General features: G+C 47.3%; 5 protein-coding genes and 1 long non-coding RNA gene across 10 annotated transcripts in view; 2 read left to right on the top strand and 4 right to left on the bottom strand.

Annotated features, from left to right (window-relative positions):
* Positions 1-400: 400 nt before the first annotated feature.
* DAAM1 (dishevelled associated activator of morphogenesis 1) lies at positions 401-94,723 on the top strand. Of its 3 annotated transcripts, none has more exons than XM_061376459.1 (27): positions 401-428; positions 18,541-18,640; positions 37,573-37,796; positions 51,032-51,121; positions 60,067-60,138; positions 61,954-62,048; positions 63,864-64,197; positions 64,545-64,655; positions 64,774-64,877; positions 65,298-65,364; positions 65,700-65,817; positions 65,928-66,066; positions 66,527-66,585; positions 66,902-67,089; positions 67,411-67,719; positions 67,834-67,941; positions 71,955-71,984; positions 73,340-73,443; positions 78,770-78,854; positions 79,482-79,588; positions 84,256-84,344; positions 84,586-84,754; positions 85,530-85,637; positions 87,751-87,811; positions 88,441-88,572; positions 91,263-91,433; positions 91,873-94,723. In XM_061376459.1, the coding sequence occupies exons 3-27, from the start codon at positions 37,614-37,616 to the stop codon at positions 92,080-92,082; spliced, it is 3,243 nt and encodes a 1,080-aa protein (XP_061232443.1). In that variant the 5' UTR covers positions 401-428; positions 18,541-18,640; positions 37,573-37,613; the 3' UTR covers positions 92,083-94,723. The 3 variants fall into 3 exon arrangements, with proteins under 3 accessions (XP_061232443.1, XP_061232445.1, XP_061232444.1); XM_061376460.1 differs by lacking the exon at positions 401-428 and adding an exon at positions 17,117-17,224; XM_061376461.1 differs by lacking the exon at positions 71,955-71,984.
* A 9,320-nt stretch (positions 94,724-104,043) lies between these two features.
* On the bottom strand, positions 104,044-106,688 carry GPR135 (G protein-coupled receptor 135). Its single transcript, XM_061376478.1, has one exon. It carries the CDS (start codon positions 106,647-106,649, stop codon positions 105,372-105,374), a length of 1,278 nt encoding a protein of 425 aa, XP_061232462.1. The 5' UTR covers positions 106,650-106,688; the 3' UTR covers positions 104,044-105,371.
* A 1,737-nt stretch (positions 106,689-108,425) lies between these two features.
* Positions 108,426-111,871, bottom strand: L3HYPDH (trans-L-3-hydroxyproline dehydratase). 2 transcript variants are annotated; one of them, XM_061376194.1, is made up of 5 exons: positions 111,316-111,871; positions 110,883-111,052; positions 110,667-110,789; positions 109,671-109,808; positions 108,426-108,923 (listed from the first exon to the last, which is right to left on the bottom strand). In XM_061376194.1, the coding sequence occupies exons 1-5, from the start codon at positions 111,866-111,868 to the stop codon at positions 108,798-108,800; spliced, it is 1,110 nt and encodes a 369-aa protein (XP_061232178.1). In that variant the 5' UTR covers positions 111,869-111,871; the 3' UTR covers positions 108,426-108,797. The 2 variants fall into 2 exon arrangements, with proteins under 2 accessions (XP_061232178.1, XP_061232176.1); XM_061376192.1 differs by having other exon boundaries at positions 108,426-108,919; positions 109,667-109,808.
* A 124-nt stretch (positions 111,872-111,995) lies between these two features.
* JKAMP (JNK1/MAPK8 associated membrane protein) lies at positions 111,996-116,860 on the top strand. The gene is made up of 7 exons (XM_061376127.1): positions 111,996-112,070; positions 112,446-112,537; positions 113,287-113,441; positions 114,455-114,661; positions 115,112-115,293; positions 115,992-116,068; positions 116,371-116,860. Exons 1-7 carry the CDS (start codon positions 112,058-112,060, stop codon positions 116,587-116,589), a joined length of 945 nt encoding a protein of 314 aa, XP_061232111.1. The 5' UTR covers positions 111,996-112,057; the 3' UTR covers positions 116,590-116,860.
* Positions 116,861-121,193: 4,333 nt separating this feature from the next.
* Positions 121,194-132,540, bottom strand: LOC133224578 (uncharacterized). 2 transcript variants are annotated; one of them, XR_009728884.1, is made up of 5 exons: positions 130,979-132,540; positions 130,375-130,506; positions 123,476-125,336; positions 122,195-122,297; positions 121,194-121,426 (listed from the first exon to the last, which is right to left on the bottom strand). It is a non-coding gene; the product is annotated as an uncharacterized LOC133224578 (long non-coding RNA). The 2 variants fall into 2 exon arrangements; XR_009728885.1 differs by lacking the exon at positions 130,375-130,506 and having other exon boundaries at positions 123,476-125,747; positions 132,140-132,156.
* A 2,829-nt stretch (positions 132,541-135,369) lies between these two features.
* LOC133224577 (GRIP and coiled-coil domain-containing protein 2-like) overlaps positions 135,370-137,359 on the bottom strand; it is a 7,004-nt gene continuing 5,014 nt past the window's right edge. The window contains exons 6-7 of the mRNA XM_061376138.1: positions 135,964-136,100; positions 135,370-135,855 (exon numbers count right to left, since the gene is read on the bottom strand). Coding sequence (XP_061232122.1) covers positions 135,993-136,100 — 108 coding nt within the window. The 3' untranslated portion in view covers positions 135,370-135,855; positions 135,964-135,992. The remainder of the gene's footprint in view (positions 135,856-135,963; positions 136,101-137,359) is intronic.

Consider the following 137,359-nt stretch of genomic DNA (forward strand, 5'->3'; position numbering starts at 1 on the left):
GAACGCTGTAGTTTGGGGGACTTCGTCAGGCCGCTGGGCCACTGCGTGCCCGGGATCGCCCATGTCTCCAGCCGGATGAAACCCGATCTTTACTGCCCGCAGCGGTGGGAGCCGGACCCTCCCCGCCCGGCTCCGGTCCCCCTGCAGGAGCTGGCCTGCGGCTCCTCCGCGGCCCCGCGCCCTGCCTCCCCCCGTGCGTCCGCACCGCTCCTCACGCACTACGGCCCAGCCGCCCGCCCGCCGCTGCCCGCGTGTCACTACAGCTCCCGGCGGCGGGGGAAGGGGCGTTACCATGATGGTGACGTCAACGCGCGGGGCCGGGCCGCGCGGTACTAGGCGGAGCGGCCGCGGCCCATTGTGGGCAGGGGCCGGACGGGCTCCGGGCTGTGCAGCTCTGCGCAGCGCCGTCAGGTACGGTTGGTCCGCGGGTGAGTGCGCTGCCTTGGGGAAACGGCTGTGCCGCCGCTTGCCCCTCCTTTCCTCCCCGGCCTAGGTGGGGTTTGGCGGGGGGCGGGGGGGGAGGTCTGGAGCTTTGCCCTTCTTCCGTGCCTTGCGGGCGCTGACCGTTGCTGAGGGGGGTAGGGCGCGCCGGCAGCGGGGCGGGGGTCCGGGGCTTCTCCGCACTCGGGACTGCGTTTCCTCCTCCGTGGGGGAGGTGGGGAGGCCGGGAGCCGAGCCCACGCTCCACCCCGGGGCGCTGCGTGGGGTGGGGAGGAGAGCGCCGAGGCCCCGCGGTGCGGCCCCCTAACCTTACTCTGTATTCTCCCTCCCGGCATCCCGGTCCGCGGTCCTGCGGGGCCTGGCGTGCTCTGCGGCCCCAGTGGGGCTTGGGCGAGGGGGGCCGGCCCGGGGCCCCGCCGTGCCCGGGCGGTGCCCGCCCTGTGGACGCCGGGCAGGGGGCGCCCACGCGCGGGCGTGGATGCGGGATGCTGCTGCTCCGCGTTCTCCATGGCAACGCCGCCCAGGGCGGCTTCGTCCCCGGCTCCTGCAGGCACGGCGGGTCCCTCCCCTGCGGCAGCTCCAAACGGGGCTTAGGCATGTGACCCCATGCTTATCCCCCAGCTCCAGGGATGGGGTTCCCCCCTCTCAGCAAAGCGGGTCTTGGGGGGGGGGGGCGTATCTGTCCCCCGCCCATGCCTCCTCATCAGGTACAGTCATTTGGGGCTGCCTGATGGTCTGTATGTGTGAAGCCACTGGTGCTGGTGTAAAATATCTTGCTTGTGGCCACACTGTGGTCCAGCCGGATACGCTGATGTGGGAGTAGATTTCAGCACATCTCCCTGTTTGGCTATGGCTATGCCAGTGATGGAGGACGTTTGTGTCAAAGGCACCCACCAATAAGCTGCCAGATGGAGTGATCTGGTCTGTCCCTGGCTGCACCAGGATGGAGATTTTGGGAGGTTCCGGTTAGGAGGCCTGCATGGAGGAAAGACTGCATGCAAGCTTCGGGGTATGGCACCCGTTGCCATTGGCATGCAGTGGTTGTGGTTGGGTCCGGCCTGATAGTGACTTGCTTGGTACCTGTGATCAAAGTCATCAGTGGGATTTCATCCTTGGGGTTCTCCCCACTTGCTGATGGCCATGCTGGGTCTTGCGTTGGTGCATGTGTGAAACAGGTTTTCTACATCTTTAAGTGATCAAGGTTAATTTAAGGCAAAAATGGATGATAACTCTCCCCTGATAAAAGCTGTTGAGCCAAGGTGGCTGTGCGCTGCCAAACCAGGGGCAAGGAGCTCCCTGCAGAAGTTGGAGGTGGGGGTAGATCAGAGGACACAGCTGAGCCCCCTTTGCCAGGTGCTGGTGTGAGGGGTGCCCCTGGGTGGGGGCTGCCCGGTCGTTTTGGACAGGTCTGAGCGCTGCAGACACTCGACATTGTACAACCAGCCGGCTTCTCCTGGCTGCAAGCAAGAGGGATGGCACAACAAGGCTTTTTTTAATGTATCTTTTTTTCCCTCTTCTCTAGAGGTCGATTCTAACACTGTATACAGTGGTGATGTATATTCAGACCGCCGTGGTGAACTGTGGTGCAACCTCATTATCCTTCCCTGCTGAAAACACTGTATGCCAAAGCCATCGGTGTTCTCTGCTTGCCCCTCTTTTGGTCCCCCCTTGGAATAAATGGGTCCTGCAGCATCCAGACCTTTTTCTGTGGATGCTGGAGTTCATTTTGGTGTGCACTGCCCCCCCAGGCCCTATGGCCCCTATGGCTTGGGTATCCACCTTGCTGTTCCTTCATTAATGAGTGACTTGCCTTGCTTTTCCCGTGACCGTGCACTGGGGCCTGCCCCTGCTCCATTGGGAGCAGGAAGCACAAGACAAAGTCCACGATTTCCAACTGCCTGACAACTGTGTGACACCAGGACAGCAGGAAGCTCTGACGTTTCCTGGCTCTGGCCAGCTCTCCACTCGTGTGTGGCTCTGCGGTGGTGCCCCTGCCACGGCCCTTGAGCTTTTGGCTCCAGCCAGCCAGGCATGTGTACCAGTCTGCATCCTGGCCTCCACCCGGGGCAGGCAAACAGGATGGGTGAGGTGTAAAATCAGCACCGAATCTGCTCCCCTGGGCTTGAAACAGAGTCAAACCGGTCTTGACCTGAGCTTGCTCCTTATCTGACCCTTTGTTTGTGGGAGGGAGCAGGAAAGGGACATTCACAGCGGGCTGGCTCCTCCTGTCCCAGATGAGCCCTCCTGCTGAGGATGGGCAGGAGCTGGGGACAGCCGGTCTAACTGGGTCATGTTTATATCCCTTTGCTTCTGTGCTTTGTTTTGGTGTCTTCCTCCTCCTCTCCTGCACTGTCATTGTCACAGCTGAGGAACCCAGAACAGAGGAGTCATGGAGCAGTTGGGTGGCCGGGTTCCTTGCAAATATTGTTGTCTAGCTGGACAGGAGCTTGGCTTCTCTCGCTTCATCCTCCTGTTTTGCTGTTTGCATGTGTTGACCACTGGCACAGGTTCACTGCCTGAAGGTCTTTGGCTGATGCACTTAATACCACCCCACCACATTCACAGGTAGCTGCATTTATAACCTGAACTGGTTAAAACCTGGCTGGGGATGCCAGTAGATGTGCCGCCCAGAGCTGGTGGTCTTCTTCTACTCCTCCTGCTGCACAGATATGCACTGAGCAGCTCCTGCATGGCCACTTTTATCTCTGAAGTATTAATAAATGAAGCTTGTCTATTTATGTGAGCCTTTTTAAGAGGCTGGTGAGGCTGCCTTGAAGGCTTGCTCGGCACTACAAATATTCAGAGCTTTTTTTTGTGTGTGTGTTCTAGCAGTCGATAAGCCAGGGCATCCAGCTGTCAGCTTTGGAGATTGCCAAAGCCTGCTCAGCGACATTTCTGCAGGCTTTGCTCACAAAAGAGGATTTTGTTGGACGCTTTGGTTTCTGACTTGATGCTGGTAATTAAATTTCTTAACTTGGCTTCGGAAAGCTGTCACTGCCAAGGAGAGATTGGTGAGGCCATGTGGAGCAGGATGCGCTTGTTCTGCTGGAACTGAGTGTGACCTAACTATGGTTCTTCAGCATGAGTTGTTGCTCTTTTCTTAATACTTTAATTTTTTTTTTAAATATATATAAGTAAAACTTTTTTAAAAAGGCAAGAAAAATCTTGTGTTTTACTGCTGTGCTGTTAAGCTTGCATGGACCTGCTGGGACAGCTGTTTATTTGCAAGTTGTGGCAGCAGAATGCTGTAAAATTCAACTCATGTCCATATTGATTTTTTTTTTCCTCCCCCTTCTAAGATTATTGTATGTCTGTTGTGGTACAGGAGTAAAAAGTAGACATCATTGCTGTACTGAAAAAAGAGGTGATCTGAACAAAGGGCTATAAATTGGGGAAGAAATATTGAATGTCTGATGCTAACTTCTGTGTTGGTTAATCTAGAGTTTAAGCCATATAGATTTACTTACCCTAAGTGCTTACCATACTAGGGGATGAGAGAAACAGCTAGTAAAGGATTGGAAGGTAGGTAAATATGCCAGCATATTGCATTAGTTCCCTCAGCCTTAATGAAAATTTTTAACTTTCTATTTAATGCAAGAAAGAAAAAGGGTCCTCAGCCCCTTCTTTGCAAGATGCTGGTTGTGAACTGCTGTTTGCCTGTGATACTACTTTTCCCCCAGCGCTTCCTCAACCTGAGCTGGGCTGGGAGAAGAGCTGTGCTGGTGCCTTTTTACCCTCCTGCCCTTTGAGGAGATCATTTTTACTTGGTATCTCCTGTACTCCTGGTATGTGGTAACGTTTTGGAATATACTGAAGAACCAGGAGTTCTGGGGTAGTGTAAAAAATCTCAGCTCAGTGAGTCATAAGGCTTTCAAGTCTTTGTGGCTACTGAGGAGAAACCCAAGGAGGTGGAGATGAGAGAAGCAGCCTGGCGCACCATGAAGACCTTGTTAGTTGATGGGAGAGTATCATGATCTGAGCCAACAGCTCTTTGTTTCATGATTGGTTAAGTCGCTACAATTCAGGTGCTTGGACCACACCAAATTAACACGTGAAGTTGTCTGAACATCTGGTCTGTGTTTTCCTTGTGGTGAAGTTGGGTGGGGTCATTCCCAAGGGCGTCCTGGCCCATGCTGCACCCAGGTCTGAAGCAACCTCTGCGCACTCCATGTGAATCTCTCATCACCCCATCCTGTTCGTGCTACCTCCTGCATTCACCACCAGTCCTTTGGGGGCTTTTGTTGTGAATTTGCTGACTGGAAGAGGTTTGTGCTCCGTACAGCACCTGAGTCAGAAGGTTGCTCCTGGCCTCTTCCTAAATCAGCCAAATGGATGGTCTGGCCCAACCTAGTGACAGTCATTGATGAGTCAGTATTATCATGACTCAGTAAACTCATGGGCCAAGTTGCCTTGAGAATATTTGTCTTCAAAACACTGTCTTGACCCACTGGAGGAGCTATGCTGGTGGATGGGCATGTTCTCACCCACCGCAGCACATGCCAGCTGGTTGTCTCGGCAGTGCTGACTGGCACTAACGTGTCAAACCACCTGAACAGAGTTGTTCTTGCCTTCTCTCTTCCCAGAGGACGTGCCAGGTGCTTCGCTTCTCATAGTGTTTTTCTCATATGTCGTTGCGGAGCTCTCTTGCTGAACTCTTCTGGACTTAGCAGTGAGGAAATACAGCAGCATGCCCACAGTGTGGTTGGTAAGTAAGAGATGGTATGTTGCTGTTTGGAGGCATCCTTGTCTTTCTCAACCCAAAGAACTGAGTTCCCCGGTGCTCTCTGAGCCTGGTGCATGATTGAAGGGTATTCGCCTTGCCAGACAAGTGGCTTCATGTTTCGCCTTCTGCATTCCTCTGTGTGAGCATTGCATAGAGATGCGCTTTCAGCTACGTGCTGGTTACCTGAATCATGTCTTCTGTATGCACGCAGCTGAAGCGCCTGGAAGTCAGGGCTGGCCCTCTCTAGGCTGCTCCACTGATGCGTGAGTGTTTTTACAAGAGGGTGAATGCAATATGTGTGGAGGGTGTGGTGGAGGAGCAGCAGGAGTGTCCGGCTCTGGCTCTCATGATGCAGGTGGCTGTTGCTGCTTTTACCACCACTCCTGAAGGAACAGTTTTCGGAAGCTGAACCCAGTGACCCACTTCCCAAGCTCAGGATTTGGGCTGTTGCCAGGAGTTTTGCTCTGGGGCTCTTCATCCCTTGCACAGGCGCAGTGTGGAAAGCTAAAAGCAGTGCAGCAGCAGCAGCCAAATGCCAGGAAGGTAAAGGACTCAATTCATCTAACCTGTGTCCATCCTCAGGAGAGTAGAGGAAAACACAGCATGATCGCCAGGTGTTAGTTGCTCTCTGCTGCTCATTTTTCACATGGGGCTTTCATGCCAGTCTCGCCATGGCAATGAAGTAGGCTGCTGGTATATCCTGCTTCAGGGCACTGTGACAGGAGTGAGGCAATTCAGAACTGTCAGAATTGTGCCATTTGGAGGCTGATTTGGGTGGGAGAGAGTGCTGCATGAAACGCCAGCAGCTGGACTCCATAGCAATATGCAAAACTTAGCTAGGGAGCTTGGCAGCTTTTTGGGAAGGCTCTGTGGGGCGTTGATTCCTTTGATGCTTTGTAGGAATGAGGATCAGCTTGGTCTCCTGATGGAGGTCCTTCTAGCAAGCAGGGCATTCTCAGAGGTGTTAAGGTTGAGCATCTGAGGGTAGACTGTCAACAAGCAGTAAAGTGCATGCACCATTTTTAGACAGGAACAAACCCATAGCATGGGGCAGCAGAGCTGGGGCTATGCTCTGCACCCGGGAAGCAGCTCTGCACAGCTTGGGTAGGGAGAGAGGATGGTGCTTGTCCTGAGAATCAAAGAAAAACTGGAATATGAGAATGGGATGCACAAGGTACTGTTGTGGGGTGGGACCTGCAGTTGTTTAGGTCTGGGTTGTGAGAGGGAAAGTGCAATGAGGCAGGGTGGTGGAAAGAACGGGGGCATTTTATGCTGCTCAGGTGATGTCTTAGCAGCTTAGTGCCTGTTACAGGCAATGTCTGCTAGCAGCAGGTCTTGCTCCCAGCTCCAGCAGGGAGGAGAAGGATGGGAGAGCAATGTGGAGACCATTTACCCCAAACAAGCAAGATGAATTGTTTGCTGTGGCATGGACATGAAGGCAACGCAGCTGGGATTTCTCTGGCTCAGTTGTGTTGCATGACATTTAGCTTAGGCTGTGGTGGGTCTGCCCTGCTGCTACTGTTCCCGAGTGTTTCCGTGTGACTATGTCCATCACCTGGTTCATGAGTTTTGTTTTGTTTTTCCTTTTCCTGGGTACCTCTTCCTTGCTTGGCCTCAGCATCTTCTAAATGAGTGGTGCTTAGAGGAGCTGTGAACTCTGGTGTGCCATCCTGGACTATCTGTGATGGCTGAGTCCAGTGCACCTGTTCTCTTCAAGGATGCTTGTGTGGATGTAAACAACTGTAAACCTGTTTGTGTAAAGCTTTCTGTCCTGTGGCTGCCAGACACCCTTTGCACTCCCATTGCTTCATGCTGCTGCTCCTGGAAACCACAGCACCTTTTCGCCTGGGCCAAACCTGAAGATGGGGAAGATAGAGCCGGGAAGGTGGATACCCTGGCTGTGCCTGGGTTTCATAGAAATTGCATGCAAAGGAGGCTTCATTTACTGTGGTTTTCTTCCCTCTGCCCCCAAGGCACTAGGAGTGTCTGGGCTGTGGCTGCATGCCTAGTGCAGGAAAGAGAGGCTGCTCTCTGCCTTAATGTCAGGTTAAGCTTTTCGGATGCATGATGATTTTCAGCTGCCCTGTTTTGCTTGGCACTGTTCTCCTTGCATATCCCATGCATGACTTTCAGCTGCTGTGCCTCTGCTGAGGGACACTTGCCCAGCTTGCTCCTGGCCATCTGGTATTGGATCTCCCCTAGCTACAAGGGAGAAGAAGCCCCATGGTGCTGTTGCCTTGAGTTTTCTCTGCCAAGTATGGGACTTCTCCCATCCACATCCCAGTTTCTTAGCCTCCATGTGTGGGAGTCAGCAGGGTTAAGGCTGTTGGGAGCCTGGTGGTGCCAGGCGAGCGTCAGCCAAGAGAAGAGCTGAACTTGCAGATCTCTAAGTCACGCCAAGGACTGTTTGAACTGCACTAATCCCTGGTGCCTCCAAAGCAACCTTGTTTACAAGAGCGGGTGCTTCAAACAGGTACTCTGACAGATATTTTACATAAGCCATTCGCTTACCAGCGCTCTCTGGGTAAGAGGTTGTTTTTGAGACCTCAGTCCATGTGCTGGCTCCCTACTGCAGCATTTTGGAGGCATCCTGCAAAGAGGCAGGAGCCTTTCTGGGGACAACTCGGATCCGTTTATAAACTCCAGCTCCTTTTATCTTCTGTGAAGAGTGCCACTTGGCAAATTGCATGTGAAATAGCTGGTGGCTCCGGGGCCATGAGAAATCTCTACCCATCACACAGAGCAAAAAGATGTCAAGGAAAATTTTTAGAGCATGCTAAATATTGTAATCCCTACAGTCAGTTTGCTTTTGGGTATGGAGCTGGAAATGAGTCTTTATGCTCATCATTTTCTCACATTTACTGTTGTATTAAAAGCTGCTGCTGCTCTTCCATTCACCATGTTCAACAATATTTGCCATCTCAAGCGATGCCGCAGTGATCATAGTTATGTTCAAACCGCAGTGGTGTACAGGGGGGTGTGATTTGGGTTACGTAGTCATGAAATTGTGCCATTCCTTTAGCTGGCATTCCTTTAGCCACCCTATAGCATGACAGCTTGCAGCATGAGAAAGAGAGTAAAGAGGAACTTTAACCTCAAAATACTCAGTGGGTAGATGTCCAAAGTATTGCTCATGGTTGCATCAGAGGAAGCTCTGTTGACTTTGCGCTGGGGATGAGGCTGAACTGAGTGAGAGATGTGTGAGATACTGGGTAAGGGATGTGTGGTGATGTGTCTCACAGCTGTAGCTCAATTGCTTCATGTTCGTATTTTTTTCCCTTAGCCTCATATTTTGGACTATGTCTTTCATTTTGATGGAAGTTAGGGTGAGGCTGTGTCTTTGGGGTCTGGCATCCCCAGTAGGCCATGAGGTGTTGGAGGAATTAAGGAGGGGCCCATCACTGGGGATGCCAAAAACTGAACTCCAGCTGTGGCAGTGGGCTGTTACCATGCATCCCGAGATGCATGGGGGGGGGGGAAGCCAGACAAAACACATCTAACAGTCACCTTATCAGATAATGTCACTGGGATGTCCTTACCCAGCCCCTGGGCTGTGTTTGGTGCTGCTAATTACAACTTCTCTTGCTGCTGAAAGTGAGTTTGAATCGGCTGCAGCTCTCTGGGACAGCACCAGCCCTATATATCCAAGCCTAGCAAGCCTCAGATTTGTGAGCACTAGTTGTGGTTGAGGAAGGTCTTGGAAAAACACCTCTCTGGCCCTTTGCCATATAGTGAATCCTCCTGCTGCAAAAGGCTTTTGCAAAGATGCTCTGGAGCTTGAGGGATATTCCTATAAAGGTCCAAAACACAACTGCCACCATCCTTTCTGGTTCTGGCCTTGCTCTGTCCTGCTGGAGTATCCACAGCTCTGCTCTCCCTTGGGTACACCACTTCCTGCTGAGCCAAATTTGCTTGGGTTTGGGAAAATAAACAGACCTCCTATGCCAGAGCTGGGGGGAGTCCCAGGCTGTTGCACAAGGGTTTGTAACCAAACAACCCTTTCATCACCTCTCTACCTGGTTCTGCAGCGCTGTAATTGCTGCGTAGTATGCTGCGTTTGGAGGATAGCTTTATGTTCTTGTTTCTAAGTTCTTGTGTAACTCCAAGAGGGGAAACTATCACTAACCCTTCCATTTTGTGCATGGTTTTGTTTCTGTTTGGAGTTCCATATTCTGAAAGCTTGTGGGATACTGCTGTTGGGGATGTGATGTTGCTGAGCCTGTGCCACACATCTGGGCAGAGGAGCAGGATGTTCCCCTACCTGAGTTTGTGGGATGTGCAGTGACTTCCCAGCACAAGCTTCAGCTCATGCAGCACCCACTGCAGGTGGATATTCACAGCTTGCCAGTGCTGATCTAACCTCAAGCCTATTAAAAGCCCATAGGATTGTGTCTTCCCCTTCCTCCTCCTGCTTCCTCCCCCTCCCTCGCTTTTCAACACTGGGTTTGTGCATAAATCATGTAGGATGTGATTGCACAGGAAATTCGCAACTTTCTTTCTTTCTTTATTTCTTTATTTATTTATTTGTTACAGCTAAGTAAGGAAGTGAATTCCGCTCTCTGGGGTTTCAGTCTTGTGCTCTTTAATCACGAGATTCTGCATCTTTTCTACTCTGTTGCTTGTGACAGGGCGTCTCTTCGGCTGCTGCCTGCCCACAGAAACAATAGATTCTGGGAGTGCTCTTGAGGGACCTGAAATGTATGGGGATTGCCTGTGGAAAATGCAGATTGGATCTGTTAGGTCTTGTTGTTGTTACTTTATTTACCACTTGGTTATCCTTTTCCTTCAAAGAAAAGCAAGGCCCTTGTTCTTGCAGAATGCATTGCTTCTGATGTGTTACTTGGTGGAAGTAACATGCTCAGAATACTGCATTCCTTTGTGCATCTTTATTTCATTTTCTTTGTTAGTGGGAGCTTAAGGAGTATAATGGTCAGATTAACAACTGTATTTGTGGAGTAACCCATCTTTGTGCAGGTCTGGCTAGAAACCAATTAAGCTTGTCTTGATCTCTAAATGAGATTTCTGTCCAACGCCTTAGCCAGCTGCCTTTTGCATCCATTAATAGCAGGGTGGGATGAAAATAGCTGAATGTGTAAAGATCGCGTGTTGGATAAATAAAGAGGCGTTGGTTGCGGGGAGGTTCCGCAGGATCCATACAAACTGGTGCTTTGTGTGGTTGTTTTATAGCTCTGGTACTTAAAACATGGGATTAGGTATATTTGGCTGCTAGTGTGCAATCCCTTGCGACAGCAGCTGTGGGGTCCCAGGCGGAGCTGCTGTATCAATAGGGAGCGTCCTGTGGACTTCATTAATGCACCAGTCTCCGTCCCTGGGGTGAGACCAGGCTGTGTTCTGGAGCTCCTTGTGACTCTCAGCTGTGGGTCTCCCAGAGCGCCTTGTCCTGGGTGTAGCCCCCCTGGCCTTGGGTTGCAATTTAGCCTGGGAAAACCCTGTGTCTTTGTGACACATTGCATTGCCAGGCTGGGGTACACTGCCTGGGTGGTGTTTGCTGCTGCAGTGGTGAAAACCAGTCCAGGAACAGCACTTCAGTGTGGCGGTTTTGAAGAGAACTGACTAAATAGAGATGACTTTAATAAACCGTGCCTCCAGGGAACCCTTATATCTCTGTCCTGGGCTGTTTCTGCATCAAGATAAGGTTGCAGCTGGATTTGTGCTCTGCTTTGGGAGGGGTTGGTGGGGGAAGGGCAGCAGGGCTTCTTTAAGGGTGCACACATTCATTATGATCACCTTCATTTGTAAAGTAACCACAGACAAGTCACGCACAGTGTAATGGTACCTCCTTCCCTGAATGCCTGGCTTCTCTGTCATGACCGAACAGTGGGGAGAGTGATCGCAGGGGAAGGGGTGGGGGAGAAAACACCGGGTGGACTGTGCTCCCTTTGTTGGAAAGGATCCTGTTTTCCTCATCCCAGCCCTCCTGGCTCCCACCCACTGCTGCCGCCCCGCTCCAAGTCAGGAGTGTGAGCTTTGCCGGCGGTGGGTTACAGGATGTTGGTAGTGTGATCGCGTTGTTGTGCTCATGCAAGGGTGTAGCTGCTGCAGGTGTGCCATAGCATACAGGAGACCTTGATCCTCTCCTGTGGGTGTACAGACCAGCCTCTCCATGCATGCCCCATGCTTTGCTCTCCATTGCTTTGCTTTTTAAAGTTCAGAAGTTCTTAGATTACTTGTGGAAGTACTGCTTTTCTTAATTCTTCCAGTGTAAAAGTGCCCAGTGTAAGAGATGCTGGTCTAATGAAGCTCTGTGTCATGCTGAAGTCTATGTGCCACATCAGGGAGGAGGGTCATCTTGTGGTCTTCAACGTCTTGGCACAGCCAAACCCAGTGCCTCCTTTTAGAGGGAAAATTTGATTCGGTTTGGAAGTCCCAGGTCCACAGAGACTGCATCCAGATGAGGCAAGTGCCTTGTGGGGTGCCATGACAAAGGCAAAACCTCAGAAAAAAATCCGAAACTGATATGACTGGAAGATGGTTTTGGTGCTTGGAAGGAGTGCTATGGAGAGATTGGGTGGAATGGCACCTTTCTGCCTTTAAGCCTGGGGCTGTTTGCTTTGTGGGGTATCCTTGACTGGAAAGCCAGAGAGTTTTAATGCCATTGAGACAGAAATTACTGGGACTCCTCCAGACTTCATCCTGTTGTGGGGCTGAGCTGGCATGGTACAGTGATCTGATGTGGTGTGGTACTAATGCTTCATGAAGATACCATCTCCTAGGAGGAAAATGTAAAAATAACCATGCCTTTGGCAGTGTCTTTGATTTGCGTGAGACTGCAGCAGATGAGATGGGGGAAGAAATGTTATTGATGGAAATTAGGCAGGAAAAATGAGCGCTTTCCTAGGAGGCAGATTTGAAGTGAAGGTCCTGAAGATCATGAAGGAAATGTTGTCACCTTCTTCCCATACTATACAGGGCTGCAGGGGACACAATGGAGCTGGGTTCTGGAGCAGTTAGAGGGGAGACCCCGTTGTCCCCCATCCTCCTTTTCTTCACATTAGGCTGAAGAAGTGCAGCACCATGCAGGCTACTGCACCTCATTCCTTGCCATGGCTCTAGGGTCTAGATGGGTGACGTAAACCCTTGCTAGACTGTATCCTGCCTAAGGCTTTAGGAACCTATTGTATCTGCTCTGCTGCCTCTTTCTGTGTATTTTCATTTTCAGGTCTTTGATGAAGCAGGTCTGTTCCTCCTTGGCGGAACATTAAATTGTGGAGCTAGGAAGAATAAATCTGTGGGAGGTGTGCTTGTTGGCAAACAAGAGCTCCTGGTGTAAGCAGGCTTAGCTAATTTAATCTGCAGTGGACCCAGTCTCCTTTGTCTGTGGGAGCTGCTGGCTGGATCTCTGGGTGCTTTATCTCCCGAGGTTTGTCTTGGGTGGCAGCATCTCAGATTCTTCTGTATCTGACCCCATGAGAGTCCTCAAGAGTCGCAACAGCTAAGCACTGCTGCATCTGCTCTGGGGTGCCACTCTCAAAGCTAAGAGTTGCTTTATCTTTTCAGCCTTCTCTATTGCAGGCTTCAAAATAGCCAAGAAAGCAGTTAGGAAATGTGGCTTTAGGATCTCCAATACTGGCAACTTCTGAGTTAAATAACCAGTGAGAGTCATGCAGGTGACTTGTGGTGGTATTTGCTGTAAGCTGGCAAACCACTATTTGCTGTTTGCTGATCTTCAGTATGTGACCAGCTTATCCCTGAGCAGCTAGATTTAACCCTCATATCCACCTGCGTGCTGGCAGCCCTCCCTCTGATGATTGATTGCTTCTATTATTTAAAAAAAAAATGTAAAAAAATAACCAAAACTCTTGGAGAAGGATAATTAAGCTGATTTAAGTGTTTAAGGGAATGAGTTTCTTTTTACTTTAAATAAGTGAATATATATATATATGTATTAACAATCATGGTACCTGGAAGAATAAGCTACTGACCTGCTTTATCCCTGGTTCAGTACACAGATGGAATGGGGAGGCAAACTTTAAATAGAACTAAAGATAACTCCTCAGCTTCTGTGGTGATGGCAGAGTTTGTGAGTTCAGAAAAGCAGAAAGATGCTTTCCAGGCTGGTCTGTGCTTTCCTGGCGTCCCAAGAGCAAAGCAGCATTCTACCATGGTGCCAGTTTTCAGCTCTGAGAGGTGTGGCGTTGGTGAGATCTCATCTCCACGTCCTCACGTGGACTGTTCTGAAAGCAGAGATGTTTCTGCAAGTACAGTCAGAAGAAGGTCCCCTGGCATGGGTGAAAGCCACAGTGCATCGTGGCATGTCCTCAGCCATCTGCCCCTTCATCCTCAGTGCTTGCTGGGCTTGGCTCCAGCCCCACACTCTGCCTTTCCTCTCTGCCATTTCCAGTGAGTGTGGAAGTAGGTATTTGCTGGCTTTATATTCCTGTATCACACCTTTGTGATTCACTCTGGCGTGACACTGACTTTAAGGTTGTATTTGTGCCTGTTCTGTATTGCTTTGAGTGTACACAGGCAGCAGCTGAAGGGAAGTGGTGTGGTGCTCAGGGATAGTCAAGGGCTCATATGCCTTGTCTGGGTACCTACTGTGCCACAGTGAGAGCTTACAGGTTGTTTTAGGGCTGCAGCAGGGAATGATAATCTCTCAGTGCTGCTGTGCCTGACTTTAGTGATAGTCATGATAAGGGTGATTTCTGAGACTGTGAAACCAAAAAGTGCTTAGCCCTGGCAGCCAAGGGTGTAAGGACCTGCGCAAAGCATATGTGCCAGCTCACTCTCCTTCTTGCCTGCACTGGGAAGGGCTGTTGGGGCTTGCAGCCTTCCCAGCTCTGGGCTTCACAGTGTTACTTACTGTGCCCCTAAGAGCTGCGCGTGGTGGCCAGCATCCTCTGTTTTAATCTCCTGCGCTCTTGTGCCACACACAGCTCCTCTGCTGTCAGGGGCATTTGCAAACACTGCAGTGACACAAGTCCACTTACTGTTTTCATTCTCACCGTGTAGAGGAGCCATTCCCCCCACTACCTCCAAATAACAGGGTGGATGCAAGTGGTCTGTCCAGAGCAGCGCTTCCTGGTCCATGAGGCAGAAGGATGCTTTGGAGCTTGGAGCTGTGCCCTGGGGTTGGGAGCAGGTGAAGGATGGTGTCATACTGGGGATGTGAAACCAGTTAATGTTTTATTCTGCAAGGCCAATGCACGTGGGAATGGCAGCCCCTCAACAGTGAGTTAAGTGGGTAGATGTGCGAGACATGCTTGTTTATCAAAATACTAATTGGTGCAGGGGCATGGGGTGTGCTTTGGGGAGCAGGTGAGGCAGTGTGGTGTGGTGTGGGTGACTGTGAGCAATGGGGACTGCAAACACAGCTGTGTATGCCTGCGTGCCCTCCTAACTTGAACTCGTTGCTTCTGGGAGTCCCTGACTCAGACTGCTGCCAGAGATGTGGTACCCTTTATGAATCGGCAGAGATAATTGTAGTTTTCATGTTAACAGCGGGGGAGTTCACATAAAGCAGAGGTGTTCCTAGAAGACCTCCACAAGTACCTCCCAGAGGCATCCAACAGTGTGACTCACTGTCTTCACTGGTGGTTTTTTAAGTAGTTCTCAAATTACCACCGATTTTAAAAGGTAGGAGATGATCTGAAGATGGGGATGCTCGGAAGTGATCCCAGGAGGTGATTTGGAGCTGTGAAAAGTGGTTTGAGCCATGATCAGCTGCACCCATTCCTGCAAAAGGCAGTTTGCTGCTGATCCTGTGGTGGAAGGGCAGCGCCTGCCCCTGCCCTCAGTGTTGAAAGGGCTGGTTGGACTGATGAGGGTGCGCGGAAGTGCCACATGTGCATAAAAGCTGGGGAAATGCTTTCTGCTGGGGAATGCGAGTGCTTCTCTCACCTTTTTGTCGAGAAAGTACAAAATGCAAGAGTATATTGCTTTGTCAGGGGGGTGGTGGTGGGCATCCAGCAGTTCTTCAGTCCAGGGAGCAGTTCATGTCTGGAAGCCAATGCCAGATGTATGCTGTGTAGAATAAGGCACAGGTACATCTGGATATTTCTGAGCTGCATTTAACCACTGGAACAAGCACTTGCAGTAAACAGCCTTAGCCTTGCCTCAGGGTGCTAGGTCCCAGGGTGGCCCTTGGAGGGAGTTTGAGCTTGATAAAAGCATGTTAAGCTATCAGTATCAAAAGAAGTGGATAAGATTAATAAGCTGCAATGCTTGGGAGTCTCATATTCCAGGAGAAATCACTCTTTTGGAACAGACACTTCTAATGTGGCTTCACAGGGCTAGAGGAGGATGATGCAGAAGAGCATGGATCTGTGCCATGTCTCATCAGTCAGGCAGCCTCACCTCCCTGCCCCATGGCAAGTAGACCCTGGAAGGGTGGCTGGGGCAGCGCACAGGATGCTATCGGTGGCAGCAGCCTCCATGTGCCACCCTGCCTGGCAGCTGCAGCCGACACAAGCCAACAAGCAGGTGTGGATAGAGCTTCTGTGGATGCGAAGCTGATGCCAAGCAGCATTTTTTTCCATGCTTGCTTGTGCCTCTGTATTGTCCTTCACCATCCCTGCAAAGCCTGGTTAGAAGTGTCTGCTCTGAAAGAGTGATTTTTTTCTGGAGTATGGGACTGAAATGGTAGCGCTGCAACCTCGCACTGCCAAGGATAGTCCTCATTTTGTCTTGTCCTGTTGATCTGAATGAAGTAATTTATAAGGACATTTTCCATGAATCAGTAAATCCATGCTTGCTGCTGTGCCTGGGAGGTTTAATTTGCTCTAGATAACTGCACTGAGTAACTCTGTCCTGAATTGCACTGCAAAGACCTGCACTTTGGGTGAGGATGGGGATATGACTGGGTCCTGTGGGAACATACTGAAGGTGCTTGATGGTACCTGGTCCCTCTTAATTGTGGGCTTCCACCTTCCAAAGTGGACTAAAGAGATCAGGGAGGGTGTAAGTGCAATAGTTTTTCTAGCTATGTGTACAGAGCTTGAGGACTTTGTCCACTGTACAAGGCAAATCCTGATGTTACAGTTCTTGGGGAAACTGAAGCCAAAAATAAAGGACGGGAAGGAATATTGGCCTTTGGATAGAGACCATAGTGTGGAAATCTCAGTTACAGGTAGGTATCCCTTTCACATCTCCATGTGAGGTTTCCTGTAGAGAGGAACTGAAAAATTCCTGTTGCGCTGTGCCACCTCCCTTTCCAAACCCTTAAGAGCCTTTTGAAAGTGATGCATGTGTGTGTACAAAGCCTGAAAAACGAGGCTTCAGAAATACAGCTGTGGTACACACAGAGAAGTCGGAGATGGCCCAAAGACCTCCAGTCCTGAGCTTGTTTCCCTTTCTTTGCCGGAGCACAGTGGTCTGGTGAGGCTGGAGCCATGGTCGTGGATGCGTTCATACTGTTGCCTAGACACAGGAGGGAATCTTGCTTTCTGCATTGCACCATGGGGTTGGGGTAGTTGCTGACTTGTTCCTGTTGCACAGCAGCTGTTTTGGGGACCTCTGACCTGATGGGGCCTGAACAGAGGTCAGCTGTATCTGTGAGCACCCAGAGCCTGGCTCTCCATCCCACTCCGCCTGCCTGGCTGAGCTCCTGGGGACCCATCCACTTCTCCTTCAGATTGGCTTTGAGACTGTTTTGCATCTCTCGGAGGTCAGAGCTCATTCTGGAGAATCCAGAAATGTTCCCAGAGCCAAACCATGCCACGGCGAGCGGGTGTGTGCCTCATCTCTGTTTCTCATTTCCTTTGTCGCTGCAGAGAGCAGTTGAGCTGCACATGGGGTTTCAGCAGGGTGTCCCTTCTTTTGTTCCTGTATATTAGAAAAGTCTGTGCATGTGTTTATATTTAAAAAAAAAAGTATATATTTTAACATAGCTGATGGTGAGCTATGCTGCTTGGGACTGGTCTGGTTGGGTGAAGGAAGGATGCTGCTCAAAGCTGCCTACCTGTTGCATTGACAGCTGTGTGATGGTCCTGCTGGTCCAGCGATGCTTGCACATGGCAATAACAGGTGTTGGCAGGGAGCAATCGCAAACCTGCTCAAACCCAACTTGAAAGGCTCCTTCTGATGTGAAGAGGCTTTGCAGTAAGTCTTGCAGTACCAGCAGAGAGGTGTCATTGCTGTTATTTGTATCTCAGCCTGGCCCAAGCCTTTCCACATGTGTCTGTCTTGCATTTTCTATCTTATTTTTCCTGCACGGTTGCTTCCATGCTGGGATAAAACGGGTGCAGCTTCTGGTTGCAGGTCTAGATGTGGGCTAGCCATTTGCCATGCTGCTGCCCATCATTTGGGGTGCGAGCGCAAGGTCAAAGCATTGTTGTGCCAATGGCAAACTGGAGCAGCTGTATAAAATCGTCATTTAGAATAGTTCTCCTCCCTTTCCTACCCCCTGTCCCCATGTTCTTTGCTGGCACTGTGTCCTTCCCCATCCACAAGCTGGGGGCTGCCTGTATCTGTTCAGGATTTATGTTAGAAGGGAAATGTTGTGTACATAATTAAAACGTTTTATTGCTGGGTAGAAATGGGATTTGATGCTTACTGCTGTGACTCTTTCTCATGCATAAGGATGAACTGATTGATTACTGAGGTTTGAGATTAAATATTCCCTTGAGCTCCACTGACATTTATTGTGGTATGGGGGAGGAGGAAGAACACTGTTTTCCTCCAAGGCAAGGGGAGTAAGGGAATGTCTACTGAGCACATCCCCTTGTCCTCTCTGTACACTGTCTGCTGTAACAGGCACCCAGCACTGGTGTCAGGGAGCACAATAAAGCAGGTGCCTTAGTCCGCACCCATGATAGTGGCTGAGCTGCTGGTGGGCTTTGCCGGCTCCTCTCACCACTAGGTTGAACATTCCAAGGCATCCCATACCATTCCCAATGGCTCAGTGGCATCTTCACCTGCCTGCACCCCAGTACTGGCTCGAATCCAAGCCAGGAGCAGGGTAGACCTGCTGTTCTGTCCTGTCTTTCTCTCTAGAAGCAAAACTTATTTCTTTTAATTAAAAAAAAAACAAAACAACCACACTCTTTTTGGTTTCAGTGGGAGGGGAGGAAAACCCCTGACGCGTGCAGTGGGAGCCTTGCTGCGCAGGCACAGGTTGGAGACACCCACCTTCACCTGGCTTTCCTTGAAGTCTAATTTTAGCTGAAGGCGACGGGATCCCTCCAGGCTATGGCAGAGGTTTCCTATCAGCCTAGAAACATGCATGCAGACAAAAACAACACAGAAGCACTTAGGTTTATTCGGGTGAATTCTCTTTAAAAAGGGTGTGACTTATTTCTGCAAGCAGCCCCAGCACACACTGTCTGTTTTCTGCAGCAGTCGGGTATTTCAGGTCTTCCAAGATTTAATCAGAATAATTAGTTACTGTCTGTTTGTACCTTCTGTTTTTGTTGCAGGGTTTCCAAAGGGCGTATTTATCTTCCGGAGTGCTGCTGCCTAAGTGTCCCTTAATCATTAAGCATCTGATTTCCTCAAGTTATCTGTCATGGTGCTTATGTAAGTAAAAAAAATTGAAAAAAAAGAAAGACAAGGGTGGGGATGGTGTTGGTGGAATCTGCTTCAGGGGGTTTGTAAGGTTTTTTCCTGATTGTCACGGGTTTAATTGTGAGTTCCCTTTGGTTCCCAGGCCCATCATGTGGTGATCAGAGGACTGCATGTTTGGATTGGCGCTAAAAGACCCAGCCAGTTTAATGAGGTTACGTACAGCCAAGCCTTCATGTATACCCCGCTAAACTGGCAAGAGTTGTGCTACTCTGTCATCTCGGGAGAGGGAAGAAAAAAGCTTTGAAGAAATGAAGGGCTTTTGCTTTCACTTGTGCAGTTGAGCCTCTGACTCCTTAACCCAGTGATATGCCTTATAAAAGTCTCACATAAAATCTCAGCTCTGCCTGAAAATAAGTTACCACTGTAAGTTTGTCAGGATTAGAGATAGGCTGTTTTTCAGCCTGCATTTGCATGTATAGTTGGGAGGAGGAGGGACAGGAGTGGGGACACAGGGGATGGGACCAGTGATGCAGACATGTCCCATCTCTCAAACATGGGAGAAGAGAAAGAGACAAAACACTGCAGAAGAGGATAGGATGGCTGGAAAGCCTTGGAATGAGACACATGTGGTGCTGAACCCACCCCTGATTCATATTCAGCACCTAAATGAATCACGTGATGTTTTTCCGTCAGTATTTATCACTAAGAGCAGCTGAGGGTGGCCACTGTGCTGATGGCAGTGTGGGGCTGGGAGAGCTGCTTCTTTTCCCTTGGTTTCACATTCTTCCCAAACTGGGGTGGTAGGGGTTGGGTGCCAGGGTGCTGGCTTGTCATCTGCCCTTGCTACCTCACATATCGTGTCTAGCATGCAAACTCTGTGGACAAGGGCTTGTGGTACATGCTGCTTCTGTCTTTGGTTTAGATCCTTTTAAATTAGAAGCAGCCAGTGCCGTTAGCTTCTCTGCTCTCCTGTGTGCTGGGAACCTAAATTCTTGAGGTTGGTAACTTTGTCTTAGCCCCTTTCAGGAATTATGGGATGCACAGCAGGGCTCTGCTCTCTTTTCCTAAGAGAAGCTCGTTAGAGGTGTGGGGCCAAGGTGAGGGCATCAGGATCTGCAGGGCTTTAGTGGGCTCAGTAGACCCAGTGAAACGTGCTTGCATAGAGGCTAATGTTGAAGTCCATCTCCTCTCTGCATTTCTTGGGGAGAGTAAAGACAAACCAGTGTGATGGGGTATGTGCTGGACTCTGTGCCACAGCAGAGCTGAAGCTGGGCAGGTTTCCCACATCGTGTTACTCTCAGCCAGCTCCCAAGCAACAGTTTAGGGAGATGCTGGCAGATCCTCTGTCCCCTCTGGAACCAACATCATGGCTGACACAGGTTGCTGATGGCCCTCGCTCTTTCTAGTGTGTGTGGGAAAAGTCTGACTTGATGCAAGTATTCTTAAAGGAGGCTGTTGACCTGATTTTTTCCATGATGTTTACCCAGCTGGAAAGCTGGTGGAGGTGCAGACGACATCTGAAGCGCTGGGGTGTGTGATGTGCAGCACAGCTATTGCTCCTGCCCAGCATGGCCCCTCCAACCTCCAGCAAGCAATGCTGGAGGGGGTGGTGGATTACTAATCCCCATGCTACTGGTGTCTGTTTGCCTGCTTCACTCAGTTTGCAGATCTGCTCTGTTTTGGCTGAGGGAGGGGTGTGGAGGAGTACTAGAGCTGCTCAGAGTTGAGGAGGGTGAAAGCATGGAGGGGAAATGAGATGGGCAGTGTCATGGAGGCAGATGGTCAAAGGAAGAGGAGATGATTTGGCCTATTTGCCTGGTGCATTAGAAGCTGCTCAGTTAAAATAAAGCATTCACTAGGGAGCTACATTTGGCTTTTAAATATGACTTTGGAGCATGGCAGTGCTCAGTGTTGGGCTCTGCTTTCTGTGATGAGCATCACCTCCTGTCCCCACCTCCCTTTGAAGAGCCTCCCCTGGTTAGAAGTCCACCTTGGGGCACAGGGGGTGCAGCTTGGTGGCCATGTGCTTTCATAAAGCCCTTCCAGTTCTCCCCAAGCTCCTTGTCACTCCAGACTGCCAGTCCCTTGGCTTCTCCCAGTCTGGCCGCTGTGAGCCTCAGCGATCAAGTCTAACCATGGGTGCCCTCTCCTGTGGAGGCCACTGCGTGCCAGGAGATTTGTCACTCACTGGCTCATCTGGGGTGTGCTGGCTGGTCTTCCATCACTTCTCTTTGATCATCCCACTTAAGGCAGAGCTGATGCTCCTGTGGCTTTCTATTGCTTTTGCAGGGTTGTGTGTTCTTTCAGCCCCCTGAAACACTCCTCCAGGAGACTGGAAAATGATTCTTTCTTTTTTTTGTTTTTCCCTGGAATACCTTATTTCTTCAGTTGTCTCTTGGTACAGAACTGAAAGTTCTTTGGGTACTTGGGCGTCCAGCTACCTGGTAAAGGAAATTTGCAGCACTTAGTTCAATTTTCTACAGGATTTACATAAAACTATTTTGAGCTGTTTTCTCTCCTTGGGCCTCAGAATTATACACCCCTGTGTTGGAGGATGACACAGACAAATCCTAAGGATGTGGGTTTCAGATGATGCTAGCTGTCTGAACAGTTCATCTCAGTCCAGGATGGTGAATATTCCCTCACACCACAGCTACCCTGTGGGGACAGGCTGTGTCCCCCCCTGCAAGCAGATTGTGACCACTGGGTGCCACTGAGGTGCCTCCAGGCATGGAGCTCACTCCCTGCTCTTGCCCTCCACCATGTGCCCACCAGCCACCTCCAGACATGGCAGGGGAAGGTTTGAGGGGAGCACACCCCCTTTTCCTCATAAAACTCCAAACAAGAGGCTTGGCCTGGTTTAGATTTAGATAGAAGCTGAAGTTTCAGAAGGGCTCTGAATGGGATAATGGCTTTGATTATGGTAGTCTGAGATCAAGGGAGGGCTTTTAGGTTTGCTGGATCAGCTGGAAAATATATTGTAGTGTCTAGACTTTATCATCCTCAAGCAGGCTTTTTTTTCCTACTCTACAAAAGGTCTAATCAAAAGCCCACATAGAGTTGACAGGAGGGCTTCTTGGAAAGGAGCCTGCTCTGTGTTTTCTTTGTGTCAAGAAGCAAGTTGAAGGAGGTGAAGATCAGCTTTGGACTTTGAAGGACTTCTGAGACCCTGCCTTACAGGCGCTGCCACTTCTGATGGGTCCTTTGGTGTGGGTGGGAGCTGTTGTGTCACCAGTGGGGTTAGGAGGCTTGGGGATAGGGACCTGCCATGTGACAATTCCCAGAGCAGTTGGTTCTTCCAGCTGAGCAGTGCTGAGAGATTTGGCTGCTGTGGTTTGGGTCAGCTGCTCAGACCAGCATCTCCCACAACCATCTCAGTTTTGGCTGTGTAGTAACAACAAGCGTTCATGTTTGTTGGTGTTTAAACAGAACTTAAGCATTTCTTGCTTCAGTGCAGAAAATGTATGTTTTTCTCTCTTTCCATAAGTGTTTATTAAATATTTTCCTTTTTATTTTATTTTTTGTCATTTTCCCTAATTCTAAAGGGTTAGAGGCAGAGGAATGATTTCATAAAGTGCTTAAAATAAACTGAAAAGCCTGCCATGAAGGTGAGGACATCTAGCCATGTGCATTGACTGACTCTCTCTTCTTGAAAGCCCACGTAGCAGTTGAGTTCATCACATTTGAAGATGCCCCACTGAGAAAGCAGAGGCAGTTTTTTTGCTTTGAAATGCTGTTTTCTGCACAAGGTTCTTGGGTGTGTTTTGGCATGTGTTGCAAAAGTCATCACCAGCCATCTCCTCAGTGTACACTGCAGTGCTCTGTGATGCTGCCACTCAATGCCTAAGGCTTTGGTGGTGTTGCAGCCTAGCTGTGAAAACTTCAGCTAGAAGCTTTGGAAAACATTTGGAAATGTTTTGGAAAACATTTGGATTGAGAATGTCATAGTTCTGTGTCTGGTTGTTTTCCTTTGTTTTCTTCTTGAGCGAAGGAACTGCAGTTGGGTTTCTGGTTTTTCTTTCCATCTTTAAGATATACTTATTCCCAGGGATGAATCAGAGCAAATGTCAGCATGTAAACAGTTTAGTTTGAGATGAGTGTTGTAAAATAGCATCAAAACTGGGCTGGAAAAGATCTTGAGAGGTTACCTTGTCCCCAAGGCAGAGTCAGTTGAATCAGTGCATCAGACTGGAAGGTGATCATGTTTGCTGGGAGTTGTTTTCTCATAAATTATCCAAAGAGCAGAGGCAAAAATCTACCAAATAATGCTGTCAGTAAGTCTGTGCAAGCCTCCCTCAGTTTATTCAAGTCGTTTGTTGAATAAGTGTTGAAAATTAATGCTGGGTTTGTTCCCAGAGCTATTCAAAGTAATATTCCAGAGTAACCTTTTCCGCTCTGGCATTTGACAAAATACTGCAGCTTTCGTGGATGAGATGCATTTACCCATCGTCTGTATTTGATGTTGAGCCATCCCTGTTTTGCCCCATTTTGGAGACAAGACCCATGAAGCCCCACTAGGATAAAGAGCATTTTGTTGCTTGTGAATTAGACAAGAATTTTCAGTTCTCCAGGTGGTCACTGACTGAGTTGGGGGGGTAGAAACAGAAAGCCCCCAGACCCACTCTGACAGCATGGAGTAGTTTGGGATGCTGCAAAGCCAGCCGTGTGGAAATCGGCAGCAAACTCTCCCCTTGACATCTGCAAGTTTAGATGAAGCTGTGAGATCCTGGGCAGTGGTGGGAGAGGACAAGTCTTGCTAGAAATCCTTTTCCACTCTGAGGGATGACTTCCAGTTGATTTCTCCTTCATCTTCCTCTGCCCCAGCTTTGTGTCTTGAGCAGTACATGGAAAAAAGCTATACGCAAGAGCCCTAGCTTAATCCCCTCACCTTTTAAAAGCACTGCAGAGCTCCAGTGGGTCTTTATCCTTTGCTTTATAGCTCCTGATTTCAATGATGAAAGGTTTCGAAAGGGGTTCACCTGTAGCCAGCTGGATACTGGCTTGCTCTCCAGCCAGCATTGTATTGGTGTTAGCATCCACACAGCCCAGACGGTGACTGATTTTCCTTCATCTGGTCCCTTCCCCAACGAATTAATAGTAGGTGATAGCAAATTTCATCCACTTTGGCCATGCAGCAGGCCCCCTCCCCCGCCCATCTGTACTTTTAAAGTCAAGATGACTGGCATTAGCATTATTGTTTGGCCAAATGTATGCAGAGATATCACGGCTTAGATTTGTTACAGATGGGTTTCTGGATATAGTCTAAGGCACTCTGCCAGCCAATTTTGTATCTGTAAAAGTGATTGGCACCCCTATAAATAAAACTGCTGTGGGGTTATAAATCTAAATATACTTATTCATTAAATTATTTTTACATCTCAAGTGGGTTGCTATCCTGGGTTATCATAAGCAAACCATGCTTTCTGCATGTGTGTTATCCACAGCTCCAGAAATGCAGCTTCTATGGCTTTGAAATATTTGTTTCCCTTGGAAATACATGTGTGTGAACTATCCATGAGTTCTTGTGCCATGGTAGGATGAAGGACATCTTCATAATCCTCAATTGAAATGACCCTGTCCTGGCAACTGTTGTAGACAGAGCTCCAGAAGTGTTAGTGGCAATCATTATGGGAATGTGAACTCTTTTCTTTTCTGGCTCAGAAATGAGTATGACTTTGCGGCGGGATTTAGTCCCAGTGGCCAGGTAAGTACTATTTGTGTAGCTCCCTGGTGCTGGGAAGGATTACCCCAACAGCATCTCCATCCATACCCTTGGGCATGGAGGCTCAAAAAGGATTTCTTCCCGCTGTGCCGTGGGCTGGGCTGCGTGGGAAAGGGGGTCTCGTTTAACCACCCCTGCTGTTGTTTTGGCTACAGGAGCCAGGAAAAATGTTCCCCAGAACAGCTCCAGGCACTGCTGTGAGCTGGGGAGGTGCAGAACTGAGGGAGAGCCTAGCCAGCCACCTACACAACCAGGCAGCAATGTAGGTGCTGGTAAATCTGGCTTGGTCTTTGAACAGGCTTATGAAAACACCGGGAGCTGCAACCTCTGGTTTCTTTGGGTTTGTTTTCCTTCCTTCAGAGCATTTGCATATTCACTCAGTAAATGATGAAACATAGAGCACATGTGCCTGAGAGGCAGAATATCAGCTGCCTTAGTTTCTCAGTAATAATATGCATCATTGCAAGTTAACCTGTGATTTTAGCTTAGTTTCCTAATGAAAGGGAGCTCTAAAGTTGGTCTGTCCATCTGCTCCTCATCCTCTGTCACTGACAATTCATCAAGGCCATTGGTTGGTTTTGTTGTTTCTTCCAGGTTTATTTTCATCCCAAACATGTGAAGCTGCTGCAAGCTTTGCCAAAGCAGGCATCAGGTTAGAAATGTGTTGTGGAGGTTTTTTATTAAGGGAAAGGATGCAATGAAAACTCAGTTTGTACTAGACACTAGGGAATACACACAAATGTTATGAACATCCATGCCATAAAGAGTGCTTTAGTTGGATTTACCCCATTACAAGACACCAGAGAGCCCACGCTGCAGGACTCTGCACTGACATTTAGGTGTTGCAGGGTGGGGGATGATATGTTTGCCTATGTGAATTCTCTGATGTCTAATAAATGTAAGTTCATCCTGCAGCCGTAATATAAATATGGCTTTTATTACTTAGGTTCACAGAGGAAAATCTCTTCTTTGTTAGTGTGGTATTCCCAGCGCTGCTTATGCCACCAAGTGTAGTTTCTGTGGTGCAGTAGAGTTAACACAGCCTCGTAGGGTCTTCAGAGGCTGGTAGCAACATTTGGGTATCTTGAGCCTTTGCTGGAGCTGGTTGCAAGTCTGCATAACATTCAGCATTATGGACAAATGGTATGCAGCAGGGGAGGCTGGTGGGATTCAGCATTCTGAAGGTGGGAGCTGTATGATGGTGTTGAAGCAGCAGATGGAGAGGAGAACCTATCCAACCCGAGTGGTGGGTCCCTGCCCTTAGATTATTTCTAGTGCACAGTGCCTGAATTGTAGGAGCATGGTGGAGGTAAGAATTTGGCATCTGGGTTGTGTCCTGGAGGTACCAGGCGTGACATATGGCTCAGACAGACCAACTGTATTTGACAAACATAGAAGTGAAACAAATCACCTTGCGTGGTGCAGGTAAGGGCAGAGATGACCTTGGCCATGATGTGAGCCCTGCTGTGTGGCTGGTGCCAGCAAACAGGGAGGTGGTGGCCTCTGGGAATGACATTCCCATGGTCTCTGTGTCCTGCTGCAGAGTGGTGCAGTAAGGGAATCTCTTTCTCCCCAGCAAACAGACCCTGGCGGGAACAGGTTACAGGCTCTGGAGGCCCTGGCGTGGGTGCTCAGAGCATCCATAAGGTAGTCTGGAGGTTATGTTGTGACAAGCTGCGCTCAGTGCTTCTGGGAGGTAGCTGCTGGTAGATGGGTCCTGCATGAGTATATCCTTGCATCGCCTTATGTCTCACAAGTGGGAAGGAAGAGACCCTGAAAGACAGCCACCTACTTCCCTGCAGGGATATGACTGGGTGCAGACAGGACTTAACATTCACTGTGTTCTTGGTGAGCTGCCAAATGTTTGCATATCTGCCTGGCTTTTACTGGTAGGTGTCAATACTTTTTTCCATGCCTGGCTTTTGTTCTCTGCTTTCCAGCAGAGCTTGCATTCTTCGCTGTGTTGGGTTGTTTGGGGATTTTTCTCCCTTCCCTTTCCCTAGTAGAACACAGCTGAATTACTGGGAGCCCAGACTAAACCTGTCTATTACGATTACCCGATTAGACGCCATGGTAATAAGCACTTAAATCTAAAGCTAGATTAGACAGGGAGCAGTCTAGGGCTGGATTTGCATAGCACACATTCCTTTTCCATATGACGTGTTGGTTAATCTACTGGAAGTGAATTTATAGAGCGCTGGCATGCTTCAAGTGTTCCTGTTGATGCATGGGTTGCTCACCCCACAAGGCACTCAACTGGGCAAAAAATGCCTGTGATTGTCTGGAACATGTTTTTTCTCCCTTTCTCCTGTTCTCTCAGCTTGTGTTGCAGTTGATGGGAATGAGTAGCTCTTGTCAGCCTCTAAAAACCTGCATTAATAGGGTTTTGAAAGGTTTTTGCCCATGAAGGAAGATATTTCAGTGTGTTTTCTCCTCCTGTGGCATCTTTGATGGTAGTGGAGTGAATCTGGAGTTTTCAGGTACCTAAATCCAGTTTGTAGCTTCTTCAAGCTTCTGCTGCAGTGGTACTTGTTTTGTGTTGTCAAGATCTGCTATGCAAAAGCCATTTAATTTCCTTCCCCTGTGGACAGTCATGAGATTGTGTATGATCTCAGGGTCACTTTCTCTTTCGAGATGTTTCATTAGCGTGTGTTTAGGGCATCCAGACTGCGTTGTTAATACGAAGCAATTGGCTACTGTGGTTAGACACGGGGAAAAATGTTTTTCAAGGTTTAGGACAGTGGCTAGGCAGCAAACCTGCAGGCTATTCATTGTAGGGAGGGGTTCTGGATAGTGGAGGTTCAGTATGTTCTTGTTCCATTGTCGGGAGGATTCAGATGGAAATGCTTGTGCTAAAAGCTAAGCAGAAAACAGCCTTACCCAGCCTGTTCTTGTGGTGACCTCCATCTCACGGCAAAGGTACCTTTGGGTGGCTACAGCCCCTGAGACAGTGGCTTTGCTCTTCTGTTTTAAGGGCTCTGCTAGCCATTTCAGGAGCCTAATGAATATGGCTTATCCTGCTTGAAGACTTTGCTTGGCCAGCTTGAGAGTTGTAGCATGGACATGAGGAAGCATGAATCAAGCAATTAGCTCACTGTGTTCAAACTAGGTTAGACCTGCTGGGCCCCACATCATTATCAGTGGCATTGTCTGGGCTATGTTGAAAGATCTGGTGAGCTTGTTAATGGAAAGATGCAGCTGTGAGTGGCTCCTATTGGCACTTGTGCTGGTAGAGTTGTTTCAGCTTCAAAGCTGCTAAAGGAATAGGGGTGTGGTTTTGGGTGTTGGGGAAGCATTCACCGGAGAGCTGGGTAGACCTGATGTCAGTCAAATACTTTGCCCTGAAGCCAGGAAAGGAGCTGAGCTTTGAAGGAATGTCAGGAAGGTGCTGATCACCAGCAGTATGGTGAAGCCTAGCCCAGGTGGCAGGTGTAGAGACCTCTGTAAGGCCCTACCACCACTCAGCGATAATGAAACCATCCCCGCGTTATCAACACTGTTTCCAGCACAGATCCAAACCACAGACCCATAATAACTACTATGAAGAAAATTAACTCTACCGCAGCCAAAACCAGCACAGCTTGGAAAGGGCCAGGAACACTGAGGACTGGTTTAAAGACTCGGGAAGCTAATAGAAGTGATGGTGTTGAACATCTCTGCAGAGGTAGCAGTGGGTGTGCAGAAGGGAGCTGGCAGACTGACAACTGAAGAGCACAGTGCTGTACCCCAAGAGCAACAGGTGACATTGTGGCTTTCTGAGCCTGTGTTGTGCTTGTGGTTGCTGCTAGGAAGGTACGCCTGTGCTTGTGGGTGCACATAGAGTGTGAGTAGTCCCCAGCATGTGGACACCCAAACTGCCCTCCTGCAGTAGATGGAATTCAGTTAAAAAATTCAAACACAGTTAACTTCTTTCAGGGTGTCTGAGCTGCTTAGGGTCCCCTTGGGTCATTTTTTCAAGTGCTTCTTTACAGTTGCAAGGCTGTTTTGGTTTTTTGTTTGTTTTGGTTTTGTTGGGTTGGTTTTTTTTCATGAAAAGGGAGGTCATTATATAAATATCTACAGCAACGGGAAGCTTATGTTGTAATTTGCAGCAGGTGAAAGCCTGCAAAGAGAAATCCACTTATACATATAGCCCTGGTCAGGAGGTGATCACTGTCACTGCCATGTTGAACCTTCAAGGGGTGGTTTCCTCACTTTGCTGCAGGGCGGGTGGAGAGGCTGATTTTTTAAGGGGCATATAGAGATGGAGGCAGGCAGGGTGCCTGAAGCATTAGGGATGTTACATATGCCCTGTTTAGACTTAGGAGTGTGTCTGGGGAAAACAAATTTCGTTAAATCATTGCACAGAAGAAAAAATAAAAGCCCTGTGTATGTACTCAGTGTGTATAAATTTGGTTTGTATCGATGCTGCTGATGTTGATACTTTTCCTGGATTAAGCATTAAAATAGCCTCTATTGATTTTTAAATGCATCCCCTTGGGACCTACTTTCAGGTCCATCCTAGCAGCAATGGGTTGGCTGACTCTGGAGTTAGCCCTTCCTTGCTCCCTGCCATCAGTGGGAGGCAGGATAGTTAGGCAATTAAAATTCAGCTCAGTTAAGCTGGGTCCTCTGAATTGCAGGTGGTGGGTTTGAGAAGCTCTCCTGGAAAGCCTGTGTCTCGTTCCTCTGTGGCACAGGGGGTGCAGGTCCATCCCGGTCAAGGTGGGCCTTCTGCCGTAAGCTACATTGTGTGGCTTGTACCTAGCAATAATATAAGCGATGTATGTGCAATACATGTGTAATACGTTGCAGAAATGTAAGCAAGCCTTCCAATTAAACTCACTTGTTGTGGTCACCTCTTTTCTTTATCTTGTTTAAATGTGTACAGGCTTTAGTATAATGTGATAAAAATTGCTGCTTTTTCCCAGACTGGGTGGGAGCAGGCATCATGTTGGAGCTGTTGGGATCACGCTGTGCCTGGTGCAAGCTCATATGTATTGTTTCTCAGTGTTCAGCTGCTGAAGCATGGGGAGGTATTGGTGTTGTACTGTAAGGAAAGTGGCCAGCAGGCCATTTCTGCCATCAGACATATTTATCAAGGAGTTCTCAACTCCAGGTTTGTACTTTAGTGGGAGAAATCACTCTGGATTAACATCAGGATATAAAAATCTTTACAAGGAACCAGCATTGCAGATGGGTAGGCCAGCTGAGAGATCTGAGGAGTGTGTTTTGTTTGCTTTGGGCAGTTGTGGACTACAAGTCTAATGATATCCTGAAGTTTAATACCTGCTTGTCAGGGTCCCTGTTAGGAATGACTTCTGTTTACAGCAGCCTCCACTCAGTTTCCATTTTGAAAGAGAAAAAACCCAGCTTGCAACAGACCACAAGCTGTATGAACATCAGTGGTTCCAGTAGCCTCACCTTAAGCATGGATAATCCTAAAGATCTCCAAGCACAACCCAAAACTAGCCCACTGGGACTCAGCCGGTAGCTTCTCATTGCCTTGCTGGGGTGGTGGCCCCACGGCAGACGTGGCTGTGCTGATGGACTGGAAGCGTCTGCTGCTGAGCCACTTGGAAACTCCAGTTTGTGAAGCCAAATTAAGAGGTTTTACAAGAGGAAAAACCTGCCTGCCTTCCCCCTTGGTTTTACACTCGAAGAGCCTGTCTCACCCTGGGGATTACTGCTGAAATAGGGAGCAGTGAAATGGAAAGCTCAGCAGTGAGGCTTTGCATACGATATATCAAAGTCACAGCCCAAATATTCATTGGAGGAGCAGGGCTTAAGGCTGGGGGGAGGGGGTGGGAGGAAAAATGGGGGAATTAAAATAAAAGAAGGTTTTTATTGAGCTATTGTTCTCCAGGAAAAGGCTAATTGGCAAACAAATATCCTCTTCCAGTGGGAATACCAATCCTCTCTCCCTGCTTGCCAGGTTGTTGAGCTTTTACTGACAAAATTTGTGTTGTCAAAGGGAGTAGTCAATGCTGGGAGTGATCTCTGGAGCTGGGAGTGTCTTGGAAATGCAGTGACTTAAATCCACATCATTTCAGATGGAGAGGAAAATACTGAGAGGGGGAGATCTACTTGCAATGGAGAGGCTGGGAGGTGGTCCCAGTGCCTGACATCTTGGGAGGTTTCTGATCACTGAAGCTGCTTTTTCTGGCTAATTGTATGTAAGGTGGGGAGGGGGTGTGTGTGCTTCACACCTCAGTATTATCAGCCTCCTGGAGGTATTTCGTGCCTTGTGTGAGCATCTTCCTCCTGCTGGGACCAAAACAAGCAATGGCAATGGAGTGGGGCTGGGTGATGAGCTAGGATAAAGGAGCATGCTTGCCTTGGATTACTCAGTGAGGCTGTAAGAGCCTCCTGAGATGCCCAGGGGGTCTTGCATTTCCCTCTTGACTTTTTTCAGCCTTGAGGACTGCCTGGCCAAGGCTTGGCATCAAGCAGCCCGGGCACCCACAAAGGCCCCCTGAGAGACCAGGTTCAAGCAGCAAAGGGCTGCTTTTGGGAGGGTCTTCTCTGCAAGGCTGCAGGTTTTCAAGAGAGCCCTGTGTTGGTGCTGATCCCTCGCTGTGCTTGACCTCAGCTCTGAAAGGGCCATCTCTGCCTCTTTGAGGCCCACCGCAATGCAGCACCAGCAGCTGCCTCCCCAAAACAAGAGCGGGGTGATGGGAGCACCAGGAGGAATGCTCCGCCACACCGCCTCTCCTTTCTGCTGGGTTTTTCTGGGCTGACTTCTGAAGCCTATCCAGGGCAGGGGGATGCTCCAGCATCCTTCCCGGAGAGCCTCTAGCCACCTCCACCTCCCTCTGCCTTCTTGGGATGTCTCTTTGGCTTAACACATCTCTGACAAGTGTTGTGCCTGGGTTTCAGGGTATGAATTAATTGGGGCATTTAAGGGAGCAATATGTGACTTGAAGACTCTTTCTTCCTCCCACTGCCAAATCACCCCACTTTCTGGTTTGCTTCTGCAAAAGAAGAACCACAAATCCACCTAGCTGCTGGAAAAAGGCACCTGTGTGTTTGTAGAATTGGGTCGTTTAGCACCCTAGTGAATATTAAGAAATATATATATATTTATATAGGTTCTCAAACTGGGTCTTTTCTGTGGTTCCACACTTGTCCTTGTTCCCGAAATAAATGGCATTTGCCCAAGCTGATCTGCTGTAGCTCCTGTAAGAAGCTGTCTGCAGTTGTTTATAAGATCTGATGCCTGTACTCAGCTCATCACCGATTAAGTTTACCCTTTAAGTGGAGAACTTGTGACCTTCTTTGGTGTTACTGTCTAGCTAACTGGGAGACTTCCAGCAAGGTTTGCTTTTTAATCCTCCAGCAGCAGGAGGGAATCTCCAGTGCAGCTTCCAGTGGGGAGGATGGATGCTGCAAGCTCCCAGCATCTTCTCCTTGTACCCGGGCTTATTTCCATGCCCTGGGGCAGACGTCATCCTGCAACACACCAGCAGCCCTCCCCTGCTGGATTTTTGCTGTTTTGCCAAACTAAGCAGTGCTGCTCCTAGGATCGATTTCAGTTGTAGGGAGTTAAGACAGATCCCATCTCATCCTGCTGTGCACCACGCTCTTCCCCTTGAAAACTGTATTGCAGAGTCAATAGTGCGTGTGCTTCCCTGGTTGGGGAGCTCACTTGTGCCCTGGAGAAACTACTTGCAAGCTGGGCTATTGATATTCTTGCATCAACCTTCACCACCCTGCTCTCTTCCCTGAGTAGCATCTCTGGATGAGAGCCCAATGCAGACATGCACAAAAATGTGTCTTCTGGCACTTTGGCTGATTGCAGTAAATGTATGCAAAAAGGAGGGCTGTTCTTGGTGTGTTACAAATTTGTGAAACTAACTAAACTTTTCTTTTTCCTCACTGGTGAACATACCAGTGTTTACTGGCTCTGAGAATAAACTGGTTTGATTTTTCTCACTGCACCCTGAATTTCACCATCAAGCCCCTGAACCTTCTCTGCCCTTGAGCAGGTCAAAATGTTTTCTTGTGAGACAGCAGGCCCAGATGTATGCTTGAGGTTGTGACACGTGCCACAGTAAAAGGGAGGAATACAAAGAAGAGGTGACGCATTTAGAAGAGTGTTGAGTTTTTCACAACGGTGGCAGATGGGGTTTTCAGGGAGCAAGCTGTGAGCCTGTGACTGCAGCCAGCTCCTGCTGGCATCAGGGTTGTTACGCTGGTGGCCTTCAGGTGCCAGGCAGCCCAGGCAAGGTTTGCAGATGCAAAACGCTCTGTGTTGGGTTCAAGGAGTATAACAGGACTTCTGGGAAGTGGAAGGAGGATCGCGTGTAATTCAGGATTTGGCAGGGGTATTTATAAATATGTGAAACTCAAGTCTCTGAGATTTGCTTACACTAAGAATTATGGCTTTTGTGATTTAGTGGTGAGTCAGGCTCCTCCTGGCAGCTGGCTTTCCTGCACCATCCCCTTTCCTGGCTGCTTGTCACAGGTGGATGGAGGAGGAAAAAGCAATTGTCACATGCCTTTTAGCAGAGTGTTTTGGGCTTTTTCCCTCTCCTGCCAATATGTATGGATATCCACTAAACACAAATGTTCCCCTCATGTGCAGCCTGTGCCTGCAAACAGCTTTATGCTGGAGAAGGGGTTTTGGAAATTGGCATGGAAGCTTGCAGCTAAAAAATCATCCTGGTTGCTTTAAACAGGGACACCCATGCTGGGGATGCTGGCACCATGCTCAGCGTGGGAGCCATGCTGGAGGTGCTGGTTGTGGGCTCAGGTCCTCCGCACTTCTTTGTTGGAGGAAAAGGAGTCCTCTCTCTGAGCTTTTCATCCACACAAAGGCTCAATTTCAAAGCTTGTATTTTTTAAATTAAATAATGCTTGGATCCCTCTCATTAAAACACGTTTCTTTGCACCAGCTTTGGAGCAGCGCTTGTGGCTCTTGAGAGGGGTGAGCCCAAATGCTGCTGCCTGTGGGCAGAACACTGTGCACACGTTTCAGGGGGCTCATGGTCAGGACCAGACCTGAGAAGAGGTCAGGTTAGTGAGCAGAGCCAAGGAGGTTGCCAGCTGTCTTGGGTCTGTAAGGTGAAAAATCAAAACATGCCCAGGGAAGGCTTTGATGCTTCTCAGGGAATGCCTCAAATGTACAGTTGGTCTGAAAAATGCAGTGGGAGTGTCTAGTTTTTATTGCTGTGGAGGTCTGAAAGTGACTTACGGTAGGATGAAAATAATCTGGAATTGTTGTTTAAAAAAAGGATGCAAGGTATTTAATGGGTTTGACATGCACCCCAGCATTGCATCGTGAGTTGGATGTTACATATGTGGGGAGAAGCAATGAGGGAGGGTGCACCATTGCTCTGTGGTGGGATGGAACAAGTGTAGTGTGCATGTGTGAGATGTCCAGTTTCTGCTTTCTATGTGCTGTAGAAAGTGGTCCAGGCCACCTGGCTCTAGCACTTGCTGGGGGTGATGGTGTGTTCCAGACCTGCCTGCTGAGGACACTTGCCTCCCAGCCACCAGCAGCCAAAGAGGTCACTTTGCAGCGATGGAAGAGAGTCAGAAAATTTCCATCTACCAAGAGCATCCCAGGCTGTACCGAAACACTGCAGGGTGGGGGGAAGCAAAGCTTGGCGTGATCCAAGATGCTTAAATTGGTAGGGCTTGGCAGAGACATCAGTGAGCATTACTGCACTTGCACAGAAATATTCTCTCCTTGTGCAGCGCACTGAAATATAGCTCCCCATTGAGAAAGCTCACTCAGGATTTTGCATCTTTGTTTTGGGAGGGGATGAGAGACAAGCCAGAAAACAACACACTAATATTCATATTTGAGTATTTAGCTCTTAGCTTCTGGATGGGTTTGGAGGCAGGTGTGAAGGGGAGCATGCGCACTCCTTGCATGTGGTTGTACCCTTGCGGTTGCAGACCACAATGCTGCAATACTGGTGCTGGCTTTAAACCAGCTTGTTGGGGCATCGGTCACAGGCAGGCTTTGGCAGCATGTTGCTCTATGTGGGCTGATTTAGCTTGCCGAGGAGGCTGTTGAATATACAAGCAGTAATTGCTGCTCTCCTTTCCTTAAAGCAAAGGCAGATGTGACACTGGGGTCCAGTTTTCTCCTGATGACCGATCTCATTTAAGCACTGCTCAGGGCAGTGTAGGCTTGATGCTTTATTTTAAGGCTGGGGAAAACAACAAAACTTGTCTCTCAAGCATCGCTGAGCTGGAGCCCATGGCCTCTGTCCTGTGTGGCAACCACAGTCAGTTCTGGTGGAATGCTCATCCTCTTCTCTCTTCTAGGGCTTCCAGGCTTAGCCTGTCACACATTTCCACCCTTGTTTCTGTGAAAACAAAGTTGTTTGGGAATGATTCGGGCCCATCAGTCCTGCCTTGAGATCTGGGGTTTGGCTAGAAGTTTCCTTAATGACCATTCCTGTACTATCTTCCCTGGCTCTGTACATACAGGGGCAATTAAACTTAATTTATTCTGGCTCGCTCAATACTAAAGGCCAGAAGGCACCATTAGATCACAATCTGGCTTAAATTTATTGATCTAATTAGCACTCAGAGGTATAAATGGAAGGTGGGAGCAGGATACTTAAGATATGATGCTGTGTGGAGCTGGTACCTTCTGCTCTCCTTAGTGCAAGCCTCCAGGTTGCCAGGGGCTGTTTCTTCTCCTTGAGTAACCGATTTCTGTAGGATTTGAGGCAGAGGAGAAGGCTGGACTTTGTTCTGATGATGCAGTCTGCACTGTCTGCACCTCCCGATGACCTGCCAGGGAGCCATGGTTTGATTTTGATCCATCATGTCAGTGAATGTTCATCAGCTGTCTGAAGGTTTAATATTATCTGCCTGGTAGCTGATATTCTCTCTCTAACCTTTTTTAGTTGGTTGCAGATAACCTACAGCCCACCCAGCCTACACTGTAGGGTAGTTTGTTTTGTTTTCTTTTCTTTTTCTTGTTTATAGATGAAAATGAGGAACCTCAATAGCTCCAGAGCTGGAAGCAGCTCAAAAATGCCTTCTTTTGGTTGCTACATGACTGTCTGCTTTGAAATCTAAAACAAAATCTTGCCTTCTAGTCTGCCATTCAAACTCATTGTAAAGCGTTGTCAGGAGTGTGTACTTCTGAACAGCAGGTGGTGTTCTGAAAAAAGCTGTCCGTACACTTTTGCAAGCCCAAGTCAGAGCTGGTATGTAGCAGCAGGTTGTGATGTTGAAAAGGGGATGGGAAATGCCCCATGAAAAAGGAGAATGGGTATGTTTGCTCCAGACCAGCTGCAGGAGCGGGATAAGGCCCTGCTCTGTGCATGGCTGTATGCGTGGGCTGGGAATGACCAAGCAACCAAACTGCATAGCTGAGGATGTGCAGGTCAGGACCAAGCTCCCACACCAGACACAAAGCACCTTGCAGCCGCCAGCAGCTCTGTCTGTGTCCTGCTCCTCATGGCTCCTTAAAACCCAAACCTGCAATGTTTCCCTCCATGTTAGAGGGAGCAGAGGTCTGTGTACCTTCAGATTTTTGTTTCCCTCTCTCCTTTAGTAAAGAAAATCCTCAGCAGGTCCCTAAACCCTCCTAAGACTGAAGGGATGCCAGCAGGCTGTTAATGGATTTGTTGCGGTGCTGGCTGCTGGGAGCTGTGACGAGAGAGCTTTCATGGCAACTGAAATTCCTCCAGCGGCTGCATTTTTCTACTTCCAAGCTCTAAATGTGAAACCAGATTTGGGGCTCTTCAGGAAGAAGGACCCTCCAGACTGGGCATAGAGTTGCACAGCCTGGGATTATCCTGCATGGAGGCCCAGTAGCTGTTTCCAGTCACTCATGGTTCAGCAGATGATGACACCATGTGCTAAAAACATGCCATCAAAGATAATTTCAAGAGTCAGATCATCTGTTAAAGTAATGTGGGTAGAGCCGAAGTTTTCTGCAAGGTCCCTGTTTTGGGAGGACAGCATGTACCATGCATTCAAATGGTGGTTCATGGTCCATCCCTGGGTCTGCCTGCCTCCAGTGCTGGGTCCCCATGGGCCACAGCAGCTGGCTGTTTGGGTGTATGAATCCTTAGTTGGAGGGTAATGACTGGCTCCAGTGAGATCAGACACTTCTCTCCAAATGCTGGCCTTTTTCCTAAGTCTCTTCATAGCTTTGTTAATAAATCTGAGTCATCCATATTTCAGCTTTCTGCATTAACCTTGTCTGTTTGTCCTGTCTCTGAACATCTCAGTGTCTTGTTTCACAGAGATAAAATGTGTGTGTGTGTGGCTTTATAAGACAAATATTTAGACTTTTGGGTTTGGTTTTGTTTTTTTTTTTTCTGGTTGATTTTCTCAGTAGAGTGTTTCTCTGTTACCTCAAAGGTAACCCTCTTTTTGTATCGTTAATTTGATATTCCCAGTTTTGGGGCAGTATTTACCTGGTCTTTGCCATTATTGGTTGGCTTAGACACATCTCCTGCCCTGAGCTTTGCTCCCAACTTGAGTTTCAGAAATCAGCAAAACCTAAGCGGCCCCTGGTGTGAGTGGTGCCTGATGTGGGCACTCTACAGGAAATTCAGAACTACTGGCACTGTGTGATTTTTATCAGTTGAAATTGCGTCTGTAAATATTTACTGGAATTCCAAGGAGGATTTATCTAATTAAAGGCAACTAAAACTTCCCATGAAAAAAAGAGCTGCCCATAGACAGTTGTTGGTGATGTTTAGGGACATGTTTAAGAGCTAGGGGGTGAATATAGGATATTTTCTCAGCTCTGCTGTCATTTGTGGCTTGAGCATCCTAAACCATGTGAGGTTTTCAAGCACCAAGTCACGCATACCAGGGACCATGCACCTGGTGGCCCCAAGCACATCCAGCTGTTCCTGTCAGCAGCCTCCCAGATTTGCTCTACCCCTGGCCGGACTTGAGATGGGGGCTGGCTTGGCTGCCACAGCACAGGGATGACGGCAAGTATTTGCTGGGACATGCAGTAGTGATGGGGACCAGGACCCCTCTCCCCATGGGGATGGCAGTGCATTCCCCTACTGCTGCCGCCTTCGGCACAAGGCAAAGCCAGTGCATTTTTTTTCAATTCACAGGGTCATCAAGGTTGCCAGGACTGTAAAGTCAAATCTGAGTAGAAATATTTGGCCTGTAAATGTGTGTCTGCTCTGCCTATCCACGCCAAGCACGTGGGTGGCTTTGATTCCTCCTCCCCTCCGTAGGATGGGAGTGCAGTGCTGCAGGGTGGCTGCTCAAGCCTCCTATCTTCTTTTCCCCTCAGGATCTAGTGCCCAGGAGGCAGGGACGCAGAGGATTTTGGCCATGGCCCCAAGGAAGAGGGGCGGTCGGGGGCTCTCCTTCATCTTCTGCTGCTTTCGCAGCAGCGACCACCCGGAGATCACATACCGGCTGCGCAATGACAGCAGCGTTGCCCTGCAGACCATGGAGCCTGCACTGCCCATGCCACCGGTGGAGGAGCTGGATGTCATGTTCACCGAGCTGGTGGTAAGTAGGTTGCTTTTTATTTTACTACATCCTCCCCTTTTTTTCCTCCCTTCTTTTTAGTTTCCTCAGGCTTGGTTTTGAGTTTCTAAGCAAGCTTTGGTGTGAAGAGAGCATCAGGGGCTAAGGCTGGGAGTGATTCTGCACTGAACCTTGGGCTCTACTCCTCCCTGAAGTCCTGCTAGTTTAGAGTGGTTTCTCTTTCTCATTAGAAAGCCTTGATTCCTTAGAGCAATGGCTGGAGGCTGGTCTGGCTTTGTGTTCTTCCAGGGTGATGCAGAGGTGTCCAAGCCAGTAAAGCAGGTTGTTCCCTGTAGAGACAGAGTAATTTCACTTGCTAGGCACTTTGCTTCACAGAAATCCTTGGGTGTGGGCTAAAACAAGATTTGGAGAGTCAGGATATTGTTTCTTTATCCCTTGGTATCAAAACTCTGAAAAACTTGGATTAAAAAAAAAAAAAGCCAAAAAAAGCACTTTTATATCCTCTAGGCAAAACCATTTTGGTGTAGTTTGTTGAATGGACCCAGAGTGCTCTAGTCTGAGCTGATTCAGCAGTGAAATGAGGTTTCTCTATGGAGCTTTGATATGTAAGGAGAGCTGCGAGTTGTGATGCTGGTTGGTCACACCTCGTGTTATATATAGCATTGCCCCATTAGATGCTAGGCAGCATGGGTTTGGTGAGTCAAGCCACTTGGAAAAGGAGAGCTCCAGGTTGTATTTTGAGAGCCAGTTTTGTCCAGACGTCCTTCTCCATGGGTGGGTGAGACATCCAGCACAATGGAACACCTTATGCAGCATGGTGTGGATTAGATGTCTCTGCAGCAGGACTCTTCTCACAGCAGTCCTGCAAAATGCCACCAGCCAAGTTTGGTTTGTTCAGGTGGAGTGACTGCCTCTGCTCTGCATTTTTCTCCACTGATAACTTGGCCAAATCAGATTTTCCCAGGGACATTCTTTCCCACGGAAAACTCTCCCCATGCCCTAGCCAAACGCAGCATGAGGGCATGTTGTGCTGCAGCTTGGTGTCACTAGCCAGGCTGAAAGAGGCGTCTGTGAAGGCTCACATGCTAGAGCCCCACCAAGCCTATGGCACCTCATTTCAGCCCAGTATTTTCAAAGCATCTCCCCAAAATTCAGTCAGGTGCTTTTTGCAGAGGCTGTGCCACAGGGACCTGCTGTGTGCGCAGCATGGCAGGAGCACAGCAGAGCCTGGGACCCATCAGGTCCAGGGCGTGCTCCATCGTGCTGCCAAGATTTTAGGGGATTTTTCCCAGCCGAGGGTGAGAATAAGACTCAGAGGCAGCTGCTGCACCAGGGCATGTTGGCAGCAGGGGCCATGCTGGCTTCCTGGAGACTGATGTTATACAGGGAGGGGGATAGCAGGTGCCCACTGTGCTGCTGTGCAAGCAGCTGCAACCCCCCCCCCCCCCAGCCTCCCCAAAACCCCATCAGATCTCAACCTGAACCAGTGCTGAGTGGGAGGGAGGGGAAGCCAAGATCTGCCCTGTGGGTACAAGAAGGCAGATTGCCATTCAGGGAAGTTGTGAACCCACAGCCCCTCTTCCATTACAACAGCTCCTTCTTGCTCCCAGTAACCTGTTGGTGTCAGGTATTAAATTTCAGCATTAGTTAAATGGCTTGGAAAGCGTCCCACTGTTTCTGTATAAACCCACTGTGTAACACTTGGAAGAGAGACAGAGAAGGCACTTGGAGGTGCTGGGCTCATTTTTACGCCTGTGGGAGCCTGATGCCACCTGGCCTGTCACGCTCAACTGTCTGGAGAGGGATGGGTTGTTCCCGCTCTGTGGGACCAAGGCTTCCTCCGAAATCCTTGGTTGTCTCAGTCTGCTGGTTTGAGGGATGTCAAAAGGGGTTGGAGGGGATCTGGAGGCTTTTCTAGCTCTCCTCATGCAGCTTAATAGTGATTTTTCTACCCCATTTGTTCCCTTTAGGAACTCTAAGTGGCAGGGTGGAAGATTCAGGCCTAGGATGGGTGGTATCTTTGGGGATGTTGCAATGGTGGGTTTGGTCACCAGGGTGGACAGTCCTCCTGCAGAGACCAACAATCCAGCGAGGTCCCTGCTCTGCAAATCACAGCCTACTGCATACATCAAAGGGCAAAACTCTTTCTTTTTGGAGCCGTCCTGCAAAATACTCTCTGGGCATTGGGTATTTTTAAGTGTGCCTGTTTGAGTCAGGAAACATCCGTAGCGTGAGAAACTGGTGATTGTCTCATGCCAGCGGCAGCAGACAAGGGCCTGAGCTGCAGAGGGATGTGGAGCAGCTATGAGTGCAAGGTCAGCTGAAGGCTCAGTCTGCTCTCTCAGTGTCTGTTTTGTGGCCTGCTATATGTTAAATGGACACTTTGGATTTTGACTAGAATAGATAAATAATTTAGGGTTTTATTCTGTGGCCATGTAAGTGTTTCTCAGAAGAAGCAACAGGGAAGTAGGGGATGGTTAATTTTTTTGCCAACACAAGCAGGAGCAATTAGCCTGGAAGAAATTCCTGATTTCCACTCTGGTTTGCAGGGATGATGCACTCTGTCCCAGCCAGAGTATGCAGCAGGCAGGGGCTTTTCCCTGGTTCAGGACAGATGCAGATGTTCTTACTGTGGTCAGTGACTGATCACTGCTTCCTCCCAGAGGAGCCTTTTCCCTTTCCGTTCCTTTCCCCCAGCTGGGCTGAATGGGTTTTCATCAGGGTATTGTTGGGATGTCGCTCAAGCAGGCACCGGCCCCATCTGAAAGGCTTTTCTTTGTGCACTGACCTGCTGGGGCTCCGGCCAGTCTCAGCCACCCAGGGAGAGCAGGTGCTGGCAGAGAGGCAGAAACAACAGCGAGATGTTTCAACAAGATTTACTGATCTGCAGCTCCCTTGGCTGGGACAAGCCTTTATCATTTCATGCAGCTCTCCTTGCATCGACACCAATGCATCCTGCTGGCAGGGGTTGGCGGTGTTTGGTTCCTGGGGCTCGTGCAGTGGTGTGATATCTGCCAGGCAACATCCATTGGATTTACTGAGTTTCAGGAGCCATCAGTTCTCCCATAGGACACATCAGGAGGATCGCTGTATTGTGGGGGCTGCTCAGTGCCAGCAAGGGGGAATATCTGGGGCTGCACAAGCTGCCTGCGAACCAGGAGAACAAAGCTGTGCCATCTGCCACAGCTTCTTTCAAGAGGCTCCTGCATATCCAGGCTAACAATACAGTGTTTCTTCAAAGGCTGAAACCTTGCTTGCACGCTTAGAAGAAAGCACTTGCAAAGCTCCACATAATGGTGCCATATGGTGGATCTTGCCATAACAATCCTCTCTATTTTCTGCCAGCAACTAGACTTTCTACCAGATGGGTAAATGACTGATGTCCTTTATATCTGCTTAACACTCCTTGTCACTCTGAGGTTTGTAATGAAGTGCTCTGTGTGTGGTGGCGTGCATTGGCCCCATGGGATGTGTGCTGGGTTGGGGGGTGGAGGCACAGGGGGATTGAACGGTTTGGACTGGAGAGGGCAGTAGGAGCCCCAGCATGACCCAGGACCCCTCTCTGGCTTTATTCCCAGTGATCCAGGTTGCAATAGCATCTCCATCCTGGCAGTATGAGAGTGATACTCAGGTGACTCAGACCACCTGTATACTCAGAGGAGCTGCCTGGTCCAGTGTGGCTTTGCTGGCCCCTGGAGGACTAGGTAGTGCCTTTTTCTGGTCCTGCATCCTTGCTCCCAGCCCGCATCTCCACCGGTGGAGGGATGGGCTCAGATGACATGCTCCTCCAGCTGCCCCTTGAAGCTTGTAGAATCATAGAATGGTTTGGGTTGGAAGGTACCTTAAAGATGATCTAGTTCCAAACCCCTCACATGGGCAAGGGCACCTTACACTAGACCAGGTTGCTCAAAGCCATGTCCAGCCTGGTCTTGAACACTTCCAGGGATGGGGCAGCCACAGCTTCTTTGGGCTGTCCCATCCCTGTGCCAGTGCCTCCTCTCAAATACTTGGGCTTTGAGGAAATTCCAGTTACTGCTCCCGATGGGGCTTCTCAGACTTTTCACCTCTGACTTGGAAGAAATTAGAGCAGTGTCTGTCTAGCTCTGCATCCCACCTGTGATGTGCAGCAGCCCGTTTTTAGGCTAGGAAACCAGAGCAGGTTTCCCCAGGTTCCTCCGCCCAGACTTCAGCAGCTGGTAAGTTTTTTGAGAGAAACTGGAGACCTGGGGAGGTGACACTGGGAGGTGAGTGGCTGTGCAGTGTCCCCAGGCCCCTGGCCTCAGGACAGGTGCAGACCCTTGCGCCTGATGTTGTGTGGGGTTGGTGACTGCCTTCACTGGGATTTGCTGGTGAGGAGATATTCACACAGAGTCTCTGAAGTGCTGGGCTTTATGCCTTCTTCTCCCACAGCCTGGAAGACTGCTCCGTCCCTCCCCGCTGCTTTATGAAGCAGTGGAAACTCTGTAGCCTGGGGAACAATTAAAGGGTCTCTGACAGCTTACAAGATATATCACAGCATTTGGTTTTGCTGTATGTGGGGCAACTAATGCATTTCACCAGAGCTGCTGTTGGATGCTGTTAGGAGATAGCATCTCATGTCGCAGAGATTGATTCTGTGTCACCTTTGAAATGCTTCATGGTAGGTGCTCAGTCTGTGGCTCGCAATGCTCCATGTGTAACTGTGATGCAGAGCTGTGCCCTCCTGCTCTCTGGGTGTGCTGGGATGATTGCTATTTTATATGCTGCTTGAACAGGAGCAGACAGCCCTAATGTGAAGGAAAGAATGGTGGTGGGGTCAGTGTGAGCACCATTATGTGCTTGCTAATAGCAGTGCTAGCTCGTTGCTAGCAATATCCAGTTTTACTTAGGAACTTGAATAATGTGTTTTTCCCCTGGTTTCTAATCCAATAAGGAGAAAGTATGAGATTTTGGGCCTTGCAAAACAACATGGGTTTTAACTAACAGCTGAGGAATCAGCTGCAAAGCCAGGCTTTGCATTTCATGCTTGCAGGTTAGCTGTCGTTTTTTTCCCATCTGGTCTTTTCAGCATTAAGGACTTAAGGATTCTGAGAACCAGTGAATGGTGGCCAAAGCTGTTTTCCCTTATACCTGCAAAGAAAAGCATGCAGTTGGTACCCAGAAAAAAACCCCAAACAACTGCAGTAGCCCTTGTGTCCTGGGCAAAACACCCCCTTCTGCAGAGTCTGTCCAGGGCCACATGCTCAGCATGGGGCTCCTGACCCCATCCCACCACTGTGTCCCAAAACCAAGATCCCTTGGCTTAAGAGTTGCTTTTAAGGAGGAAAACCAAATTATTTGGTAATATCTGATTTTGAATTCACTCTACAGGGAACTATGTGCTGTACAAAGGACGCTTTCACTGGGCTGCCCAGGTTCTGCTCATTGGACCTGCCATACTCCTATCCCAGCCTGCTGATCATGGTGCTTGTTTTTGTCACTTTGTGGTGTTACACCCTAACAGATAATCTCTTAAACATGTTTTGATAGGTAGGCATCTGATACAGAAGTTGCACACCTACTCAGTGAGAAAATAAGGGTTTCCTGCCTACATGTGTTCCATGCAACTGAATGAAGTAATCCACCAAGGAATGCTATATTTCAGCTGAAGCATTCGTGTAATTGCAGTATCTGTTACAAGTACAAACTAGTGTGGGGGCTTTCCCAAAAAACATGTTGCTTCCAACCTGCAGTTCTACAAAGGAGCCATGTTACAGCACAGTGTGAACCCCAGCTGGAGGCAGCAAGCACACAAGAAACCCTTTTGTTTCCAGGAGAAGTACAGCTGAAGTAGAAAAATGATATGGTCTACCTGCTAAATGCTTTCCACTTTGCACTTCATAAAAGAGGGTGCCACATCCCTGGGAGATGCATGGGCAGCTCACAGTGTGGCACATCAGTGACCTTAATTGGGGCATTCAGGTTTTTGGCTAGCACTGATTCCAAGTGTTTGTGGCACAGGTCACCATGAAAGGTATCAGCCTCATTGGATGGGGAGCCTGCCCTAGCAGTGGTCTTCTGACTGCTTGGTGGCTGGGTGGTGTTGCTGGAGTTACTAGCAGGATTGAGCATGTAGGTTGTGCTTCATCACCAACCTCAGCAGGATGTGTTCCTGCAGGCAATACCACATGCCTGGTTCATATCCATTTGCAGATACAAATAAAAGCTGTTCATCCTCATGTAATGTCTGTCACCAGCAAAGTCTGGGCATTCCTTAACATTCTAGCATCACTGAGGTCAGCTTTTGGCAGCTTTGCACCTGATTAAGTTCTTAAAAAGGATGCCGGGTGTGACTAAAGCAAGAGTTGTGTGGAAATGAGGACCAGTTGTCCCATACAAGCTATGGCTATGCAAGGAGTCCATTTCCATCTTATGCTGCCCATCAGAATTAGGCTGTATCTGGCTCCTGCTTCCCTCAATTACATCCTTCATGTCCTGTGAGCAGAGTTGAACACCTTGAGAAGCTTTCGGAATTGAGTTGGCATGAGGCTTTGCAGTCACTGGTTCCCATCCAGCCCCTTTTGGAGCCCTTTCCATGTGTTATGTGTGAAAACCTTGGAGCAGTTTGGCCCTAGACCAACCATGCACAGCTTTCCTACACAAGCATCGCTGTCAGGCAGGGGACATCTGAAGCCACACTTGACTTGTTGGCTTAACTTCCAACTTCAGTAGCATTCAGGAATGCCAGCAGCAGAGGTGGTATCTAAAAACCAGTTAAAAAGGGAGCTGCTTCTTTAGATCTGTAAATAGGTTAAAATAATAAATCCGTATCTGAAATCTTCATTATTTCTTCTCCAGCTCTCTGTGGGTACACCCACCAAAGGACAGGTCATATCCAGCTGGGGTTCGTTGGATTTAATCCATTTTAACTATCACAGTAATAAATAATGAGCCAATACATCTTATCTTTCTTTCTGTTTTCAGAGTTTATGTTCAATTTTGTGGAAAAAGTGCACTGCCCATCCACATGCAGGGCTTCTAAATCAGAGGGTGTTCTTCAGGGTAAAATAGCATAGATCAATAACTCAGGCTGGAAGAGTACCCTGTGTTAATTAAAATGAGGGAAAGGTTTTTCAGTGATGTTGGTGAAAAGGTCACGGAAGGCCAAGCTCAATAAATAGAAAAAAAGTAAGTATATATGCAGTTATAGATATATACACATATATGTAACAACTGAAAAGACCTAGAAGCCTAAGTGCATGCTTTCCTTTTTAAATGCACTACTATTGGAATATGAACAACTTTAAAACTTTTAGCCTATTAAAGTAATTAATTGATATTAAAACATTACATGCTGTCTGCCTCAGACAGGTGTTTGAACTGATGGGAACACGAACCAGCTGCAGCTAGAGTTTATTGAAGAGCTAAATCAGCTATTGATGGCCATAATGTTTCTTGCAGAAGAAAGGAATATGTGTTTTATTACATCTGTCCAATGTGCTCTGATCAATAACTGAAAACTGCAGAGCACGGTGGACTGGGGTCTTTTCCAGTCCAGGACTAAAAGCATGGGAGGTGGTTGACTACGTGTAAGCACTTTGAAGTGCTGTACATGTTATTCCTTGTTGTTGCCTCTCATTTCCTTGCTGTAAGGAATTTCCTTTATGAAAAGTATTAATTCAATGATAAAGGCAAAATTAATAAAAATCTTCTATTATGATTATTCATTAAGAGATATGAATAGTTGATTTTTTTTCATGTTCTGTAGTTCCAGCTGCAGGTTGTTGTGGGTAAATTAAAAATAGACAGTGATAGTATTGGCTGGGGTCAGTTTGCTTGAGGGGTTGTTTTGAAGTTCTCAGGGTACTGCGGCTGAAAAGATGTATGCTAGGGAAGAGGTATTTTTATTACTAATCCTAAAAACATAAGACTTCGTTCACCACTTTGCTATTACAAAAAACCCCCAAAACCAAAACAAGCCAAGATAGATCTGTGTTTGTTGGGAATTGTAATTGCCTGAATAAATGTTGCAGATAGAGGAGGTCCTCCAGTGGTGTAGGATGCGTGTGAAGGTGGTTAGTTGTTTGCACTGTAACAGCCACTGATTAATAAGCCTCCTTCTTCAGAAATGAGCTTTAAGTAAAATAATGAGCAAAGCAGGATGGATTGTGAGGTGGAGGTTGTGGCACACCAGCAGGGCGGGCAGGCAGTCTGAGGCAGGCAGCGGGCCGTGTGGGCAGCACATTCGTGGAGCGGAAGGTGATTAGATGAGGAACTGGGGGAAAAATGCTGATTGCCATTTCCCTTGACACTGCAGCGTTCTGAGATAAAGCAAATTGATGAACTTGGAGAAGAATGCCTGGAAGAGAGTGAAAAAGCGATTTGACCCCTGAGAAAGGAAGCTGCTGCAGGCTTCAAGAGGCCATTATTTATTCAATTTTAAATTCCCATGCTGCGACACTTAATGCCAAATGTTGCCCAAAAGTTCCTGATTGTTTGGGGTGTTTTTTTGTTGTTTTGGTTCTTGTTTTTGTTGGATTTTTTTTTGTTTGATTGTTTGCTTGCTAGTGGTTTTGGTTTTGTTTTGTTTTGTTTTTCTTTTTCTGAATAATCTTAGATCTCTGAGGCTTTATTTGAGGATGCAAACCTTTGCCTTTACATACTGTGGTCTCACAGAAGTTTCTAAACTCTCTCCATCTGTCAGGAGTAAATTCACTTGATCTTTATTATTTATTGTATGTGTGTATATATACATACACACACATACATATAAAACTAAGAGCAAGCCAGCAAGTTGTAATTATTTGTTTTAATGTCAGTTAATGGCAATGGATGACCTCTTTGGTTCCCCTTATCTCCTCTGTGTTTTACAGTTTCACAGTTTATTAGCCAGAAAAGTGCATTAGACTCAAAAGTTTTCACCTTTTTTCATACAATCCCTGAAGGTATTTTGAGGGTGCAGACCTGTATAGGGAATTGTCCCTTGCTTAATCCCTACTCCCCAACTACTTGTTACAGAATGTTTGGTGGCCTGTGGGATCTGTGGGATGTTTCCAGCCCAAACCATTCTACGATTCTATGTAGAGGAAGAACCTGTGATGGTTGTGCTGAAGTGTTGCAGCTGTGGGTGGGCAGCGCTTGGGCTTACTTGGCTCTGAGAGTCTATCCTGGAGGTCATTTCTGAAGTCAAGCATCCTTTTGGCCTCCTGCTGTTGCCCCCATTAAAGCCTGTGGCTCTCGCCCTGTGGAAGATGCTCATTGAAACATCCACCATGGCGTGAGCAAAGTGTCAGGAGCTTACACTGAGGAATATGCTGTGAGTCTGGGGCTGGACTTGATGCTTTTTCTGCTGGGAGGATCAAGCATTTCTTCAGGCGCAGTGCCTCGCTTTTCTGATTGCTCTGGCTTTGCATTGAAAAGGTAGTTGGAGACTACAGTGGCTGGAAAAACAGAGAGGTTGTAGAGTCTCCCTCCTTGGAGATATTCAGAATCCATCTGGGCATTGCCCTGGGCAGTGGCTCTAGATGGCCCTGTTGGATCAGTGGGTCAAACCAGAAGACCTCCGGTGGCCAGAGCTTCTCATACTCTCAGTTGCCAGCCTGGGGAGGTACAGACCATGGGAACATCTGCACTGTGTGTCGTCCAAGGGAAAGGTATAGATTACTTGATAAAAGCTTTGGCCGATGGGATTGTTCTCACAAGATGCTGAGCTGAGCCACTTGTATCTAAGGTAGCTTTAGGAGAATGTTGTGGGATCACCTTCACTGGAGCTTGTGCTGTGTTCAGAGGGGGAGGTTTGCCTGGCTTGAACAGAGAGCCATCAGCAAAGCAAGCTGCATGGAAGTACTTTACTTCCTAGAAATAACAAATACACCCTGAGAATCAAATCTCCTTATGAGTTTGTTTTTTAATCATATTTAAATGGAGATTTAATGTGAAAACATGTTTCCTGATCTAAAGGTGAATAAGTTTAACTGTATGGGACAAATATTTAAGAGTTGCATATCTCTTTCCAGTAAAAACACTCTGGGCAGAGACTTCCTTCTGGTAGCAAAATGAGGCTGTTATTTTATATGCCTTTGACCAGATTCCAAAAAAAAGTTTAAAATAGTGAAGTTGGCAGATCCTGTTATGGGAGGCATCCAGGTAGAAGAGACAGAGCTGTGAAAGGTGAGGCTACAGTAAGGAATGAGGGGTGCAAGGGTGATGGACACCAAGCCACTAGTTAGCTCTTCAACAGCTGCCAATATTGCTTACTATAGCAGGAGTGCATGGCTTGCAAATGGCCTATAAAATTAATTGTCAGTTAGAATCACCTAATTAGTGAGCTCATGATTATTAATTGAAGGCACGTATAGGTTTGAGGTTGTGCACAGCTTATCTGACATGCTGCTACAGGCTTTGTCAGAGCTGCATTTGCATGGTGGGCTGTGAGCCCCCAGGAAATGTCTGATGTTCCTGTCCTATCTCAACCTTTTGAAGGGCAGTTTCTGAGCACTCTGCCTGGGGCCAAGGAGTACTGGTACGAATCAGTAAGTGAAGGGCTGGAGATGGCTGTGGGAATCCTCATGTGCATAAAGCCAGTGAAGACCTGACTCCTCACAGTTAAGTCACTGTTAGAGCGCAGAATAACAGTCTGATTATAAAATTGTAAAACCGTAGAATAGTCAGGGTTGGAAAGGATCTTAAGATCATCAAGTTCCAACCCTCCTGCCATGGGCAGGGACACCTCACACTAAACCATGCCACCCAAGGCTTCGTCCAACCTGGCCTTGAACACTGCCAGGGATGGAGCATTCACAACCTCCCTGGGCAACCCATTCTAGTGCCTCACCACCTTAACAGTGGCTGAACGTGTAAGAGCTGGGGCACAGTGAAACGTGCTGTGTGAGACTCAGAAGCAGTTCTGCAAATTTTTGGATGTTTTTGCGTATTGTCATGTACCAGCACCTAATAATATATTGTTTTGCTTTATCCCTTCTTGCTCCTGCTTAGGCTTCAGCTCAGTTTAGGGTTTTTTTTTCTGCATTAACAAATCTCCAGGCATGCACAAGTTTTGTTTTTAGGGTATTGGTATCTTGAAAGTTTCAGTGAATACTTTTCTAAGGACCTAAGTACAGATGTGTGTGGCTGGTGTTTTCATGCCCAAATCCCACATTTACATGGCAGGGAAGCAGGGTCACAGAGGAAGCACCTTCTTGTGCTTACTCAAACCCTCACCACAGAGGTAAATACTCATCAGGAGATGCTAGTCCTCTCCCACATTCTCGGATGCACTTTTCCAATCAGCTGCATTTCATGTGGGTCCCTGTCTCAGGTGTTGTCCCATTTGCTCCCTTTAGACATGCAGAACTGGGGTGGAAGCAGAGCTTGGATGTGTGACCTGCTCATAGCCTGATGAGACAACAGCAAGGGACATTGAGTGCATTTTGGTTTCAAGGCATGGAAAGGTGGAAAGGCTTGCCCAAGGCTAAGGAGGAGGTCAGTTGCTGGATATGAATCCCTGACCTGCCAAATTGTAAGGAGGCTTGAAAGCAGTGTTCATTGGAGGAGTCCTTAAACCAGCTTATCCTCTCTGGGTGCCGGAGCAGGAGAGTTGTCTCAGAGTGGGCTCAGGTTTTCTCATTCCTCACTTCTTCCCAGGTCTCTGTTGCAGCAGCATGTTTATTTCTGTTGCAAGGGTGTCTTGCAAGTCTGCTTCCAGAGCTCTGCTGATGTCAGTTCTGTGCAGCACTGTGGTTTGTAGACTCAGTTGATACATGGGGAAAATGTCAAGGGAGAAGCCAAGCTCCTCCGTGCATACATAATGGTAAAAGCTCCACAACACCTGTCCTTTTGAGGAGTAATTTCATTGAGAAGTGAAATCAATACCTGAAATGGCTGTATAAGCCTTTCTGAGATGTTCAGGACTGCTGGTAGCTCTCCATTGCAGCATATTGTGCTGGAGGGCCCTTGGGTTTGGGTTATAAGATAGCTGAAGGCTCTGCTGGCTACCGGGTGCAATATGAGGTTTAATTAGATCAGCTGAAATTTCTTCATGGCCTTGCAGGCTTGCTGATGCAGGGATCCACCTTTCCCCATGCACATCTTGCTCAGCCTTTAGCAAATGGGGCTTTTACCTTTGATTGGTACCCCCTGGAGTACCAGGGGCCACCAGCTTTAGTTAGTTAGCATTATTTTTCAGACAGGGAAACTTTAATGGGTCTTCGTGTGGTATCTTTAACTTTTTTTCTTTTATTCTTTCTTTTAGGTGCTGGAATTGTGTAATTTTTAATGGGGATCCTCTGACTGGGTGGGATGAGTTGGCAGGGCTCCCCTGTGACCTTCTGCAGCATCTCCAGCACTCCCACTGCTGAATCAACATCCCTCCAGCATGAGGGTTGTCATTGGTGGTGGTGATTTTAAGAGACATCCATGGTTGTAAGATCAATGTTGGCTTTAGCAGTGAGCCTCCCAGCCCTGACTGAATGTTTTATTTAGTTCACTGATAAAAGCTTTGACCTACATCTAGCACCAGAAAGTGACGATGTTTTGATAATATTGGCAGAGGGCACACTGCTAACTGAGCCTCCAAGTTGCAAATGGATGTGTCCTTTAAAATAACATCAGATAAACCAATAAAGGTTCCAGCCAGTAAACACCTTTGTCTCTGCTAGGCAATATATAGTCCAGTTTTCATGGTGAGGGTGTGCTTCTTTATGAAATATAGATATTAGGAAAAGAGCTTTCTCTTTTTAGTTCTAGAAAAACAAACCAAAAGCCAAAAAAACTCCCACAGTTTTCAATGATATGAGGGTGTCAGCAATGGAAATGGGCTGGACCACTCAGGATGCTCAGTGAGCAGTTATCTGTGGTGGTAAAAAAGAAAGGTCCTGTTTGAATTGCTCTTCACTGTATGTGTCCTAGGTGCAGTCTATCATCTGAAGCTCTTGGTCCTCTGTGCAAGGTTATCTTGGGGGCAGCTGTAGCGGCTTGATGGAAGTCCATTCTAAAAAGGCTTGCTGCCTTTAAAAGCAGTGAAGGTGATGTCCCAGAGGAAGGAGGCAGGGAGGTTTGCAGTGCCATCTTTGCAGCAGCCAGCTGCAGCTCAGGAGTCAGGGGGAGGTCAGCAACAGCAGGATGAGAATTAACATCATTGCCCTGACAAATCGATAGTCACGGGGCGATGCTGCTGGACCACTGCTGTTCTGTGACACCACACTGATTTACACTGCTTACTGGGAGGGGGGTTGTGTTTGTGCCGTCACTCATTTGTGTACTCATGTTGCATATTTTGTGGTTTTTTTTCCCCTCTCCAGGATGAACTTGACCTCACAGACAAGCATAGAGAGGCCATGTTTGCGCTGCCAGCAGAAAAGAAGTGGCAGATCTACTGCAGCAAGAAGAAAGTAAGAGACCTATCTGCTCTGTGGCTGGGGGCTGAGCCCTCTCCCTCCCATTCAGGGTGGGGAGGAGATGTTCTTCTCTGCTGATGTCTGGGGAACTGATTATAGTCTGCCTGAAAGCCTTCCCCTCCGCTGGGTTTCCAGTTTGCTGCCATGAAACAGTCTTGGGCATGGTTTTTGACCTCCCACCAGCTCCTGGAGGAATTCCTGGAGGAATGCACAAACGTGAAGTGCACTGGGGAAGCCGTGCCACTGCAGGTGATTTGACCTGGTGGTGCTTGCTTTTAGGGTGAGATGTGTCACCCTTGGGGTGATGAAGGGCTCTTAGGCTCATGGGTGTAACTGAGACACCACTGATAAGAAATGGGTTGATGCTAGTCACTGATCTGTGGGCCCAGCTCCTCAGCATGATGTGTCCGCTCTGCGGTGTTGCCCCATGGCTATGTTTCTTAAGCTGAAACCATGCACAGACATCTTCCCAGTGCAGAGATACATTGATGTTTGAGCTTGGTTGCATCATGCTTTAGATAAAGTTCAAGAACTAAGGTTTGTTTGTATTTCTGCTGGTAAATCAATGCCTGGGTGGCCAAAGTCTGTGGTGCTCTGGACAGCATGCAGTGCTGTTGCCAGCTCTCATGGTCCATTTGGGATGGAGCAGACTGCCTCACAAGCTTTTTTCCTCAGTTTGTTTGGGATAATTGTAAGACGTTCCTGCTCATTGCAGGGGGAGTGGACTAAATGGCCTTTAAAGGTCCTTTTCAACCCAAAGCATTCTGTGATTCACAGATTCACCACTGTGTCCCCTAACCTGGCTGCAGGAATTGGCTCGGCAGTGCTGGCAGTCGCCTGGCCCTGCTGAAAGAGCACTCACTGCCATTAATGCCTCTTTTCTCCTGCTGTAGCAGTGGCACCAGATTTTCCAGCCATGTTTTGGGCCAAGAGCAGGCTTACCTTGCTCATGTAGGATTAAGTTTTAAGCCTCTCATAAATACCCCTGAAATCCCTATATTATTGTTAGACAGAGGCCTGCCATGCTTGAGATTTAAATCAGAGGGGAGGAGAGATGTTAACGAGTTACAGGCACTGGTCTGAATCAACAAGAAAATGGGCAGGGGATGCTTGCTCGTCACTGCCTGTCAGATAAGCAGAGCTGTGCTCTGGTGCATCTGGATAAGGGGAGTCAACAGAGACTTAAATCAGGCAAAGCCATGCAATTATTATTTTGAGTGGAGATTACATGCTGTCTAATCTCCTGAGGAAGGGTTTAGATGGGGCTGATGGTGCCTCTTTCCTGTTCCAGCACCTCCTGGCCCTTGTGTTTTTTTAAAAGCTGTGCTGCAAAAGCCATGCTCGCAGAGGGAGCCACAGAAGCGCCCTGTGGCATCCTCAGAGGTCCCTGAAGCAGGCACCCATCCAAGGCTTGATCCTGGCTGCCATAATGTTCTCGTCCTCGTGCTTCTTCCCTATTTGTGATGCCATTTCTGTGAGCTGCAGAGCATCATGCCACTGCTTGCTATGAAGGAGATGTAATGCTTTTTTCCTGCTTTTTAATTAAAAATGAGCCAGACCATATCAAAAGGGGCTCCTGCAGTGGAAGAAACCAGGACTCACATGGGCTGGAGGTCATGTCTCTAGGCATGGCAGGCTCTAGCCAGTCCTGCTTCTGTGTGATGAGGCTACCCCAGCAGCCTATGTTATCCTACTGTGTACATATGTTTTTATGAGGACAAATCACTTACATGGTTTCTTGGCATCAAAGAGAGGGGCTAGGCTTCTCCAGCTGTGAGCAGTGGCTGGGTTTTGGCTGAGGTAGTAAAGCTGGAGATGGGACAGTGCTCCTAGCACCCTGCCTTGGCTGCAGTCTATGTTGATTTGAAATGCCCAGGGTGTACCCGAACCCTTTGGCCTGCCTGTGTTTAGTAGCATATTGTTGTTTGAGATGATGGTAACACCCAGTTTCACCTGGGGAGTCCCAAGGGGCTGGCAAAGGTCATCCATTGCAGGCAGCTGCCTGACTTACCAAGCATCCAAAATTGTCCCCTGAGCAGTTTCTTTCCTCTTTCCTCTGCTGCCAGTTTTGGATTCTGTTGGAAAAAGACTGTAAAAAATGAGGTGACTTCAGTTAGAGTCTCAAAGCCCCCAGTTTGTGGTATTCCTGATTTTTAGCATTTTCCCTGTTTTCCTGGTGGTTGCTGTGCTCCTTCTGCAATGGCTGAGACCAGTAGCAATGACCTGTGCCTCAAAAGAGCAGCATGAGGCTGGACAGAAACGCTGCCCAGCCTTCTCCTGGTTCCTCAAAACCCAGCTTTGCTGGGCTCCAAAATATCTTATGCTATGGCCATAGCCCATGCAGCCAGGGTACATTCCTGCATCCATTGGTGGCAAAGGTGTGTGCAGCACAGAAAGTATCTGAGTATCTGTCCTTTGAGCACATTCCCTGCTGTCGTGTGCTGTGTTTGATGCTTCTGCTTTGCCTTTGGTGTAATCCACCATACTCTGCTCTTCAGAGCACATGACAGTTGTGGCATGTTTTATATATTCCCATGATGGGCAAGATGTGGTAAGAGGTGACCAAAGTGAGACATTTTGTTGTGGTGGGTTGTCCTGGAAAGGGACCTGGCAGCAGCCGGCCTTGGCAGTGCTCGTTGAGAGATTATAAGGGAAAACTGGCTATTCCCCAGGCATGTTTCCTTCTCTGGAGTATTTCCCCCTGGCCTGCAGCCCCATATCCTGGTTTCCCTGCCCTGCAAACAGCTGTTTTTATCCCAGCCCACAGTATCAGCTCAGTAGTGTGAAGGTTTTTTCCTCCCTGATTCTCCATCCATGGAAACACTGGGTCTGACCTTGGCTCTGCCCCTATTTGGAGCGGGAGGTTTCACTAGATGAGCTCTTCATGGTCCTACCCCACCTACATCAGCCTGTGATGCTTGGGGTAGGGCAGAGAGATCAAAAGCATCTCATGATGGGGGCTGGCAAGTTGGTTGGCAGCAACCTGAATGGGAACTGAAGTCAGTCCAGCAGCCGTGCAGTGTGTGGGTCAGGAGTAAGATTTAGATTATTAGAGACCTTCTCTGAAGTTGTCAGCCCCATCTACAGCTGTAATAAAGTAGGGAAATGCAAAGGTGGGGATGCATTAATGGTGGGATTAAATCTGTTTTTAGCAGTGGTATTTCTGGACCATGACTCTTTTCATACCTCGTCCTGAAATATTTCACGCCCTGCTGGTCCCGCTCTCCAGGAGAGGATATTGCTCAGAAGCACAGGGAGGAAGCAGGAGGGTTTCCAGCTTTACTGTTTTTTTGGCTGTGGGTTTGCTTCAGTGGAAGAGGATGATTCAGGATGGCCTTTGTCAGGAAGCCATGCTCCAAAGGGAGCTAATAATTAACACTTTGCACTTAGTCTGTAGCAGGAGGTTTGGTTACTGCCAGCCATACATAACATCAAGCTATTAAAGCAGCTTGATGGGTGATTTTTATGAGCCTCAAAATCTGGGTAGATAGAGGGGTGCTCAGGTAGTGGCTCAGCATAAATAACTGGGTGGAAGGGTTTGGTAGTGAAAACCAACTCATGCAAATGCAGAGTCTGGCTCTCTCCCCCTCCCTTTTGCTTTGTCCAAGCTCTTTGAGCATCTGTAAAGCTAGGGTAGGGAAAAAATGACCCGCGGGGATGTGAAGTGATGCTGTACTCATTAAGCTTGTGTTGAAAACCTGCTGGCATAGCTGACACTGGCTGCATACCTCTCAGCAGTGTTAAGCTATCCCCCGCAAGCAAAACTTGCATCTAAAATTTGCCACACATCAGATAGAAAACCAGGATCCCTTCGCGTTAGGAGAGCTCTGTGGTTGTGGTGCTTTTGCAGACAATGAGGAATAATGTGATAAATAGGGAAATGAATGATGGCTCTCCAATAGTACTGTATTTCCCAGCCAGACAGCCTCTCTCTCCTCCAACTGTTGACTTTTCACCCACTCCTTCCAGAGACCTTCTCTTTCCACATTGCTCTTCTGCTTGTCCTGCTCAGTTCTGCAGCTCATTCATGGGACTTGTGTTGCTATTTCCTTCATTTAAAAAACATACATTTTAATTTTACTTCTTTTTCCTGCAGTAACAGAACTAAGAGCAAAAGCCAACAAAGATGGCATGCAAAGGGAGGAGGAAAAAATATCTTGGCATTTTGCCATGCTCCTGGGTCACCTGGGATGGATGAGAAGTGTTTCATAGCCCCTGGGAATCCAGATATACCTGCTGTTATTGCAGCAGCAGGTTGAAATATCATCTCAGGTGTCATTTTCTCAGGCTGACCAAGAGAAACAGGCTCTTTGCATGGCTGGGGGTATTTTTCAATAGGAAATATTTATAGTTTATGTCTTTAAAGGTAATTAACTTTTTAGTTCCAATCACAACACGCTTTTGTTTAAGCAAGGTTTTTCTCCCTCTCCAGCCAAAAAATGCATCTGTTAGCAATCTTTTTGGATTTTAAAGCGAAGCTTTTCAAACAAGGAACCAGCTGACTATGAAAGGCATCTGGTCATGCTACATAATGCTTATTGGGAGCATAATTTTTAAACACTGGGAAAAGTGCAAGAGGGCATGTGTGTATTTGTAGAGAGGGTATAGGAAGTGTTAGCATACGGAAAACTGGAGTGGTCTGGGATGGGACAGTTCGGACCATGAGATCCCAACTTGATGAGAAACTGATGAAGTTACAGCCCTTTGCAGCATTGCTGCATGGAGAAGCAGCTTTAGTTGCATCATTGAGCTTTTGTTTCAAGGAAACCTGGGTGAGGCAAGAAGCTGGATGGACAAGAAAGAACCAAGGACTGCTTTGGGCCAAAACCTCCACTGAGACACAACTGGCAAAGCATTGGCTGTGTTGGTAGAGATGGGTTGGATTTAAACTTCCCGTGCAGGCTGCAGACCAGTTGGATTTAAAGCTCATCTGCACCACTGTCTGCTTCTTTTTCTGCCTTGCGAACAGCATCCAGGTGGATCAGTGGCAGCAGGCAGGGAGGGGAGGCTTGCCAAAAGGTGCTGGGCTACCAGCTGCCACCAGTTTTCCCTTTGTCTGCCATCACGGAGCAGCAGAGGATGGGGGAACACTGCAAAATTCCCTTCTGACTTGGTTTCACCTTGAAGGATCTAACCTGGTGTGTTGGACATCAGGTGAGGGGGAAGCTGGCCAGCTGCCCTCCAGGGCTCAGTTGGAACAGCTCCAGATCCATCACCACCCCAATGGGCCATGAGTGTGGGAAGGAGGCTGCTGGATCAGATGGAGATGTCACCTGCAGGTTGGGCATCTAAAAGGTGTCGCTAGAAGCTTGATCTAGAACTAAAGCAGCCGTAAGTAAGCATTAAGGAGCTTCATAGCTGTCTTTCTCCTCACTGTCATGGGGACACACTGCAAGCAGGAAGATGCTCCCTGCAGCTGCGTTGTTGCAGGTCAAAATGGCAGGAGCTCATGGAGATGCAGCTTCCAGGTGTAGATAACAGAGTGCCCACATGGAGCCAAGACTGGCCTTCAAACTGCTTTCAAGCCACTGCTGGCTGAGCCACCACCTCCTCTATTCTGCTGCCCAGTGTCCCAAATACACTTCCCAGCAGGAAGAGCAAGGGCATTCTGGCTGTGGGAGCTGCCAACACCCCAAGGTGTGGAAGCCACACTCCACAGGCTGTGGAAGCATCAGGTTTGTAGCCAAGATGTGTCAAGTCTGGGGAGCATGAAATCTCCCTGGGAAGAGCAAAGAAATGGCTGGAGCTGGCAGATTGGTGACCTTCACTTGGAGAAGATCTGGCTAATGAGGCGTCTTGACTGGCCGCTTCTTTCCCTGCGGCACCTGGCACCAGTGGAGGGGATGGAGCTTCTTCATCTGGTTCACACCACAGCACACACCCCCCACTGCCACTGCAGCATGAAACAGCTGAGCCGCAGCAGCGTCCGTCAGCCCTGTGCACAGAGCCCAGGGCGAGGGGGCAGTGGAGGTGAGAGGGCACTGTGATGCCAGGGCTGCAGTGATGTGATGTGTGGTTTTGCCAGTCCGTGGAAGGAAGAAGTGGGTGTTGTGGAGAGTGGGTGCAAATGAGGAGGGGAACAGGGCAAAGATTGCCCCGACTGCCTGACTTTGGCATTTCCTAGTTTTTTGCAGCGCAGCAATCTGCGATGGTGTGTTGGGGCCATTTCCCTAAGGACAGCAAGAGTTGTTCATACAACTGTTACAGATGAGAAGGGATATCTGTCCCTGCGTCGTGCAATTACAGCCATCAGCCTGCCTCTAACAGAGCAACTCGTAGTAAGCTGCAGCACGGCACTAGGCTGTCAGCAGAGTTCCGATCAGCTCTCACTTGAGAGCCAATGCAACAAAGACCTAAACACAGCGCAGAGAGGAAGAAATTGAGATGTTCATTTCCCTAGTGCTGGTTGGAAAGGGTGCAGTGGCCCTGGAGAGCTGACGGTGGTGGTACTCAGCTCTGCATCTGGGAATCCATCCCTTGTTGAAGGCAGGCTGCAGAACTCGCAACCCCAAAACCCATCCTGGATGCTGGGAAACCATCTTACAGATACACCCTTTGAAACCATTATGCCCGGAGAGGTTCCTTCCTCCTCTTGACTCCGAGCAAATCCTTGTGAGTCACTTCCCTCCAGGCTCATCCCTTTGTCAGATTTCTTTACAGCCACCGGAGTGCACTAAAGGACACTTACCAGTGTGCTGTAGACCATTAGCCACTGTAATTACCACTGAGCAACGTCCTGCAGTGAGCTGGGAGAAGCCCGTGTCCTGATCTTTGCCTGCTTTATTGTGCAGTCCCCTTTTGCCTGGGAAGCTGCTTTCCAGTGAGCCTGGCCGGCTGCTAGTCTGAATTAATGAGGTTCTGCTGCACTTAATTGAGAGTGCTCTGTAAACTGGGGGTTTCAGAGAGGAAATGCAAGAGCCCGAGGGAGCCGAGCAAAGGGAAATATTTATAATGCAGCATGTTAATTATAAATGAGCAGTTTAGCCAATTTTGTTGTTCAACCTCCCCCTTTGCCCCCGGAGACCTTTATTTTTTTGCTCCACTGCTTCTTTTCAGCCCTAAACGAGCAGCAGGTCCAGACCCCTTCCTGCTTCACAGGTGTTCACACCATGCTGGAAGGTCCATTCCACAGCATGGATCTCTTTTCCTGTCCAAATCTCCTGACTGGGTGCATCTGGACACCTCTTGATGCTGTGCTGTGGTGGGGACCTTGCCACCCTTCCCAGTTGGTGTCACTGCTTGAATCACATTATAAGGAATGCTTCTTATAAGAGGATGCTGATGGTACCCTGGGGTGATGGGGAGGACCTCCAGTGACATCTCCAGGTGACAGGAGCTGGTCCCTTTTTGAACCATATTCAAGGCACACATGGGTGCCCCAGCTCTGCCATCCCCCAGAGCACTGTTTGCATGCCAGCCTCTAAAGTAGGGCAGGACAGCTGGGAAAATCAGTATCTTTGCCTGCAGGCTTTGTGCGGGGCCTTGTCATGGCAGAGCATAGGAAGGCTTGGAAGGGTGGGTGCGGAGGGCAGGTGAATCAAGTATTTCATACAGAACCTCAGTTCTTGGCAGGAGAAGGAAGGGAGAACAACCCACAGTATTAAAGTAGGGGGCAGGGGTTGTCAGGTCTCTTGTTGCTCTCAAACTTCTTTCGTCCCTGTCCCAGAACCAAGCACAGTGAAGGGTGAGGTCTGTGGGGGCAGGCTGCACTGTCTGGGGGGGAACTGAGCCCTGTCCAGATTACCTATCGCTGACTCGGTGTGTTCTCATCTTGGCAAACTGCAGCTTGGGAAGTTCAGATGCACAAACATTTCCCACATATGCTCTTGAACCACAGTAAATATTTGGGATTTGCTTCTTGGGCTTGTGGAAATCACAGCCGGAGGATTGGTAGCTGTCTGCATGCACAGACGTGTGGGCAGGAGAGTTGGGTGTCCAGCTCCCACCATCGCAGGCAATTGTGGTGTAGGATGGCCTTTGCAAACATCTCTTAAAAGTTAGGGATGGGGCAAAACTGTGCAGTGAGTGAGTCAGGCTGTGAAGTGAAGGTGTTCCCATCTACCAAGGGAAGATGTCCAGGATTTGTGTAGTATCGATTGACTCCAGCCTAAACCTGTGTGGCATTTCTGTTGTGACTCTTTTTCTTTTTTTGATACAAGTTTTTAGGAAAATACAGTGGGCTGGTTTTGAAGTATTCCCTCAAAATCTGCCTTCTTGCTCTAAGCAGTCCCTGGGAACATGCAGTGTTGCTTACCTAAGCCAGACTTAGAAGTCCTTCAGTCATGTCCTGCAAGAACACAATAGAACCTGAAAACCCCTTGTGAGTCCCACCGAATGCAGGGCATTGTAGACCAGGATAACCAAATGAGACTGCATCATTCAGTTCCATAGATCATGGGCCCAGGGCTGACATCCTTTAACAAGAGGCATTTTCAGGTACATGTTCCCTCCTAACTAAAGAAGCCCTCAGAAGAGCTGTCTGTTGTGCCTGGAGTCACTGTTAAGATTCTCGTAAGCCATGGTCCTGCTGCAAGAGCCTAGTTCGAGTCACATGCACTCTTCATTAATTGTAAGAGACTCTTTTTCTGATCACAAAGCACATTCCTCAAGGCTGTGCAGCCAGAACTTCAAGGATCCTGGAGAGTTGGTATGAGAGAAATGTGGAAGTAGAATTTTGGTGTAATTTCTCCAAAACTGATAACTGCAAGACTGATGCAGTATCACTAAGGTAGAGTTTGGTCACAGGCAGATGGTATAATGTAGATTGTATATAAAGTATGCTAGTTCAGTAAATCAGGCAATGTTCCCATTTGTGAGCTCAGAATGTAGAAAGGCATGCTTATATAAAGTAATGCAAGAACTCAAGGGTGCTGCAGAACGTGGTTAATGCTATTTTTGCTGATCTACTGTCTCTGTTTCACTTTTCTCCCCTCCTCCAGGACCAGGAAGAAAATAAAGGAGCCACTAGCTGGCCGGAATTTTATATCGATCAGCTGAATTCAATGGCTGCTGTAAGTAATTCCCCAATTCTTTGGTGCTTGTGAACCCCATATGGGGCAGCAGCTTAGCGGTGGCATCTGCAGCATGGCCAGCATTGTGCCCAAGAGGGTGACAAGTAGTGTTTGTAGCAGCAATATCATCTGTTATACCAACAGATACAGCTGCAAAATAGAGGCATTCTCTACAGCGCACAGGGCATTTCATCTCACCCCTGGCTAGGAGGCTGTGGGATGGATGGCAGACAGTGGTTTTCAGTATCAAGCCACCAGGCTGTAAAGACCCCCTTCAGTTACATAGTGCTACCATCTTGTACCTGAGATGCCCTTCTGCTCTGGACAGCAGTGGCAATACACAGTGCTGCAGGTTGTCTGTCTCACAACGGCCAATGGAGCTGCTGTGGCTCCAAGTGTCCCCCCTCAACCTGCCAGTGTGGTTAGATATAATTTTATGAATTACTTTCTCATTGACATTGTGCCAGGTGAGACACAAATAGCACTCTCTTCTGTAGGAAATAGTTTATTTCCTGCAAGGCTGCACAGTTCAGAGTCCCTCCACTTCTGCTTTCAGAGGCTGAAGGAGTTGAGGTTTGTGGCCACTGCACTAGGGTCGGGAGCAGCATGGAAAACAGAAAAGCATAATTTTTCTTTTTCCTTTTTCCCCTCTTTGCCATGTTGTAACAGGATGGGGCAACAGAGAAGGTAGGGCTAGTTGGGGGAGTGGGGACTGAGGGGTGAGCAGTGGGCTGCAAGGCAGGATGGAGCATGCTGCTCCTCACGGGGAAGGTAGGGATACCCAGGGCTGGCCATAGGCTGGCAGCCAGGCAGAGCCCTGAGCGTGAGCAGAGCTTGTGATCAAAGCTAGCCAGATGCCTGGAGGGTGGCTTTGATCTCCCTGACACACTGCCAAAGAGGAGCTGGGTTAAATGTGAGGGTCAGCGCCACTCTGTGTATCTGCTGGGACCATTTCTCTCTCCTTTGGCTTAGCCTCAGCCTGTGCTGGCAGGGCTCAGCCTGACACCTGAGGTGTGCACTGTTGTATGGTGCAGGAGCCATCTCAGGTGCTGCTTTAGCTGCAGCCTTGGTTGCATGAGTTGGCATGAGTATGCTATACCCCCATGCATGTCCAGGGCTGCTGCTAGCCATGTTACCCAGGTACAGCTGCAGGAGTCAGGATCCCATCCCGAGCACTGGCTGGATAGCAAAATCCTGTGTCGGAGATACACACAGCCACTGTCCCCAGCCCAGGTGCACACTGGTGGGTTACGCTGGGAGACCTGGGAGTGACAGGACTAGCTGGCTGACACTGAGCATGCATGCAACATCCTGTCCCCTCCATGCTGCAGGGCGTCCGCTGATCCTGCCATCTCCTTTGCAGGGGCAGATGGGTACCTACTGGCATGCAGTGAGTACCAGGGGAAGCTAAGGGGTCCCTCCTTCTCCCCTGCCCCAGTTCAGCACCTTTCCTCTGTGAACCCCAAGTAGTATTGACCTAGTCCTTCCTGCATCCTCACAGCCTCCTCCATCCTCTCAAAATACATGTACTAGTGAGTTGTGTGGATGCTTGCAAGCAGCATCTGCAGGCTAAAGCAGATTCATCCCACTGTCCAGGTTGTCTCCTTGTAGACCACAGAGGGTTTTCCTTACTGCTCCTTTTCCCTGAGTCCTGTGATTGCAATAAGGATCTGGCCTTTCAGACTTCCAGAATCAGTTTAGAGTCCCAGCTCTGTTCCTATGGCTTGGCACAGTGGGTGGCAAGTGCTCCCACTCCTCAGGCACATGTTTCACAGGGAAACCTCCTCCCTCACATATGCCTTTCTCCTTTTGCAGAGAAAATCACTGATCGCCTTAGAAAAAGAAGATGAGGAGGAGAGAAATAAAATCATTGAAAGTTTGAAGACTGCACTGCGGACAAAACCAATGAGGCAATTCCCTTCCATTTTCTGGCTTTATTGCTGCTGTCGTGGCTTTGGATTTGAGTTCTCTGGCAGAGTAGGGGGTTAAATAGAAATATAAATGGGGGCTGCAGAGGATGAGGAAGGCAAGGATCCTGAAATGCCATTTGCTTTTTTCCATTCAGTTATTGTCATTTTGTTCCTTTTCCTCTGTCCTTTTAATGGCCAAGAGCCACGAGTATCTGCTCAGGCAAATTTGACTTTTTTTCCTTCGGAGCAGAATGTAAAAATCCTTCCAAATTGGATTTAAAACAAAAAAAAAATGTTGGTCAACCAGGCCCATTGTTCCAGCTTCAACTTCTCTTGCACTTTTTAAAGCAATAAGATCACATGAATCTGATTCAGGCTTTTCTGAACTGCAAAAAAAGAAAACGCTGCTAGGAGGTTTTGATGGGGAGGATAAAAAAAGTGCGGGGCTCCTTCTTGAATGTCTGTAGTTTTTCCTAAACTCAGCTTCTCTGGAGCCTGCATGCACACGTCTGCTAAAGTTTTAAGATGCCTCAGTCAACATTTCTGATGGTAATACGTTTCATTAAGAAATTCCTGACCTGTTCTGGTTATGGAAGAAACGAATTTGCTACTGCTTGCAAATAGGTTCCCCTTTTCCATTTCTTTTTTTCAATGGTTCTTGTGATGGTGCTTGATAAGAAACCCCCAGGGTCGAGGACGAGCACCCAGTTTCTGTGAAACCTGCACCTCTTGGGTGCTGGCTCCCCGAAGCACCCTGGGAGCAGGGCTTGTACCCAGTCACGAAACTTTGCAAAGTCCTTGAGAGTCCTTTGTGAGTTCCGGAATTCAGAGGGATGCAGCAGGCTCTCTAGAAAATTTTACCTGTTAGACCTGCTTTTGCTCCCAAGGAAGTGAACATCAAATTTCCTATTGACTTCGGCTGAAAGAAGAGCAGGCTTTGAAGCAGAGAAATCAGTTTCCCCTGAACCTGCAATTACCCCCTTTATTTCTGCACATCAGCATGGCTTGTTTCGAATTAAAATCATCCCAGTGCTGGGATGTTCTTGGCTCATTTCCTTTCTGAACCCATGTCTTTTGCTAAACCAGAATATACCCAGCCTGGATGGCATCAGGCAGGGAGGTTCTAAAATGCCTGAATGGCATGCTGTGTTATGTCTGCCTGCTCTAGTGAATCTGCCTAAGGCACTGCCATGAGTTTGCTGTCTGCTTTCTATTTAGTTCTGTTAAAAGTCATCATAAAATCAGAAATCCCTTAAAATTGATGAGATGTGCCTAAAGGAAGAGAAGGATATAGATGGTGAGGCAGGAGAGGTAGCAGTAGGCAGAAGGTCTTAACAGGCATCATGGTCATGGGCTCAGCTGACACTGGAGGATCTGTGGCTGATGAGGAGGCGATTCCAGGGCTTGGGAGTTTCTCACAGTCCTCTGCAAAGCAGGTCCTAAGAGAGTAGGATTTATGGCTCAGGTTGGAGGCTGGGAAGGTTTTGCAGAAGCTTGGCTGCAAACTCCTCACCTCCATCCTGGGGCTTATACTGAGGGCTGAGTTAGCTGATGTTCTTCCAAATATCCTAGCTCTGAATAACTTTGTGCAGAGATGATACCTGGTTGCTTATGCTACTGGGCACTGGTTAATTTGATTTTTGCAACCCCATCCCTGTCTCTGTGCCATAGGAGTCCTGCAGGCTTTCTGCTGTCCAAAGTCCAGGAAAAATTGTATAAGAAGGTTTACAACAGCCCTGTTTGAGGGTAAAGGGCTCATTAGCATTTGGTTTTAAAACTAACAGCTAAAAACCCTCTTTCCCCTCTTTCTGACAGGTTTGTAACCCGGTTCATCGATCTGGATGGCTTATCGTGTATTCTGAACTTTCTCAAAAGCATGGACTATGAGACGGCAGAGTCTCAAATACATACCTCGCTCATTGGATGTATAAAAGCACTAATGAACAACTCCCTGGGCCGGGCTCACGTCCTGGCTCATTCAGAGAGTATTAATGTCATTGCTCAGAGTCTGAGCACAGAGAATATTAAGACAAAGGTGGCAGTGCTGGAAATCATGGGCGCTGTGTGCCTGGTGCCCGGGGGCCACAAAAAGGTACTGGAGGCGATGCTGCACTACCAGAAATACGCCAGTGAACGAACTCGTTTTCAGGTAGGTGGGCCTTAACTCTCTCCTTGATTCCTGAAATTTGGCATTCTTGTCCCTTCTTCCTCCTGGATATCTGAATGCTGCTTGCATATAATTTTTTGTGTCTGTTTGCAACTTAGATACTCTGGGAATTACCCCAGATGCAGCACATCTGGATGGGCACATGTTAGCTGAAATGGGTGCCGGGGTGAGCTGTGTTACAGCAGGCAGCAGCTGGTGATCCATCAGCAGCAGGTTGCTACAGGGGCTGAAGGAGCACCATGCAGAGTTGTTCCTGCCTGCATCCCCTGGCCATTTGTGCAGCACTGGGACTGTCACTGGGTGTTTAACTGACATTGTGTGTTTGGCAGACACTGATCAATGACTTGGACAAGAGCACAGGGCGGTATCGAGATGAAGTGAGCCTCAAGACAGCCATCATGTCCTTCATCAATGCAGTCCTGAGCCAGGGGGCAGGCGTGGTGAGCACCAGGGCTCTTGGAGAGGGAGGTGCTTTGGTGGGTTTGGGGCAGCTTTGTTTCAATAAGCTTTCTGAGAGTATGCACCTTGTTATGTTGATCCCACAATTGTCCCTTGCAGGAAAGCCTTGATTTCAGACTCCATCTGAGATACGAATTTCTCATGCTGGGGATCCAGCCAGTCATTGATAAACTAAGACAGCATGAAAATTCAACCCTTGACCGGTGAGTAGTGACTCCCAGCACCGTGGTTATTTTTGCCCTTTCCTCGTGCCGTTGCTTTCTGGTTTCTGGACATGGCCTCTTGGGAAAGCATGTGGGTCTAGACTTACCCCCTTGAGGAAATCCTTTGCTGTCACCGGAGAAGAAGGAGAAAACTCTACTGTGGGTTTGCTGCATTCTAATGTAGGGTTGAGCTGGGAAGGATATGCCACTGAGGGCCTGGGGGGTGGTGCCAGGCATCCTCCTCCTCTTCTCGTCCCAAAAGGCTTCTTGGACAGCTGTAATGACTGGGAGCTTGAGACTGAAGATCCACTTTATGTTTCAAGTCTCTGGGCAGCTGCCAGACCGGCTGCCTGCAATTTATTAATTGTCACATTTGAATCTGCTTTTAACAGTCTTTTTCTTCTTCCTTTCTTTCCTCAGGCACTTAGATTTTTTCGAAATGCTTAGAAATGAAGATGAGCTGGAATTTGCCAAAAGATTTGAGCTGGTGAGTATGAACGTTACTGATGTTGCTGATGCAGACACTGGCACTCAATGTCACGGTTCCTTTTAAAAGCACCTATGAGGTCTGCGACAAAGTATGGTCTTTTGGATAAAATCTGGAGGTTGGAAATGTATCTTCTGTTGCCTTGCTCTGTTGCAACCTCCATCCTAGAGCCTCCTTCATCCCTCTTCTCCTGTGTCTGCCAACCAGTGCTATTTGCCAGTGTGGCTTGTCTGTGCATCAGGCATGGGGTAGATATGGCTTGTGGAATTTGGACCTAAACCAGGCTGTGGCATTGGCTGCCTGATGGGCTGACCTTGCTTCACTCATGTCTGCAGGTCCACATTGACACCAAAAGTGCGACTCAGATGTTCGAGCTGACAAGGAAAAGGCTGACACACACAGAGGCGTACCCGCACTTTATGTCTATCCTGCACCACTGTCTCCAAATGCCTTGTGAGTCCTGGGGAAGGCAAGGAAACCCGCAGCTGATGGGGGCTTGGCAGCCCACATCTCCTACCCAGGGACAGCAGCGACCTCCCTGCTCTCCCCTTCTTCTTCTCCAGATAAAAGAAGCGGCAACACTGTCCAGTACTGGCTGCTGCTTGACAGGATCGTGCAGCAGATTGTCATCCAGAGTGACAAAGGGCAGGACCCTGACGCCACTCCCCTGGAAAACTTCAATATTAAAAACGTTGTCCGAATGTAAGTGCTCACCTGCCTTTCGCGGCGCTGGCTGCTGAGCAGCACCAACACAGGCTGCCGTGGCTTTGCCACCTCCTGCTCCAGCAGAAAGAAGGCCAGGGCTTGCGGTTACCCCTGCTGGATTGGCATCACTTTGACTTCTTAAGCATGATGTGCAGGTGAATTAAGCTCAGCCTGTGTCCTCAGTGAGCTGTTTCCCCTGACTGCAGCCATCACTGTTCCTTATTCCTCACTTGCTGTCACTCCGTGATGTTTCTGCTCCTTGGTCGGACAAGCCAGCATCCCTGGAGCACTACATCCAAGACTGCAAAACCCTGCCAGGGGGGTGGGAGGATGGCGCAGAACAGAGTTGTGTCAGTTTAAGAGCCTTAAATCCCACTGCCCAGGCTTCCTCAATCATGTTTCTTGCTTGTTTACTACAGTAGAATTGTCTCATGTGCTATATACCTTTCCCTTTTAGGTTAGTCAATGAAAATGAAGTGAAACAGTGGAAAGAGCAAGCAGAAAAAATGCGAAAAGGTGAGTTTGGAGAGGTATACAGCATTAGCTTTAACCATAGTGTGCACAGTAAGCTGAACAGATAATGTATACATGTATTTAGCTGAAGGGACTCTGAAGGCTTTATTGAGTGACTGAGGTAATATCACACCATGTGGCTTACAAGGGAAATGGCAAATCAGATAATTTTTTCATAGGGAGGCACTGGCAGGAGTATTAAGGCGCAGCACACGCTCCTTTTCCTTAACTGCACAGCTTCTCTGCTGTCCCACACATGCTGCTTTTTGCCAAAAGGGAACGTTTGTCACCCAAAAGTGGTCTCATGGGCCTGTTTCAGAGCACACTGAGCTTCAGCAGAAGCTGGAAAAGAAGGAGCGGGAGTGTGATGCCAAGGCCCAGGAGAAGGAAGAAATGATGCAGACACTGAACAAGATGAAGGAGAAGCTGGAGAAGGAGTCCAGTGAGCACAAGCAGGTCAAGCAGCAAGTGGCAGATCTCACTGTGCAACTCCACGAGATGAGCAGGGTGAGACCCCAAACCTGCCCCCCATTGTGGCCCAGTCCCAACCTCCCTGCAAACACCACGGGGTGATTCCTGCAGGCTGAGCAGCACAGGGGGCTGAGAGCCATGCTTGATGGGAGGGCCACCAAGATGTCCCTCTGTGTCGATGGGGTGATTTTGCCTCTCAGCTGCATCGGACCTCAGTCAGGCATGCTAAAGCTTTTAAGTGCTCCCTATGCTGATTGATTTTTTTGGCAAAAACAATTAAAACTCAGCATGGGGACATTTCTCGGGTGATGTCCCCTGGCTCCACATTACCAGTCCCCTCTTCTCTTTCTCTCCCAGAGGGCAACCTGTGCTGCCAGCCCTGGAGGGCCTCCATTGCCACCAGGAGCTCCTGGTGGCCCTTTACCTTGTCCAGCTCCTGGATCCCTTCTTCCCCCTCCTCCACCACCTCCGCCCCCAGGGGGATGTCCCCCACCCCCTCCACCCCCACCACCCCCGCCAGGTGGTCCCCCACCCCCTCCTGGTCCCCCACCCCTGGATGGGGTGATGCCTCCCCCTGGAGCACCTCTGGGCTTTGCCCTCAAGAAGAAGAGCATCCCACAACCAACGAACGCCCTCAAGTCCTTCAACTGGTCCAAGCTGCCAGAGGTAAGCTGGGCAATAATTGGGCAGTGAAACCAGAGGTGCCAGATGGCCACCTTGTTGATGTAAGATCAGGTGGGCAGGGGACCGCCAACCTGCCGTGCTCCTGCTGTCTTGCAGAACAAGCTGGCAGGCACTGTGTGGACCGATATAGATGATGCAAGAGTGTTCAAAATCCTCGACCTCGAAGACCTGGAAAGGACGTTCTCTGCCTACCAAAGACAGCAGGTAATGGCTGGCACAGGGTGCACGGGGGGTTATGAGCAAGGTGTCACCGTTGTGAGATCACGTAGTTGTGCTTGTGGTCTCAAGACACATCTCCCATCATTACTTCATACCAACACTCTGTTTGGCAGATCGACTCAATCTGCTTCATCCTGTCATCCACATGCCAGTGCCTTTGCATTAAGGTGGCCGTTCATGGCTCAATGTGTCTGATTTTTGCCCCTGACCATGTACCTGACCACGTGTGAAATGAAGATGGATCAGCAAAAAAACCAAACAACAGAAGAGACAGGGAATATATGAAAATAGCCCCCAGATGTGGCCACAGTTGGGTAATATTTTTGGATTGCTCTTCACAGCAACTGCTTCGTGCCTGTATTGGGTGGAAAATTTCTGTCCTTCTCTGGCCAAGAAGGACTAAGTTTTGCCCACATCTACCATGGGTGGGTCTCTTCTTTTATTTTTGTAGTGAGCCCAGAGCAAAATGTGAGCTTTGAACAAAAAAGCAAATCCCAAACCAAAATAATGACACTACAGGCAAAAGTCTCTGCTTTTTAATCTCCTGCTCAAGCAATATGGCCCCAGTTTGGAAGGCATCAAAGCACATGAAGAAAATTAGACACTTACTTTACCCCAGGCAGGACCACAATGGGCAAAAACAATGAGTTTTTCAAGAAGGCAGCAGAAAAAGCAAGGAGTAAGGCTGAAAAAGCATGTTCACCTGCTGAACGTCTGGCTGCATTGCTGGGAGGAGAGAACAGCTTGTCCTGCACTTGCCAGGCTCAGGCAGAGAGACAGTGCTGGGAAGCAATGGACCCGACATATAAGCTCCTTAGGCAACGTGAGCATTTAATCTCTTCCACAGGCTAATTGAGGGAAAGATCAGGATGGATGAGAGCAGGGCAGATATCAGGAGTGACCCACCAGAAGTACATGCTGCCCTGGTGTGTTTTGGGAATAGGTGGCCACGGTGCTGGATCTTTCCTCCAGAGTTTTTGGAGCTTGACTCATACCTACTGAAGGGCATGTCTGAAGACAAGAAATGGAAATGGAAGGGGAGCAAGAATAGAAATGTAGTGTGTCAGCAGCATGGTTTGCCCTCTGGCTTGCCTGCCCGAGTTCTGAATCACCTGGTGTGCTGTGGATTATTGCCAGGCAGGAATTTAAAAATAGTATGTCTTGGCTGAGGTCCTGCTGGGTGGAATGGCTGGTGAGGTTTGGGCCAGCAAGAAGGGGGAGATGCTGCGAGGAAAGCTGTGATGCAGGCTTTTGGCTCAGATGGGGTGAGGACTAAAGAGGAGTTGAACAAGGGAGGCAGGGACTGGCGTGGGACTGGCAGACGGTGCTGCGAGAGCATCTGGAAGGGAAACTGGGAAGGAGGAAGTAAAATCCCACCTATGAGATGCTGCTGGGGCTGAAGCCACCTCTTGGAGTACAATGCACAAGTTCCTTTTGACTCACCCAGGCTTCACAGGTAGCACAGTTTTGTGTGAGTCAAGTGACGGGATGCTGCCCCCTGGACCTGAGGGCATGGGATTGCTCCCCTGCGTGTCCCCAGGCTGTCCCCACTTCAGTCCCACCATGGGTAGGGGGTGCCTGGCTGTGTGCCCCGGTGTTGCCAGCGGCATGGCTGTGTGTTCAGTTGCCATGCACACACCAGCACGCGGGGTTAGATGGGCTCCTTAAGATAATACATGCACACCATGGGGCACTTCACACTCAGTGGGAGGCTGGAGGAGCTCCATGTGAATAGCCTGTCCTTTCAGGGAAGGACAATGAACTAATGCCTTATTAACTTGAAACATTTTGGAGCTCTAGTAAAAGCTGGTGTCTGTCCAGAATAAGCAGGGGAGGAGCAGGAATTTCTCCTCCCTGCTCCCTGTCTTGAGTGCATGGCCAAAAATCACTTGCACCTCTCACTTGTCTTGAGACACAACATCCACAGGACCTAGGGCATTGGGTGGTGTGTGTCTGTCCATGCCCTGAGCAAACCAGGGCTCTGAAACTGCATGGCTGAATGGTACATCACTGTGGCCAGTACCCCAGCAGGGTTTGAGGGCAGCAGGTAGAGGCATCTGTGGTGCAGAGAGCTCTCTGAGCACCCCATCAGTGGCTCTTATGGAGCTGCTGTTGATGGGATTTGGCAGGTTTTATTGCCACAGTGCCTGGGAATCCCTAAGTAGTGCACAGGCGTGAGACTTAATGATGCACTTAATTTTAAGCATCTCTTTGAATGTTTTTCCTGTGCCACCGGCTGGGTTTTAAACACAGGCTGTGAATTGAGCTCTGGAGCTCTCAGGAAAGGCCCTTTCCACATACAGAGAACAGGAGGCCTCAGGCCTTCCTGGGGCTCAGTCTGGGAGCATCCCTGCCCCATGCTGGACAAAGCACTGGTACTTGCCCTGAGCTGTCAGGAGAGCCTGTATCCTCCCCATCCTGCCTGCTGAGGCTCTGCAAATATGGCAGTCCCAAGAGAAGGGCTCAGCCCCACAGCTGTACATAACACCAACATTTACCAATCTTGCTAGATATAACAAAAAAAAAAACAACAACAGGAAGTCTGAGTTTCAGAGCCAGCAGGACTGGGGTTAGCTGCTTAAGGATGTGCATGTGATGATGGAAAAAAGCAAGTCTAGGGCTGTCAGGGTTTACATGTACTACACAGGAGTCTGCACCTCTGTCAGAGATGTTTTGGGAGCCTGAAAAGGGGGAAGAGGCTGGGAACAATGCTGACAAGTGGCAGTGACACAGCCAGGGCAGTCCTGGCAGGTCCTGCAGCAGCGAGTGATGTAAAAGAGCCAGGGCCAAGTGGAAAACATGTGTGTTGATGAAGTAGGGGCTTAGCAGTGAGCTGGGAAAGAATTCATCTCCCAAAAAAGGATGAAAGGAGAAAAGCCTCGAGATCCTCTGTGCAAGTGAGATTGACCTGCACAGGGGCCAGGGACAACAGGGGTGGGGAAGGCTTGTAGGAAATGTGAAAGCAGGTTTAAAGCTTACTCCACTCCTTCTTACAACACCATCCTGCAGCAGAGGCTGGATCACAGTTTGTGCAAGGGAAAGGTGCGAAGATGAGGCTGGTTTGAGGGCTGGAGGGAAGCACTCTTGTAAACCAAGTGTGTTTGGACCCACTTATGACCTCTGGTCATTGCCTGCCTTCTGTTAGAAACAAATAAATAAATAAAATGAACCATTTTTGCACCTTTGAAACCTCCCTCCCCATCACAGAGGTGCTGGGTGGTCTCTTGAGCCAAACACACATTAAAAAAGATGCAGCTGAGGGAATGAGGAAGGAAAACCATCATGTGTGCATGCACATGTGTGTGCTGCTGGCTTTGCTGCACATGCTTCCAGTCAAGGGGGGGAACCAGGTCTTTGGAAAAGTGTGATGTCAGTGGGGCATCAGGTGGCATTTGGCCGGGCTGCCAAGCCCTGGAGAAGGGTGATTGTCCCTGTCAGAGAAGTCAAGGGGAAACTTGTTGCCATGGCAAATGGTAAAGTTTTGCTGCGGCCACATTTGCTCCGGGATGAACCTCTCGTAATTTCCACTTGAAAGCACTGTTTTTCCTGGCAGTCACGTTGGCATTTCAGTCCTCCAGATTTGCAAAATCCAGCAATTTTCTCCCCCAGCATGGCGGGCTGAGCAGTGCTGTGCCTTTGGGTCAGTGCTCGCTAACTCTTACAGAGTGGTTGCAGGGCTTCACTAGCATCTTCCCACCTCATCCCATGTCCCCTTCTCAACCCCTTGCACACCAGCACCTTGCCCTGATCCATTCAGGGAGCCACCTCTCCCTCTCCCATCAGCTCTCCCCTTCTGTGCATCTTTTAATCCTCATCACATTTTCATGTGCATCTCTCCTATCTTGGTGCTGGTAGACCTTGAGTGCCTCTCCATGCTGCCAAGCCCCCCTGTGTTGCACCTTCCCATTGCCTGTGATTCAGTTCCTTTTGGTTTTGCTGAGATCACTGAACTGGATGTGTTTTTACTGCCTTTTTCCATGCTTCTGCTATGGCTGTAGGACTTCTTTGTGAATGGTAACTCCAGACAGGTAAGCAAGCATCCTCAGGAGCTTGGCACCTGTGAGTGGTGAGGGCAGGGAGTGTATAGGGCTGGGCATGTGGGGAACATGTGTGCTGCTGTGGGGGGTTAACATGCTGCAAAGTGGGGATTAAATCAGAAAGGTACAAAGATGACCAGGAGTAGCAGCTTGAAAGTTGATGCGGGGGGGCTGGTAAGTAACAGGCTTCCCTCTCTGCTGTCTGGACTGATATCAGAGGCAGCGTCTGAGTCCAGGCCTTGACTTTTCGGATGCAGCTTAACACAGAGAAACTCTTACCCGTGGGCATTTTCACTATTTAAAAGACGGAAATAAGTCATACCTATGGTTGAAGCTCTGTTTCATCACAGAGCAGGCAAGGCACACAAGAGGGGCATCTGGTGGTAGGTGACTAGGGACCGTCCTGCTTCTCCTGGAGGGGTTGTCGTTGTTTGTTTATTTGTTTGTTTTGTTTTTAATTCAAACAAGAAAAACAGTGAAGAACGGAAACTTCTGTGCTCACTGTCAACCTGTGCAGTGGCTGCATGCCAGGTCTGCTATGCTTAGAGACATGTAGTGTGGATCTGTAGCATGTGGGACCTTGCAGCTCCCAGTTATGTTCCATCCAGAAGGATTAAATAGCTGTCTTTTAATTGATTAACCTTGTTGAAACGTGATACGGTAAATTAAAACTGGGGGCAACCCTGCGGAACTGGTGTGTAGATCTGTCCATTCACCCACAAACAACAATTGATACTTTGTTACTGGTTTGAAGGAAACATATTTAAGCTGCTTAGGAGATGTAGGTGCTTATGCCATACCAATTTCTGCTTTCAGATCCCTTCTTTTGGGAGAATTTCACTCAAAGAGCAGCAAATGCTTCAGGTTCCATTTGCAAGTCTGGTAGCTTGTACTGGTTAACTTGCTTGAGAGGACTGATGCATGAAGGGCGATTGCAGATGTTTGGAGCAGGGGTGGAGAATGAGAGTGATGCTGAGTGTGTGCAGCAGCCTGTAATGAAATATTTCATGCAAGGGTTTAATGAAGTATCACAAATATGTATGCTAAGAAAGTCTGGCTTTATTTATTCAGCAGCGCCTGTGTGTTTGCAGATATTTAAATCTTCCCTGTCTGAGAAAATATTTACATTTCTAACCAGTGGCTTCAAAGCCAGCTCTGGTTTATGAAATGACTTACTGTGTTTCAGTTACAGGCGATGGGTTTTACCCGTAACCGATGGTGACACTCCTGATTAATGGGGGCTGGCTGTGTATCATGCTGCTATGTGCTGAGAGTACTAAATGTCTTTGCTTCTCCATGGCTTTTATCCAGGCATTTCTTTCTTTTTTTTCCTTATTTTGTTGTAGAAGGAAGATGCTATCGATGACACTTTGAGCTCCCGGCATAAAGTCAAGGAGCTTTCAGTCATAGATGGTCGGAGAGCTCAGAATTGCAATATCCTCCTCTCCAGGTACGGTTAATGCCTTCTCACCCTTCGGGAAGTGGGGGAATGCTTAATACCCTGCCTTGGGCTGAGGGGTGCTATTTATCCCTGAGGAGGGGTTTAATGACAGGAGCCAGCACAGGAGGAGAGCCAGTGACACCTGAACCCAGCTATAGTTTTACACCATGCGTGGTGAGGTGGCACGGGAGGGAAATGCAATTAACTGGGTACGTGGCAATTTGCTCTCCCTAGACAGGCCCAGGGGGGCTGGGGTACCTGGTGAGCCTTTGCAAGGGCCGGGAGGGGGGTTGATACCACTTGCAAATGGAACCCATCTTCCTCAGCCTGGGTTTTGTTTGCTTTTTGATAGCGGCTGAAGAGGGTCTCTGTTAGCTTGACAAAAGCACTGGGTATCAGGAGGGTGTAGGGAGCAGCAGCATAACTCACCCAGGGCCTGGCTGCCCACACAGGTGTCCTGTACCACATCTGGATTTCTGGATGTCCTCTTTTTACAACTGCCCAGCCCTGCTGGGATACAGCCTCCAGCGTGCCCCTCGCCAGGTGAGCTCAGCACTGCTACCAGCAATTTAGTCCAATCCCCATATTGCTGCCAAGGGGATAAAAGTAACCTTTTTTGGAAAGATAACTACTCCAGTAAGACTGACTCCTGAGAAAGGAGAAGCTAGACTACAGTGGTCCGAAAGGATGAACCATCAGCACAGCTGCTTGAAAACAAAACAACAAAACCCAAATAGTAGCAGAAAATGCCACTTGTTCCTGACTCACTCAGAAACAAGAAAAAACATCATCCCAACAGCAGTAAAATATAGCTCCATTCAGAAATATTCACTTTGCTTCCTGGAAGCACAGAAACTTTTGTGCCACCCAGGAGCAGCCAGGATGGAACACCATCACTGGCAGGTTGGGCTTGCAGCCACAGCTCTGAAACACTCTGTTTTCCCAGATCATGGGTTGGCAAGAGCTGGTGCCTTGCCCGGGCAGCCCGGCTGGTTTTCTTCACTAGAAAACATGTAGAGGCTGATGTCTGAAAGTAAAACCCCTCTGGATAGGTAACTCACAGTCCCTGGTGCTTCTTCAAGCTCATCCAGAGGTGGTGTGCACGCCCTGGGCAGCAGGAGCAATGAGTGCAGCTAGCCATGTGCCACAGTGTTTGGTGGCAAAATTGCTGTGTTTGTGGCTGTCTCTGCTCTGGGTTGCTTCTGGGGATTTTCATGGTTCCTAGCAGTCAGAATAAAAAGCATGATGATGAAAGCAGGGTTTAAAGCAGCAGGCAAAAGCGTATGTCTGAGACAGCCAGCTGTTAGCAAGTAAAGCCTTGGGATTCAAGGCACTGGCTGGGCTGCTCCCTGCCATACTTATGCTGAGCATAGTCCGACTGAGTTTAGGTGTAATTCAGCCAGAGGTTTAAGTGTCTAATTGAAAGTTAAGCACACAAATAGCCCCTTTGGTGGGACAGGGAGCTACACCAGCATCTAACATCAAAGTCACCTTGTGTGTATTACTGGGTAAAGGTCTTAATTTCATCTCACCAGCAAACCTTTCTCTTCCAAGAAAGCAATAGCTGGAAATGAGTCAATCCTACGAAAAGGGCACGACGGAGGCCACTGCCTGTCTGCTCTCCCCTTTGTGTCATTTCAAAGGGGAGAGTCAGCATCAGACTTGCCCTGCAGGATGGTTCCCAGGACTCTCTTACAGCTTTTCCTGGGCATCTCCCACAGCGCTGGGGCCCTGTGCAGACGAGTGGCTCTGGGAAAGCAGCAGCTTGCCTGAGCCACTTTGGGGGTGCTTCTGGGGTTTGTCCCATGTTGCTCCTGGGAATGAGTGGGAAAAGGAGACAGCTAGGCAGGGCATTTCTCTAGCACTGCAGCAGCAGCCAAATTTACTCCTTCCTCCACTTCTGCAAGGGACCACCATCCCGTTTCTGTCACCAAAATCCCTTTGGGTGATTTACTCTTGATGCTAAGCATCTAAAAGGTAAGGCAGTGTGGGGATGAAGCCCAAGCATCCTGCTGGTGGGCTCAGGTCCAGTCCCTGCATCTCCATCAGACTCCATGTGCCTTGGGCAAACCTTTCATCTCTGCCTGCCCAGCTGCCCATCCTTAAGCTGGGCAGAGCAGCGAGTCCCTGGTCCCAGTGTTGCTGAGGGACTAGTTTTGCAGCGCAGCTTGCTGCAGCTGGGCTGCTGCTCCCCAGCCTCTGTCGCGCAGCCACCGTGGGGATGAGCAGACTTTCACATGCGAAAGGACCTGCAAGCTCGGCTCCTGATTTAGCCCAGACGTTTATAAGCTCACCAGGCATTGTCTGGCTTGCAGCGTGGAAAGATTACAGCCAGTGAAATACTTTATCTCTCTCTGTAGATTTTTTTTTTTTTTGCCCATTTCCCTTGCTCTGGGAGAAATTACTTCACAGTGAGATCACTGGATTTTCCCTCAGCTTGTAATGCAGCACAAGAATATTTTTAACACTTTCTTTTTTCTTCCTGTTTCTGGAGAATGCTGTGGCGATGTCAGTGCATTATTGGGTCTTCCTCTATGAACCCACCATATCCTTGATTTCACTTCCTGAGTACATGTGTCTGTTTTAAGTGTTGTGTCCCGCAAGATGCAAATCAAGCCCTTGCTCCATCGCTTTCTGCCTGTGCTGGCGGTGAACGGCTCGTTTGATTCCTCTCTCTGGCGAGGCGGCATGCAGCATTTTTCTCAAATGAATGTGGCTTTTCAAGAGGGCGCGTCCCTTTCCCGGCGGAATCCGTTTTTCCCCTTCACACTTATTACGTCCTCTGCGGGATTCTACAAAAGCCATGCAAAATAGCCTTGCGCTTGTCAGGCTGGCAAGCTGTCACGTTGCATCAGTGGGCTGCTGGCTTTAAATCCCTGTGACAGCAAGTCCTGTGACCCCGTTCCTCTCAGACGGCTCACGTTCAACAGCTGCTGCCAACAATGATAATTATTGTGGTTATAGATAAGCTTCTAGCTTTCACTGGCCCCTTTCCCATCAAATTGTCTGAGAAGTTGTTTTCTTCTGGCACCCTGCGCTTGCTCTCTGTGGATGCAGGGGCAGGCTCTTGTTCTTGGCACTGGGTTGTAATGATTCCTGGGAAAAGTTTTTTCAGCCTCTCATTTTAAATATGTTTTATTGCTGACTTTACTTTTAATGAGCAGGCCTCACAAAAGTCACCCTCATCTTTCACCACCTTTCTGAAGGCGATCACAGTCAAGCATGTGCTTTTGGTGTTCACTTTGGATGAGGGGTAGCTGCCCACCCCCTTTCTCCCAAGAGCATCTCTGCCTCCTAGGGATCCCCCAGAATGTCCGAACACAGGCAGTGTCTGCTTTTCTCTGGGGTGGCAACCAGTGTGACATTTATTGGTGGTCTGTGCTCTCGTGTCACTGCTTGGGTGTCAAAAGAGTCTTCTTGCAGCTTCATATCCTGCTGCAGGTCATGTCCATCCTTGGCCACTGCCTTTGTACAGGACCGGTAGGATGTCATCACGGCAAGCAGCAGAGGGGGCATTTTCCACACATCCTGGTTTTGCTCCTTGTACAGCGACCGTAGTGGTTGTCCTGGCTGCTGCTCAGCACACTGTGAGCTTCCTGCCTGAGGTGAAATTTTAACTCCTCATTTTGCAAACCATCTCTTGGGATCTTCCTCAAGCAGGAGGTGAGAGAGGACCAGGTACAGGATGAGAAACATGGACTCACAAAGAGCAAATATGTACTTGCCAGGTCTGTAAGATCCACCTGCCTTGATAGAGCTAATCCTTCACTTCCAGTCTTGAACAAAAGATTTCAAAACAAACCAAGCCCTGGCTATCCTGGTCTTAGAGACCAGCACCCTTCCTGCCTTAGCTTCATCTTCCAAAAGCTAGCTTGGTGGTCTCAGTCTGCTCCCTGGAAAGAAGCCAGGGTGAAAAATACCTCCCTTGTTTAATTACTTAGTGATCAGCTCAGCTCACGGTCTTTTTGATCTGCTGATCAGGTTGACTTCCAAGGTCTCACATCCCACCGTAGGGTGTGTTTCTGGTTTCAGCTTATTCCTTTGAGCCACATCCAGTGTTTCAGCATCTCTTGGCAGCACTGATTGCCAAGACTGGGGCTATGAGTTTCCTCAAAGCCCACAGACAGGTCTTTTCAACTGTGCAGCTCTTCTCTGCCTGCAAGTACAGGGGATTTTGTTCTTAAACTGTATCTGTTGGAATGGCTTTAACAATCGCTGCAAGCTGGGCAAGGAATAGGATGTTGGCAGCAGTTTCTAGGTTTTCCCTCTTTTACATTTAGATTATTTTATGAATCGCAATGCATTCATAAAATGAATTAAAATATGTGTGGTTTTACAATCAAAGCCTTTGCAGGAAGCAGTCACAGGGAGTGCTACAGACATATTAAACTGTAATTAACTGCTTTTCTAGCCCAGGAATTGCTGAGGGCATCTTTCTGTCTGTCTATTGCCTCAGCTGGTTCAGGCAGCTGTCAAATGAACCGCCGCCAGGGAAGACCAGACTGGTGTTTCTTGCTGGGATACAGTGGTCTGTGGTTTTAGAAACCTCAAATTTAAGGCTATGTCTTCAATTCCTGTTAGGTCAAGTAGAGGAAGAACAAGGTAGAGGGGAGCCTGGTTTCTAGCCTCTTAACACTTCCAAGCACATTGAATCCCCACCCCTCAAATAAATAAATAAATAATCTGGAGGGTTTCCTAGGATGCTGAGCATCTGCCTTCCCAGATTTTTGATTTCTTTCCCTGTTTTCCTAGAGGGAGACACCAATCAAATGTGGCTGGGAGGGGTGGGAGAAGCAATGTTCAAATCCAAGAAAGCATCAGAAATTTGCCATATTTTCTTTAGGGGTTGTGGCAGTGGGTTGAGGGGCAGTGCTGAGCTGCTCTCCTGAGCCCAGGCTGTGCTGCTGATGGGGAGTGTGACCCTTGCTGGCCCTGTGGCCTTTGGGGATGCTGGCACTGCAGGAGCAGCATTGTTGGGCAAGAGTTACACATAACTTTTGTATTTTTAATATGTGTATAATATACTACTTACAGTACTTACAAGGCAGTATAAAACAGGGGATGGCAGCTGTAGTGTGGGGAGAGGGAACTGGCTAGTGGCATTTGATGCACCCCCCCACTCCATTTGCAGTGTGGCCAGGCTGTTCTGTGCTGTGCCTTGCACAGTCCTACCGTGTTTCTCACATGTCCTTTATAAGACACTGTATACTGTTATTGTGTTCTCCTCCTGGTTGGGAATTAAGCTGTTCGTGTTGCATCAGTGTGTAACGAAATGCTCCTGAATGTTGCCCAGTTGCTGTGCTGGAAATAACTCTCCTTCCCCTCCATCACCCAGGCTGAAACTTTCGAATGAGGAGATCAAACGAGCAATTTTGACAATGGACGAGCAGGAGGACCTCCCAAAAGACATGCTGGAGCAGGTGGGCAGTGTGTCTTGTGCTCCTCCATAGTTGCTTCGTGCTGAGACCACAATGTGCAAGGCTCCTGGGACCAGACCATGGCTTTAAGAAGTCTGTTAGGGCCTCAGATTATTTAACAAATGCATGTTGAAAAAACACCCAAGAGGGCTGGAGCAGCAGAAAAGCGGTTTGTTTGTAGCTTTGGCACTGGGAGCAGCATGGCCTCCCATGTGCCATGCCTGTATCGTGGATCCGTCCTGGGACCCCAAGGCTGGGCCAGTTGCCCATTTTGCTGCTGCAGCTTGAAGTTTGTGCTCAGTGGGGGATCATTTTTGAAAGCTTGTTCAGCATTTGTGCAGTCCTCAGAAAGCGAATCCCATTGTTCACCCCCTCTGAATCCTTTTGGAAGCATATTATGCACTGGTCCTTAAAGCTGAGCGACAGCAGGGCAGAAGCAAGAGACACTAATGTGATGGAGTAGTGGGAGGAAAGTCACAGGGACAGCAAAAACACTTATTTCACAAGTGTCTTGGGTTCTCTGTCTATACATGCTGAAAAGGTAGCAAATTCAAGCATATAAATTACCATTTTGCTCCTGAAAAACTCTGCCCGGACCTCTTGTCCACCAGTGTGCTTTCCCTTGTTTAGCTCCTGAAGTTTATTCCTGAAAAGAGTGATGTTGACCTGCTGGAAGAACACAAGCACGAGCTGGACCGCATGGCCAAGGCTGACCGGTTCCTCTTCGAAATGAGCAGGTTAGTGGCGCAGGGAACGTGTGTTTTAGGCAGTGGCTACACAAACTGGTTATGAAGTGCCTGTTTCATGGAGCTTGGTTGGGAAAGTAAGTAAGTAAGCTTACTGTTTTTCACATCAAGAAACAAGTAGGCCAAATGGACAAGAGAGCAAGCAAGCTTCTCCCACCCATAAGGATCGCTCATGATTCTCCTAAATGAGGGTTGTGCATCCCAGACATGCATCAGCTGGACAGAGCAGGATGGAGGGATGGGGACAAGTATCTTCTGAGAGAGGTTTTGGCTCCCCAGATTATGTCCCAATACATTTCGCCTCTCATCTGGGGACAAAAGCTCAATCTGGCACAACTCTTTTGAAAGACTGCATCATCTGCATCATGACCCAGGTGGAAAGTGCTGTTTGAATGATGACACGATGCTCCTTTCCTCTTCATATCCTAATGAATACTCAAGAATGATATATGTAAATTTTGCCCTGCTAAAGGAGGAGCCCCACTCCTCATCTCAGGAACGTCTCATCCCTGGGGCTCCTGAGAATATATGAGTTGGAAAGGAAATGTCATTTCTTCCTGCTCCTGGTAGCAATCATTTAAGGCTTAGAAGTCTTCAGGGATGAGTAACCTTATCTTTTGCATGCACATCCTCTAGAGGTGCTGGTTTAAAATCTTGAAGCTCCTTATTTAAATCCAAATGAGTATTGAGCTCTTTGAATTGCTTAGCTGAACTTCAAGCGAGGCAATTGTTCACAAAGTCAGTGAGTTTTATGATCCAAGACTGTACTGGGAGGTCAAAAATAGAAATGCTCCTGTCTTTTCTGAGAAATGCACCAATGAAGACTAGGGCTATGCACTGTGTAGTTGCTGACTGTCAAAGACAAGCGGAATAGAGCTGTGAAGTTCAGACCTGAGCCCTCGGGGCTGGAAGATGCTTAGAATTAGCTTTCCTATCACAGGTCACCTTTCTTCTTCACAGTCTCTTGCCCAAATGTTGCTTCCATGCCTCCGTCTTTTGAAAAGCACAATGTGCTAATGCAAATATTTTCCTTGATTTCCAGCATGGCTTTTCAGTTTGTCCTGTGGTCTGTAACTAAGTGTGATGTCTTTGTCACCTCTGATTAGTACAGTGACAGTGTAAGCCCATGGCCTTGTCTGTGAGCACGTCTCCTGTGGGTCCTTGGTCTAAATGACTTAAATCAGACTGCCATTTGCGGACAAGTGAGATCTTGTTCAGCCAAAATACAGCTGGTGTGAGCAGAGCCATCCCTAACTTGCCCAGAAAGGGCCTGGATTGAGCTATGTTGGTGGCTTTCCAGCCCAGGACATCATTCTAAGGATGTGGAGGTCCAGTTTCATTAGTGCTGTTTGTTGGGAGAGTGAGAGAGACTATGGAATCGCACCCTACCTTCCCTGAGGTGGGCCCAGGATGGACAGGCACAGGACACATGATACAGAGGATTCCCTGTCTTCTGTCTACCTGGCTGAACACAGTGACTTAAGGGGTAGGGGGTAATGGCAACAGGGTCCTGCCAGGCGCAGCGGGCAAATCTCCTCTGTGACTACCCCACCTTCGTTTGTGCCCTTGCATGACTAGTATAAGGCTCTTTTAAGTGGAGCCTCACACCTCTAGGTTGGAGGTGTTGCAAAGGTTAAGTCAACCTATGCCCTGCTTCAGTCTGCCAACTTAGTGGAGGTAGGGGATGGAGATCCATGTGGCAGCAAAGGTGCAAGAGTTGTTGATGTGTTAGAAACCACATAAGCACCTAAGAATGGTCGTAGGAATTAGGGCTTATCCCCCCAGAAAGGTGGCAGGATAAATAGCCCAACTGAAATGCATCTACACCAATGCACACAGCATGAACAACATACAGGAGGAGCTGGAAGCCATTGTGCAGCAGAAAACCTATGACATAGTTGCCATCATGGTAACATGATGGGATGATTTGCACAACTGGAGTGCTGCAGTGGGTGGCTATGCAGCCTTCAGAAGGGACAGGCAAGGAAAGAGAGGGGGTGGGGTAGCCCTATATGTCAGAGAGTGTTTTGACTGTCTAGAGCTTAATGGTGATGATGATAGGGTTGAGGTTTGTGGGTGAGAATCAGGGTGAAGGCCAACAAGGCATATATCATGCAGGGATTGTTACAGACCACCCAGCCAGAATGCAGAGTCCGACAAAATATTGTATAAGCATTTGGGAGAAGTCTCATGATCACTGGCCCTTGTTTTCCTGAGGGACTTCAACTTACCAGATGTCTGCTGGAAATACAACGCAGCAGAGAGAAAAACAGTCTCAGAGGTTCCTGGAGTGTGTAGAAGATAACCTCCTGACCCAGCTGGTGGGCGAGCCCACTAGGGAAGGCACCTCACTGGACCTGTGAGAAGGACTTGTGGGTGATGTGATGGTTGGAGGCCATCTTGATCACAGTCATCAAGAAATGGTAGAATTTTCAGTTCTCAGAGAAGTAAGGAGTCGGGGTCAGTAGATCTGTTACCTACCTTTGACTTCTGAGGGGCAGACTTTGGCCTGTTTAGGAGCCTGATTGACAAAATCCTTTAGGATGCAGGCCTGAAGGGCAAAGGAGCCCAGAAAGGCTGGACATTCTTCAAGAAGGAAATCAGGCCATCCCCATGTGGGGAAGAAGACTGGCCTGGCTGAACACAGCTTTGGCTGGAACTTCGGAAAAAAGGGATTGCTTATGACCTTTGGAAGAAGGTGCAGGCAACTTAGGAGCACTACAGGGATGTTGTGAGGTTATGCTTGGAGAAAATCATAAGGGCTAAAGCCTAGCTAGAGCTTAATCTGAAGACAGTAAAAACTGTTTCTGTAAATACACAAGGAACAAAAGGAGGACTAAGGAAAACCTCCATGTTTATTTAATGTGGTGGGAACGTAGTGACAAAGGATTAGGAAAAGGCTCAGGTACTTAATGCTTTTTTTGCCTCAGTCTTTGATAGTAAGGCCAGTTGTTCTCACAATACTCTGCCCCTGAGCTTGAAGACAAGGACAGGGAGCAGAACGAAGTTCCCATAATCCAAGGGGAAATAGTCAGCACCTGCTACACCACTTAGACACACACAAGTCTATGGGGCTGGATGGGATCCATCCAGGTTACCGAGGGAGCTGGCAGAAGTGCTCACTGAGCCACTTTCAATCATTTATCAGCAGTCCTGGCTGACAGGGGAGATCACAGTTAGCTGGAAGTGAGCAAATGTGATGCCCATCTACAAGAAGGGCTGGAAGGAGTACCTGGGGAACTACAGGCTTGTCAGCCTGCCCTCGGTGCTGGGGTATGTTACAGAGCAGATCATCCTGAGTGCCATCATGTGGCATGTACAGGGCAACCAAGCAATCAGGCCCAGTCAGCATGGGTTTATAAAGCCAGGTCCAGCCTGACTAACCTGATCTCCTTCTATGACAATGTGACCTGCTTAGTGGATGAGGGAAAGGCTGTGCATGTTTTATACCTAGACTTTGACACTGTTTCCTACAGCATTCTCCTGGAGAAATTGAGTGTTCAGGGCTTGAACAGGTGTATTCTTCAGTGGGTAAAACACCGGCTGGATGGCCAAGCCCAAAGAGTGGTGGTGAATGAAGTTAAATCCTGTTGTCAGCTGATCACAAGTGGTGTTCTCCAGGGCTCTGGACTGGGGCCAGTTCTGTTTAATATTGTTATCAGTGAGCTGCATGAGGGGATCCAGAGCAGCCTTGGCAAGTTTGTAGATGACACCAAGTTGTGTGGGAGCGTTGATCTGCTTGTGGGTGGGCAGGCTGGATCAATGGGCTGTGGCCAGTGGTTAAGAGGTTCAACAAGGCAAAGTGCTGGGTCCTGAACGTGGGTCACAACAAGCCCATGCAAAGTTACAGGCTTGGGGAAGGGTGGCTGGAAAGCTGCTTGGCAGAAAAGGACCTGAGGGTGCCGACTGACTGAGCTGAACACGAGCCAGCTTGTGCCCAGGCCAAGGCCAATGGCTTGCTGGTCTGTATCAGAAATAGCCAGCAGGGCCAGGGCAGTGATCATCCCCCTGTACTTGGCCCTGGTGAGGCTGCACCTTGAATCCTTTGTTCAGTTCTGGGCCCCTCACTACAAGAGAGTCATAGAGGTGCTGGAGCAGGTCCAAAGAAGAAGAGCAGAGTTGATGAAAGGTCTAGAGCACAAGTGTTATGAGGAGCAGCTGAGGGAATGCTTAGGTGTATGGTTTAGTGGTGAACTTGGCAGTGTTTGGTTAACAGTTGCACTTGATGATCTTCAAGGTCTTTTCCAACCTAAACAATTCTGTGATTCTGTAGTGGGCCTGTGTCCAGCTGCATCACAAAGCTATTGGGAGCCCGGACTTCATCAACATCTTTGCTAGGGAGTGTTTGTAAAAGAACTGTTTGTTTTATATATGTTTGTATTTTATAGCAATGTGGTGTAAAAATGCACTTGTTGAACCTGTTGAATTAAGGATAAATTTAAGCATATGCTTAAGGGCTCACCTCAATCCACCCCAAGACAGCTGTAGCTTTAGCTTTCATTTTTTCCCATCCCAGCATAGTTTCAGTGAGAATTACAGTCATCATTTTTTAGTTGCTGTGGCTCAAGTGTGCTTTGTAAGCACAGCTGTCAGCAGCAGAGAACTGAACTGTGCCTGGAGCAAGCAAAGCTCAACCTGCACCTCTTTTCGTTTTCCAGGATAAACCATTATCAGCAAAGGCTGCAGTCACTCTACTTCAAGAAGAAGTTTGCAGAGAGGGTTGCAGAAGTGAAACCCAAGGTGGAAGGCAAGTGGCCAGACCTGCTGATAGGCTCTTTTGTCAGCACAGGGAATGCTCATCTCCTAGAAAGAACAATCCTCTGTGCAAGGGCAAGCCTGGTCTGTGTGGGTGTTGCAGTGACACAGGGGAAGGGAGGGAGTTGGTGGTCGCTCTTTGGCCATGAGGACACTGAAGGGGTTGCTGCAAGACAAGGGGGGCAGTGTGCTTTCATGGTAGGGGCTAATGTCCCACACTTCTCCTCTTTCAGCCATCCGTGCCGGCTCCAAGGCAGTGCTGCAGAGCAGCAGCCTCCAGCAGCTGCTGGAGGTGGTTCTGGCCTTTGGGAACTATATGAACAAGGGCCAGAGGGGCAATGCCTTCGGGTTCAAGATCTCCAGCCTCAACAAGATTGCGGATACCAAGTCCAGCATTGACAAGTGAGCAGCTCCTGCCCATGTCTTTGGTAGCATCTGTGGGACCATGGGATGCTGCGGGGACATAAGGGCAATCAGTGTTGCCTCTGGGATGTGGGAGGTGGGAGTGTTCCCCTCCCTCCTCCTGCCCTATCTGGCACATCCAGTGATGCAAGCATCCATTTTTTGAGCAGAGCAGATTCAGAGGGAAGCTGAGCTGCAGATCAGCATGAGGATCGATGGGGCTTTCCCTCCTGAGCTGGCTAAATGGCAGCCAAGGCTGATTAGGAGGATCATCCTCTAAATGCTTTTTTTCCCCCTTTGAGAAGCCAAGAGCCATCATGCTGTGGCACAGTGGATGCAGGAGGGGTACCAGGGGCTCCTTCCCATGGGAATCCCCTCTGCAGAGCCCTCAACCCCCAGCCTGCCACAGCCATGGCCTGGTTTGCTCTCTCCTGCTGAGACCTCCATGCACAGAGCAAGAGGAGCTGCATCAGATCTCAAACCTGCCCGGTCTCATCCATCAGTAAAGACTATGGAGGATGGGAGCAGTGATGCTTGAGTCACCTCTCCTGGGTCCCTTCTATGGAGGTTCCTTGCTTGCAGGTACCATGCTTCTCTGCCCTGTGGTTATGCATAGGGCAGACCCAATCCATGTCTCCAGACAGGCAGCAAGCAGTATCCTTGCAGAAACTCCAAAATGGTTCATTACCAGTGTTGGGATTTATCCAGGATATTTGACTGACCTCTCAACTCCCTGTGGTGCTGCCATGCTGACCTCACCACTCCTCCCTCCTAGGAACATCACTCTTCTGCACTATCTGATCACTGTCGTTGAAAAGAAGTATCCTGAAGTTCTCCGCCTGCATGAGGAGCTGCGAGACATCCCACAGGCAGCCAAAGTCAAGTAAGCAGAGATTTAAGTGGTGCTTCGGGAGTGCTGGGAACACCTCTCTCCTCATTTCAGCCTGCCTTTCCATGCACCCTCCCCTGCTTGCACTCCTGGCCTGATTCTGGCCAGCAGGCTGGGTTGTGTGCTTGCAGCCACATTGGTCTGAGAGCAGCCCTCGACACAGAAGCAAACATCACCTGGTGGCTTTAAATCTCAGCCCTTGCAGCAAAGGCCTGTGAGCCTCCGACCACAAGGGAGGAGAGCTGCTTGGAACAGCCATTTCCTGTTGTTATCTCACCACAGAAGCATTTAATTAATTTCTAATGGTACGTTAAGTAATCCAGGAGGAAGCGGTTGCGGTGTGGCTACAGATAAAGGGCAGCTGTTTATCTGCCTGTGGCGGGGAGGCTTTGCCGGCAGCACAGGCAGGACCAGGCAGTGATGTAAGGAGCTCACCTGCCACTGGGTCCTTCCTGGCCCTTGTTTCACCACCAACATGGAGCTTCTGGTGTTTGCAATGAGCTTTTAAACCCTGCCTGCTGCCTTGTGACCTGTTTGGAGCAAGTCTCTTTGCCAACAGAGGCCCACGTTCAGCAACGCCCTTAAACACACACTGAATTTTTAAAAGCAGGAGGAATCTGCTGTTGTGCTGCAAAGCCTTCAGTTATATGCTGAGGTCCCTCTGAAATCATCGAGTCTCTGTTTCAGTTTTAAAGTTCAAGGGCATCTTACAGGCTTTGCTGCTTAAGGACCTGAGCAGCAAAGATCACACATTTTTGCAGTCTGCACCTGTTTATGTTAGCTGTGGACATGAAAAGGGCCTTGAAACTGCACCTTTGTAGAGAGGGGATGGCAAATATGCACAGAGTTTATGGCAGCTCAAGGGTCTTTCAAGTTTCAAAGTGCTCTTGTAGCAATAGTGAATTCCCCATGGAAGATGTGTAATGTACAAACATCCTTGCATTTAAAATGTAAAATAATTGTCAGCTATAGGGATTAAATGAAGTGACAGGACAAATCTTGGCGTGCAAGGAGGAGTGTGTGGGGGCTGCACATGTAGGCATTGGCTGAGAACGTGTTTGAGCAGGGCATGCTCCTCGCCGGTGAAGGCTCTGGCTTTCTCATGCTCTGCAGCTGTTGTACAGATGCACGTATGGGAAAGAAAATGTCTGCATAGAGGGGTTTTTCCTCCCCCTTAAACTTTATCATTGTGCTCTAAACTGGACACCATATGTAATACTTGGGTTTGGTCCAATCTAGAGTGTAACCAAGAAGTTCCTAAAGCGCTGGAAAACCCTGAATTCCCCCCAGCCCTGCAGCTGTGAAGCAAAATTGCCGCCTCTGTCAATCCCACCGCTAGTAATGAACTGCTGGAGCACAGGGCTCCCAAAACTGCATTTTCCCAGACTAAACCTGCCAGGAATGCTTGCCCTGTGACCTGACGTCAGCATTTCCAGAGACCCCTGCCCTAGGATAGACACCCCTGGAAGGACGTCAAGCTTGTGGTCATCAAGTCTTTGTGAGAAAGCTTCTCCTCAGATGCAGTGGTAGAAACCCGTAATCACTTGAACTTGAAGCTCATTAGGGGCTTGAGCTTTGTGTAAACAAAGTCAGCACCAGATGTGATGATTTATTTTTGTTTCTCTATATTTGGGTTGTCTCCCTTTTTGCAAGGCTCACTGCTAGGAAGGATGCTTTACGTGGCATTCACCTAACCTTGGTACCCTGAAAAATTCTGCTGTGTGCTGTGACAAGAAGCCTATTTTCTGATGGCCAACAAGAGGGGAAGAGAAATCTGTGCCCAGCAAAGCCCTCTCCTGAGCTGTCCTTTTTCTTGGAGAGGTCTGGAGGCTGCTGAGCTTGCTTAGCCTGCACAGCCCCCTTCATTCACAATACACAAAAGTGCTTTGCTTTAATGCAGGCAACTGCAGCCACTTTCAGATAGGCAGCTGTCCTAACTTAAGAGGCTCTCAGCCCGATTTGCTCCTTGAAACACGCTGCTCTACAAACATGAGGCGATGTATACAGTGCTGGGGTCTTTTCAATAGAAAAACATGGTTTAGTTGTTTGGAAAGCAGTAGAATTTGCTGGGGAAGGCTGAAAATTAACATCCTGCCATTTCCAACAGCATGACTGAGCTGGAGAAAGAAATAAACACTCTGAGGAGCGGCCTGAGAGCTGTGGAGACTGTAAGTATTACTTTAATCAAATATAGTCCAGCCTGGCTCTGAGCACTTGGGCATCCCTCCTCAAGGAGATAGGCAAGGGAGCTCCCAGCAAAGCTGCTTTTATCTCACATGCTGGAGATCTCTTTGTCTTTCCTCCTTGCCCTGCACATGTGCTTGTCTTCCTAGGTCTGTTTTGGCACCAAAGTAACAACCATGTGTGGTTAGGCACATGCACGGTTTACATCTGATATGCCAAGAGAGGTTGAGTAAGTCTAGTGATGATGCCCATAGAGGAGCTGTGAGGTACACAGGGGTCTCCCTTTGGCTGCCAAGCTGCAGAGGGCTGGGGCTGAGGCTGGGGAGCACCCTTGCAACCAAGATGGAGTGCTGGTGAAATGGTGAGGTATACCGAAGGATTCACCATCTTGCTAAATTATGCTGCTTCCACATCTCTCTTTCAGGAGTTAGCCTTAAAAACATACTGTGGGCATGATACTGTAAAATGGTGATCTGTAGTCTTATGCACGACAGGAGGGAGCCTGTGGCAATGCAGCCAGTATCCATTGCACTGATGCAGGCACACAGGCCAATGGTATTTGTGTCATTTGTCACCCAGGGCCTGACCAGATTTATGTTTTATTTCCCCAAAGGAGCTGGACTTCCAGAAGTCTCAGGTTCAGCAAACAGGAGACAAGTTTGTGTCTGTCATCAGCCAGTTCATCACATTAGCCAGCTTCAGCTTCTCGGATGTTGAAGATCTTCTGATGGAAGCAAAAGAGCTGGTAAGGTCACCAGTGTCCTTGAAATCTGGGTAGCACCTGAGCCTTTCTTCCAGCCAACAGGGGAGGGATGGTCCCAGCCTTCTCAGAGCACATGCTGTGTGTTAAAATCTCAGATATCTCCCTCATGAGATCACGTGAGTGTCCTGCTGAGGCCCTGACATGAAAAAGTTGCTAGGCTGCTCTTCATGGTGGGTTTAGAGTGGGTGGGTAGGTTTGTTCCTGTCTGTCCCCAAGGCCTTTTTCCTGCCACACAGCACAGTATGCTAGGGGATCGCAGGTCAGGCCAACAGACTGCTTCTGGGGCACAAGATGTGGTGTAGAAAGACATGAGATACCTGTCTTTTGGAAGTGCAAGGCAGGGGATAGCCATGGTAGAGTTCCATCCATCAGGGGAGGAGATAGTAGGTCGTTTGCAAGGATCTGAGTTTTGGTGAAGAGCTTTCACTCAAGAGCGTGCTTTCCTTTCCGTGTCTTAAAATGGAAGTATACCAGCTCTGTTGGCTTTAGAGTTAGGAGTGTGGCAGCTGGGGAATCTTGGCCAACGAAGGCTGAAGGTGGCAAGAAAGCAGGCTTTTCTGTCTGATGTTGGTGGAAGCTAAAAATGTAACCAAGGCTTCAAGCTGGACATGAGGTCAGGCAGAGGCTGACATCAGAAACAACCCAGGATGCCCAAGTGACCTCATTTCCATAGGACAAAATAACATCCAATGCGTAACTTAATTCTGAGACCAACCCAGCCTTTCTCTCAAGAGAAGAGGGGAGGAGCTCAGTGGCATGAATTGAGGCCAACTGCAGACCTGGTTAGAGTAGCTACTTAAAAGGCTCACCTTCCCCAGAGTAATGCCTTGGTGAGTGCTTTGCAGCCGTATGCAGTGGCCTATTCCCATGTTGTACTTTTCTCCCTACCACACTGATTTAAATCATGGCAAAGAGATGGCTGTTGGCTGACATTTGTGAGTTCCAAGCACCTTTTGCTTCCCCTCATTCAGCAAGGAGCCACACAGCTGGTTTCTGTTTCCTTCAGCAGCAGTCCACGGGTTTCTCCTCCCTGGCCTGGTCTTCATCTTGATTGAAGTGGCAAGGAGGTAGTCCAGCACAGGCCTCTAAAAGAGGTCCCATCCTTGTCCCACTGCATGAGCTACCTCTCCAAAGATAGAAGTAACCAAGTGTTACCACCTCTTTTCCCTGGTTGTACCAATGTCCAGTTAGCACTGTCCTTCAGACCATCCACCCATGCTTAGGCATTATGATTGACCATTGCCTTCCTTAGGCCACGGCTAACCCTGGCCACCCTTTTAGACTGTTGATGGTAACCAGGCAGATCTTCCCTGCAGTGAGTTAGGACTGTGGAGATGGTGACAAATGCTCTTCAAACTGTATTGTCTTCTGCTGATTTGACTGGATCTGGAGAAGGTTGTGGTCCCCAGTGCCCGCTGAAGTCCACTGTGAAGTAACATACAGCTGTTCTCATGGTTATTGGATATGACGGGCTGTGCAAAGTGTACCAGCTCTTCACTTTTTAAACATATATCCAGATTCAAATTGTGTTACTGCTTTCTCTTGGGAAAGAAGATACATCATTGTTTTATAAACTTCATATCCTGTGAGGGAAACATTTGCAGCCTTTCCCATCTCCCCTAAATCTGCTGTAATGTGGCAGAGAATATATTGATGAAAATCAACAAGAATAACCTCAATTCTTTTGACTTATATGGTGGTACCTCTTGGATTCCTCCACGCATCTTGAAGTGCTAAGTCTCTTAAGTAAACAAAGAAATAAAAATGCCATAAATGTCTTTTGAAGAGCTTGGGGCACCTCTGCAAATGAAACTAAATCATACAGGCAGGCCTTAAAAATGTTCCTCTTGGTCTACACAGCAAAATCAAAGCAACTCATAAATCTGTTTGTCCTTTGATTTTGTTTGTCTTTTCTTTTAAGGATGCTTATCATCAGAACTTGCCATCACAATTTTAACAAACTTTCTGTGCACAAAGAGTCTTCTTCAAATTAGAAGTGAAAACAAAGGATGTAAGTCCCAAGGACAGCTCATGGGCTCCTTGGGGACTGGGACACATTGGCAGATTGTGAATGTCCTGTCCTGACCTTTGCTACAGCCTCATTCAACTCCCCTACATTTATGGTGTTCAAACAGCACTAAAGGCCGGAAAACTCCCTATTTCCCTACCCAGGATTGTGCCTGAGCCCAGGCAGAAATGTCTTTTAGAAGTTTCACCAACACATTTGGTTTCAATAGCAGAGCATGTGGCAATGATAAATAATACCCCAAAAATACTTCAAAGAAAAACTTAAAAGTCCTAGTTTCCCTTCCCCTGCCGTGTTTACTATTAGTTTTATGTCTTCAGGCCCACAATATTTTGCTTCCTTGTTTTTACTGCTGCTTAGTTAATAAAGTTGAGCTGTGGTGGAGGGAGGTGCAGCAATGCCAGAGGCAACAAGGGGAGAGGGGGCTCAGGAATGATCCAGGTTGCTCTTACAGGGCCAGCAGGTAAAACATCAGATTATTTATTTCATGTTTAAGTCAAAGTTTGATGAAGCAAAGCCCTTCTTTCTGCCATGGCTGCTGGAAGTGTTTCTTTATGGTCCATCAGGTCTAAGGCTTCTCATGGGAGGTTTCGACAGTGTTAGGGGTATCTCCAAGGCTGATGGTCCCCTGTTTTCTCTCTCCCAGTTTTCCAAGGCCGTGAAGCACTTTGGAGAAGACGCAGGCAAAATGCAGCCTGACGAGTTCTTCGGCATCTTTGACCAGTTCCTTCAAGCTGTGACTGAGGCCAAGCAAGAGAATGAAAACATGAGGAGGAGGAAGGAGGAGGAGGAGCGCCGGGCACGCATGGAGGCACAGGTGAGCAGACACCATTAAGTTCAGCAGCACCCCTGGGGCACCTGGAGATGGCAACCATATTGCATTGTACCCATGGTGGCCATTGTGGCACAGGAAGCACTGAAGGCTGGCAAGGAGCTTTTGTGCTTTAGACCCACTGGCTTTTCACTGTTGATTGCTTAATTAATGACCTTGGGTTTGTGAGATGCTGGAGCTAAAACATGCAGCAGAGCTGGTGCTGCCTGTGTGCTGTTGTGACCCATCAGCAGTAGCCATGATGCTGTGGACCTCAGCCTATGGGCTGTATCAATAACCCTTACCAGCTCTTGCATGCTAAGCACTGGGGTGGGATACCATTCTTGTTTCATGAGTTTGGGGGTCACCATGCATGTGTTGGGCACTCCCACAACCTCATCCATGAGAGTGAGATGTCTCCTTTCCCTCCCTTCATGACACATAGCTGAAGGAGCAGCGGGAGCGGGAGCGCAAAGCAAGGAAGGCAAAGGAGAGTGGGGAGGAAGGCGGTGAGTTTGACGACCTCGTCTCGGCCCTGCGCTCAGGCGAAGTCTTTGACAAGGACCTGTCCAAACTGAAGCGCAACCGCAAGCGCATCACCAACCAGCTGGCTGACAGCGGCCGTGAGAGACCTGTCACCAAGCTCAACTTCTAAACAACAAACTGCAACAACAAAACCCAACAGAAAAATGTGGGTTAGTCCTTTTGAAGTGACACGGGGGTGGTTCTTCCCATTATACTGCCTTGCGACAGAAAGTGAAACAGTGGCACGCTCTTTCTCACCACGGGCAAGTGTGTATGTGTGTATATACTGTGTATATAGTCGGATCGGGAGCATGGATGGAGGTGTGTCGGTGTGACACCTTGATGGGTGTCAGCACTGCCTCCTCCCCTCCAACACGCTCTGAAAAGTAGTTCTCCCCATGCACAGGCACAATGCCGCATCTGCAGAACAAGAGAGGACCCAACCCAGAGAAGCCGGCGGTCCCCATGGGCCCCAAAGGCGATGGGAAGCTGCCCTCCCACCTGGAACGCTCCAGGCTGTTGCAGGGAATGCCTTTCACACAAGCCAACTGGTTTAAAGAAGAAAATAAAAATACACAAAGTTGACTGAACTTTAATCCATTGGTTGTTTTTTCTTTTCTTGTTGTTGTGATTATTCCAAAAACCTCGCAGATCTGTGCTTTCGTGCTGGTTCCTGAGCTCGGCGCCACGGGTGCTCCCAGCGATGCTCTTCCCATCATCCTTGGGAAATGCTCTTTTCCCTCTTACCGCCACCTTGCTAAAGGAAAAGTTTACCCCAAAGTGCTTATTGCTCTAATACCGCACAGATGTATTTATACTTTTACAATGTTTTCTGGCCCAGGACAGTGGGAAAGGTCAGTTCTCAGAGGAGACAAAGAGCATAAACTTTTGTGTAATTTTTATTCTTCCTTTCTGTTCAATGGGACAAACTGTATCCTCTGTAAAGGTGGGTCAGGACCAAAGGTCTCTGATACACAAAGGGGCTGGTGCAAAACCCACCAGCTTTCAACAACCTTCTTTTCTCTTTTCTTTATCAGACACACAGAAGCAGTGATGCCAAGAAACGCTAATCTCTTAGCCAGGTCCTTTTTTTGACTGGTTCGCTGTTCATTGTCATTGCAAATTTGTAAGCAGAACTACCTGTTAAATGTCAGTCCAAAAAAAAGATAAAAAAAAATAAAAATAATTAAAAGCTCTCAGGGAGTAATAATTTAAGGGGTTAGAAAAATTAAGAATTGGAGAATAAAAAGTAACCACCATTAACATATTAACATTTCTATTGTTAAATTATGCTGAGTATATAGAGGACTGTTACTTTTTACTTTTATTTATTTGTGGTGTGTTTTTTAAGGAAACAAAACAAAACCTTTTTATACCACCAATACTTTTGTGATCCCTTTTTTTTTTGTTTGTATGTTCTTTTTCCTGTGGAGAGATGAGTTTGTCCCTGTTGCACTAGATAGTAACACTATTTGAAATAAGGTTGGGTTGGTTGTTTTTTTTGTCAGATAACCGGTATTACTGGTGGGGTATGGGATGTCAGTTTACTATATGTACTGTATAGCAAAAGTGCTGTTTAAACTAATTTGTATAAAGAGAAATATGGTTCTAAGCACCTGAAGGCCACGGGGTCTGCGTGCTGAGTGAAAGCTGTGAAATCTCTGTCTAACCAGAGTTGTCAAGAGCTATGGTTTTACCATTTTGTTCTTTTCTTCATTGCAACTTTTGACGCACTGTAGATTAAAAAAAAAAAAAAAAAAGAAAAAGGACAAAAAAATAAAGACAAAGTTCTTTCTGAGTAGCATTTAAAGCAGTAATAAATATAATAAATAAAGCAGGTAAGCGCAAAAACAACGTCCAGCACCTCGTATCCAAGCAGCTGCAAAACCTGCAGATTATGTGCAAAGGTGGAGTTAAGCACTTTGCTTTAAGAAGGAGGGGGAAATAAAAACAAAAGGCAACGATAATACTATTCCTTAACTAAAGTGCCTCTATTTATATTTTTTATTTATGGCTGAAAAAAAAAAAAACGGGGCTGATAAAATTGAGGGAATGGACTTGGGGGGGGGGGGTTAAAATATATATTAAAAAAAAGAAGAAAATAAGAAGGTTAAAAAACAGCAGTCTGGCCTTTGATGGTTTAAGGAATGGTTGGTCACACATGTTGTAATTCAAAAGGCTGTGGGAGTTGCAAAGGGCAACCTCCTCCCGGGGCCCTGGGTGCAGGGCTCGGCCACCAGCACTCAACCCCGGCTCCTGCCTCCGCGACCCCAGTGCCACATCAGGACCTTTCCTGACAGATTTCCTCTTGCCCTTCCAAACCTGTTTGTTGTTTTGGGGTTTTTTAATATTGTTTTACATCAGCCTCGTTACCGGGCTGAGTTTGCCATTTCCTTGTTTTCTTTCAAAAAAATAGAAAAAAGAAAAAAAAAATTATATCTCTATAAATAAATACAAAGGCTGTGTGCAGGTAATTCCATGTGCCATTGTCAAAAACTACTTTTAGATTGGTGCTGGTGTAAGTAGCCATTCTTTTCTCTTGGGTGTGTATTTTAAAGATGATTTTTTTTTTAATAATGCCAAAAAAAATCCATAATAATTTGTAAACTGAAGTATATGTCTTGGACCTTATTAGCTTTGTAGTGACCAAGGTAGTTAGGTGCAAGGATGTTAGTAGTCTTAGATAGTGGGAAACGCTGTGTAATGTTATGAGACTGTACATTTTCTAAGATGGCAATATGCAATAAAGAAAAACAATTTCAGTGAGTGTATGTGGCATAGCCAGAGTCAATTTTTGGGGGGGGAGGGGGTGGGAATAGGATATTTGGGGATTGAGACAGGTGTTGAAAAAAAAGCTGTCTGCAGGTTGCTCTTTTGGGGGGGTATTTGCAGTCATTGCTGGTGTTGGCTGGTAACCCTGCTTTATCACTTTCCTGTGTGCTGGGGTTTAGGTGGTCGAGCATTTTTCCACTCTCCTGGCTTGCAGCATGGTCCCCTGCTTGTGGGCTCTGAAACAGCTCCCAGTTAGCAACCCCATTCAGTTCTACATTGTTGCTGATGCCTGTTCCAACCTTTGGTGATAAGCTTTTCTAGCAGCGTGCTACTGAAGCAGCCACCTGGTTTGAATCGTGGGGTCAGGTATGTCCCTTTCTGCAGCTGACAGCCCCAGACCAGGGCTGGCTGGCGTGTCTGTAACAAGCCTATCTAGACACGCTAGAGATGTTTTCTTGGCAGCAGACCAAACCCTTCCTGGCCTGTTCACACTCACCATTCCCACACACCTTCCCAGCTGGGCTCTGTGTTACTTTCTTCTTTTTCCAATGCTCTTTGCGTGAGTGATCTTTGCAGCACTTGACACCCCCAGACCTCACTGTTTGTGGAGATGGGAGCATTGCGCTCAGACCCATATGCTTTCCAGTTTGTTCAGAGCTTTTCCCAGTATAACCGGTAAGCTGGCACTGAGCCAGCACAGATGGGACGTCTAACACATCCCTGGGCTTTGGTGTGATCCTAACCAGCATCGGGCTGGCATACATGGCAGCACTCTCCTGTTCATATCCCATGGCCAATGTTGCCAGCCACAGAGCATATTTATGGCCTGGCATTGGTCAAAATTGGGCTGGCAGGGAGCACAGGGCAGGGGTGAAGAGCCCAGCTACGACCACAGTGCCCAACAGTTGGGTGGGCTGGTGCTGCCCTGAGAAGGCAGCCCCAGGCTGTGTAGCAAGAGGATTCAAGTAAAAGGGAAATGGCTCCAGATGCTCTTCCCTTCATAAATCCTCATGTCCCCAGCACAGGGACGCTCTGGGGTGCATCCATAAACGCAATAATGCCCAAGCCCTACAACCCCGTGAGGACCCGAAATCCTGGTTAATGGCAGATTGCAGGTATCCTGGGCCACACCTGCGTGTGACACAGGATGGGCCCCAGAACAGGGACAGAGTGGCAGTGGGAGGTGTGAGCAAGGACAGGGCATAGCTTTTTTATTCAACCAAGGTATCTGAGAGGGGAAAAAAAGCCTAGCAACATGCAAGTTTCCTAGCCTGCAAATCCTTCCTCGAGGCTGAAATAGCAGCATCTATGGCTGACACAAAGTTGATCATCCCAGAGGTAAGAGGACTGGGGTAGCAGATGCTAGACTGGTGTTTAGTGAACCCATGTTGCCAGGAGCTCGTATCTCCAATGGCCTGGCTATCTGGTATTACACCTGAAAAAGGGCATCTTTGCCCCAAATCCTGGCTGCTCTCTCCAGTTAAAGCCATGAGAAGGGTGTGCTGGACAGGACAAACCTTCCCAGACCCGATGGTGCCAGGGGAGCTGCTGGGCATGGTGCTTATGGAGGTCTTGCCCCATAGGGCCACCTAGGTTGGTGGCACCAGACCTGCTGAGCCAGCTTTGCCTATGCTCTGCTCCTGCCCCACAGCTTTCTCTGCTGTGAAGGCTGGGAGTCCTGCCAGACCCAGTGTCAGGTATCAGTTCCCGCACCCAGCCTGTTATCCCTGTCATCATGCTATAGCTTGGAAAAGATGAGTCAAGATGTTGGGGCAATGACCTGATGCAGACACAGCACTGCATGCAAACTTCAGCTCAGCAAGTAGGGCAGACATAGCTCAATGGGGAGACTCCCGGCCCCTAGCCCTGCTGGCATCACTGCCCCTTTGGTGCCACTGGCAAGCAGTGGCAGGGTGCTGGGTTGGCAGGAGCTTGCTGGACTTGATGTCCAAAAGTATTTATTTATTCCCAAGGGAGGGTACAGTGGGACCAATGGGTCTGTCAGGCTTTGACTTGCTTCCTGGAGACCCTCAGGAAAGAGTAAGCAAAGCGGAGACATTGCCAGTCCTGCATTGCAGCTGGACCTGGCTCTATCCCCAGTGCCTATGTCACAGCTCAAGCAGCTGCTCTGGGGTAAAAATGCACTTTGCCAACCAAAATCATGCTCTTGCGCAGCCTGGTCACCAGATGTGTGGCCTTTGTGCAGTGCTGGCACTGCTGAGGCACCCCAGGAACAGGCTCATCCCTCTGTGCAGAAACCAGTGTAGCAGTAAAACCCCATAAACAAACCTGGGTATTTCTGTACCAGCCTGTGCTATGGGGTGAACATGCCCTTCGATCTGTGCTTCTGGGAGGCAGGGGGGGCAGAGAGGGTGGGAGAGTCCAAGCTGACACAAAGGCTGATAGGTGCAAGAGGGAGGCTATGAGCCATCACCATTCCCTCTCCTGCAGCAATCCCACAGATGCCTCTCCTGTGGCATCTCTTCCTGGCATTGCTCAGGGTCCTGCAATATATCCATGTGAAACAGATAGTTCTCCATTTTCATCAGATGTGCTCTAACCTGAAACCTCTGAGCATTTTATATTATTTTTAGCTTTAAACCAGGCTTGGTGAGTGTGCGCAGGTGAGGCAGGGAGCTGGGAGCTCTGTGCTGCCGGGCCCCAGCAGAGCCTCGGGAAAGGCAGCACCACCATCTGCTGGCACCTTCCAGACCTCGGAGCTGTCAAGTGCTCAGGGGTACCAGGAGCTTTGCCATCTGCTTTAATTCGTGCTTGTGTATATTCACACAGCTTTTCTACTTTCCCAAGTTCTGTGCAAAGCATCCCCATGGCTCACAGTGAGGGAACCCCAGCCTTGTGCTTTGTTTAGCTCCAGACCTCTGCCTGAAACCCTTTTTACTGTGAAATCTGAGTGTGAAGCACTCAGGAAATACTTAATTTCTATGGCAAACCTTTCCAATTTAATAGCAGGGGGAAATCACCATTTGAGTTATGTTTTCTGGAAAGAATCCACAATTCAGATGCTGTATTAAAAACCTGATGTGACCTCAGGGACTGGATATTACCAAATGTTCTGTAAAATGCACCAGACTGAGCACAGAAGCCACAGGCACAGGTCAGGAAAGAGCACGAGTGCCATGGCACATTAGATTTCACTGAAGAAATAACTGACCTGGTTATTCAGAGTATTTTTTCTCCTGATGCTGAGATCAGTTCACAGGATGTTGCTAGGTCAGGTTAGCAAATTACATTTACGTGGTTGTGAGGGTATTGTCGGGTGAGCAGTTTAGGAGAGGTCTACCTTGCTGTTTTGCCCACATCAGTGACCCTGAGGGATTTTGATTTGTAGGACACATCCAGAGTTTTGTTCCTCACCAGCTGCAGCACCAGCATCTCCCCAGGTGCCTTTCACTGGTGGGGTGTGCTAGCCCAGTGCTACCTGTCAGCCTCAACAAGCAGCCAGCACAGTGCCCAAGAGCAGCCCCAACCTGGGGTCAATTTCCACACTTCAGTGAAGCCCTCTGGCCAAGCCACAAGGCGTAAACCCAAGTGTTTAAGCCTGCACATCACTAATGCTAGCAGAAGCAGGTGGAGGGATTCCTGCTGCCTTCAGCCAGACTTGCCCTAGGAGAAACAGGGGTGTTCCTGCAGATGTGGAAGGGCAGGAAGCCCTTCTCCACCCTTGGAGGAGTGCCATTTGTCTAAGTGACTTCCCCAAAGTCACCCCTGCTGCAGTCTTCTTATGGTGGCAAGGAGGAGAGGGTGTTCGTGAACTTGATGATCTTAAGGTCCTTTCCAACCCTAACTATTCTGTGATTCTATGGTTCTATGTCTGAAGGGAAAGCAGACATGCTGTGAAGCACTGAGGTTTGCAAATGCCCTTACCTCTTCGGTGCACACAACAGTAAAAACCCCTCTGAGAAAAGGTGGAATCCTCTCTTCACACCAAAGCTTAAATAAAACCCTTTTTTTTTTTCTTCAGTTTGTGAATCCCTTTAGATGCTCCCTGGTCAGTTTCTGAGCTGACTATGGAATAGATAAGGCTCAAAATATTTTATAAAGGCAAAAATAATGAACACATATAATTAAGGATCCCAAATATTCAGAAATTCCTCCCCAGTCAGTTTTGTGAGCTCCTGGCAGCGCCTGTCTTTTTGAAACCAGATGAATCTGGAGGAGTGAAGTGACAGCAAGTCAAGAGCCAGCACAAATAACAAACTGCCGCTTCTGGAGTGAATTACTTCCTCTGCTGAACCATAGCTGGGTCCAGCTCATCTTTCATGGTCACCCTAGAAGCCTGTGGGCACACTGATGTGCTGTTTCACCCAATACAAACAGCCCAAACAAGGCTCCAGGGCTTGCCTGCTGTCTGAGTAGCAAGCACCAGCAGAGCCCCTCCAGCTGGGGTGGCGAGATGAGCACAATGATCTCTGCAAAAAGTACATGGATTGTTCTTCGTTTGTGGCTATTACAGACTGTGCTAGAAGAGCCTGGGCTTAAAGCTCAGCCAAAACCCCACTCCTGACGTGTGTGGAGATGAGCAGAGTGGTGATGCCAGCAGTAATGGGGACAGGAGCAGGGCAGGGCTCATACAGACACACCAGCCTGGCCCAGGACCTGCTTGGACAGTGCTGGCAGCTCCAGATCCCTAGGACAGAAATGTTTGAGGATGTCACCACCTGCCTTCCTTCTGGCAGAGCTGCCTCATGAGGAGGGATACTTCGCAAGTGAATCCCATGCAGCATCTGACCCTCAGCACATATCAAGCTGTGTTGGCATTCCCTTTGCCTTTGAGCCCCGCTTACTTAATCTCCTCTGGCTTCAGCCACGGCCTCCTGGGATTGTCTTGGCTAAGCAGATCATCCATCACTCCCCAGCTAGACTAATGCAGGTCCTGGTGTTGCTCCTTGGGGTTCCTGCAACTTTCACTTTGATTTCCCCAGTGACTCATCCATTTTATGACACTGAGAGGGATTTGCAGTCTGTGTCTCCATGTTGCTTTTCCTCCTTCTCACAGTGGCGATTTCCTACGAAAAAAAAGTATCTACACAGAGCTGTTCCCCAATTACTTCAGCCGGTATGACTGTAGATGCTTCAAGCTGCAAGCAGTGTTCTGCCAGCAGCATGCGATTAAGCACCCATTGCTCTTTTGCAAATTGGGACCAGTAAGAGGGCTGGCCATGGTATGGATAGTGCCTCGTCTTCCCACATCCAGCCCCAGTGAACCCAATGGGACTTACCCCACATGTCCTGGCAAGCTCAGGGCTTGCAGCAGCAAACCAGCACAGTGTAGCTGGACACGGAGACACCTGAGCCAGGATCCCATTGCAGGTTACTCCTCCTGCAGGATTTGGGGCCGTTTTATTCTTCTGGCACTTAGTTACTACCTTGTGGCTCTGTAATTCTTTGCAAGCAGCTCTCGAGATGCACCCATTTATTATTAACAATAAGAGTCACCATATAAAAAATACAAATGCAGCTAAAATGAGGACACAGCTCTGCTGCTGAACTAAGCACCCTGCTAGCACCAGGACTGATCTCACCAAGCATCTGGGCTGGAGCTTTTGCAGTTCTGGAGGCCATGCTGCACAGATGTTAGCCAGCTAGAGAGTACAAAGTGCCACTTTTCTGATGTGCTTTCCAAATTATTTGTTTCAGTCTCGACAAAAAACCTTCCAAAGAGCAGCATGTGTAGAGCTTAACAATTGCCAACTTTGAAACTAGATTTCAAAGAGATATGATTAGGGCTTGCACTGCACTGGTTGCAACTTGGAATATAGCAGTGTTGAGTTGACTGGTAGGTCTCATTACAGAAGGAGGCCTTTCTTAGGATCATTAGCTGTGCTGGCTGCTTAGATCTCTGCTGGCATCTACTGGATATACAAACCAACACCAGGGATGAAAGAGAAGCAGGAAAGGGGGATCCCATTCACATGAGATATTCTGGTTCGGGTGATTATTGTCAGCTGTTACAGCCAGTCACACTTTCACTTATAAATTGCTAGTTGTTAGCAGGTTTTAAGCTATGCACAAAGCATTTGCCCTGAATCAAGACCTCATCCAGAGACTAGGTAGGGAGTGGAAAATAATGACTTCAATTAATATGATGATTAAATCAACAGCAAAACTACCACTGACTCCAGCTGGAACAGTACCTTCTAAAATGCTTGTCATTCATCAAGACTTAATGTTTTCGTTCTAAGATACAATGCATAAGTTGTATCATTGCCAAATGGTATGGAACTCTTAGACTGAGGGTAAGTATGCTGGGAAGCCAACAAGGGACTGAAGAGCCCAAGGACTAATTTTTAATTTGGCTTTGACTAACGTCACTGCTATCTGATCTTCATATCATGTGAACTGCTCTCATGCCAAATATCCCGCACTGAATAAATGACAAGATTTTTGAATTGGGTTGCTAACAAGTGTCGCAGCATCCTTTGCAGAGCCCTTTCCAGATGAGATTGTGGTTTGCCTTGTATGCAGGCTCATGTCAATGGAGGAAGAAGGAAAGATTGCAGAGCTATAGCTGGAGGGTTGGAGCCTTAGAGCTACTTTTGCAGTGGCTAAAAACTTGGTGTCTTGCTGCCTTCTAAGTTATCCTTCAGCCTAAAGAAAGAGGATCACTAAGTGGGGTCACACCAGCATGAGAATCTAAAAAGATGTGGAGCTAATGTTCCCATTAGTGGCTTAGCCAGCAGCTGCTTCCTGTGATATTTTCTTACCTGGAAAAAAGTAGCTGCAACCATGGACAGAGTTTTCAGAGCTACAGCAAAACAGTAAGGTAAACCTCAGGTCTCCTTCTGGAAGAACCCATGGACACTTGTACCTGCATTGTCAGGTACAAGGACAGACTCGCTCACTGGCTTGTGTGCTAGCATGGCCAAGACCTTCTTGTCTGCTCTGCACTGTTGGTGAGAGGCAGCAACCTTCAGCACTGCTGGGACATCGCGGCATTCCAAGTACCGCTTCAGCAGGCAGCCTGCAGCCTTTGGCATGGTTCTGTGTGTTTGTATGTGTGTTTCTCTCTCTGATGTTTGTGATTTAAGACACTTCACTGTTTGGTAGTGTTTTTTAAAACACAGCTTTTAAAATGTGGGTGTGGAGACCTGTGTAGTCTGTAGACCTGCAATGTTACCTGACTTGTTCAACAGTGCTGTGGTACGAGGAGCAGCTGAGGGATCTGGGTTTGTTTCTCCTGGAGAAAAGGAAGCTGAGGGGAGATTCTATCACTCTACACTGCCAGAGATGAAATTATAATGAGGTGGGGGTTAATCCCTTCTCCCAGGTAACAAGTGACAGGACCAGAGTAAATGGCCTCAAGTTGCACCAGGGGAGGTTTAGATTGGATATTAGAAAAAGGTTCTTCACCAAAAGGGTTGTCAAACATTGGAACAGGCTACCCAGGGAAATGGTTGAGACAACATTCCTGGAGGTATTAAAAAGATGTGCAGATGTAGCACTTAGGAACATGGTTTAGTGGTGGGGTTGGCAGTGCTAGGTTGACGGTTAGACTTAAAGGTCTTTTCCAATCAAAATGATTCTATGTAATCGTTATAACCTATAATCACAGAATGATTCTATGATTATGAGGAGTACAGAACAAACACAGCTTTAAAACACAGGCTGGCTCTCTATCGGAGCTGCAGCAGGTCCATGTCAAAAAGAATCTGGTCAAGAATCTCCCCTCCTACAGCCCAAGTTAGTATTTAACAGAAATGCGCTGCTTTGTGATGGCTCAATGACTGCAGCCAGCTGCCCTCATTCAGCTCTTCACATACAAGATTAATTATGAGCACCAGGCAGTGCTTGTTAAAAATATGTCAATATCTGTGTTGTTCCAGCTTCACTGCCACCTTCCTAGAAAGCTGTGTTGGTTCACTCCTGATGCAGCTCCCGTGATGCTTCGTGGTCGACCTCAGGCCTGGCATCCCCAATCCTGCCCCTGCCAGAACTGCCAGAAAAACAAAACCAGCATGCAAAAGAGGGAATGAATGTTTTCTATTGTGTAGTGCCTGAGCTGGCTAGTGACAGTCAGTTGTGGTGGTATGTACAGAAGGGACTGGGCAGTTGGCCAGAGCCAAGCACTGAGGGGAACAGGACCACACTTTTCATGGGCTTTTAGCCATATGTTAGCCAGTATGTTTAGCCAATGCAGCCATAGCACTCGATGGCATGCCACGAGTTAGGCACAGCAGTGCTGGGCCTTCATCTTCCTCATTTCTTTAACCCACTAACTATACCTTAGTTTGTCTACTCTGACCAAGTTCATTCCAGGTGGCAGATAGAGCTCTTCTTGCATGCAAAAAGTGCAAAAGAACCCTGTAAGTCTTGTGTGGTGCTAAAGACAGGGAGGCTCTAAATGATCACTTCTGGTCAAACTACAGGTTCTGCTTCAGAGCTGCAGAGGGGCCAAGCTAAAAACAGCAACATCCTTTTCCATACAGACTTCATACTGCAATACACACCAACATGCTAGCTGTACCATGGCCAGAGGATCAGAGTTAGGGTGCAGCTGTTCTGCAGGTGATACATGAACTACAAGTGGTCTTTGCCTGCTGTCTGTATTACACAAGGCTACGAGTATTGAGTTAGACAGTTTTCCTTGCTTCTGTCTTCCTTGCATTACAGAGCACTGGAATTTATTCTAAGGACGGTTGCTACAACTCATGGAGCAATAACCCTTCTGGGAAGGCAGAACCCTATTTGCTGCCTCCTGGATCGTAGCTAAAGTTTTCTATAGGTAAGAGTCAATGACTAGTGGAACTCAGGCAAATGCTCTTGAAGCTGTCTAAACACCAGAGTGCTCTTTCTGGCAAATTAGCCTGCACCAATCTCCTTGTTACCAACTGCCAGCTGCCTAGATAAGAGTTAAATCTAATCTCATCATTCACAACCACCTCTTTCACTTTACACTGGCCATACTTTGCTGTGGAAGAGCAGGTATGCAAGAAAATTCCTGTCCTACCCTTCTAACAAGTCACTGGTGTTCACCTGCTGTCAAACAGCTGCTGTAAAAAACTAGATTTTTGTACAGCTTCCCTCTGAAACAGTATGAATATACTGTCCAACTTGCAAAACCCAGGACCTGCAGGGCAAAGTATCAGCGCTGAGCAGCTGTCAAGGGTCAAATCTTTTCCTCCTGGACTTCATGAGCTTCCCAGAAGAAAATTACAGTAACGCTCACAGCATGGACAACAGCTGCACTAAAATTTCAGAAGTGATTAGGTCTCTCTGCTACCGTTCATCTGCCAATATTTTACAGCAGTTTCTTTCTCAAGTCTGAGCTGAGAATGATACCAGGCTGAGACACTTTCATTGCCTGCATAAAAGACAATTTATTTCTTGTCTCACTTACAAAACAATGATAATATGGTCACTTGGGTCACAAACAGTTGCAAAATGCAGTAAAACAGTAACATTGTATTTTTAAAGCCTGTACAAGGAAAAACACTCGCCTGTCTCTCACATTTAAGGGAAAAAAAAAAGAAGGCCCAATCTTAGTTTCTGGTTTGAAATACTAATTTTAGGCTTTAGGCCTTTGGAGAAAAATAATACACCGATAAATTCAAATTAATTTATGCCACAATTGCACTTCCATTGTATTATTTTCCTTTCCTAAAATGGATTTCAAATATAATACTCTAGATGGGTTGCTGCCATCAATACAGTATCTGCTCTCTGCATATACACACTTTCACATGCTTAAGAGCACACAAAGAGCACATGATATTGCTTTACCTCTCCTTTCAGATACTCACCTCTCACATCACTCTTAAGAGATGTGAGACACTTCCCATAGATGGGAGATGAGCTCAAAAAGAAAGTGCACCCCCTGCGCACAAACTCGGCGATACCATAGTCTACACCCACACCCTTTTCCTCAGTGTCTGAAGAACTCTCATTTCCTGTATTCACAACATTTTAAGTTGACTGTTCCAGCAAAAAGAGGACTGCTGAAATTTTGACAACTAAGGTTTCATCCTCCTCTGCTTCTCTCCCAGTGTCATACGTCCTCCCTTTCACACCAATTACTGTTGTTACGGTTCAGAGTTTTAAAATAAACAAAACCAAAACAATAATACATCGCTTTTTTACCCTGTCCCACAGTCTATGACTTTCCGACTATCACCACTTCCACATATAATGGGTTAAAACAACATCTTCCTGCCATGATGAGGCTTTCACAGTGTGGTGTTTTCAGAGTGTTTTCCAGCTGCCAGTGCTCAGTTTTCAATGGCTTTTTGGCACTTGGCAAACAGCTCACACAGTCAGTCCATTTGGGCTGTATTTGCGTGCCTGTCTCTTAGCTTCACTATAGCATTTTCTGCAGGACTGGAGCAAACACTGTTTTGTTCTTGCAGTCAAGCTCTTGTGCTGGCTCAGCTTGACAGCTATCACTAGTGCATCAGGTCTGCTGAAAGAGAAGGAGGACTTTTTTCACTGTGGAGTTCTCGCTGCTTGCAGACTGAGCTGCCAAACCAGAGCTCACACAATGAAGAACAAATCACACAGTGTCTCACACAGTCCCATCGCTCCAATTTCCTGGTAGTCTGCCAGCAAAGGACTCCAAGCACTGGGGCTCCCCACAGTTCTTCAGGGAGATGGCATTGAGGCCCAATGCATCCATCCTGGTCCCCCATCACTTCAGAGGCTGGTGTCAACAGTGCCCACTTTGGCCTGCAAGGTGGCCTCAGAGACGGTGTCTGGCTGCCCATCCCGGCAGAACAGTACAGCGGGATTCTTGCAGGCCCACATGGCCATCTCTCCCCCGCTCATTGGGCTGGAGGAAGACTGGGCACTGCCTGGGGGGCCGCTGTGCTGATTGATGTAGCGCTCCCGGACACGGTCAGCCCTGCTCCGGGGCTCCGGCTGGCGTCCCGGGACCAGGAGGTAGGCCGCCATGCTGTTCCTAGTCCTGTAGCCACCCTCACGGCTGTGCCGCAGCAGCACAGAGATGTTGGGGTTGCGGGCGGCATAGATGAGGGGGTTGATGGCACCGTTGGCCCAGGCCATCCCGCTGGCTACAGCATCCATGGTGGGCGAGAAAGGCAGGTGGCCAGCAGCCGCAGCCAGCCCCAGGATGCAGTAGGGCCCCCAGCAGCAGATGATGGAGACGATCATGATGAGGACAGTGGTGGCCGTGCGCATCTCCCCGTAGGCCCGCAGCAGGTGCCCGTATGTGGTGAGGGGCCGCACGCGGCTCTCGGCCAGCCGCACGGCTCGGCAGATGTTGTAGTGGCAGAAGCACATGAGGGCGAAGGGCAGGAGGTAGCAGAGCACAATGAGGGCTGCGCCGTAGGGTGGCCCCAGCCGGGATGAGCCCCAGGGGAGCACGTAGATGCAGTGATAGGCCCCGGGACGGGCCTCCCGCTGCCCCTCGCCCGCCAGCCCGTACCAGGGTCCGGCCAGGGCCAGGGCGGCCAGCCAGACGGCAGCCAGGAGCTGTGCGGCGCGGCGGCGGCCCATCTTGTGCCGGGGCTGGCGGACGATGGCGCAGTATCGGTCGAAGGAGAGGAGAGCCATGGTGAGGGTGGCGGCGATGCCCAGCCCAGCATGCAGGGCAGCGCTGGCCAGGCAGAGGCGTTGCCCGAAGAGCCAGGCGCCGGGCGGGCGGCTGAGAAGGCTGAAGAAGGCCAGGGGCAGGCAGAGCAGGGCGCCCAGCAGCTCCGACAGCGACAGCGACAGCACGAAGGCGTTGGTGACCGTGCGCAGCTGCCGGTGCCGGGCGATCACCAGCACCACCGCCCCGTTGCCCAGCGCCGAGAGGGCGAAGATAAGCAGTAGCGCCAGCGCCTGCGAGGCCAGCGCCGCCGCAGACCACCCGGCCTCCGCTCCCGCCTCCACCGCCCCGCCGCTCTCGTTGCCGCTGCCGCGGGACAGGTTTCCCGGTACAGCCGCGGCCGGTTCCATGCGCAGCCCCATGCCCCGGCCAGCGCCGCGGCTGCAGAGGCGCTCCCCGCCCGCGCCGGGCCGCCGGCCCCGCCAGCCGCTGACGTCGCGCGGCCGCCGTTGCCCGGGGAACCGGCCCAGCCCGGCCCGGCTCGCCCTGCGGTCCCGGGGGCGGGGAGCGGAGTGTCCGCAGCCGAGCAGCGGGGCGCGGGAAGCCCGGGCACAAGGGACTCCCTCACCCCAACCCGGAGCCCGGGACGGGTTCCCACAGCCCCTTTCCTTACATGGCCCCTTTCCTCTCAAAGCCCTCTTCCCTCATGGCCCCTCTCCCCTACTGCCCGTTTTCCCGCACAGCCTGCAGCCCATCAAGAAGGGGCAGGGATCAGCTACCCGCAGACACTCTGGCGGAGGCCGGCTCTGCTCTCCAGGTTGGCGTGTCACAAGCTGAGGGGTTGAGGGGTCAGGACAGGGACTCTCACACTGGCAGCAGGACCCTGTCCCACCACCCTCAGCCACGCTGGAGTTGCTGCCCCTACAGGGAAAACTTCTTAGTGGTATCACCATGAATATATAATGAGGGAAGTGACCCAATTCATCACAGATTCACAGAATCAGCTAGGTTGGAAAAGACCTTTAAGATCATCAAGTCCAACCTTTACCCCAGGACTGCCAAGTTCACCACTAAGCCATGTAACTAAGAGCCACATCAACATGGTTTTTGAACACTTCCAGGGATGGTGATTCCACCACTTCCCTGGACAGCCTGTTCTAATACCTGAAGAGCTTCCAACCTTCCTATGCTGGGCTTCAGGACTTGCTGCCCCATCTCTTCCCCGGGATCCAGGCCGGGGGCCTGATTGCAGGGGAGATGCCCAGTAGCTAAAAACACACAGAGGAGTTCACTCCTGCAAGCACAAAGGATGTGTCTGTCAATTCTTGCTCCTGGGACCAAAGCCTGTAAGTGACTTACCAGGGGGTTACTAGAAAGCTGAAGCAAGAGTTCTAGTTTCCAGCCTAAAACCCCTCTGTTGGCAGCACAGGCAAAGTTATAATTTTCCACGTTGACAGAAGAAATCAATCCCAGGTTTTTCCATGCCAGCCTTTTCCAAGCTCTCCAGTATGACTTGCTTCCTTCTGCTGCATGAGCTACTAGGAGACGATAATTCTCATTTTCATGTCTCATTTTAACAAAGAACACTCCCATGAGTGTCTTCAACAAACAAACAGCGTTTTGTCCAGAGACACAGTGGAAATTACAGGCCACAAGTGCTCTGAAGCTCTGCTTCCGCCACTGCAAATGCTTGCCTACAGCCCAGGGCTTGCTTTGGTCTTTCCACCGTCAATCCTCCCTCCAGAAACTAGCAAAGCAAGTATGGACTGCACACTGCTGTACAAGCTACCCCACAGGGCTGACACAAAATCATCAGTAAATAATTAGCAATCAAGGGTCATAATGGGTCAGACCTTTGAATACAGCTGCTCCTGTTAAAAGTAAGCCGCAGAGTATTTGCAGCCAATGGTCTGGGATAAGCGAGAGAGGAAGGTTTAGGGAAGCCACAGCAGGGACTGTAGAAGGCTCTGAGGAAATACCTCAGATGTAGGAGGGTTCTAGCAGGGGTAAATCGAGTGCAGTGAGGTGTTTGGACAGCCTGAGGTGGGCAGACCGGGGAAGCTGGGGCATGAGTCACAGCAGCATGGGCAGCTGAGCTGAGGCGTGAGGGAGAATAGGCAATTCAAATCAACAGCTGCGACAGACTCGGCAGAGCCCTGGAAATGAGTTCTGGGAGTGAAAACAAGAGGAGAAAGGCAGTATTTTCAGCTGTCATTTAATAGGAATCTGGCTTTGAAATTAGTAATTTACAGACATAGAGAAGGCACATAAATTGGAAGACAGATCTCCAAGATCAGCTACATTTTCTGCAAATAATTATTGAGAAAAAAAATATGATGGATTCTCAGAGCAGCCCATATATGCTAATCACACTGCACCCAATATGCTAATCACAACAGGGGAACATGGCCTGTTAGCTTGAAACATAGCAGATGCTGTCACACCACCAAGGGCTATTCCTGTTGCTCTGGCATATTGCAGTGAGCCGTGTGGAGAAGTGGAACAGAAATGCATGGGCAGGATAAGTGCAGAACCATCAGTGAGACTTTGCCACCATGCCGTGGCTTGGGTCACTTGAAGAAGAAGCCGTATTTCAATGGGTCCTCCTCTTCCACAGTGAAGGTGGTCGTACCGATGTAAAAGGCTTCTCCTGAGACTTCCACAACAACAGCATTGTAGTCACCCAACTTGGCTTCCTGCAGAGGGATTGGGATCAGGACAGGTGATGGGGGGGTTCTCCACTCTCCCAAGCCCATGAAACACCAGCACTACCTGGCACTTGCGCATATACCCCTCAGTGAGCACGCTGCCCTGCCCAGGTATATCCCAAAGTGTGTAGCAGCTCTTTCACCACCTCACCTTGCCTGCATGAGCTCCACACCTACACAGCTGCTGCTGCCGCTGGTCTGAGCTCGTGAGCCATGGCGCTGCCACAGAAGGCCAACAAGCCAGTGGCCACTTGCACCTAAAGACACCTCCCTGTGACATGTTCATACCTTCATGGCTACAGGTTGCCAGATGTCACAGGGCCAAGGCTGGGCCTGGAAACCCGGATGCACAGACCCAGCTGTTACATCTCTGAACAACACAGTCAGCCTTTGAGCAGGGAAGAGGGGACTAAATCAGGAATACAACTTAGCTGCCACTGAGAATGGACCAGGCTAATTTATCTGCATAAGCACTTCTCACCCCAGTCCTTTCCTGATAGCCAAGAGAGGACTTGAGGGAAGCCATGCAACAGAACAGAGTCTTACTGTTCCTTGCTTCTATAACTAAAATCTTGAAAGATTTTAGCAGTAAGACAAACCCCCCAGGCACCTCCTTCCTTCCATATGCCCTTCCCCAGGCACAGAAAGGCTTCTCTGCTTCTCCACTGAGCCAAGGCCACAGCACTTTTCCAACAGTCCTCCAGACAGAGGGAAAGTCCAGCACAAGCCACTTGCCTTCACTGCCTTCCCTGTGAACAAGGATCCTGTGGTGCTGCTCCGAAAGGTTCTGGTCTGATTAAGCTGGATGAGTCCCTTATGGTACTGCAAGGCGATGCGAGCTGTCACACCTGATCCTGTTGGACTTCGGTCAACCTACATTCAGAAGAAAAGGTGAACCAGCTCTACTGTTTTGGGGTTTAACAGAAAACAGTATCACTCCCCTCAGTTTTCTTGGCCACCTTTATACTGCACTTGGGGGAGACCCCTCTATCTTAAGGTTTTGTATAGAATTCAGATACATCACAAAGGAAAGGACAAAATAAACAGGTTTGGGGTAATGTCCGAGTTGTGATCAGCTTTGTCAAACTTATAGGGATGAATGATCTAGTAAATATTGAGGCTACTTAGGGAGCACCTGAAAGCATCCCAGCATCATCCCATTCTTACACATCGAGGCAGGATCAGTTCTCCTTACACTAAGAGCACAGCTGGCCAGCCTGGATTTTAAAACCTCCAAAACCCCCAATATTGGCCAGCTTCCGAAGTGATCTGTCCCAATGCTCCATCCACACTCCTCACTGCTAAGCAGTCCAATCACAGCTTCCTCTGCTATTTATGTGATGCCTTATTCACTGAAGACAAGGATAGAAGTTTACACCCGTTCTTTTCTCTCTTGCTTTCTTCATCCCCAGCAGCTGTTCCCTAGATGAGGACTTTAAGGACATGCACTATGTTGGGACCCCACCTCAGCCCCTGAACTCCTGGGAAATTCCTACCTATGGAACACAGACATGAACCCTTTTAAAATGCCCCCAATCTAAGATGTGCAAAAGTATTTCTGTCATCAGGAACTAAACCAACATTTGTTAAGTGACAGCTCTTCAGAGGAAAACTGCTGCAGAAGCAATTGTCACTACCCAAAGCAAGAAGCAGCAGAACTGTCCTCTGGAGTGGATGTAAGAAAGGATAAAGGTGATGCCTTGTGTGTCTGAGAAGAGCCCGTTCCTGTACCTGTTCATCTGCAAACACACAGATGTTGGTGGTGGGCTCCTCACTAAAGGCATCTTTCCCATCGGTCAGTATGGTGCCGTAGAGAAAAGCCAGGTCTTCGCTTTCAGGGTGATGAAGTTTGAACTAGGAACAGCAAGGACAGCTTCAGCAATGCATGCTGCAGCTGGGCAGCCAGCAGTACAGCTTCCTCAAGAGACCAGAGGAAGGGGACCGTACCTGTTTCTTCACTGCTTCTGTCACTGCACTCGCGGCATTGACAAGGTCTCTGGTCTTTGAAGAGCACACATCAAGGCCCAGCTGCTCAGCACTGAGGAAGGCATAGAAAGTACCACCATAGCCAATGTCGACCACCACTTTCCCGTAACTGGGGACATCGACGGCCAAGTCTGGGAAGAGAAAGAGAGAGCTCTGAAGACAGGAAACTGTACTGGGCCATCGGCTTGCATGCAGAGTAGAGGAACCCAGTCACATGCAAGGGGGTCATAGAGACAAGGACTTGGATGCTCCCATGCCAGAGAGCAGCGCATGACGCCTTGTGCTGTCCCTGACGGCCTTTGAGGAACGTCAGAACTGGGGAGGGATTTGCCTGATGCCCCTCAGCCAGACCAACAGCCCCCCCCCAGCCCAGTGCAGTAGGCCCAGTTCCCACCTGTGGTGACAGCAAAGGCAGGCACACTGTGGAAGCGGACAGGGTTGCCGCTGCGGTGGCCATCCCAGGGTACAAAGGCAGTGACGGGCCCGCAGGGGCAGCGCAGGTGGACAGCAGTCTCGGGGCAGTTGGGCGCCACCACCAGCCCATAGTCGAGGGCGAAGCGGCCAAGGGCCATGACAGCGTGGCCGCACATAGCGCTGTAGCCGGAGCCGTGCAGGAAGAGGGCTGCCAGGTGGGCGCCGGCAGCGGCAGCCGCTCCTCGCACCACCACCGCCCCGTACATGCCGCCGTGCCCCCGCGGCTCGTGCATCAGCGCCCGCCGCACGTGGTCCTGTGTGGCCGCCACCTCCCTCCGCAGCGACAGCAGCGATAGTCCTCCCACCGCCGCTGCCTCCTCTGCCGCCTCTAGCCGCGGGATGATGCGCAGCGGCTCGCCGCCCGTGTGCATCTCCACAGTCTGCAGCACCAGGCCAGAGGGCGAGTGCGGCGGCAGCCACCGTCCTTCACCGCCACCGGTCCTGGCATCTCTACTCTCCGCCGCCGCCGCCATCGCCACCGCCACCACCTTCGGGGAGGGGGGACCAGGCGGGCCACGCCCCCAGGGCGGAGCAGCACCCGCCCCCGCTTGACCACGCCCACACGGCTGCGAGGGGTGGAGCTTGTCCTCGCCTCGGAAGCGGAAGTGTCGAGTGCGGAAGTAGCTGTGTGGTGTGCGAGGGGTGTTTGATGTTTTGCCGGGATGTTCCGTGCTGGTAGGACGGGCTGGGGGCTGGGGGCTGGGGACTGGGGACTGGGGACTGGGGACTGGGGACTGGGGACTGGGGACTGGCGGCTGGGGACTGGCGGCTGGCGGCTGGGGGCTGGCGCTGGCGCTGGCGGCTGGCGGCTGGGGTCTGGGGTCTGGGGTCTGGCGGCTGGGGCTGGGGGCTGGCGCTGGCGGCTGGCGGCTGGGGCTGCGGCTGGCGGCTGGCGGCTGGCGCTGGCGCTGGCGCTGGCGGGGTTGTCGTCGGCTGGAGCGTGCCACGGATGGCGCTCTGTGCCTCTCGGCTGCGGGGGAGCCGTGGGGTGTGAGGCGCTCCGGGCCAGGTAGGGGCGCCTTGGTAATGCGGGCTGCGCTCTCCCCGCAGCTGTGGACATCCAGCCCGCCTGCCTCGGGCTGTACTGCGGCAGGACCGTCCTGTCGGTCAACGGCTCCGTGGAGACTTACGGGGACTGCGGGGTAAGTTCGGAGCGGGCGAGGTTAAGGGCCGGCGAGCAGGGGCGGCCCCGCGCCCTCCCGGGCCACCCCCGGCCGTGGCTTCTCGGGCCGGACCGCTCCAGCCGCTGGTGCTGGGAGGCTGGTGCGGATCCCGCTATGAGCAGCATCGCGGCCCACAGCTCTGCCCCGAGTGCCTTGGGGACCAGGGGGAAGTGAGGGCTGGAGAGGACAGGCAGAGCTTCCTTACTGAAAGCAGGAGCTGCTCAATGAGACATTCCCTAAAGGGAGGTGCTAAACCAGAGCTGAGCCGAGGGGCTGTGAAAACTGGAACAGAATGAGGTGGAATGGAACGGAGAGCTGTGCTGAAGTCATTCTGCCTGCTGATTTATTGCAGTGCTGAGGGAGAGCAAGATCAGGGGTGCGTGCAATGAAAGGGGAGCAGGAAGGTGGAGGGGAGGTGGGCAGTGGTTGTGAGTGGCCTGGTGGGTGCATGAGCTTAGCGGTGGAAGGGAGATGGTGTGACAGTAGGAGAGAGAAATGGAGACTTGGATGAAGCGTGTTAAACATGCTTCGTCTTTCTTTATTTTGAGAAGGAAGAGGCACAGAGGGTGAGGCCAGTGTAACCTGAGAAATTGCTAAGTGTAACATTTTATCTCTTTAGAAGTCTGTATGTATCTTGTCCCAGCCCTAATTCAAGCTGTTTTTCCACGAACTGCAGTGATTCATTATTGGTACTCGGATGCTGTGTAAACAGTCTCTGCTTTTTGTAGGTATGCCCTAGAGGTCAAAGAACTGATGACAACAAAATCTGCCGGGAATGTATGGGATCTCCAGACCGCTACGACTGGTTGTACCTTGGCTTCATGGCCATGCTCCCCCTGGTTTTACACTGGTTCTTTATTGAATGGTATTCAGGAAAAAAAAGGTTGGTTTACCCCTTCTTCAGATGAGTTATTTAAAAATGGACATCTTGTATCCACAAATGATTGATTGGAGATGCTGAATTGAACTGTCCAGCAGTTCATGCTCTTGGTTGAGCTGATATGGTAGCACATAAGCTTTGGGCATCTGGACTGGGGGTTATTTACAAGTATAAGGGTCCCATGGGTCCTTCTTACCAGTCAGCACCCTCGGGGCATAGTCTTTATCTCTTCAGTGTGGTGGTACTCAGTCCGTCTGTCAGTTTGGCCTGGACTGGGTTTCGCAGTAGTGAGCAGGAGTGGCGCAATGTGTGAACTCCTCTCTCCTGGGCCAGACCTACCACCTGCAGGGGCCCTGATCAGCAGTGCTGTACACATTGAGAGAATGGGTTTGAGTTTCCTCTGTAGGAGTATATATACGGGGCTTTGGTCCTGGTAGTGTAGCTGGTGTAACTTTTACATCAGCATGGTGCATCAGGGAAGTTCTGTGAAAAAGGGGTTTAAAACCATAGCTGCATGCAGCCATTAGGTGCTAGACTGGAACTTTTAAGAAGTAACGACTCTGAGGCATACTAAATGCCGAAAACTGGGAGAGTTTAATATATGAATATATACCATCTTTAACAAGGACTTGCAGCTTTGAAAGTTTGCTGATATCATATATGATGATGTTACCCCTTTTGAGATGTGTGGTGTCTTATCCTCAGTGTTGCTTTCTTTGAAACCACAACAGCTGAGTGGTGCTGTTCCTCACCTGACAGGATGCTTTTGCTACAGAAAGCTTTCATTTAAGAGGCTGGAATGCTGTTCAGTCATATTTTACATGCTAAATCATCTGAGATTGTGAGTTTTCACAGTCAGCTTCAAATACTTTTTATCCAATCAGAGTTGTCCTAACTTTGATCACAGTGAGTATTAACTCTGTAGAAGGTTCTATACTACATAGCAACTTTGCAGTCAGCATTTAGGTTTCCTGTTGTGTTAGCAAGATAGTAAATCTCTCTCTCTACTTCCACAGTTCCCGCGCACTGTTGCAGCATGTAACAGCCTTGTTCGAGTGCAGCATTGCAGCAATTGTTACGCTGCTCGTCAGTGACCCTGTCGGCTCAGTGCATATCCGCTCCTGCAAGGTGAAGAAGCTTTCAGACTGGTACACAATGCTTTACAACCCAAGCCCCGACTACATCACCACAGTGCACTGCACTCACGAAGCAGTTTATCCGCTGTAAGCATAAAGGCTTTTGTGCTCCTTTATTTTGTGTTTCTTTTACACAAGTGTGTTTCTATTTGTGCTTCTTCTCAAAGAGGCAAAAAGTGTTCAGGTGTAACTGGGACCAGTGAGTATCAATCCCCAGAAGTCTTTCATGCATTGAGCTGGTTTGTGTGTGAAAGACTTGGCAACACCTAGTGACTTTCTGAGTCATCAAAGAAGGCAGTGTAGTTCAGGCTGTTTAGCTATGAAGCGTAAGACTCTGTTGTGTTTTTCCTCTGTCTTTGCTGCATCTTGACCATTTCCCTTAGAAAAAGTGAGTGCATCATTCTGTGTTTACACCCTTTGATTATAAATTCTTTGGACTCACTGACTATCCTGAAATTCCTTGATTCCGAGTTGAGTCTGCAGGATAGAGCTGAACATTTTAAATTTATTTACTTATTTATTTTTTTTTCCTCCTAGGTACACCATTGTGTTTATATATTACGCTTTCTGTCTTGTGTTAATGATGCTACTTCGGCCTCTTCTGGTTAAGAAAATTGCCTGTGGGTTAGGAAAGGCTGATCGATTTAAAAGCATCTATGCAGCACTGTACTTCTTCCCTATCCTCACTGTGCTTCAGGCTGTTGGAGGAGGCCTGCTTTGTGAGTTCTCTCTTAATAACACTAACATACCTTTAAACACACACTAACAGGTGACTTATGAGAGGGAGGGACATGACACTCTTTTTGCTTCAAATATAAGGGTGTTTTTTAAGGTTATTGTGAGGAGTTTTGCCTGGAAAAGTTGCTCATCAGTAGCCCTGTCCTAACCAGGCTCCTGACCAGCACTGCTTTGTCTCTGCTGGTGCCGTTAGAGACTGTGCCTTTCTCAAGAAGGGAATAGAAGGGGTGTGAGAGAAAATTACATCAGAGGGAGCTCATTCCACTTTCTGCTAAGGTAGATTTTGTCTGATTTCAGAGGTGAATCAAAGTTAAGTTTGGAGATAACCTGCTATTTTTATGTTTGCTTCTTGCAAACTTGTCACATGAAGGGGACGGGTGCTACAAAATCCCTGCTCAGCGTGGTTGCTTTTCTCATCTGCCCTTTTCAGTTAGTGATTTAAATGTACAGTAATTCCACCTTGAAATAACAGAAAAAGTTTGAAAACCTAAGACTGAAGTGTTGAATAATTGTGCTAGGCTGAGCCTTACCACTGTGTGTGTTTGATGGGATGATAAGAGGTGGGCTACAGTAGCTTAGTTTATTTCACACCCATGGTTTTTATGTGGAAAAACTACCTCTGCTGAAATGTGTATTGGGTGTTCTTTCTCCTGCTAATGTGTTTGATTTTTGCCTTTAGATTATGCCTTCCCATACATCATACTGGTGTTGTCTTTGGTTACACTGGCTGTGTACATGTCTGCATCTGAAGTGGAGGTAGGTAAACATGTTTCCTGTGTTAATAAACTACAAAATACTTGAATTTGAGGAGAGACCGCTTTGTCTCTTGCCTTTTCTCAGCTGTGTATTCTGCCTTTAAACCTCTTTAAGACTTCTCTGAGCTGGAGGAAGCTCCTGCGAGACTTCCCTCTTGTGGTGCACTGAGGAACTGTTCTGTGTGGGAAGGGCTCAAACCCAAGAGGCTCATGCAGTCTCTGTGCTGCCTATATAGCACTGTTAAACATCAGGTACTAGGTAAGGGTATGAATGCTAACAAGGTACTGTGTTTATTTTGCAAGTCTTTCAAGGATCTTCTTGTGAGGAAGAAAAGGCTTGTTGTTCTCTTCAGCCACTGGTTACTTCATGCCTATGGAATCATCTCAATTTCCAAACTGGATAAGCTTGAGCAGGACTTGCCATTGCTTGCCTTGGTACCTGCACCTGCCCTCTTCTACTTGCTGACAGCAAAGTACACTGAACCATCACGCATACTCTCGGAAGGTGGAAATGGACATTGAAAGGAGCCTGTGCCAAAACCACTGTCCAGATGATCTGAATTAAGCAATGCTTAATTAATAAAGCGAGCTTAATTAAGCTTGTTATGTTTTGGAAACTTCTGTTTTAGAAGTTATTTATGAACCAGACTTCTACGTGAAACACCTGAATGAGACTGGAGAATACAAAAAAAGCTGCACTTTGTGTTCTTAAGTATCTGGTATAGATGGAAGGGAATGTCCTTGTATCTATTTATCACTGTGAATCTGTATAAAAAGCTTGTGCCACATTCTAGTATAGGGATTTGCATGTATGTGTTTGTTTCTTAATACAGTATTTTAGGTAGTGTTTGAATAAAATGTAGAGGTTTCAGTAGACTTTTAATGAAACAAATAGTCTTTTCTCTATATTGTACAGGAAGATAACCAAAGCGTGTATACTGTATATTAGTCACCAGTGGTGTAGCGCCATGGAGGGTCTAAAGGAAAATGCAGAACTATACTGAAGATTTAAACACAGAAGGAAGAGCAATAGGAAACAATAGTGCTGTTTTCTCATCGTCTACTCCACCAGTGGAAATACTTTTCCTTCCATAAAAAAATAGAACACATTGAGCATGATTCCTTATGATGGAAGGTAGAAAGAGAGGAAATGCCTTTTTAAATTCCCTATAAAATTATGGTCTGTGTACTTCATGGAAATGATTAAATGGTAGTATTCTTCCCATAAACTCCGTTTTCATTTACCTTGACTATAAATTTCCTTCTAAGATTGTACTAATGATTTTATTTGCTGACAACTACCAGGAAAACTGTGATGCATCTGTTACCTATGTACGGGTAGGATTGCTTCTGCCCCTTTCAACAGAGCCCCTAGCTTCCTCCTGTGTGTGTGCTTCATGCCTGTTTTATCATTTATTGGTGGTGCCAACAGCTCGCATCTTTTGCTGTATAGTGCAGCTGTACCCACACTATAGCAACGGCAGTGGTTGGAGAGGAGTGGAGATCAGCAGCTGAGAAAGGAACAGCTCTATGCTGTGTCACTGCTGCAGCAACAAAAACTGTTGGGATGGTTAAAAGTACAAAACCAGCAGATTTAATAAAAAGAATTACAGATTCCTTATTTCCTTCAAGAGATACCATTACATCTGGTCTACATTCATCAAAATATTCATGTAAATAAGAATTGCTAGAGCTTCTGAAGCTGTTAAAAAACGAGCTCTTGGCTTTGTTGAAGCCAGGTTTCCACTGCCAGACATCAGTCTTTTCTCTGTATTGTACAGCAAGATAACCAAAGCACGTATCCTGTATATTAGTCACCAGTGGTGTAGTGCCATAGAGGATCTAAAGGAAGATGCAGAACTATACTGAAGGTCTAAACACAGAAGAAAGAGCAATAGGAAGATCTCAATCTAAACATTTCCGAATGCATAGATGATTTGCAAATAACACTGTTCATTTCTATATTTAACCATGACCGTAATGCCTTTTTTTATTCTATTGCATGTCAACACTGCTAATGACAGACCCTGCTCCCAGCTCAGGGGCATTGAAGTGTGTCATCTTGGCCAGGCTGCCTCGAGATGTCGCTCTCCTCTTTCTCCACAGGAGGTTTTGATTCCCTTACAGTGGATAAGCCTTTCCTGATGGCTTTTTCCCTGTGAAATAACAATTGACGGGTTCATTGCTTCTAAGAACTAGGTCTTGCATGCAGAAGTAAGGTTGTATCTAGGGATTAAGGAAGTAATTGATCTCCTTAAGGAAATCGAATGCTGTCTATACTGCTACTTACAATATGTGATCTTTTTTGCATAAAAGACATGCTAATCTAGAAGACAGTTCTAAAAGTATGGTTTTAAAACTTGTGTTAAAATACCATTTCCATAACTGACAGACTCATAGGCGTATTTTCTTTTAAAATATCCTAGCCAGTTTTGTGCCTACATTTGCACAGCTTTCCCATCAGTACAGTGCATGTGAACAGGCAGTGCAGCACCATGCAGGAAAAAACTTTTGCAAAGGTGCAGCACTAAGGACTGTGCATTTTTATGTGCAATATGTGGGGTTAAATGTTGGACTGTATCTTGCTTTTAAAAAGAAAAGTAAGAACTCATCCCAGGTAACATTAGCTGTAGCAAGGAATAAATGTTTTGCTAAGTAGAGAATCCCATGTTAATTTTGAAGGCTGTAGGATGAGGGACTCGTAAAAGCAGAGCTTATGGGCAGTGCACCCCATGGAGCTTGCATATCATACCCAAACACTGACCTTCTTGCCAGGCTCCAGCACTTTGTCATTGAGCAAAACATGCAATGTGGAATACTAATTAATAAACACTTTCATCAGCTTCTCTCAATAACATTAAAAAAAAAAGAAAATAAAAAAGTAATGGCAGCCAAAGGCAGGTGCAGACGTATAAATGCATGCTGTTTGGAATAACCAAGCAATGGTTTTGTGCAGGCTTCTTGTGGAGAAACCTGCCCTGCCCTTTGCACACAGAAAATAATACTGGAGCTTCAGCTGAAGCAGGATTCTTCTTTCCTGTATGCTCACCATCCTTTCCCTCTCAGCTTGAATTCCTTCCAGGGCATTCCCTTCCTCTATAAATTCATCATTCCTCTCCCTGATTTCCTGTCACATTTCCCAGACCCAATGATTTTGAAGTAGCCTGTATGCTGTGGCCTTTCAGCTGTAATAGGTATAAAAAACACATTCTGTAACAAGACAATGGTCATATTGTGACCAAACCTGTGGCTCGTTACAGGCAAGACCTCTGTGAATCAACAGGTGAAGACCTCATAGCAGCCTTCCAGTATCTGAAGGGGGCCTATAGGGATGCTGGGGATGGACTCTTCATTAGGGACTGTAGTTACAGGACAAGGGGTAACGGGGTAAGACTTACACAGGGGAAGTTTAGATTGTATATAACAAGGAAGTTCTTTACTGTGAGGGAGATGAGGCACTGGAATGTGTTGCCCAGGGAAGTTGTGAATGCTCCATTCCTGGTGGTGTTCAAGGCCAGGTTGGACGAGGCCATGGGTGACATGGTTTAGTGTGAGGTGTCCCTGCCCATGGCGGGGGGGTTGGAACTTGATGATCTTAAGGTCCTTTCCAACCCTAGTTAGTTAACCTTAGTTATTCTATGATTCTGTATCTATAGCATTTGAGTTAAAAGCAGGCTCCAAAGCAAGTGATTTGTATATACCTAGGGCCCCTGTGTAGTATCCCCCCTCTCCAAGACCAGAGAATAGAATACTGTTTGTTTAAATGGAAAGGGCAATCCAAATTGCCCTTGTCGGGGAAACCTAATTGCAGCCTTTCAGTTCTCAAAAGGGGCCTATAAGAAAGATGAGGAGAGGCTTTTTAGCAGGGCCTGTTGTGATAGGATGAGGGGTGATGGTTTTAAACTAAAAGATGAGGGATTCAGGCTGGATGCAAGGAAGAAATTCTTTACAATGAGGGTGGCAAACTCCTGTACAGGTTGCCCAGAGAGGCGGTGGATGCACCATCCCTGGAGACATTTAAGACCAGGCTGTATGTAGGTCTGGGCAACCTGATCTAGATGAAGATGTCCCTGCTCATTGCAGGGGGGTTGGACTAGATGAGCTTTGTGGATCCCTTCCAACCCAAACTGTTTGTTCTGGGTTCAGCAGTAACAGTCATTTTCTCTCCTTCTGTGCAACTTCTCCAACAGTGCAGTGCTGTGGTTTTGACTTTCAGCCTGGGAACAGCACTGATAACACCACTGGTTTTAGTTACTGCTCAGTAATGTTTACTCTGACCAAGGACTTTCTGAGTCTCATGCTCTGCCAGGGAGGAGGGGAAGTTGGGAGGAAGCAGAGACAGGACACCTGACCCAAACTAGCCAAAGAGGTATTCCATACCACAGCACGTCATGCCCAGGAGGTAACTGAGAGTTACCCGGAAAGGCTAGATCACTGCTGGGTGGGGTGAGGTATTGGTCTGCGGGTGGTGGGGTGTTGTATTCTCTTCCCTTTTCCCTTATCATTATTATTATTGGTGGTAGCAGTAGTGGTTTGTGTTACACCTTAGTTACTAAACTGTTGTTATCTCAACCCATGGGAGTTACATTCTTTTCACTTCTTCTCCCCATCCCCCTGGGAGAGGGGGGGAAGAAAGGGCTGGGGGGAGGGAGTAGGCTGCATGGTTCTGATTTATGGCCTGGGTTTAAACCAGGACACTATTCTATGATTCTGTGTAAAATTCTAGAGAACATAAACATTAATTATCATATAGTCCTACAACAATACCCATGCAACCACAAGCTGTGGAAGTTGAAGGTCTGCTAGTTTTATGTATCCTTTGTGGAAAAGCAAACACAAAAAAAAGTTCTGGAAAGATCAATGATGCTCAGACTGTTTTACAGCTCCCTCACTGTTATTATCACAATCCATTACAAAGTGGAGATAAAAGATGATAATATCCAGGCTGTTATAAAGCATGTCTAGTTCTGCTAATAAATGTACCACTAGATCTGAATCTGCAGCATGGTGATTGGATACAATGTGCTAATAAATGTACCACTAGATCTCAATCTGCAGCACGGTGATTGGATACAGGGTCTCTATTGCAAAGTGGTGAGAATTAACACGTTCTGGGATTTAAAAAAAAAAAAAAACAACAAAAAGAAAAAAAAAAAGAAAAAGAAAGTGGAAAAGAAAAAGTTTAGTCTATTTTATTGTGATCATCCAGTTTAGATTTTAGGACAAGCAGAGAATCCAGTCCTTCCAGCTTATTTTGCAGCCTGCTATTAATATCACCAATCTTTTCATCTCGCTGCTGAATTTCTGTTGTTAGAGCTGTCACTGTGTTCAGTAGTTCCTGCTCATCCTTCAGAAATTCCTGTAATGACACAGAACAGAATTTTTCTTTTTTCACAAAGGACCCCCCCCCCAAAAAAAAATCATAACAGCAACAAAAAACCCTCTCCCAAACCAAACATAAACACCCCACCAGAACCTTACAAAATGTCAAGAACCCTGTTTCGGTTTCCCACAGCCTGGCTGGCCACCAGACCTGTAGCTCTGCAAGAGGTTTTTCATCAACTAACCAATCCTTGCATAAGAAAACCCAAAGTTTTGCTTTTCTAACTGGTGAAAAACTTTCTTACATGATTATTTGCTTTAATTCCTGTTCAAAATGAAGGCCATCCTTGGCCATCCCCAACTGGAAAAATATTACAGGCCAATGAACTAAATGTAGAGCAGCAAGAGTGTTACCAGGTACAAGTTTAAGAAAGGCTTGAATATAAGACCAGCAAAAGGAAAAATACCAGGAAAAATTATTTTTATAGCCAGAACTTTCTTAAAATGCTGGAAAACATAGGTTTAACACCTTGCCCTGTATGACTTCAAAGACTGTAATGGCTTAGTTGCAAAATGCAATTTCACTTTTTTAATATGGCATGCAAAATATATTTAAGCAAACCAGCACAATAGAAAACTGGAATTTACATTTTGAGTAAAGCTCTCCTCTTTCTGAAGATGATCTTCAACAGAGCTAGCAGTTAAAATGTGGTAAATTGCTGTGCCAAAAATAAGACAAAAGGACTGAAGGATATTCTTCAAACCATGTAACTCTTTTGTTTCAAAATAGTTACTAATATGTTACCGTGAAGCACTGGCATGCCTTTCAGGATTTTGCCTATTGCTGACTTGTGTTTTTCTGCTTCAGAATTCACTGCAAAAATATCTTCTTCCATCTGTGCAGTGCGCTGGGGGGAAAAAAAATAATTATTACCGAACACTTGCCAATCATTTCCAAACAGTTTTACTGTTTCTAGAGAGATCAAGAAGAATAATCTGAATATTAGCTTATGGAAATACAAAGGTTAATGTATTCCTCTGGACACGTTTTCTTTCTACAACATCATTCATTTCATCTTTAACAAATTTTAACAGTTGCCAAATTCAACACAAGCCAGCTATGTTTGTGGTACCAAACAGAATGGATGAGGATACTGGGAACAGCCAGAGCAGGACAGGGTGTATGCCAACAGGGAAACTCTTCCTTACTCATTCGCCCAGAATAGGATGGACTCATTTACATTGGATCAGTCCTACGAGTACCCACCTGGTTGTGTCCCAGGTTTGGCTGAAACGTGTCAGATGGCCCATGTCAGGCACAGTAAAGAGCATTCCCTGGTGCAATATAGGTGTCGGAAAATCAGAGCACCTCAGCTTCTCTTAGTGAATTGAACATGAGAAGAGGGGTCCTTGTAGCATAACCATGAGTTTTCTTCCTGCAGGGAAGCCTTTTTTTTTCATAAGGGTATAATCCGATAGAGCTGCAGAGTATCTGGTATGTAGCACCTGCAGTGCTAGCAGACATAGACTCTGGCATCTGCCCTTGCAGCAGCAGAGCTCTGTGCTTGCAGGAGCAAACAGTGCACAGGGTTCAGATCATCTCAGAAATATAGTCCATGTGGCTGCACAAACATGAGTCCGGGTCTGGATTGCTGCCTGATAACAGCAGGCACTAAGACCATTTTTGCTTCATGTATTTTACAGGGAAGGAGATTCTACTACTCTGATAGCCTAGGGCCTGAAAGGTATATGGAATATTTTAAAAAGCCATATTTTCAATTCCAAATTGCAGAGGCCTATTCTACATCTCTTGCTCATCTTGGGCCTCTTCACACAAGCAGGAGGGCCTTTTCCTACAATCCGTGCCTCAGTGCAGCAGGTATAGTATATTGATTATGCCTCAGGTAGATGCCTTGCCCTTGGATATTCCTCTTTGCTTCCTTACAAATGAAGCACCCCCACATTCACTTAAAAGGCCAGGTTTGCCTTGCAATGTCTATGTTTTATCATCTTCCATGGCCAGTTCTCTGCGAAATGAAAAATGAATACTCTGAGAAGGAGCACTGTCAAGCTTGAATATACTCACTAATTTGAACCTGCAGTTCTCAGTGTACACAATGTCAGTTTTCCTGTTGATCTCATAGATGTCTCGTTCTAGGAGCTTCATAGTCTTTGTGTGATTTTTCAACTGGCTGACTGCAGCATCATTCTTCATTCACAATTTATTCTTCAGCTCCAGCTGTTAATAATAAACTCTTCACTGATAACAGATTTTTATATAGGATTTTGTAATTAAATAAAGTGAAAAGAGTTTTTGTTATGTGGCAGCTTTCATTGTGAGATTTCAAAGTGCCATCTGAGACAGCCCTCTTACCAGTGAGGAGAAAGAGACACAGAGTGGGGAATCAATTGCTTACGGTCCACAAGAAATGAATCAGCTCTGACATGAAGTGACCTTTCTGCTGCGGGGTCAACCAATGGCAAGAGCATAATTTTTCTGTCACCTGAGGCTCAAGTGTACACAACTGTTTTGTTGTGCTATTTCTATTCTAATATGGTTGGAGAAACAGGTCTCCCTTTTCTAAACAGACCACTGGGGCATGAAGCCTGCATCTGACCAGCCTCATAAGATTGCTTTATGTAGTTTATTCATCTTGTCCTATGCTTCTCAGTAACTAGAGACACTTTAATTCTTCCTAGTAGCAGCAGAAGGTGTAAATATGTTCCTTTCCCCCATAAATTTTTGTTCTGGCAAAGAAACAGGAAGGAAAAGCAATCTGATTGTTAGCCTGGGATGTACAGCCCAGCTTCAGTCATTTTGAACTATTGTAACTACCCCTACAGCTATACCATTTTTATTCTCTTCACACTGGTGCTGATTGAATGCCTTACGTCAGAAATGAGAAATACAGGTAAAGAGGCAATGCTACAGAAAAGTTTTTCAAATATGAGTTACTAAAGTAGCAGAAATTCCTGCCTTTGCAGTAGCAAGAACCTGAACTGAAGCAGGTTTACAAATGCCCCCAGTTCACCAGCTTCTTTTTGACTTGCTCAAGTGTCTAAGGAATGCAAAATCAAGCAGAAGGGCAGCTTGATATAAATTCTGGGTTATAGGCTGAGCTGAAGTCTCAGCCACCCTCCAGATGGGAGCATAGCAACAGAGAGGAAGGTAAGGTTCCAGCCTGTCTTCCCTGGTCCCAGTCTCCATGGGTGGCTGGTCTTTACCAGGAGGAAATAAATCTGGTGGTAGAAACTCTGCAGAAGTACTACAATAAGTTATTATCATGTCCTTCTTGAGCTTCCCAGGAGTTTTGATTGACTGCTGAATGGCTCTTGTGGCTCGTACTTCTTCATCTTTCTTTTCTACAAGGCAGAGAAAGGGTTGCACAAAGAAGCTGTGGCTGCCCAGTCCCTGGCAGTGTCCAAGGCCAGGTTGGATGGGGCTTTGATCAGCCTGGTTTAGTGGAGGGTGCCCCTGCCTGTGGCAGGGGGATTGGAACAGGATGATCTTTAAGGTCTCTTCCAACCCAAACCATTCTATGGTTTTTAGATGATGTTATGATTAAACATTAAAGTGTTACAAATAAAATTAGATTCTATTAGTGACTTGTTTAAGTCACTCTTATTTTTTTCTTAAATGGTTTATTTTCCTGTTATGGCCAGGCCTATAGATTCCAGTTGTTGGTAAGAACTCAATTTATATGTGTTTCACAGTTCACCAAAGCCATAGGCAGACATACGGTTATGGCACACTGTTTTTGGAAACAAGAGAAAGCTCCACAATGTAGAGGAGATACTTAATACTTACCTAAAAAGGATTTGTTCAGGTCTTCACATTTTGAATGCTTCTCTTCTGTTTCTGTCTGGGCTTCTTCCAATGTTAGCTTGCTTGTGTTTAATTCTTGTTCTTTTTTAAGTAGATTTTCAGTTGCATTTTTTATGTAATTCTTTAATGAAACTAAATATTAATCAACAATCTATCTAAACAACATTTAATGCATTAATATTTTAACATATCTGGGGGGGGGTGCGAGGGAGAACAAAACAAAACAGAGAAAAAAATACTGAAAGTGATCCCAAGAGGTCATCTTAGTCCTTCTCTATGCCCTACAGCAGAATCAATTAGACCTAAAAGTCCACACAGATGTTTAATTTGTCCTTAAAAACCCCAGTGGCAGTGCTACCATGACTCAGACAACTGATTCCCTGGGTTTATTATTTGTGCTGTCAGTGCTTTTTAAAGCCTTTCTCTTAAGTTAAATCTATTCCATTCCCTGTTATTTGTCTCAACAAGTAGACAGAGAGAAAGGCTTATATCTTGCTAAGAAGTTTTATTTATTTGGTGCTTACTGACATGTCTTGGAAAAGCTGTGAATTTCTTCAACTGTTTTTTGATCATCTTTACTGAACTCCTCTTGGGTCTCAGAATAACCCATATCCTCCTTTAAATTAGGTGATCAATACCAGACTCTGTATTCCAGCTGTGTCCTACCAAAACCAGCTAGAGTAGAGAACATACACCATAAACCTTGCCAGGGTATCGGCCTTTCTACACAAACTGGTTTGAGGATTGCCTTTTTCAGTACAACAAATCTTTGTTGACTTATGTTCAACTTTTCAGCTTTAGTTCTATTTATCATAAATATCTGACTCGTGATAGAACTGTACAGACAACTCTTTCCACCTAAACAGAAAAATACGGATGATAATGATGATTATTACTAAAACCTTTTTTCACTCAAATTACTTCTCCAACTTGCAAAAATAACTCTGAAGTCTAGTTCTGCCCTGCAGAGGGCACTCCCACTCTTATAATGTTTATCATGTACAGTTATGTTAAGCAGTCGCTGTACATTATCAATCACCTGAGTCAATAAGGAAAAAACAGACAAATTCCAGTGAAAGCAGACCTCTCACAATCTAACAGGGACCCTTATTTTATTTTGTCAGTAAAGCATGGGTAACTATTATCTCTGATGATGTTTCCAACTGGTTTTGTACCTGGGATTCTTAGCCTGAAAAAGCAGCAACTGAAGGGACATACAATAAAGGTATATAAAATCCACACACCTTTGCTGGAGAAAATGAGAAGACAACAGTTACTCACTGTTTCTCATAACACAAGAATAGCAAGATGCCAATAAACTTTTGAGATAGTAGGTTTCAAACAAAAGAAAACTACTGTCTTTATTAAATAAATGATATGCTATAGGTTTATGGAGGCTAAATGCATATGTGAGCTAAAAGAATCAATCAGTGATAGCAGAATATTGCACTGAAGATCCAGCATAGGCACAAAATTCCATCAAAAGCTATTAAATGCAGATACCATCTCCATCCAAAGAAGTTCCTGACACTTCATTTGTCATGGAGATTATACAGAAGAAGGGTCATTCTATATTTGGCTGTTCTTACATTACTTCTTCAAGCAAGACTATTGATCACTATAGAAGACAGGATACTGGCAGGACCAACATTTTGTCTTACCCAGTACAGCTATTTTGGGAAATGAAGTTGATTTAAGCTTCTCTTACCTATTCTTGGTGTTCAATTAAATACAATCATGAGCAGTTCTGAAATTGCTTCAGCAGCTTCACTACCTGCAGGTGAATTTCATTAGACTCAGATGATCCAAAGGTATCAGAGTTCTCTAGGTAGGCTTGCCAATTACTTCCTTCCCTATTGTTGCCTGAGATTTTAATTTTCTGATGGTAGCATTCATATGTTAGGCATTTGATTCTGCTGACCCATCAGTGAAGCAAAATAAATATTTCATTGTCTTATGACAAACATGGAGTGTTTTCACATTATGCTACATGTCCTTTCCTATTACCATGTCATTTTGTAGCTTGGCCTGTCTCATATTATTGCTCCATGCCCAGCCATAGGCATATTTTTTCAATCATACTAATGTTTGTTTAATATATTATATTAAATGTAGTTAATACATTGTATTAACTGCAATGGTTCTGGATCTGAGCTGTACATCATAGAATCATAGAACAGTTAGGGTCGGAAACCTACATCACCCTACAGCAGGGCTGCACAGACTTACCAGCCTGGGAATATTTGTACTCTTACATCAGTATGGAGAAAAAGAATTAGCTCTTAAAGACTAAGCAGATCATCACCTAAACATGACTAAAACACTGTACCTTTTAATCTTTCTCTGTCTCCTTCCTTACCTTTAAAAAATATCTGACCTTTGTTTTTAAAACAAAACAAATCTAATTTGATATATATGCATTTTTCAGCACAGTGGAACATCATCTTAGGGCCAATAAAACACAAGACACTAGTTAAAGGACTTTCACTGGAAAAATACATGTGTACTCTTCTGCAGCAATAGGTGAAGACACAGAAATGGAGAACAGGAACAACCCACATAGACTGGGAGACTTGAAGAAAAATATTAAGAGAGGGACAAGATGATATCCAGGAACTAAAGCCATACAAAGAAATGCATTGAAGCCCAGGCTGTGAAGTAACACCATGACTCTGAACTCACTTCTCTACAGGACAGTAATGTCAAATGCAGCACTATACATTTTTAGTCCTTCTCAGGCTTTGAAGTCAGGTATCACTTCAGTGATCAAAGACTAGAATTATCAGAAAACCTCCAAGTATAGAAATACAGCTCATGAACCTTATTATAGGTTCATTTATATATTTATTGTTTTTTGTTTTTTTTTAAAGGGCTGTAGCAGAAGAGTGGCTAAAAAGAAAGAAAAAAACCCTGGAAAATATGCAGAAGAGCAGAAGAAATTATTTCCTTAGTAGAAACAGGTATGTGAAGAAGGCAGAGAAGGAAAGGTGATCTGAGTCCCATTTCTGTGTACTCCTTTGATCTCATGCATCATCATGGTACTCCAAACAAAGCAACCTAAACTGACATGACTCTTGTAAAGGAATTTATTCCTCTTACCCAGGCCACCTTCATGAGAGAGCATTCAGAGGGAATCATTTTGCAGATAAAAATAGTGAAGAGCAAGTGCATGAAAATACTAAAAGCTCCAGAAAGAAAACTGGGAAGAAAAAAAAAAAAAAAGTAACACGAATTGCTTCATCAAAATGGTAGGAAATGAAAGCAAATTAGGAAACAGCTAACAAAGGAGAATATCTCAGAGTGTGTCACTAAATGAAAACAAAGAGTTACAATCACCTTTTCAGCCTGTCTCTGTCCAGGCCACAAAGGAAAGGGCAACTCTCCCATAGCAGTTTTACCAGCACTGTTTTAGATGGGGGAAAAACTCTTTTAGAATGGACTATATTAATAAAAGACAGAGAAAAAGTATCAAGGTATATTTAGCATTTCTTTTGCATATACTGCATAGCTTAACTGCCAGAAAGAGCATGAGAATGAACCCAGCACAGCTGCTTACTTAGCAGGGACAGTCTCAGCCTTCAGATTTATAGGGAAGCCTGAGCAGTTACATGACCATAACTATCTTGCATAATGTGGGAGCATAACCTCTCACTAATGAGCAAAATGAGAAAAATCCTCAAGGCCTTCTGTAAATCTGCCTTTCTAAGGTCAGACATACAAAGAGGATATTTCTTACACTCCTGACATTTGATTTATCCTATCTCAAATCAGACTGTTGAACAAGAGTCCAGCAGTTTCCTGGGGATAGAGCATATACTATATCCCAAAGACCAGAGAAGTGCTAGAAAACCTTGACAGCTCTGAGAAATTCATATACAGCATTTCAGCACCCTACTTTCTTTGGTAAAGAAAGCTCATCAGTGTTTTAAAGAATGTTGACACTAAGTAGCCCTGGGTTACACCTTGCACACCACCAGTCACCATGATAGATTTACAATAGCAATTCAGAGGAGACCTTGACCAGGGTCTAAAATCAAGCTGTCATATTGCCATGACTGCTGGCCTGTTTACTCAAAACCAGAATGTTTTTGAGAATATGATGAAACACATTCTACATTAATAGGTTACACACTGAAAGGCTCACTCCAAAGCTAAATAGGATTTATCTCACAACTGAATCTGGCCCTGCACAAATTTTTATTCTAAAATTGGAGTCACCCCTTCTGAGAAACACCTGCTCTCTATTCTTTTGACATAGATGCCCATAGGTACATGAATATATAAGTGCATATACATATATGGTTGTTTAATGATTACAGTGTGTTGTGGTTTAAACCCAGCCAGACAGCTTTTTCACTCACTCCCCCCTTTCTTGCCCTCCCCCTACTCCCAGAGGGATGGAGAGGAAAATTGAAAAGAATGCAACTCCCACGGGTTGAGATAAGAACAGTTTAATAACTAAGGTATAACACAAATCACTACTGCTGCCATCAAGAATAATAAAGATAAGGGAAATAACAAGGGAAGAGAACACAACATCTCACCACCAGCCAACCGGTAACTCCCTCCCCAGCCCAACCAAGCACCGACCCATACCTCCTCCAACCCTGCAGTCTCCTAGCCCTTCTGGGTAACTGCGAGTTACATCCTGGGCATGACGTGCTGTGGTATGGAATACCTCTTTGGTCAGTTTGGGTCAGGTGTCCTGCCTCTGCTTCCTCCCAGATTCCCCTCCTCCCTGGCAGAGCATGAGGCTCACAAAGTCCTTGGCCAAACCAAAACATTATTGTTACCAGCTCTGTTCCCAGGCCGAAAGTCAAAACACAGCACTGCACCAGCTACCAAGAAGGAGAAAAATGACTGCTACTGTTAAACCCAGGACACAGTGTCTCAACCTGAACGTTTTAAGTTCTTGTGAGCATTATTAAAAAAAAAAAAAAAACCACACAAAACAACAACCCCCCCAAAACCCAAAAACAAACCCACAAGAAGAAACCAGGCCAACCTGAAAAGCACAAAATTTTCTTGAAACAGTTACTGACATGGAATACATTTTAACATAACTCCAATGAGCATAGCTGCAACAAGGTGCAACAAACATTGCCAATTCATCCATCAGAGATCTTCCCAAGGTTGATAAAAAGAACAACAGAACTTACCTCCAGACATTTTATTTTGTTAGCAAAATCTTTGTTATAATTCTTGTAATCATTTTCCTTTTTACTTGCTTCTTCACTCAGGGCTTTGAATTGGTTCTCAGACTGAAAAATCTCTTCCTCAAGGTTTTCAATCTCACCATGGAAAGCAAAATGAAGGTCAGTGATTTCTGAAATATATAGTGTCTACCTGGACCACCCAGAAACAAGCAATTAGTGCAAAATGAGACCAATCGGCATTCAAGACATAACATCTTCTAAGATAAATAATCACCTTTAAATTGTTATTAATAGGTGTTAAAGTCAGATTATAGAATCACAGAATGGTTGACCTTGGAAGGCACTTCTAGAGGTCATCTTGTTCTAAGGGCCACTTAGAGCTGACTGCACAAGGCCATGTCCAAACGGCTTTTGAATATCTCCAAGAATGGAGATATTTAGATCTTTAGATATTGAAGATCTTTAGATCTGATATCATGTTTAGTAGCTTACAAAAAATTGGCCCTTGGAGTTCATTTACTTAGGTAACAGTTTACTGTTATTACATATAGCATGAATGCACATAACACTAGATGTAATAGGTTATAATACCTGCTGTTTAACATACCTCTGCAAGTAGTTCAACATGCCTTTTTTTACCAGCCTCTATTCTTTCATTCACTTTTCTGCTTCTATTCTCTTCTGCTGAGAAGAAGAGTTCTCTCTGCATTGGTAAGTACAGTAGTTTCCACTGAAATATTACTCTGGTGACAGATACATAAGCAGGAATAAGTTGAATTTGGGAGAAAAACAGAGAAGAGATACAAATTCTCAGGAGCACTACAAGCTTAATTTAAGAGATCAGAAGACTCAGACATATTTTCTGTAACTTCAGGACTACAATCAGTTGGCTGCGATCCTGACAATATCTAGGAGATGCATAAAAATACATAAAAACCTTTTGAAGTGTCTCTCTGTTTTTATTGAACATGGAGGAGTATTCTTAAAGTGACTAGTCTCACTTAAGTGCCTAAAATTAGTTAATAAAAGTCTGGACCAAATAATCTGGTTAATTTAGCTTAGCAAATTGGAAGGCTGTGAAGGACAAGATTTTGTGTCTATAAAACCCCAGTGTTTGTAAATTGTGAAAATGATAAAAGGCAACACATATAAAACCAAAAAAAGGCACACTTGTCTATGTGAAAATGCAGACTGGAAGTCAGTAAAAAATGTTTTTAGACATCAAAAGAATGAGATTTTAGAATGACATATTAGTGAGAGTAAGGGGAGGAAAGCAACTATAGGGTTTTGGATTGAACATGTTTGGGTTTTTCAAAGTTTAAAGTATGATGTAGTATTTAGGGGAGAACCAGACTGGACTAGATGACCAAGAAATCTCCATATCTCTACATCTTACATGACAGAATAATCAAATGAGAAATCAGAGCTGCAGAGATAGTCTGAAGTAGCTGAGCAGGCCATGATTTTATTTTTGAGAGTATCCTATCAACTGCAGAGGGCTAAGCACTCTTTCCACTTTTTCACCTTTCCAATAATAAAGTAGAGGTATTCATGGAAGAAAAAAAAAAAAAAAAGCCCCTATCAAGTATATAGGTCTCAATGCTTTGAAAAGAAGGTATCTCCATACTGGTGTGGAATGATAACACCTCAAAAACTAGATACAAACCCCTGATTTAGACAAACAGTATGAGCAGACCTCCAAGAGCTGCATTCAAAATCTGGCAGTTACAGAGAAATTCAAAACTAGCAGAAAAGCTTTATATCAAACATTCACTTAGATTTATCTGACTCTAGGCTTTTTCTATAGGTACCTCACTGCGGGTAGACATGTGTATATATGAACTACTTCATAGTGGATATTCTGAATATAGATAAAATAAACCCCAGGTTTTTTTGTGACCTTTGTGTAACATGGTCCTTACAATTCTTTCCAAAGACTTCTTAAAAAGACAGATACAGTAGAAGACACAGCTAAACTAGTGAAAAATAAGTAAGTCCAAAGAAGAAAGATTGAATTACTGAAAATGCAAAGTTATCTCATTCTTACTGACCCTGTCAAAGGGTTTGTCTATATAACATCTGGAACTCCAGATACCACCAGTCTAATGACCTGATTTTGAAAGGTGCTCAGCAACAAAACCACCATACTTCCAGCTGGAGCTGTGGACACTTAATTTTTTATCACTGAATTCAGTGACAAAGTTCTCACTGACTCAAAAGTGCAGAATCAGCTACCAATGAACATTAACTGAATTTAATAATAACAATAAATATTGAATAAATGAATGGAAAAAAAAAACCCATGCCAAACCAAACAAAACAAGCCCCCAAACCCCACAGTTTTACAGTTTATGTAAGTGTACATATCCTGGGAAAATCCCAGATAGCTTATAAAATAAAGTCGGTGAAATATTTGCTGTCATGATGATTAAAAGCCACTTATATAATAAGTTGAGTGGTTCTTACCACTTGGCAATAAAGCAATTAAATTCAAATGAAACCATGGATCTACTTGAAGAGATATGCTTTTATTTGCCATTATATCACTGAATATTTACATAGTAAGGCTCTGGTTTTATATCTCTGATGTAATAGCAACACCAAGATGCAGTAATTAATTAATTCACTGCTTTGTTTTAAAGATATAGTGCAAACTTTCTAGTTTGTCCTACCTTGTCTTATTTTCTGCCATCAAATCTTGCTCTAGAGATGCCAGCTGTTCTGCATAGCTCTTCTTGATATTTCTGGGGGGAAGGAGGGAGGGGAGGAAAGTAAACTTTGAGAAATAATGCTAAAGACTTGGAGAGTGTTTACTTTATGTCAAAATTTTAGTACAGTTTTCCAAAATTTTCTTTCCACTGACCAACGTGCTAAGCACTTGCACTACTTGGAGAGAGGCAATATGGTACCTATGGGTCCCATCTCAAAAACCTACACATATTATAGCGTGCTAGCACATTATGTTGGAAACATCAGTTTAAAATGAAGAGGCTTTTGTTAGGAATCAAGGCAAATACAGGAGTATATTTTTCAAACCAGAAGCAATAAAATAGTGCAATAGACAAAACCAGATGTTACGGAAATTAACAACTGTTCAAATGTATTAGTAGCAATTACTACAAAAGAGTATTTTCAGAAGCAGAACCTATGACAAGATGGACAAATCAATTTATTTTAATTTCTTAGTATGTATTTTCTAGTATATTATATGTGATAAATAAAAAAATGAATGAACTTTATGTGTATTCCACCCGTTGTAGGAGAGTTCAACAATAAAAGGTTGGCAGTATGAAACCAGTGACACTCACTCCAAGACAGAACTGCGGTGGGAAGCATCTACTCCAAAGCCCACGTGGCTTTACAAAGAGAAAGTATGGAGCTTTCTTCCAAAGGTTTTGTTGCTGTAAATGCAATGCTAAATGTATCAAGCCAGCACTGCAAAATAATTTACTACTTGCAGAATATGTCTCAGATAATTCATAGAAACCCCTGAAGAATTATACTTCTATTTCATACTTTCTGAAACTACATTCACTTTTGTCAGTTTGGTGGGTTTCTCAGTTCAGTGGGTTTAATTAACTCAAGAGTCTCCTCTTTGAATGATGTCTGATTGACTTAATTTGAAATTGCTCATTAAAGAAATAAATAATTGGCCAATCTTGTAAAATGAATGGTAAGATTCTAAATACATTGCATATTACTTTCAGACAAAATTAAATTAACATGAGATCTTAATTTTGATTTCAAATGTTGTGGCCCTGTTAAAGTGACCACGAGGTCTGTGTGATGTACACTGAAATTGAATTATTTTGAGTCTGATATAGAAGGATGTTGTGAAGTCAGTAAAAATGCACAGAACAAGATAATTATGCACAAACAAAAAACAGAGACATAGGAAAGTACAGGGATAGGGACTCGGATAGGGAAGGGAGTTTTCAATCAGTTTTTCTAAGAGGCCAGAGCTGCAATGCATTTTGCACAGTTCCATGTAGTCTAGTTTAAAAGCGTGAAATTAAGAGCTGACTGACACTGGGAGAAAGCTCTTACAAATTTTTCATTTACTATCATTAGTGTAGATACCCAATTAGCATCAAGATCCTGTGCAATGGTAATTTCACTCTTTTCTTGTTAACTTAGTTTTATACTGTAGACTCCGTTGCCCTTTAATTACAAATTTTCCTCCTCTTTAGCAGTGCATGGCTACCTCCTTCTTAGCTGTGTATGGCTACCTCATGGTCTTATTTTTTTTCATCCCACATTTACATGGCAACAATATCTCTTTCAGACACTCATCAAGATGGGAACGCTTTTCCTACAAAGCAGAGTAAATGTGTTGTATGTTTTCTCATTCAGTATGAAAACAGAGGTGAGGGATTATTTTCTTACTTTTAAATTATAATTATATCCATAAGTAGGGCAACTCTGCAATAACAGATCATTCCTCAGGGGGATTTAAGTAGCAGGTAGACCCTAGGAGCACAGCCACTTCAGTGCCACACTGTGAAAAAGTTCCACAGAACCAGCACTATTGGTGTCACTCAAAACGCAGAGTGTGTGAATATATTTGGCTCTCCTAGGTTTGAGGGGTGTAAGATTAATTGGCTGAACCTGTTAACTTACTCTTGCAAAGAATGATACTCCAGCAGAGAAAAAAAAGAAAGGCTCTCCCTTCTTTCAGGATTAATCTTCTTACAAGACAGAAATTCATTATTAGTGTTCAACATAAGGCCTTGTTCTCCCGATTCTCTAGGAAATAAAGGAGCTGGATCCAAAGCAGGATATCTGGGCTCAGAACACACAGGCTTGTCCTCACCTATTGTATCAAAATCCCAAATATCTTCCACCAACTACAGGCTAATAGAGAGCTGTAGTTCTCTGGCCATGCTCCTCCCAGCCATACCCTAATTCATAGGGCAGAAGGAGTCTGTTCTGCTTAGACTACACAAGACAATAATTTCTTTTTATGAACACTTCTGTGCACAGGGCAAATCTGTGCTTCCTAGATTTAGCTGAGTAAAAGCAGATTTTCTTAGATACCACCATAACAAACAGGTAGTTGGTTGGTCCCAAACCTGGTACCACAGTATACAGTTCACAGTCACAACTATTTGTGAAGTTTTACATATTGCTCTGCTTCAGTACCCTTCTTCATCTGTAGGTTCATTGGTTGGTGATAAGAAACTGCAGATCAAATTAGGTTAACTGGCAGCTAACAGCTTTGTTCTATGAAAATCCGTAACAGCCTACTAGTACGGTTTACAAACCCATTTAACTTCCCTACTGAATGTTTATTTCAGTATCTCTTTAACTGGCTGAAGTGAAGAGCAAACAGTACTGAGACCATTTACAATTGTCAGTATTTAAAGATTACATACAGTAGGGTGTCTTCAAGATTTTCAATTATTTTCTCTAGGCATTTCTTTTTCGTTGCGATTTTCCAGCGAGCTGAACTTTTTCTTCAATAAAAAAGAGAATTCCTCTGATCTACCAGAAGAAAAAAGTAAGTTAGACACTCTGTCAGGAAGAAAAGCCTTAGTAATGAAATCACAAACTTAAAATATTTGTCTTCAAGAGCTGAGGAGTAAAACCTACTTTGCCACTACCTCATCTCTTTCTATAGTCTAGAGCTGCTGTTCTTCCAGTACTTGTTCATACTTTTGGTGCAGAGCTTCATTTTCTGATTTCAGTTTTTTATTCAGGTATTTAGCATCGCATAGATCTTCCTTAGTCTACAAATAAGGACCACAGATGTTATTATTTCTGTCTCTGTTTTACCTTATAATAATGTTCTATACTTCGAGTGCTTTTAATAAAAAAAATCTTCAAAAAACTTGACAATGAACCAAGATTCACAGCATGTATGTAATTAACATATATGGATATCATATCAAGATTGTTTCTGGATCCTCATTTCCATCACCTCATTTAAATCAGCCACTCTGAAACAGTCTGCAAGCTGTGTGCTGCTCCCAGACACATGGTGCCTTGCCCCAGCTAGAGCTAGTGACTTCCACTGTATGGACTACAGAGCAATAAAATGGAAATGGGGAAGGCTTGATGATGTAGGAACACTGGGATGGTGAGAACACAATATTAAGGTGGAGGAAAGCAGGAGTCATTGGTCATGGCTGAAGGATGCAAGGGCAGGAAGATGGAAGAGAAAAAGGAAATAGGAAGATAACAGCTGTGGTTCTGGCTTATGATGGTAGGAATTCAGTAGAAGAGCAGGAAGGGTTATCATGGGATGGGTAGAATGTGGCTCCCACATAGTGCTGCCTAATGCCTATATGGCAGAGGTTTTAGTTGACCAACATTTTATTTGATATGTACACCTCCAGAGGAGAGGTCAGGAACGCAACAAGGAAACCATGCCAATAGATGTGTATAACATCTACATAACAATGATCTCAGGCAGTCGGCATTCTTTCACAGGTTCAGCAGATGGAAAGCCATCACTAGTTAGATTTTCTCCATATGTAATAAAAGCTAAAAATAATGTAAAAAAGCATGAAACAAGTCATCAAGAATGACTATCAAAACTGCACACTCAGCCTCCCATCCCAACTTCATCCTAGTTAATAAATCTCGTCATAATCTTCCTACATACATCTGTCTGCCCCATTCTCTTATACACTCCTTCCAAATCAACATCCCCTAATCTCATAAACCCTTGCATCCCAGCACACAAGGCTATATATATACCCTCAAGCTCACCCCACCTCTCAGTGCCCCTTAAGTCTTTCAACATCAGTCCATGGCCTCAGCTGAAGAGTAGATCTCGCCTCTACCTCCAGCACAACCTCCTAAGCATGAGTAGAAGGTAGAGTTCACATGTCCTGCAAGTGCTTGCACTCCTTTTCTCTGCTCACACTCATTAAGCACAGAGGCACAGGCAAATCAAAGCACCTAAAGCACTTTATGTCACACTTCCTGCAGGTCTGTCCTCATTGAGTGTTTCGGCAAGACAAGGCCTAGTAAAACCTCTGAG

This window comes from Neopsephotus bourkii, unplaced genomic scaffold (assembly GCF_033783945.1).
Source record: "Neopsephotus bourkii isolate Nb327-2 ecotype Australia unplaced genomic scaffold, CSIRO-AGI_Nbou_v1 NB_1707, whole genome shotgun sequence".
Lineage (NCBI taxonomy): Eukaryota > Metazoa > Chordata > Aves > Psittaciformes > Psittacidae > Neopsephotus > Neopsephotus bourkii.

Coding starts and splice junctions, on each gene's coding strand:
- DAAM1 (XM_061376459.1), top strand. CDS start 37,614: ATGGCCCCAAGGAAGAGGGGCGGTCGGGGGCTCTCCTTCATCTTCTGC. Junction 67,720..67,833: donor ACTGGTCCAAGCTGCCAGAG/GTAAGCTGGGCA, acceptor GCTGTCTTGCAG/AACAAGCTGGCAGGCACTGT. Junction 84,345..84,585: donor AGTGAAACCCAAGGTGGAAG/GCAAGTGGCCAG, acceptor CTCCTCTTTCAG/CCATCCGTGCCGGCTCCAAG.
- GPR135 (XM_061376478.1), bottom strand. CDS start 106,649: ATGGGGCTGCGCATGGAACCGGCCGCGGCTGTACCGGGAAACCTGTCC.
- L3HYPDH (XM_061376194.1), bottom strand. CDS start 111,868: ATGGCGGCGGCGGCGGAGAGTAGAGATGCCAGGACCGGTGGCGGTGAA. Junction 111,053..111,315: donor TGCCTTTGCTGTCACCACAG/GTGGGAACTGGG, acceptor TTCTCTTCCCAG/ACTTGGCCGTCGATGTCCCC. Junction 110,790..110,882: donor CAGAAGCAGTGAAGAAACAG/GTACGGTCCCCT, acceptor TGCTGTTCCTAG/TTCAAACTTCATCACCCTGA.
- JKAMP (XM_061376127.1), top strand. Junction 115,294..115,991: donor TGTTGGAGGAGGCCTGCTTT/GTGAGTTCTCTC, acceptor TTTTGCCTTTAG/ATTATGCCTTCCCATACATC. Junction 116,069..116,370: donor TGTCTGCATCTGAAGTGGAG/GTAGGTAAACAT, acceptor TTATTTTGCAAG/TCTTTCAAGGATCTTCTTGT.